This window comes from Musca domestica, unplaced genomic scaffold (assembly GCF_030504385.1).
Source record: "Musca domestica strain aabys unplaced genomic scaffold, Musca_domestica.polishedcontigs.V.1.1 37, whole genome shotgun sequence".
Classification (NCBI taxonomy): Eukaryota; Metazoa; Arthropoda; class Insecta; order Diptera; family Muscidae; genus Musca; species Musca domestica.
This window is the reverse complement of record NW_026712321.1, coordinates 2347159-2491337: the sequence shown is the minus strand read 5'-3', so window position 1 is coordinate 2491337 and position 144179 is coordinate 2347159. Positions and strand designations below refer to the sequence as shown.

The following is a 144179-nucleotide window of genomic DNA, read 5'->3' as shown; positions in this document are numbered from 1 at the left end:
GAACACAAGTTCGTGTATTTTTGTTCTACCCTGGTGTGTGAGACCGTGAGTCACCGTTTGTGTAAGTAAAATAATCAAGAATTATTTTTTTACTACTCGCGTTTTTATTAAGTTTATTATAATTTGTTGCTGTTTTATTGTAAATATATGTGTACTTGTGTGTTTACATGTGTATGTATGTATGTGTTTTATAATATAAATTTTTTTACAGCATGTCTTATGAAAGCTTCCAGCGTCAGCTTGAAGATCTTCTACAAGAAACAATATTTGATTTTTTTTTTGGAAGGATACCAATTTTGTTCATTTTATAAAAGTTCCTATTGTCGAAAGACTAATTAACATTATTTTTTTGAATTAATATGTGATTTTTTTATTTTTTCTTAATTTTAAAAAATGAATTGCTAAAACATTGTTATTTTTAATGCTCTATTTAAAAATGTCTGTGAGCTTTAATATTGAAATAAAAGAGCTTAAGATGATTAAATATCTTTATTTTATTGTCAAAGTGGATAAATAATAAAAAAAATATTAACTATTAGTCATACGTTTCGAAAAAACTTCAGTTGCAAACCCCGGTGCATGAGACCGGCGTCACCATTAATCAAAGTCAAATTAGCGTCACCATTGGCGGGTTAAAAGTCTGAAGTAGACCCTTTTAAGGTTTTCAGCAGGCAAAGCATTGTGCAGAAAGGGAGCTAATTTTTTTGTATTTTTCTAACTCTGCATCTTCAAAAGAGAGGGCTATCCAAAAGTGTGAAATACAGATAAACCCCCTTGAAGGCCTTCAATTGGCAAAAGTACATGCATAGAGGGTATTAACTTTATTCTTTTTCTTAACTCTGGACTTTCAAAGCAGAAGGCTCTCTAAAATACTGAAGAAGACAGAGGCCTCATCACCTTCAGTTGGCCAAGGAGCTCTATTACTCTGAAGTAGATTGATTACCCGATTATCGATAACAACTATCGTTGAGAGGCGTTGCCAGTTGCGAAAATTGCATTATGTATGGCAACTTTCAACTGAAGTTGCGAATTTCAGTTGCTACAGCGGCCATATTTGAGCAATAATCTATTTGCAGTGAACGTTTTCAAAGAAGAAAAAGTAAAATTGAGAGGTAAATACACATTTTCTTAACAATTATTGATTTTTTAGCTTCACTAAATCATTTTGCATATCATTTTAGATTGAATATGGTGAAAGTAACAACAAAACATCAGTTCGAAATACTTATAGAAAAAATAGGTGCTAATCCAAACTTAGCTCGAGGAATCCGTGTCTTTGGTGAAACCAAAGCCACTGCAGATGAAGCGTGGAAACAAAAATTTCCGACAACCTAAACAGTCATGGTCCACCAACAAGGATACCAGAAGAATGGCAGAGACTATGGATCCATTTTCAAGCTAAGCTTAAGAAGAAAATGTCGCAAAATAAAAGAAATCTTAACGCCACAGGTGGTGGTCCATCACAAGAAATGCGTCTATCGCCTTTGGAGCAAACCACAAACTTTTAAAAGTGGAGGAATTGCTGTTGATCTATAGCATACTTTGAAGTCATATTTAAGAGTCTCCCCTATGTATACTACGGCATGTTTTGGAAGCCGAAAATACGCCTTAAACCTGAAATAGTTACATGATTATTCAGACCATTCCAACATGACATGTACTTACAGCACCGATGGCAATTCCAACGGATTTGAATTATCTCTCAAGCTTCGTCGAATAGATGCAACGTCCTGAACATGTTCTTCTTCATCAAAAAATTATTCCACTGAACCTATCATTTAAAAATTCTTTTATTATTTAAATTGTGTTTTGTTATTTCGAATTTATTGACATTTTTGAAGTTTAGAGTTCACAAGATGGAAAATACACTGATCGATAACACGTTTATCGACAACTCAAATGGGTTGCCTTCTATAATACAACATTTTATTTCAGTCGCGCTGACAACTGATAACGCAACCCAAGTTTGGTGGCAATGCATAATCGAGCCATAAAACCCATTTTCTCGTCTTCAATCGCCAAAGGTAACAAACTTCTGTTTATAATATCTTCTTAACTCGGAACATTCAGAAAATCGTCCTCAAGTCTAGAGAAGAAGACATAAATCTATCTTTAGGGTTTCAATCGGAAAATAATTTTTTTAAAGGCATTTAACTTTATTTGTAATTTCTCCATAACTCTGGACCTTAAAGGCTTTATTGCCAAACCATATTAATTATTTAAACTCCAATTCATAACCCAATAATGTCATTATTAATAGGTTGTTAAAATTTAACTACTTCTTTATTCGATTTATTTATTATAACTTACTCTTTTCGAAATCCTTACTTCCCAACCTTGGCGATTCATCTTTCACCTTTAATTTTACCCATCTCCAATGTTTCTCCTTTCGCTAAAGGCTAATAAAGCCATTTAAGCAACGAAATGCATTACGGCTTTAGCTCCCGTGTCTTTTGCATTCGTTTCACCATATCTCATTTTATTCCCAATAAATCAGGACAATGGAAAGAAAATCCTTCGATTCGGCAGTTTTTTTTTTCTTTTTCATTTTTGTTTTATGGCCATAACAAATGTCCTCCATGAAGTAAAGACAAATAAAAAGCGTCGTGGAGGCAGCATTGGCAGCAAATTTCAATGCCAATTTCAATTTTTTATTCTAATCTTTAGTGAAAATATTGTGACGTGAAATATTTGACTATTTACTGCAGAGCTATTTGCGTTGCTGTCATTGCTGCTTCATAAGCCAATTACTTATAACCATAATAACGAACGAAGGCCATGGTCTCTTTGGTGTGTACGTACCTCCATTATCAACATTTGTTTAAACTCAAAGTCAACTCCCTCCTCCCTGGTGATACTTTAAAGCACGACCAATCAGTTCACTCTCTAGCCAAGAATTTGCCTCTAACTCTCTTTGTGTTTGCGTTTTCTTATGGTTATTTATCCAAATATATGTATGTGTATGCAATGGGGACTTGTGGAGATGTATTTCTCTTCGCTTTCTCCAGTAGCAGTAATGTAAGTATCACTGCTGGGCTATTATCCTTTTACGGTTTACTCTACTATTCTCTTTACTTCATTTTTTCTATTTCAAGTGACATGTTTTGCATGATGTTTCTCAGTTTGTTATTCTTATCATGGGATATAAGGCACTACGATAAATGTCCGGCATACTTGATAGGGTGTTGAGGATTTTCCTTAAGTTAAGTTTAATAATTAAATTTATAATTCTATTGAAACCAGGATCAACATTTCCAGAGACTGCTATATCCTTTTTAGTAGTTAGTTCCTGTAACGATAAAAGTAGAAAACAAGTAAAAAAACAGTAAGTTCGGCCGGGTCAAACTTTGAATACCCTCCACCATTTAGAAAGAATTTGAAAATTTTCGAAAAAGATAACATTCGTCAAAAATTCTGTTAACATTTTAAAAATACGGAATATAGCCCTTATATTTGGGCCTGTATGACGTGCACCTACATAGGCATTGTTTGCCATTAGCCATTACCATATTCAAATTCGAAACTTCAAATAAACGATGAATAATGTACCTAAAATCATCAAAATACCGAATATCGGGAGGTACCTTTATATGGGGGCTATACGAAGACGTGGACCTGCATAGACAATTTTCTGTCTCAGGCTGTAGCTTCCATTACGAACTTTAAATACGACATCTCAAACAATTTCGGTGAGTATTGTACGTAAAATCGTCAAAATACCGAATATAGGGAGGTACTGTTATATGGGGCCTATACAAAGACCTGGACCCGCACAGACAATTTTCTGTCACAGACTGTAGTTCCCATAACGAACTTCAAATGCCAATTTTGAAACACCGTTATATGGGGGCTATACGAAGACGTGGACTTGCACAGACAATTTTCTGTCTCAGGCGGTAGTATCCATTTCGAACTTCAAATGCCAAATTTGAAACAATTCCGGTGAATAATTGCAGTTCTTGGAGGAAACTTGTTTAAAACAAAACTGAATTTAAATCTATTGTTACGTTCTTGGATTTTACTTAATCCCGTGTAGACGTTGTTTTATTTCCCAATACAGCTCGTACCAAATAAAACGCGGGTTCTTTCGGATTACGATTATTACAATGATTTTATTCACACAACTTTACTTTGCACTTTACTTTACTCGACGGTTTCAATTCGCGATCTGATTCACAACTGACTAACTGCCTTTCCATTTCCCCTATTTATATGAGCCTCGCCTGTCGCTACAGAAGTTTCTAGACGATCTGGTAACGCCTAGATTACGAACAATCTACCAATGCAACGAACACATACAAACTTACATTGAGTGAACAATAACAACAACACATACACAGGCGAGGGAGTAACAAAGAAAGAGGAATTAAGCGATCATCAATGATGACGTTTAACAAGAATTGTACGTCAGCAACAAAATAGAAAATGAAAGAGGAAATGGAAGGATGTAGAAAAATCTATACAGTAGTTGTTGCTGTGAAGTTATTCAAATAAACTGCGTAGTAGAAATTTACGTTACAATTCAAATTCTTAAATTAACGGAATTCATCTAAATTAACTTAAATCTAAAGTTATATTCGTAACACTATGTTTCATTTCGAAAACAGTCAATATTGTCGTTTGTAAGGTCTACGTGTTCTCCCGAACGAGCATTCTATTCTAGAGGTTGTTTGTTGCTTTTAAGTTACTCACAATTTTGTTTCTCTGCTGTTTTTAACCTCCTCGGCATAAACTCATATCGTGTCATATTCTCAGGCACTACTTGTGCAGGCTTTTTTTCGATCTACTGAAAACTATTCCTTATATCCCTAATTTCTGCAAATAAAATACTTTTTGTTACTACATGTGTATTTGCGTTTTCCATCCGCTATGACCTCACAATAACCCGATCTACCCGATCTTCTAAAGACCTTTCTTTATGTCGCTACTTTATTCAAAAAAAAAATAAATAAATAAAAATTTAAACAACAGTTCCCCTTTCGGAATGACCTTGTGTGGCGGTTAGGTCCTCCCGTGGTAGAAGAATACAGGTAGATGCATCAACGCTTGGGAACATTGATTTGTAAACATTTATAAAATGATTTTTTTTTTTTCAAAAATAACTAGATTTTTATACGTTTTCTTGTACGATGCCTATTGAAAGTTCTTGCGATATACCTTTTTAGCAATTTTAAGGAATTTGAATAATTTTCCATTAAAAATTTGTAATTTTATAATTGTTATAATTTTTATCTTTATTCGATGCTTTTGGCCCGATTATCGATAACAACTATCGTTGAGTGGCGTTGCCAGTTGCGAAAATTGCATTATGTATGGCAACTTTCAACTGAAGTTGCGAATTTTAGTTGCTGCAGCGGCCATATTTGAGCAACCATCTATTTGCAGTTGCAGTGAACGTTTTCAAAGACGAAAAAGTAAAATTGAGAGGTAAACACACATATTCTTGACAATTATTGATTTTTTAACTTCACTTTGCATATCATTTTAGATTAAATATGGTGAAAGTAACAACAAAACATCAGTTCAAAATACTTTTGGAAAAAATGGATGCTAATCCAAACTTAGCTCGAGGAATCCGTGTCTTCGGTGAAACCAAAGCCATTGCAGATGAAGCGTGGAAGAAAATTTCCGACAACCTAAACAGTCATTCCAACATGACATATACTTACAGTACCGATGGCAATTCCAACGGATTTGAATTATCTCTCAAGCTTCGTCGAATAGATGCAACGTCCTAAACATTTTCTTCTCCTTCTTCCACTGAACTTATCATTTTAAAATTCTTTTATTGTTTAAATTGTGTTTTGTTATTTCGAATTTATTGACATTTTTGAAGTTTAGAGTTCACAAGATGGAAAATACACTGATCGATAACACGTTTATCGACAACTCAATTGGGTTGCCTTCTATAATACAACATTTTATTTCAGTCGCGCTGACAACGCAACCCAAGTTTGGTGGCAATGCATAATCTAGCCATTTATATTATATCTCTCCTCCTTTAAAACGAAGGTTCCTTTTTAACGTTTTTCTAATTTCAAGGGTTTCTGAGGTAGTTAGGCAACTTTGCTTGTCCTCCGGAACGTAATTTGTTCTAGAAATGGTGTTCCTCTACATGACACTTTCACTCTCGTTATTTTTCATTTTTCGCTTTTGGGTAGTGTTGTGTTGCACACTTTTATCGATCTTCAAAACCCTTTCCTCATGTCTTTTCTTCTTTATCACAAATTATTTTTTTAAGTGAAGTATCGAATGAGCCTAAATATGGTGGTTCCCAAGCGGCCTATTTTCACCCTACGTTAGTCTTTTTCTAGGACGCTTCTTTAATAGATCCCAACCCAAATGATGGTTCACATGCAGAGACGCCTTTCTATGTCGTCCCCTTCCTTTAATTTATCTATTCCCGGTTCCACATATAACGCAGTCAGAAACTTTTTTCTGATATCTTCCCTTCATGGAAACAAATATTTTTCTAAATCTGAGATACATTTCCTTCATTAAGGCACTACTATTATAGATCCCTTCTCCATATAGAGTGCGATGATTCACATGCAGAAATATTTTTTGTATGTCGTATCCTTCCTTAAAACAATCTATATTTTCAAAACCCTGCTCCATATAAAATGCCGCTCAAAATAGCCGTTAAAATGCTAAATTTATTCGTATTCGTATATCGTAACTCTTTTCTGAATAAATATTTTCCTATATAGCTATTGCACGCCGAACGCACATCATATACTGGAGCTACTCGATCAACAGGAACTTTTTCTGATTTCGCTTCTTCTTTGAAACAAATTATCTTCCTATATACGTTGTACATTCTTTGAGGGCAGAGTTTTACAATTTAGTTCACTGAATCTTTCATTTCCATATCATTAAAAGGAACTAGTTCATTTATTCAGTTCCCTTGTTGTTTTTAGTTCAATTGTTCCTTTGAATTCAACAGGTGGAGTCGCAACACTCCATCCATTTATCCATTCACCTGCGATCCTGCAGGGTACCCAAGACTTCGCCTCAATCCCAACTAAACTCGTCTTGCACGTGTTCCATACACAACGGCAACGGTTGGTTGGTATGGTCTCAACTTCTTCCCAATCCAATTGTGATGAAGCGTTTCAATGAGTCTTAAAACTAAAAAAAAAAGAAAACCCCGAAGAAAAAACATCAAATAAAATATATATATCTCTAGAAATGTATAATGCAAAGAAAAATTACCGAACACAGTTTTTCCATTATGAAAATAAATGTAGACGACGTTACGCAAATACCATCCGACGAGTGTCACATTGGAAAGTAAACGAAATCACAGGCAGGAGGACAAATGACCAGAGTGCTGGCACTGCTCATTTGTATGGAAGAAATGGTGGAAGTGGAAGTGTGGAAATTTACATAAGTGTGTGAGTTACAGCAGGACAAACAAATGGACCTAACCTGCAAAAAAAAAATACGAACGGAAAAACAAACAATTTGTGTGAAGCTAAGGGGATGGCGGGAAGGATTTTGCAGATAAGAAAGCCTTTGGCCACTTAGCTTGAAATGATGGCATTAAAACAAAGAGGAATCATACATTTTTCCCCTACCCAACTGCCAGCCATTTGAAAAATCCCCCCTCTTTGGAATGGGTAAATACCACCAGTACTCTCTAGCTGATGACTTCCATTGAATTCAATCAGAATATATTTGAATACATTTATTGTCATCAGCAGCGACAACATTGTCCCATTGCCATTCCATTTTTTTTCTTCTTTTGTGGCTTAAAAGGAGTCAACAATTTTCGTTTGTTTTTCGTGCCATTTCTTTTGGGTGGGGTGAGGAGGAAATCGCGGTTCCCTGGGCGTTATGGAAATATCTGTAATAAAACCATAATATTTTTGTTGTTGTTGTGCTATTTAAATATTTTGCTCTTGATATTCTTATGAATACGGCGACAAATAATGCTAAACTGTTACATTAAGTAAATTATGAAAATTGTTCGAAATCTCCACACACACACACCAAACAAAAAAAAGATAATTTTATTCATAACACAATGGCAGGAGCTTTTAGCCAAATAAGTCGGAACATTAACATATTTTTTTTTTTTTTTTGGAACAAAATGTTTAGTCCTCCTTCGAGTGGTGATTTTTTAAAGAGAATTTTTTCGTAAATAGAGAAGAAAATAGAAAATTGTTTGATGGCCCTATTGAACAAAAGTTTGACAAAGAAAAGATTCAAACAAAGCAAAAAAAGCCACAATAAATAGTTGAGTGTGGACTACCCTAATACGGATCAGCTGTTCAGTAGATCAGCTGATCAACCGCTGTGATCTTGTGGAAATATTATTTAATTGAATTAACAAAATCCAGGATAAAGTACCGTTATGTTTATTTATCAGGACAATAATTATGAAAATAAAATTATAAAATGACTGTTGTCTTCGCTTCGAAACATACACTTAATATGAACAGATTAGCTACGTGCCATGGTAGAGGAATACAGGTAGAAGTTTTTTTTATCGAGTCCTGGATTAAGTACCGTTATATTTACATATAAAAGATTAGCTACCCACCATGGTTGAAGAATACAGGTAGATCCATCAACGCCTGGGAAGTCAAAAATGGCAAATAATAAAATATTTTCCTTGTGTGATGAGAAGTATATTTTACGCCAGATCAAAAACGATCCATATTTGAGTGCACCGAAGCTCGCAAAAATTGCTGAAAAGGATTTGGGAAAAGTATGCTGTCCAGACCAAACTCACACTCTACAAGACACAGATACTACACGTGCTGTTGTATTTATCTGTAGAATGGGTACTTGCGCAAGCTTGGAGTGTTTGAGAGAAAAATTCTCCGAAAGATCTACGGGCCGATCTGCATCGACGGTGAATATCGATGTCGAATGAACCACGAGCTATACCATCTATACTCGGACTTTGACATAGTCAGACGTATCGAGCTGCAGCGACTACGGTGGCTAGGCCATGTAGTGCGAATGGATGAGGATGCCCCAGCTCATAAGGTGTATAAGAGCGAGCCTACTGATGGTTCACGCAGAAGGGGAAGGCCCAGAATTAGATGGAAAGACCAAGTCGAAGACAATATATCGGAACATGGTCTTTCAAATTGGAAAAACTGCGCACAAGACCGACGCGCCTGGAAATCTTTTCTAAACTCGGCTTTTAGAACAAATGTTCCAGCTAAGAAGAAGAAGATGTTAACCTAAAACAATAAGAAATATTCTACATAAGTCGAATTACAATGGAAGAAGAACTAGACATAAACCTTTAATAAGCAAGCGAAATCAAGAAGTAGGACTGCGATTTGTTAGGGAGCACATATCAAAAGATTTTTTATTTTTGAAGAATGTGCTGTTCACGGACGAGAGCAAATTCAAACTTTTTGGTTCAGATGGCACACCTTTTGTATCAGGAAAGGCAAATGCAGCGCTCCTTGCGAAAAATATGAAGCCTACAGTGAAGTACGGCGGTGGGTCAGTAATGGTGTGGGGTTCAATTTCAGTCTCTGGACCAGGTGTATTGCATTTTATTGAGGATATTATGGATCAGACTATATACCTTAACATTTTGCAAGAAAGTTTGCCACTCTGTAAGGAAAAGCTAGGTCTTGGCGAAGATTATTATTTTTATCAAGACAATGATTCGAAACACAAGACTAATATAGCGCAGTCATGGCTGCTAAAATTAAAAAAAAAAAACAATTTTAAAAAAATATTGAATGAAAGCAGAAAATGTCGGAAATAGCATCAAATTTTAGATTTGTTAAAATTGGTCACCTTTGGAACGAATTATGGCCTTCAAACGGCCAACGAAACCGTCACACGCTGCCCAAATGTTGCTCTGCAGTATTTTGGCCCATTCCCGGCGAAGCGCTTGTTTGGGGTGATCGACACTTTGGTATTTCTTAGTGCCAACCTTACTTTCCAAAATACTCCAGACACAATAGTGGTATCCGGAGATTTTGGTGACCATTGTCCGCTGGAAATGAAGCGAGGAACCTCATTTTGTAACCATTCTTAGGGGCGCACGTGCTGAGTGGGATGCTGCTGAGTCCTGTTGGAATTTCCAAGATCTGCGGCCAAAATATTTGCATGCCCAAGACTTTAATATACCCTCCAGATTATTTTCGCGATAATATTCGGTATTTATTGTGATGCCACGGTCGATTAATACGAGCGGAGAGCGACCATCGGCTGTTGTGGCGGCCCACACCATCACCATGGCCGGCGCTTGAGTTCTGCCGGCCAACCGAAGGTGCATATTTTCAGCTGACCTCTTTGGCAAGTAAACACGATCATTTTGTTTGTTTACAAACTGCTGGACAACGAATGTTTTCTCATCGGAGAAAACCAAATTCGGCAGTTTACCACTTACGGCCACGCCAAGCAACTCTTTAGCTCTTTTCAGTCAATTTTCTTTATGCTGTGGTCGGTCGATTAATACGAATAACTTTTTTCTGGAAAATTCTCACCAAAATGCTTTTGTACGCTTGTAAACAATATATCGAGCACTTACTGAAATAATTTTAACAACTGTCGGACGAGTGTATTAGAAATGACAACAGTCTGAAGTTGGTTGCAGTTTTTTCGTCTCACCCTGCTACTGTATATGTAATATTTAAGTAGTATAGTGAACAGCGGGGAAGTTGTAGCCTCAGCTAAGTATTATGTAGATAAACTTAGAAAAATAAGATTTATGTTAAGTACAGATATAAGGAATTGTTGCTGGCATTTGACATTAGACAGAATTTTAAGCAAATTCTTAAAAATATTTTTCTTTCTAAGGACCACCTAAAAAAAAATATCATATTTTTTGCAAATATTATTCAAAGGACTTGTAATAATGTACATACATATGTACCTGACGTTGATGATGATGAACTTAGAAAATTAAGATTTATGCTAAGTATAGATTTAGGAAGTATTGGTTGACATTAGACATTGACAAAAATTGAAGCAAATTCTTAGAAATATTTCCTTTCCAAGGACCAACTAAGAAATAATCGTATCTTTTTTGCAAATATTATTCTCAGGACTTGTGATCATGTACTACATACACATGTACCTGACGTTGATGATGAAAGTACCCCATGTGTCATCATTCTAATGGGTGTTTCGTTTGCATTGCTCATTGTTTTGCGGCCATCCTCCATTGCTGCAGGTGATGATGATTATTTACAGCATCTTTCAAGTTTTGTTTTCAAATGCCAGCATCTCGTTTTCGTTCCTTCGTTCATTATTAGATCCTCTTTTTCTCTTGTTTTATTTTTTGTGTGTGTATTTCCCCCACATTCTTTTTTTCTTTATCTGCTTTGTATTGTTATTCTCTGCTGCATAGAACCACGTTCGGCTTTACACAACTGACAGTGCAGTGCAATTTTCATAAATTGTGGCTGATATGCATGCGTTTCATTGACGACAGACATATCCTTGGAAGAAGTCAACGCTGGCAAGTCAAACACTTCTTTAGCAGTCGACATTGTTGTGTGTGTGCTTAGGTATTCCGGGGTGGATGCAGGGACGTTTGGCAGGTGGGGAGATAGGAAAAAAAGGAATTAATAACTTTATTTGGCTTTAGAACATTGATAAATTTAAAAAAAAAAAATAAGGATCTCTTATATCTCAGAATTTAATCTGCACTTGACCGATACTGTTGTGTATCTCTTCTCAATTTTGGATGGGTCTCTCGTCATATCAGTGACCGGCAATGGAAAAAAAAATGTCCGAATAAATGTTAAGAATTTGCCTCAATACCAAAGAAAATCTCCAGCAAGCTAGGAAATTACCAGGCTAAAACTATAGCTGGAATTGTTCCCATACAGAAGAAAATTTATAAAATAATAATGATGCTGAGTCAAAGATCTGACTGAGATCTTCAGACAAAACCGGTTAGGCTCTAACTCCATCTCCCCAGGATCATGAATTTGTGAAATGCCCGCCACTGACGAAGTTCGAAAAAGGTCTCAACCATATATAGGAGTCGTGCAATGAAGTTGGGTACAAGATGATGAAATGTAAAAAATTCAAAGGAGTATAGCAATGCTTTAAGTCATGAACTGATGACGGATAAAGTTTTTACAAAGGATGTAGAGAGCTTAAACATGACTCCAGCTATAGAAATAGCCGTGCCTTATGAATATGCCCAGTTATTAGAGGAAAAAAGGCATAAAATGGCGGAACTACGAGTAACAAACAAGAAGCTTGAATGAAGACTGTAGTTTGCTGTAGATGTCAATGTTGGTCTTAGAGAAAGAGTGCAGTTATTGAACGTCAAGGTTCAACGAGACTTAAAAGTTAAGGATGATGTGAATGAATATAAATGACGTTTCCTACGAAGTCGAGTGCAGGAACTCAAGTGGAAACCGTTTTCTGAAGGTGCTGCTGAAAAGAATCGCATCGTTGGTCACATAAAGAAGACGACACATAAAGAGGATTCAGCCTGGAAATTTATACCGACAGACCAAGGAGGTGGGACCTTCAAGAAATATGGAGGAGCTTCTTGGGTGCTATAACTTTACTTCATTTCTCTTAACATGTCAGTTCCCTTACATCTATTTATTTGAGAAAGCATTGACAAAATAAAATCTTCAGAACTTTGCAAAGGCATTCTTAAAAAAATGTTTCTGAAAAGATTCAAAATGTTATGTTTTTGTTCTTCCAAAATTGTGTGCTTCGGCAAAATATTATCTTTGAGTCCTTGGAGGTGTATCCTCAATAATTACACCTTTGTTTCTTTTAAGATTTAACAACAATTTCAAATTTTTCTTAGATCCTTGAAAAGTTGTCTTTGATTCCTAAAAACCACGGGGATTGCTTAGAACGAATCCTTCACAAATCTTGAAATATTTCCTTAAAACCTTAGAAAAAATCCAAGAAAAGGAAAGGTATTCTTAAATGTCCGATTATTTAGCGAATGTTCCATGGAACATTATCTTTAGAAAATTTGACATTATTTGTCAAATTTTAAATTTTTTCAATTTTCTAGAATCCTTGAACATTTTCCATATGTCCTTAAAGTCATATGGGATCCAAAATATCCTTTGTGGGTCCTTGGAAAGGTATCCCTAAATATCAGATTTTTTCGCGAATGATCCTTGCAGAATTATCTTCAGAAAATTTGATTTTTTTGTCAAATGTGAAAAAATGCAATTTTTTAGGATCCTTGAAACCACATGTGATCCTTAGAACATATCCTTAAACAAATTTTGAAATATTTTTTTAAAACCGTTGAAAAAATCCAAATATTTTCCTGACAAAATATCCGATTGTTTCTCGAATGGTCCTTGGAGAATTAACTTCAGAGAATTAAACATATTGCCCCATGTGTCCTTCATAGTATATCCTCTTTAAAAACCTTAAGGTCCTTGATGAAATAATCTCCTAAAGTCTTTGGGCAAGTAGATTTAAAAACTAAATAAAAAATCCAGACGTTTGTCCTTCGAGTACTAGACAAAGTATCCTCTTTGGGTCCTGGGAAAAGTATCCTTGCAACATACTCTCAAAAAATCATTGAAAAATATCCTCCAAAAAAATTTTACAATTTACTCTAAAAAGTCCTTGAAAAATATCGCAAAAAATCCAAATCCTTAGGGTCCTTGATAAAATATTCTCCTCAGGTCCTTTGAGAAAAATATTGAAAAATTCTTTTTTTTCTCATATAAAGGGGATTCAGCCTGGAGTTCTTCGAAAAGTAACTTTAAAAATTCCAGATTTTTGTTCTTTGATTCCTTGACAAAATATCCTCTTTGGGTTAAAATATCCTTCAAAAATGCTTACAAGTTACTCTTAAAAGTCCTTGAAAAATATCGTAAAAAATTCAATTCCTTAGACACTATTATTAATAAAAATCAACTGGATCCTTGGAAAATATGTTTAACAAGTAAGCAAAGGCTACAGTCGTGCGGGGCCGACCGTTGAATACCCTACAACACTATAATAAACGATACAGTTTATATACGCGAGATACTCGAAAGAATTCCACAAGATATTGTGACAAATAATAAAAGAAAACCATCAGGTTTCGTTTTTATTGGTAGATGTTGCACTTAAATGGTCTTCCTAGATCTAGAACCAATATTTCCCAAAGACCTATAATCTCACAGAAGTGGCAAAAGATTAACATTTATTATTGGTTTTTGACTGAAACGCATCTATATGAGATACAGACATTTGACTATATTCTTCAACGAAATCAGCGTTAACGAAATTGTCAGAAGTGCGTCTTTCCTGTATTTGTGAATTCTCCAAAAAGTCACTGGAATGGACATTTTCGTATTTTGTCTACAAAGTTGGCAACTCCTTTACACATTGAACATTTTTGGATGCCCATCCAAAACTGATTGGCTTTTGCAATGTCCGGTAACCCCCATTCAAATGTGCGTGAGGATCGGCGATAATTACGACCTGCTGACAATTTTGCAGTTGTTTGGTCCATTTCAACCCCTAAATATATGGCGATCATCTCCAAAAAGAGTAGGCTTCTATTCTAACCCTCATTTTATCCCCATGTCAAATTTCGTAAAAATCGGGCCATAAATTCGATCTGTATATGATATCCTGATATCCTAACTACTTAGTTTTGTTAGCTGTAGAAATATTACCAAATGTTTCATTCAAAATGAAAATATGCCAAAAATATGACAAAATTGAAAAAATATGAGAAAATTTTACAAAATCAATATTTTCATCTTTAGAGAGATATTTTTATGCGTTTTATTTAGACGTTTTTTCTTTCTTGCCAAGAGGCCATTCTGAATTAATGAGAACTGTCGAAATCAGTTCAGCCGTTCTCGACATATATGAGATCTTTGAAGCATATCTTCTTTGATAGACATATATATCGCACATATTTTGCTATATATACGATTTATTGGATGCTAACATCAATGTAAAGATCAGAAGTAACCTTGTCGTGGCTTTGTGATTTCGCCGGGATTTAAAATATTCGCGGTTTAATGAAAATTTTTTTCAACAAAAAAGATATGGTCTATTTTACCCGCTAAATATTATCCGATGACCACCCAAATTGGTAGGCTTCTTCCCCGTCCTAAACTCTAGCTACATACGAATTTCCGCGTCGATTGGTCTATAATTGCGACCTGTATAGCTACTGCAAAATCCGATATTTTTTCAGTATTTGGTCCATTTCGACCCCTAAATATTATACGATCATCTCCAAAAGAAATAGGGATCTATTCTGACCCAAGCCCCACCTCCATTCTAAATTTCGTGAAGATCGGACCATAATTGCGACCTGTAGAGTGATTACAAATTAACATGGACAGACGGACAGACGGACAGACGGACGGACGGACATACATAGCTAGATCGACTCAGCTCGGCGAGCTAGGAAGATCCATATATACTTTCCTATATGGGAAACCAATATTTCGAGGTGTTACATAAATTCTGGCCCAATCAAACTTATAATACCCCCAACACATAGTGTTGTAGGGTATAAAAATTCCAATCCCTTTTCTCGGATGGCCCTAAACAATTTCGTCAAAAAATCAAATTTTTTTACCTTTGGATCCTTAACAAATTATACTCTCGAGATCCTAGAAAAAATATCCTCAAAAATCATTTTTATTACTCTTTGAGTCCTTCTCTCATTTTTATTTCTCTTTGAGTTCTTCTCTCAAAAAAATCCATATTTGTTGCATCTAAGATCCTTAAAATACTCTCTAGGTCCCTGGGAAAATATTCCCTGGATCCGCCACTGTCTTATCATTAGTTTTGTTCTCCATGGCATACCTTAGAGTAGTTGTAGTGACAGTTCAAAAATTCCAATCCTAAACAAAATATCCTCTTAGGATCATCGGAGAAGAACCCTTTTCTCGGATGGCCCTAAACAATTTCGTCAAAAAATCTAATTTTTTTACCTTTGGATCCTTGACAAATTATCCTCTCGAGTTCCTAGAAAAAAATATCCACAAAAATCATTTTTATTACTCTTTGAGTACTTCTCTCATTTTTATTTCTCTTTGAGTCCTTCTCTCAAAAAAATTCATATTTGTTCCATCTAAGATCCTTAAAATACTCTCTAGGTCCCTGGGAAAATATTCCCTGGATCCGCCACTGTCTTATCTTTAGTTTTGTTCTCCATGACATACCTGAGAGTAGTTGTAGTGACAGCATATCTTTCATACCTGAGAAATTTTCCATTATACACACCCCTCTCTCCTTCCTCTCCTTCCTTCCCCCCACTTCTCCTGCCTTCATTTAGTCCTGTTGGCATATTATCGTAATTTTCATTGTTTTATTTAGTTTTGTTATACTTATGTATGTATACGAGTGCCTTGACATGTGGGAGTGTGTGTGTCGGTGTGTGTGTGTGTGTGCGTGCCTTAAAGTGGCATCATAATTTTCTTCGGGTAATTTCTTGCAAAACTTCTGACTTTATCCTCTTTGCTTTGTCGAGGCTGTTTTACATTTGACGGGTTTTACCTGCCACAGCCGAATACAATGCAAGTGGTGAAAAAGAACTTATTGTAGTTCTTCTTCTTCTTCTTCTTTCTGGTGTTGTTGGTGCTGTTGTTGTTGTTGAGGTTTTTCTGGGTACTTATGTACTTATGCGAATTTTTTTGCGAAAGTCAATTTTCTGCATTTTCCAGTGCTCGGTGTTTGGCTTCTTTCTTTGTAAGTCTTGGTATAACTTAAGACAATGGAGGCAGGGACGGGAGGATGCTACAACTCCCCGCCTGCAGATATGTGTAATGATACTTATATGGGTAAACATCATTACACCAGGACTCCTTGGAATGCGGTGTGTGTTCTCTCATTTGGAAGTAGGAAAATGTTATGTTAGCTTTTATCTAAGCAGGACATTTTTTAGGTGGGGAGGGGTTGGGGGAGTAAAAATTCCAATGTGGAGCATATTAGAAAACATGTTGGGTTATGCTTGAAAGGAATCGTAAGAAAAGTCCTTGATAGCTTCACTAAAAAAAATTTAAAAAAAATATGAATCCTTAGAAAATTTTTAACAAATCCATGGGGTTTTTGGTCCTTGAGAAATATTTTCTGAAGGAAACCTTAATGACAATTTTCGTAAAATATTGTCCTTGGATAAAATGTTTTTGCCATAGATCTTTAAATTAATATTTCTAGAAAAGGCAGAATTTTTTTTCCCAAAAATTCCATTTTTTCCAAAAATTCCAATTTTTTTTCAAAAATTCCAAAAATGTTATTCCAATAATTCCAGGACTTTTGCTCCTTAAACCACCATGACTTTTTTTCCATGATTTTTTCATTTTTTTTGTCAAGGAATCCCTGAAAAAGAATATCCTGCAAAAATTTCCATCCATTTGTCTACCAATCCGCCTGGACATAACCTCACATAACCTCTGTACCCATTAACCTCTTGCGGGAAAATTTGCATCAATCTTTCGATCTGCCTGCCTTAGCAAATTAATTATTTCAAATAAATTTCTATTTCGTATTGAAACCATTTACTTACATTCCTTCCAGGCCTTGTGTCATTTATCTTAATTTCCTATTCCGCCACCAAGTCAATTCCAAGATAATATCTCTTGTCCAAATGGAGGCAACCACTCGATTCTTGTTAGAGACAACGAAGATATGCTCATCGATTATTAAAAGGTTTTTTATTTGCGGAGAGGGGGGAGGGAATAGCAGGGCAAGTTAGGGGATGAATGGACAGAGGAAAGAGATAACAAAAAGGATATGTTGGGAAAACAAGGTGTGAATTTTTTAAAGAATTTTGAGTTCTCCAAAATAAACAAAATGCGTGGATTTTTTAAAGAATTTTTGAGACCCCCAAAATAAACAAAAGGCGTGAATTTTTTAAAGAATTTTTGAAGTCTCCAAAATGAAACCCAGTCGTGGATTTTTTAAAGAATTTTTGAGGTCTCCAAAATGAAACCCAGGCGTAGATTTTTTAAAGAATTTTTGAGACCTCCAAAATAAACAAAAGGCGTGGATTTTTTAAAGAATTTTTGAGACCTCCAAAATAAACAAAAGGCGTGGATTTTTTAAAGAATTTTTGAGACCTCCAAAATAAACAAAAGGCGTGGATTTTTTAAAGAATTTTTGAGACCTCCAAAATAAACAAAAGGCGTGGATTTTTTAAAGAATTTTTGAGGTCTCCAAAATAAAGTTAGGGCGTGGATTTTTTAAAGAATTTTTGAGGTCTCCAAAATGAGGTTAAAGCATGGATTTTTTAAAGAATTTTTGAGACCTCCAAAATAAACAAAAGGCGTGGATTTTTTAAAGAATTTTTGAGACCTCCAAAATAAACAAAAGGCGTGGATTTTTTAAAGAATTTTTGAGACCTCCAAAATAAACAAAAGGCGTGGATTTTTTAAAGAATTTTTGAGACCTCCAAAATAAACAAAAGGCGTGGATTTTTTAAAGAATTTTTGAGACCTCCAAAATAAACAAAAGGAGTGGATTTTTTAAAGAATTTTTGAGACCTCCAAAATAAACAAAAGGCGTGGATTTTTTAAAGAATTTTTGAGACCTCCAAAATAAACAAAAGGCGTGGATTTTTTAAAGAATTTTTGAGACCTCCAAAATAAACAAAAGGCGTGGATTTTTTAAAGAATTTTTGAGACCTCCAAAATAAACAAAAGGCGTGGATTTTTTAAAGAATTTTTGAGACCTCCAAAATAAACAAAAGGCGTGGATTTTTTAAAGAATTTTTGAGACCTCCAAAATAAACAAAAGGCGTGGATTTTTTAAAGAATTTTTGAGACCTCCAAAATAAACAAAAGGCGTGGATTTTTTAAAGAATTTTTGAGACCTCCAAAATAAACAAAAGGCGTGGATTTTTTAAAGAATTTTTGAGACCTCCAAAATAAACAAAAGGCGTGGATTTTTTAAAGAATTTTTGAGACCTCCAAAATAAACAAAAGGCGTGGATTTTTTAAAGAATTTTTGAGACCTCCAAAATAAACAAAAGGCGTGGATTTTTTAAAGAATTTTTGAGACCTCCAAAATAAACAAAAGGCGTGGATTTTTTAAAGAAGAATTTTTTAAAGAATTTTTGAGACCTCCAAAATAAACAAAAGGCGTGGATTTTTTAAAGAATTTTTGAGACCTCCAAAATAAACAAAAGGCGTGGATTTTTTAAAGAATTTTTGAGACCTCCAAAATAAACAAAAGGCGTGGCTTTTTTAAAGAAGAATTTTTTAAAGAATTTTTGAGACCTCCAAAATAAACAAAAGGCGTGGATTTTTTAAAGAATTTTTGAGACCTCCAAAATAAACAAAAGGCGTGGATTTTTTAAAGAATTTTTGAGACCTCCAAAATAAACAAAAGGCGTGGCTTTTTTAAAGAAGAATTTTTTAAAGAATTTTTGAGACCTCCAAAATAAACAAAAGGCGTGGATTTTTTAAAGAATTTTTGAGACCTCCAAAATAAACAAAAGGCGTGGATTTTTTAAAGAATTTTTGAGACCTCCAAAATAAACAAAAGGCGTGGCTTTTTTAAAGAAGAATTTTTTAAAGAATTTTTGAGACCTCCAAAATAAACAAAAGGCGTGGATTTTTTAAAGAATTTTTGAGACCTCCAAAATAAAGTTAAGGCGTGGATTTTTTAAAGAATTTTTGAGACCTCCAAAATAAACAAAAGGCGTGGCTTTTTTAAAGAATTTTTGAGGTCTCCAAAATAAAGTTAAGGCGTGGATTTTTTAAAGAATTTTTGAGGTCTCCAAAATAAAGTTAAGGCGTGGATTTTTTAAAGAATTTTTGAGGTCTCCAAAATAAAGTTAAGGCGTGGATTTTTTAAAGAATTTTTGAGGTCTCCAAAATAAAGTTAAGGCGTGGATTTTTTAAAGAATTTTTGAGGTCTCCAAAATAAAGTTAAGGCGTGGATTTTTTAAAGAATTTTTGAGGTCTCCAAAATAAAGTTAAGGCGTGGATTTTTTAAAGAATTTTTGAGGTCTCCAAAATAAACTTAAGGCGTGGATTTTTTAAAGAATTTTTGAGGTCTCCAAAATAAACTTAAGGCGTGGATTTTTTAAAGAATTTTTGAGGTCTCCAAAATAAAGTTAAGGCGTGGATTTTTTAAAGAATTTTTGAGGTCTCCAAAATGAGATTAAGGCGTGGATTTTTTAAAGAATTTTTGAGGTCTCCAAAATGAGATTAAGGCGTGGATTTTTTAAAGAATTTTTGAGGTCTCCAAAATGAGATTAAGGCGTGCATTTTTTAAAGAATTTTTGAGGTCTCCAAAATGAGATTAAGGCGTGCATTTTTTAAAGAATTTTTGAGGTCTCCAAAATGAGATTAAGGCGTGCATTTTTTAAAGAATTTTTGAGGTCTCCAAAATGAGATTAAGGCGTGGATTTTTTAAAGAATTTTTGAGGTCTCCAAAATGAGATTAAGGCGTGGATTCTTTAAAGAATTTTTGAGGTCTCCAAAATGAGATTAAGGCGTGGATTTTTTAAAGAATTTTTGAGGTCTCCAAAATGAGATTAAGGCATGGATTTTTTAAAGAATTTTTGAGGTCTCCGTGGATTTTTTAAAGAATTTTTGAGGTCTCCAAAATGAGATTAAGGCGTGGATTTTTTAAAGAATTTTTGAGGTCTCCAAAATGAGATTAAGGCGTGGATTTTTTAAAGAATTTTTGAGGTCTCCAAAATGAGATTAAGGCGTGGATTTTTTAAAGAATTTTTGAGGTCTCCAAAATGAGATTAAGGCGTGGATTTTTTAAAGAATTTTTGAGGTCTCCAAAATGAGATTAAGGCGTGGATTTTTTAAAGAATTTTTGAGGTCTCCAAAATGAGATTAAGGCGTGGATTTTTTAAAGAATTTTTGAGGTCTCCAAAATGAGATTAAGGCGTGGATTTTTTAAAGAATTTTTGAGGTCTCCAAAATGAGATTAAGGCGTGGATTTTTTAAAGAATTTTTGAGGTCTCCAAAATGAGATTAAGGCGTGGATTTTTTAAAGAATTTTTGAGGTCTCCAAAATGAGATTAAGGCGTGGATTTTTTAAAGAATTTTTGAGGTCTCCAAAATGAGATTAAGGCGTGGATTTTTTAAAGAATTTTTGAGGTCTCCAAAATGAGATTAAGGCGTGGATTTTTTAAAGAATTTTTGAGGTCTCCAAAATGAGATTAAGGCGTGGATTTTTTAAAGAATTTTTGAGGTCTCCAAAATTAGATTAAGGCGTGGATTTTTTAAAGAATTTTTGAGGTCTCCAAAATTAGATTAAGGCGTGGATTTTTTAAAGAATTTTTGAGGTCTCCAAAATTAGATTAAGGCGTGGATTTTTTAAAGAATTTTTGAGGTCTCCAAAATGAGATTAAGGCGTGGATTTTTTAAAGAATTTTTGAGGTCTCCAAAATGAGATTAAGGCGTGGATTTTTTAAAGAATTTTTGAGGTCTCCAAAATGAGATTAAGGCGTGGATTTTTTAAAGAATTTTTGAGGTCTCCAAAATGAGATTAAGGCGTGGATTTTTTAAAGAATTTTTGAGGTCTCCAAAATGAGATTAAGGCGTGGATTTTTTAAAGAATTTTTGAGGTCTCCAAAATGAGATTAAGGCGTGGATTTTTTAAAGAATTTTTGAGGTCTCCAAAATGAGATTAAGGCGTGGATTTTTTAAAGAATTTTTGAGGTCTCCAAAATTAGATTAAGGCGTGGATTTTTTAAAGAATTTTTGAGGTCTCCAAAATTAGATTAAGGCGTGGATTTTTTAAAGAATTTTTGAGGTCTCCAAAATTAGATTAAGGCGTGGATTTTTTAAAGAATTTTTGAGGTCTCCAAAATGAGATTAAGGCGTGGATTTTTTAAAGAATTTTTGAGGTCTCCAAAATGAGATTAAGGCGTGGATTTTTTAAAGAATTTTTGAGGTCTCCAAAATGAGATTAAGGCGTGGATTTTTTAAAGAATTTTTGAGGTCTCCAAAATGAGATTAAGGCGTGGATTTTTTAAAGAATTTTTGAGGTCTCCAAAATGAGATTAAGGCGTGGATTTTTTAAAGAATTTTTGAGGTCTCCAAAATGAGATTAAGGCGTGGATTTTTTAAAGAATTTTTGAGGTCTCCAAAATGAGATTAAGGCGTGGATTTTTTAAAGAATTTTTGAGGTCTCCAAAATGAGATTAAGGCGTGGATTTTTTAAAGAATTTTTGAGGTCTCCAAAATGAGATTAAGGCGTGGATTTTTTAAAGAATTTTTGAGGTCTCCAAACTGACCATAAAACTGAAGTGCTTTTCATGTTCTTGCCACTCGAAGAAGACACAAAAGTCCTTGTGGTTGCCATTAATTAAGTACAGTACTCACCTCCCCTCACCATCCCCGTCCCGTCCGCCACCCCTCCGGGGTTTTCAAAGTAAAAATTATGTATGACCTTCTTGACAACAAAATACAATACTTGTTCCGAACAACAAATACACTTAAGCTGAAGAAGATAGCCCGGCTGGGATCCTGGCCAGCATATGTTTGCAGTTGTTGTTGTTGTTGCTCTTCTGATATCCATAAATTCAGTTCATGCATTGTTAAACAATCAATGGCGAATGGCCGAACAATTGTTTGGGTGGATGTATGTGTGTGTGTGGCAGACAGAAACGTTGACGAATGACGGACAAATTCTACGACTGGTGGGTCCCACAGCCTGTCCAGAAAACAAAAAACCCGGAAAAAATCGAATTGAACAACTTTTGTTTCCATATTATTTATTCATTAATTTCGGCCAATTCGAAAAACAACAACAGAAACAACAACAAAAAACAGACGGCAAAAGTTAGTCCTTTGCAAATGAATATCCGTTTTCTGTTGAAAGCAACAGCAACAACAAAAAAGGGGGTAACAGTCGTCATAACTCCAGCAATGCGTTGCTGTTGGATTCACATGGTCGAGCTTGCCTTATCCCCACCTCCCCCTGCATGATGATATTCATGCATGATGGATTGTTGAAGGATGTTTTTGATAAGACCACCAACTGGGCAGTCAGCCAGCCAGCCCAGCTCTTGGACCATCCAGCTTGCCAGCGGCATTCAGGCAAAAAACATCAGCAGAAGCAAAAAAAAAGACGACTTGTGGCCTCATCGACTGTTTCCGGATTATAGATATTGATGATGGTACATCCAGCTGTGGTCCTGCATGCGTATGTTTGTTGTTTTTGCTGTTATTATTGTATTCACATTCATTTATTCATTATTTTATTTCACTCTCAGTTCACGGCATTCCATATTGCCATGAAAACGCAATGCAATATCGACTTTGAATGTTTTTTGTTTTTGGCGAAGGATATTCGTGGGGGGTTGGTCCGGGCGATTTTTGGGAACTAATTGAAAGGAAATTGCCAATAAAGCAACAACAACAAAAATGGCGGGAATTTTTGTCCAAATGTGGAGGGCGAAAATCGTGCTGCTGCAAATTGTTGTATGAGTAATTAATGGTCAAAAGTTTTTGGGGAGGGGAGGGGGAGGATGAGGTTGTGATTTCTGGGTGGAGGATGATTTAAGGCGTCAAGGGAAGTGGATTTTTTAAAGAATTATTGAGCCCCCAAAATAAACAAAAGGCGTGGATTTTTTAAAGAATTTGTGAGACCCCCAAAATAAACAAAAGGCGTGGATTTTTTAAAGAATTTTTGAGACCCCTAAAATAAACAAAAGGCGTGGATTTTTTAAGGAGTTTTTGGGTATTCCAAATTAAAGACAAGGCGTGGATTTTTAAGGAATTTTTGAGGTCTCCAAAATGAAACCAAGTAGTGGATTTTTTAAGGAATTTTTGGGGTCTCCAAAAATGAAACCAGGCGTGGATTTTTAAGGAATTTTTGAGGTCTCCCAAAATGAAACCAAAGCGTGGATTTTTTAAAAATTTTTTGAGACCCCCAAAATAAACAAAAGGCGTAGATTTTTAAGAAATTTTTGAGTTCTCCCAAAATAAAACCAAGGCGTGGATTTTTAAGGAATTTTTGAGGTCTCCAAAATGAAACCAAGGCGTGGATTTTTTATGGAATTTTTGAGGTCTCCAAAAATGAAACCAGGCGTGAATTTTTAAGGAATTTTTGAGGCTTTCAAAATTAAGGCAAGACGTGGATTTTTTAAGGAATTTTTGAGGTCTCCCAAAATGAAACCAAGGCGTGGATTTTTTAAGGAATTTTTGAGACCCCCAAATTAAAGACAAGGCGTGGATTTTTTAAAGAATTTTTGAGACCCCCAAAATAAACAAAAGGCGTGGATTTTTTAAAGAATTTTTGAGATCCCCAAAATAAACAAAAGGCGTGGATTTTTTAAGGAATTTTTGAGATCCCCAAAATAAACAAAAGGCGTGGATTTTTTAAGGATTTTTTAAGACCCCCAAAATGGACCAAAGTCGTATATTTTTTAAAGAATTTTTAAGACCCCCAAAATGGACCAAAGTCGTATATTTTTTAAAGAATTTTTAAGACCCCCAAAATGGACCAAAGTCGTCTATTTTTTAATGAATTTTTGAGGTCTCCCAAAATTAAACCAAGGCGTGGAGTTTTTAAGGAATTTTTGAGGTCTCCCAAAATGAAACCAAGTCGTGGGTTTTTAAAGGATTTTTTTCTTTTTTCAAGTTTTTTTTTTTCCTGTTTTCGTATTTTAAATATTCGCCCACAACTAAACTGCACAACTATTTCCATAGCTTCAAAGTTGAAATTGTGAAAGATAGCACTTAAAAACATCATCAGTGCAAAGTAATTAGAAACAGTTTTCTAATTTTCCCCCAAAGACACACACACATACACCCACAACGATAGAAGAAGTTTCACAGCATCCAAGAAAATTGCCAGAGCAACTCTTGCGGTAATTAAAGCTGAGCAAAATTTTGTTCCAAAAGCTGTTCTGCTCAATGGAGAAAAAAGGAGGAAAACTAGAACTAACCCTTACCTGGAGCTATCAAAAACAAGAGGAAACAAAAAATAACCCAACATGCAGACAACCATCATTGACAGCAGCATCGGCAACATCACTTCCAAAAAATCAGCAACAACAAATGAAGACAAAAGTTTGTTGCTGTGGAAAAGTGGAAAACAAAGGGTTTCACACCACTACCACACCGAATACTGGCACAACTGATTGCACACAATTAAAGTTAATTTGTTGACGAGTTGTAGAAAAAAAACAAAGCTGGGGAAACAGGTAGGCAAAGGACAAGGGAAAGGGGGAGAGGAGCGAGGATTTGAGTATTGATAATGGAGCCAAATCTAGTAAAACTCCCAAGAATATTGAGATATTCAAATATATGGCCAACTGAAATATTTTTTTTTGTTTCCCATACCCCTCCCCTGTCTTTCTCCTGTTGCCAATATGTTGTTAATAAATTCCCCATTAATATATATTTTTAGAATCCCTTAATACCTTTGATTGCAAGGCAATCAACATCATCTTGTTGCTCAATCAATTTTTACTGTTTTTGTTATTATTATTGTTGTTGTCTTATTAATATTTTCCGGTCATGCTTGGCATACCTGGAGCAGTCTTTATTAAGCAGACAGACAAGTGGCATATTTTGGAGCTATTGGAGATGACGACGATGATGATGATGATATTAATAATATTAATAATTGATATGATGGAGAGTAATCAGGGCATGACATAAAGGATAATGGATAATTAATTGTAGCATACTTCTAGGCATTTGTCAGGCAGGCAATCAAAATGATGGGAAACATTTGCCAATAATGAAGCAGAAATAAGAGACGACATATTGATTCCACTTTTTGTTTTTGTTGTTTATGGAGTTTGGGATTTCATCTACTTCTTGCTTAAAAGAGATGTCATATCTTTCATATTTTGATGACAGCTTGTCATAACAACAATCCAACAATGATGTCAACAGAAGTTTGACTAACTCTAGATATGAAGTTTTGGGCTTTGGGACAGAAATTTGTATGGCACTGTGCAAAATCTAAGGCAGTGGTGGCAGGACAATTGAAAACTGAAAATTGTGCCAAATAGCACAATGAGATGACAAATGAAAACAATAGAAGGCCTCAAGAATTCTTTAAAAAATCCACGCCTTGTCTTTAATTTGGAGGTCTCAAAAATTCTTTAAAAAATCCACGCCTTGTCTTTAATTTGGAGGTCTCAAAAATTCTTTAAAAAATCCACGCCTTGTCTTTAATTTGGAGGTCTCAAAAATTCTTTAAAAAATCCACGCCTTGTCTTTAATTTGGAGGTCTCAAAAATTCTTTAAAAAATCCACGCCTTGTCTTTAATTTGGAGGTCTCAAAAATTCTTTAAAAAATCCACGCCTTGTCTTTAATTTGGGGGTCTCAAAAATTCTTTTAAAAATCCACGCCTTTTCATTTATTTGGGGGTCTCAAAAATTCTTTTAAAAATCCACGCCTTTTCATTTATTTGGGGGTCTCAAAAATTCTTTTAAAAATCCACGCCTTGTCTTTAATTTGGAGACCTCAAAAATTCTTTAAAAAATCCACGCCTTGTCTTTAATTTGGAGACCTCAAAAATTCTTTAAAAAATCCACGCCTTGTCTTTAATTTGGAGACCTCAAAAATTCTTTAAAAAATCCACGCCTTGTCTTTAATTTGGAGACCTCAAAAATTCTTTAAAAAATCCACGCCTTGTCTTTAATTTGGGGGTCTCAAAAAATCTTTAAAAAATCCATGCCCTGTCTTTTTTTGGAGACCTCAAAAATTCTTTAAAAAATCAACGCCTTGTCTTTTTTTGGAGACCTCAAAAATTCTTTACAAAATCCATGCCTTGTCTTTTTTTGGAGACCTCAAAAATTCTTTAAAAAATCCACGCCTTTTGTTTGTTTTGGGGGTCTCAAAAATTCTTTAAAAAATCCACGCCTTTTGTTTATTTTGGAGACCTCAAAAATTCTTTAAAAAATCCACGCCTTGTCTTTAATTTGGAGACCTCAAAAATTCTTTAAAAAATCCACGCCTTGTCTTTAATTTGGGGGTCTCAAAAAATCTTTAAAAAATCCATGCCCTGTCTTTTTTGGAGACCTCAAAAATTCTTTAAAAAATCAACGCCTTGTCTTTTTTTGGAGACCTCAAAAATTCTTTACAAAATCCATGCCTTGTCTTTTTTTGGAGACCTCAAAAATTCTTTAAAAAATCCACGCCTTTTGTTTGTTTTGGGGGTCTCAAAAATTCTTTAAAAAATCCACGCCTTTTGTTTATTTTGGAGACCTCAAAAATTCTTTAAAAAATCCACGCCTTGTCTTTAATTTGGAGACCTCAAAAATTCTTTAAAAAATCCACGCCTTGTCTTTAATTTGGGGGTCTCAAAAAATCTTTAAAAAATCCATGCCCTGTCTTTTTTTGGAGACCTCAAAAATTCTTTAAAAAATCAACGCCTTGTCTTTTTTTGGAGACCTCAAAAATTCTTTACAAAATCCATGCCTTGTCTTTTTTTGGAGACCTCAAAAATTCTTTAAAAAATCCACGCCTTTTGTTTGTTTTGGGGGTCTCAAAAATTCTTTAAAAAATCCACGCCTTTTGTTTATTTTGGAGACCTCAAAAATTCTTTAAAAAATCCACGCCTTTTGTTTATTTTGGAGACCTCAAAAATTCTTTAAAAAATCCACGCCTTTTGTTTATTTTGGAGACCTCAAAAATTCTTTAAAAAATCCACGCCTTTTGTTTATTTTAGGGGTCTCAAAAAATCTTTAAAAAATTCACGCCTTGCCTTTAATTTGGGGGTCTCAAGAAATCTTTAAAAAATCCACGCCTTGTCTTTAATTTGGGGGTCTCAAAAAATCTTTAAAAAATCCACGCCTTGTCTTTAATTTGGGGGTCTCAAAAAATCTTTAAAAAATCCACGCCTTGTCTTTAATTTGGGGGTCTCAAAAAATCTTTAAAAAATCCACGCCTTGTCTTTAATTTGGGGGTCTCAAAAAATCTTTAAAAAATCCACGCCTTGTCTTTAATTTGGGGGTCTCAAAAATCTTTAAAAAATCCACGCCTTGTCTTTAATTTGGGGGTCTCAAAAATTCTTTAAAAATTCACGCCTTGTCTTTAATTTGGGGGTCTCAAAAAATCTTTAAAAAATCCACGCCTTGTCTTTAATTTGGGGGTCTCAAAAAATCTTTAAAAAATCCACGCCTTGTCTTTAATTTGGGGGTCTCAAAAAATCTTTAAAAAATCCACGCCTTGTCTTTAATTTGGGGGTCTCAAAAAATCTTTAAAAAATCCACGCCTTGTCTTTAATTTGGGGGTCTCAAAAAATCTTTAAAAAATCCACGCCTTGTCTTTAATTTGGGGGTCTCAAAAAATCTTTAAAAAATCCACGCCTTGTCTTTAATTTGGGGGTCTCAAAAAATCTTTAAAAAATCCACGCCTTGTCTTTAATTTGGGGGTCTCAAAAAATCTTTTAAAAATCCACGCCTTGTCTTTAATTTGGGGGTCTCAAAAAATCTTTAAAAAATCCACGCCTTTTGTTTATTTTGGGGGTCTCAAAAAATCTTTAAAAAATCCACGCCTTGTCTTTAATTTGGGGGTCTCAAAAAATCTTTAAAAAATCCACGCCTTGTCTTTAATTTGGGGGTCTCAAAAAATCTTTAAAAAATCCACGCCTTGTCTTTAATTTGGGGGTCTCAAAAAATCTTTAAAAAATCCACGCCTTGTCTTTAATTTGGGGGTCTCAAAAAATCTTTAAAAAATCCACGCCTTGTCTTTAATTTGGGGGTCTCAAAAAATCTTTAAAAAATCCACGCCTTGTCTTTAATTTGGGGGTCTCAAAAAATCTTTAAAAAATCCACGCCTTGTCTTTAATTTGGGGGTCTCAAAAAATCTTTAAAAAATCCACGCCTTGTCTTTAATTTGGGGGTCTCAAAAAATCTTTAAAAAATCCACGCCTTGTCTTTAATTTGGGGGTCTCAAAAAATCTTTAAAAAATCCACGCCTTGTCTTTAATTTGGGGGTCTCAAAAAATCTTTAAAAAATCCACGCCTTGTCTTTAATTTGGGGGTCTCAAAAAATCTTTAAAAAATCCACGCCTTGTCTTTAATTTGGGGGTCTCAAAAAATCTTTAAAAAATCCACGCCTTGTCTTTAATTTGGGGGTCTCAAAAAATCTTTAAAAAATCCACGCCTTGTCTTTAATTTGGGGGTCTCAAAAAATCTTTAAAAAATCCACGCCTTGTCTTTAATTTGGGGGTCTCAAAAAATCTTTAAAAAATCCACGCCTTGTCTTTAATTTGGGGGTCTCAAAAAATCTTTAAAAAATCCACGCCTTGTCTTTAATTTGGGGGTCTCAAAAAATCTTTAAAAAATCCACGCCTTGTCTTTAATTTGGGGGTCTCAAAAAATCTTTAAAAAATCCACGCCTTGTCTTTAATTTGGGGGTCTCAAAAAATCTTTAAAAAATCCACGCCTTGTCTTTAATTTGGGGGTCTCAAAAAATCTTTAAAAAATCCACGCCTTGTCTTTAATTTGGGGGTCTCAAAAATCTTTAAAAAATCCACGTCTTGTCTTTAATTTGGGGGTCTCAAAAATTCTTTAAAAATTCACGCCTTGTCTTTAATTTGGGGTCACAAAAATTCTTTAAAAATTCACGCCTTGTCTTTAATTTGGGGGTCTCAAAAATTCTTTAAAAATTCACGCCTAGTTTTCTTTTTGGGTGTCTCAAAAATTCTTTAAAAATTCACGCCTTGTCTTTAATTTGGGGGTCTCAAAAATTCTTTAAAAATTCACGACTAGTTTTCTTTTTGGGTGTCTCAAAAATTCTTTAAAAAATCCACGCCTTGTCTTTATTTTGGAGACCTCAAAAATTCTTTAAAAAATCCACGCCTTGTCTTTATTTTGGAGACCTCAAAAATTCTTTAAAAAATCCACGCCTTTGGTTGATTTTGGGGGTCTCAAAAATTCTTTAAAACATCCACGCCTTGTCTTTATTTTGGAGACCTCAAAAATTCTTTAAAAAATCCACGCCTTGTCTTTATTTTGGAGACCTCAAAAATTCTTTAAAAAATCCACGCCTTTTGTTTATTTTGGGGGTCTCAAAAATTCTTTAAAAAATCCACGCCTTGTTTTGATTTAAAAGGTCTCAAAAATTCTTTAAAAAATCCACGATTTGTCTTTAATTTGGAGGTCTCAAAAAATGTTTAAAAAATCCACGTCTTTGGTTCATTTTGGGGATTTCAAAAATTCTTTAAAAAATCCACGCCTTTTGTTTATTTTGGGGGTCTCAAAAATTCTTTAAAAAATCCATGCCTTTGGTTTATTTTGGGGGTCTCAAAAATTCTTTAAAAAATCCACGCCTTTGGTTGATTTTGGGAGTCCCAAAAATTGTTTAAAAAAATCCCCGTTTTGAGGGAGACCCTCCAAAGAACATCCACTAAATTTCTTGTTGCAGAAATAATTTCACTTGTTCTCGTTGTTTTTTTCTTTCCCCTTTCCTCCCCTCAATTAGTTTCTAAAAATTACTTGATTGGAAATGTCGAGCTATTAACTTGCCAACTGGCTGACAAAATGTGAAAGGCTTTTGTTTCATTAGTAATGTTCGGCATCAACACATTCAATCTTTATCAATTTGACTCCCACCGTTTAGGTTTTTTTGCGGGCCCTTTTGAACTTTGCTAGATTAAAAGGTACTGACGAAGCATTTTTTTTTATTTTTCGTTTGGATTGCCATGGCCGCAATGCTGACAGTAAACCAAAACAAAAACCCAGAGTCAAAGAAGGCGTTAAAAGTTTCACCACTCACATCAACGCAATATAATAAAAGATCTCAGAGACCATGAGGGAAAAAAACTGTTGCAATTCACTCCTCCTGCCCCCCCACGCCCCAATTCCGGCCAACAGTCAACTATGTCCAACTATAGTCAAGGAAAGTAATGATTTTCGTACACCAATCAAGTGTTTGATTGATTACGTGACGATTGGAATATACACAAAATATTGACCGCTACAACAACAACACCAACGACAAGAAAAACTTGGCAAAGTCAAACCCCCAGAATCCATTGAATCCATCTCCATGGCCAGCCATAAAAATTTCCCATGAATTTGTGTGGTGCTCAATAGAAAAAAAAAGGAACAATAGCAACAGCAATGGCGATAAAGAAACCAACTAACATCATCATCCATCCGTCGTCCGTTTCCCACTTCCCACTTCCAAACTAGAAATTTGTTTGGAAAAAACCCTCACTTTGCCCTTAGCGCAAAGAGAAAATAAAAACTTAAAACTGCAAGTTAACAATAGTTGGCAATTGTTACAAGTTTCCCTCTTCTTCTTCTTCTTTTTTCCACTCGTTTGTTTTTTAGCAGCAGCTATCTTTATTACTTTTTAACTTCATATGCTCCAAATGCTCGTACATGCTCCCTAAGGCGCACGGAATTGATGGCAATAAAACCGGAAGCATCACGTGGCACATAACCACCATGGACATCCATTGACACCAGCTCTTGATTGTACAGGGCATTGGCGGTGGCAGCTTTGCGAGCAACAGCAATGCAATAACCGGGTCTCAACTCCATTGTCACCTGGCCATTAACATTCGCCTGGGACAGTTCGAGGCACTGGCGTACATAATTGGCTTCGGGACTGAACCAGAAGCCGTTGTAAACATAGTCGGCCATGCGATCGCGTAAGTATTGTTTGCAGCGAAGGACCTGGAAGAGATGACAAAGAGAAAATAAAATGGATTAGAAAATATGGGAATGGATTAAGAAATTCTTTAAAAATCTCGACTTGGCTTCAGGGAACGTCTCAAAAAATTTAAAAAAAAATGCAAGCCTTGGCTTTCTAATGAGGGTCTCGAAGATCCAAGCCCTGGCTTTTTAGAGAAGGTCTTAAAAAAATCCTTTAGGGATTCCAAGCCTTGATTTCCTAGGCAAGGTCTCAAAAACTCCTAAAAAATCCAAGTCATTACTTCCCAGGGAGGGCCTTAAAAATTCCATAAAAAATTCAAGCCTTGGCTTTCTAATAAGGGTTTCGAAAAATCCTCCTAGAAGATCTGAGCCTTGGCTTCCCAGGGAAGGTCTGAAAAAATCCTTAAAAATCCAAGCCTTGTCTTTCTAATGAGGGTTTCAAATAATCCTTAAAAAATTCAAGCCTTGGCTTTCTAAGGAGGGTCTCGGAATATCCTTAAGAAATCCACGCCTTGGCTTCCTAGGGAATGTCTCAACAATCCTTAGCAAATTTAAGCCCTGTCTTCCTATAGAAGGCTTCAAAAATCCCTAAAAAGCCAAAGCCTTGACTTTCGTGGGAAGGTCTTAAACTTGACTTGACTTCAGAGGGAAGGTCTCAAAAAATGCTTTAAAAAACACCAACCTTGGCTTCTAGGGAAGGTCTCCAAAAAACCCTTTAAAAATCAATCCCTTGGCTTCCTAGGGAAGGTCTCAAAAAATCCAAGTCTTGGGTTCATACGAAGGGTCTTAAAAATCCTAAAAAAAATTCAAGTTTTGGGTTACATACGGGAGGTCTTAAAAAATTCTTAAAAACCCACGACTTGGCTTCGGAGGAAAGATATAAGGAAATCCTTAAAATATTCACGCTTTGGTTTCCCAGGGAGGGATAAAAAATTCAAGCCTAGGAAGCAAAGGGATAGTCTCAAAAAATTCTGAAAAACCTAAGCCTTGAATTTTTTAAAGGACGTCTCAAAAAATCCTTAAAATATTGACGTCTTGGCTTCCTAGGGAAGGTCTCCAAAAATCCAGCCCTTGCCTTCCTATGGAAGACTCAAATAATCCTCAAAATATTCACGCCTCAGCTTCAGCTTCTAAGTATTGGTTTCCTAGGAAAGGTGTCAAAAAATCCTTAAAAAACTCAAGCATTGGATACATACGGAAGATCTTACAAATATCCACGCCTTGGCTCCCAGGGAAGGTATCAAAAATTTCTTAGAAATCCAATCCTAGGGATCCAAGGGAAAGTCTTAAAAAATTCTAAAAAATATAAGCCTTGACATTCTTAAGAACGTCTCAACAAATCCTTAAAAATCCAAGCCTGGGAAGCCAAGAGAAGGTCTCAAAAAATTCTGAAAAACCTAAGCCTTGACTTTCTTAAGAACGTCTCAACAAATCCTTAAAAAACCAAGCCTTGGCTTTCCAGGGAAGGCTACAAAAATCCTTGAAAATGCAAGCTAGGTAAGATCTCGAAAAATCTTTAAAAACCCACCCCTTGGTTTCAGAAGGAAATTCTTAAAAAGTCCCAGCCTTGACTTCGTAGGAAAGGTCTCTAAATATCCTTAAAACCCCACGCCTTGGCTTCAGAGGGAGTGTCTACGCAAATTCTTCAAATATTCAAGCCTTGGCTTCCCAGGGAAGATTTAAAAAAATCCTTAAAAAAATCCAAGTCTAGAAGGCCAAGGAGAAGTCTCAAAAAATCTGAAAAATCTAAGCCTTGGCTTCCTAGGAAGGTCTAAAAAACCAAGCCTTGGCTTCTTACGGAATATCCAAAAAGATCCTTAAAAATCAAAGCCTTGGCTTCCTAGGGAAGGTCTCAAAAAATCCTTAGAAAATCCAAGTCTTGACTTCCTAGAGAAGGTCACAATAAATCAAACCCTTGGCTTCCTAGGAAAGATCTCAAAAATCCAAGCCTTGGGTTCATACGGAAGATCTTAAAAATTCTTAAAAAATTAAAGCTTTGGCTTCACAGAAAAATCTCAAACCCTTGGCTTTCTACAGAAAGTCTCAATAAATGCGTAAAAAAATCCCAACCTTGGCTTCCTAGGGAAGACTCCAAAAATCCTTAAAATATTCATGCCTTAGCTTCATATAAAAGGACTCAAAAATCCGTAAATAATCCGCGCCGGCGCTGCCTAAGGAAGATCTAAAAATTTCTTTAAAATATCTATGCCTTGACCTCCTAGGGAAGTTCTTGGAAAATCCGTAAAACATCACAAAATTCTTTAAAAAATCCATGTCTTGTTTTGATTTTAGAGGCCTCAAAAATTCATTTAAAAAATCCTAGACTAGGCTTCCTTAAAGGACCTTAAAAATTCTTCAAACAATTCATGACTTGGAAGCCTCAAAAATTCTTTAAAAGATCCCCGGCTTATTTGGATTTTGAAGTCCTCAAAAATTCTTTAGAAAATCAATGCCTTATCTTTATTCCTTTTTTTTCTTATCCCACTCACCTCTCGATCCAAACAGAACACCTCCAAATCCTGATGGGCCTTGAACAGAACCGTGCCGCCGGGAGTCTCATACACGCCTCTGGATTTCAAGCCCACATAACGATTCTCCACAATGTCGATACGACCAATACCATACGATCCGGCCACATAATTTAAGATTTCCAATATCTCCAAGGGTGACTGAGCTTTTTCGTTCAACTTGACCGGTAAACCTTTTTCAAAGGTTATGGTAATGCGCATGGACTCCTTGGGCGCTTGAGTCAAAGGATCTTTGGTCATTTCATACAACGATTCGGGGGCAATGTGATTGGGATCCTCCAAAACGCCTGATTCATAACTAATGTGTAAAATATTAGCATCTGTGCTCCAGGGTGTCGATGGTTTGGCAGTCACGGGGATGTTATGTAACTTGGCATATTCTATTAAATCCAAACGACCCTGGAATTGCTGGCAAAATTCATCATCTCTCCAGGGGGCAATGATCTGAAATGAAAAACGTGGTTAGAATTAAAAAAAATGGATTGAGTGGTTGTTTTATTTGAACTCACCTTGATTTCCGGCATCAGGGCATAGGCACACAACTCAAAGCGCACCTGATCGTTGCCCTTGCCCGTGGCACCATGAGCAATGTACTTGGCCTGATATTTACGGGCAGCCTCCACCAAGGCCACACTTATGCAGGGCCGAGCCAATGAGGTACCCAATAGATAACGTTCCTCATAGATAAGACCCATTTGAATGCCCGGCCAGATATAGTTGCGCACAAAGTCATCTTTCACATCTTTGACTACACATTCTTTGGCCCCGATTTTCAAGGCTTTCTGTTTGGCTGCCTCAAAATCTTCCTTTTGACCAACATCTGCCATCAGGCAAATAACCTCGTAGCCCTTCTCCAACAGCCATTTCAAAATACATGAAGTATCAAGACCACCGGAATAAGCTAAAATTACCTTCTCAGCCATTTTGAGAATTTGATTTGTGGATGTGTGAGCTGTAGAAGCTTTAGAATGAAACTAATTACGCTAATCTCGCACAGCAGACACTTGGACAAACATCTAGTCTATTTTGAGTTCGAGAGATAATAAAAAATTGTCTCTATCAGCATCTGACCGGCTGGATGGCTGACTGGCGGGAGATAAGAAAATTTTATTTGTTGTTTTTTTTTTTCTTTTTGAGATTCAAGTTTAAGGTTTTTTTAGGGCATTGAAAAATTTTCCAAAATTCTAATCACAGCAGCATGTCGCAAAGTTGTAAAAAAACAACAACTACCAGTACTTTATGGTGCCGCAACGTGAGGTTTTACTATAATGTTACAGACTTCTTCGCAAATTTTGAGATTTTTGTTTAAAGCCTCCAAAATTCAAGAAAATTCCGCTAAAAATTCTTAGAATAGTCCATGACTTGGCTTCTTTAGGCAGGCCTTAATAATTCATTAAAAATTCCACTCCTTGGCTTCATTTTGGAGGATTGAACAAATTCATGCCTGGGCTTCTTCATGGAGGCCTTAAAAATTCTTTGAAAAAATCCAAACCTGGACTTCATTCGAAATCCATTAAAAAATTCGAGCCTTGGCTTCATTTGGAGGCTTCAAAATATTCTTTAAAAATCCATGTCTTGACTTCATTATGGAGGCCTCAAAAACTCCATGATAAAGGTATGTAATAGCTTCATTCCGTTTCCATTTTTTGTTTAATTTTCTTTCTTTTTTTTTTTTTTTTTTTGCTTGACAAACTCTGAGAAAAAAAGAGAACTGAAATAAGATTTGCATCCATCATCACCAACTCCTGTTATAATCACATAATCACATTCATATTTTTCGGCGGATATTTTCCCCCAGCTTTCCTCTGACGACATGAAATCCACCACCCACCCACCATCATCCATCCATCCATACATTGTATTTACATTCAATTCCGCTTCATGTTTTCTTTTCGATGCCGCGCTATTGTGGCCATTTGGGGGGGAAGGAGAAGCCGTAGAAAAGCAAACACACACACACACCAAAAATTGGCATGAAATTTCAATTTATATGCAACCAACAAATGACTTTCTTTTTCTGGAGGGAGGTTAAAAGGGAGTCGCATGGAAATATATATTGACTATGTTATTTTAATTTACTCCCGATATGTTTACCAATAGCGTGACTAATATTTAGCCAATGTGAACGAACGTGCATTTTTCCATTGATTTCCTTCAGCCAGATGATGAAGATGGTGATCTTCCTCCTCCCCCGGTGTTTTTTTATTTTTCTTGGAAAACGTATTATTTGTCAAGGTGTCATCTTGTTGAAGATAAAAACTTCGACGACAGCCTCATATGCATATTCGATTGGAATATATCTGCATGATTTTTGATTTTGTAATGAACCAGGCGGTGAAGATGACGATGATTATGGCGATGATGACAACTTCTTGGCGGATTCTAATTGGTAATGTGTAGTAGTCGATGTTGTCTTCTTTTCCATCATGGAATTCAATTAATATGTTAAAATAATCCATTAGCTTCAAAATCATTGTAATTCTGGAAGAATATGAGGGAGCGCCAGCTTTGCAGGTGGGTTAGATGGTGGTACATGCTCCCGCCGACAGATAAATCAATCTTAAATCAATTAAGGAGGCCTTAAAAATCCTACTTAAAAATCCAAACTTTTACTGAATTTTGGGAGCCTCAAAGATCCACGCCAAGACTTCATTTTGTTGTCCTCAAAAAATTCTTTCAACATACACCCCTTGGCTTCAATCCAGAGGTCTCAAGAATTCATTAAAAAATCCATGACTAAAAATTTCTTTACACCCGCAAACCTTGAAGACCTCGAGAATTCATTAAAAATTGCACGCCTTAACTTCGTTTTGGATGCCATATAGTTCTTAGAAAAATCAAGTCTTGGATGACTTTCAATTTTTTTAAAAATTCCACTCCTTGACATGGTTTTGAATGTCTTTCAAATTCTTTAAAAATTCCAAGCCTTGACTTCGCCTTTTAAATTCTTTAAAAATTCCACGCCTTGTCTTCGTTTTGCATGTCTTTAAAATTCTTCTAAATTCTACGCATTGACTTCGTGTTGAATGTCTTTTAAATTCTTTAAAAAATCCAAGCCCTGGTTTCGTTTTAAATGTTATTCAAATTCCTTACAAGTTCCACGCCTTGACTTCGTTTTGAATGTCTTTCAAATTCTTTAAAGATTCCAAGCCTTGACTTCGTTTTGAATGTCTTTAAAATTCTTTAAAATTTCCAAGCCTTGACTTCGTTTTGAATGTCTTTCAAATTCTTTAAAAATTCCAAGCCTTGACTTCGATTTGAATGTCTTGCAAATTCTTTAAAAATTCCATGCCTTGACCTCGTTTTGAATGCCTTTCAAATTCTTTGAAAATGCCTTGCCTTGACTTTATATTGAATGTCGTTCAAATTCTTTAAAAATTCCACGACCTGACTTGAATGCCTTTCAAATTCTTTAAAAATTCCACGCTCTGGCTGGCTCAGAACTCTTTAAAAATTCACACCTTTGATGGCTCAAAAATTCTTTAAATAGACGCACCTTGGATGGCTCAAAAATTCTTCTCCTTGGAGGCCTCTAAAGTTATTTAAAAATTCACGCTTTCGATAGCTCAAAAATTCCTTAAAAATTGACGTCTTGGATGACTCAAAAGTTTTTTAAAAGTACCACTCCTTGACTTAATTTTGAATGTCCCATAGTTCTTTGAAAATACAACTCTTGGATGGCTCAACAATTCTGTAAAAATCCCCGCTTAAAAAAAAAATACTCGTCATGGGTCTTTGGAAATTCTTAAAAAACTCCACGCCTTGGATGACTCTGAAATTCTTTAAAATCCAAACCTTGGATGGTCTACAAATATTCTTTAAAAAATCTGGCTCAAGAATTCTTTAATACTTCACTCCTAAAAGGTCTCTAAAGATCTTTCAAGAAACACGCATTTGGCGGCACAAAAATTCTATAAATTCCACACCTTGGAGACCTTAAAAACTCCATGCTTTAGTGGCCTTGAAAAAGTAGTCCTAAACATATTTTAAATTTGAAGCACATTTTAAATTTTCGCTTGTTCGGAATTACATCTCAACAACGCCATCTGTGGCCATGCAACCCAACAAATGCTATATCCTCAAAGCTTTTGTCCTTAAATCACTTCAAAGGTATTGGCAACTCCAAAAGCCAATCGGTCAAGTTGGCCATGTTTTTTGTTCAAGGTTTATTCCTGTGCTAAGATAACAATTGTAAATTTATACCATAAAGCTTTAGCGGATTAAGTTTCCGAAAGCTTTGAGGCTCCCTTTAGGATAAAATCCTTTGTCCCTTAAATTGCTTCACGGGTACTTTGAGGACCCTGCTTGCTTAACCTTTTAACGTCATTTTTTTTTTTTTTTGAATGTATTTCCTCCTTACTTCGCTGCATCTCTCCACTCAGCTATTCTTGAATGAAATTCCATACTTTGTTTCATATTTGTTGCATTTTATTAAATGTATATGTTTTTTCTTTGATTTATTTTCTGATGTTCTTGTTTTTTGTATTTGATTGCTTAAAATTAAATCATTATTTTTATATATTTAAAAAAAGAAATATTTGTATTTACCTAAAACTATTATAAATCTTCTTTTCATCAAGATTATAATTTAAAATAAAAAAAAATAATTAAATAAGCCTTTGATCATAAGTTACAATTGTGTTAAAGAAAATACACAAAAGGCTACTAAATTTAAGACTAACACTAAAATATTAAATGTTTTCTCATTTTTTTTTTGTTTCATCATACATTCAAAATGTACACAGAATTATAATTGGATAGAGTTTACAAACCATTGCAGCGAAAAGAAATATAACAACAAACTTCTTCGGCGAGCAGCAAAAGACGTATGCTCTTGAGAGAAGAATGAAGTCATTTACTCTTGATAATTACTTTCAAATGTAGAAGGAGTCAAAGGACATTTTCTTTTTGTTTTGTTTGAAAACTAAATAAACCAAAATGTAGTCACAAAGTTTACAAATTAATTGAGTCTCTGGGTGATGGGTAGCTTTTTACGTCTACGCTGGCGGGCAAGTTGTTGACGTTCCCAGTATTCATAGTAACGTTCATGCTTGAGCCATTCCTGGTATTTATACCACCATTCTTCCCATTTTATGTAATCCTAAAAAATAAATAAATAATTTAAATTTCGTTACAAATTTCATTTTTTTTTTTTTGTTTTCAACTCACCTTCAAATCTAAGTCTCTCAAATAGCCACGCGATTTATAGTAATCATAGCGTACACGTACATCATCCCACGACAGCATACCCGACGGTGCTGTTGTTGCCAATTCCTCGGGAAAATGGCCAACCGGTGCCGGTGAATACGAATAACGACGCGGCGGAGATTCAAGGCCCTCTTCAATCATAACTTTTAGAGCGCCACCCGCAGAATCTTTTGTAATGCGCATATTTTCCATATTGCTGCGATCTATGGACCATTGGGCCATCTTTCCGAAACGTTCCGATAACGTTAGACGCGTTGTTGCGGTAAATGTGGGCAAAGGGGTCTCATCGGAGTCCGAACCACCCGAATCATCCGATTCGGAGGATGAATGTTTTTTACGTTTCTCACCTTCGATTTTGATGCGTGTGCGTAACTGAAAAAAAGGAGATACAAATTTAGATTTGTCACAAACGATGTTTCTCATTCTTGACTAACCTCTTTTTCTTTTTTCTTCTTTTTCACGGGAACCACTGCAGCAGGTGTGGGCTCTGGTGGTTCGGGTGGCCGATTTTTCAAACGCGGATCTTCAAGCGGTGAATGACGGCTTGTCCTTACCTTGACCGGACCATCAGAGACGTGTTCATCAATGCTGCGCTGACGACTAATACGACGCACGTTCATTTCCCGTTGATATTTGTCTAGCTCAGAGCTACGTGGCGGTGAACTGGGACGTACGGGCAGGCGACCACTTGTTGAGGTGGAGGATGACGACGAAGGGGGCACTGCACCGCGATGATATTGCAGCGACCGAGATGATGATGATTTCGGTGGTGGCGAACGAGGCCCACGCTCGCGTGGTGGACGGTGCATTGACATTGAACTGGAAAATTAAAAGAAAACGATAAAAGGATGAATTGATAATGCCTTGTTCTTTTAAAGAAAATAGAATAAATCTAGTTCTCCTAGAATAAAATATCTCTAGGATTCCTAAAGATAACGCCAAACATGTATGTATCCTATATAGAATAGAGCCCCTAGATCTCTTATAAACGATACAAAGCCTCGATTAGGTCTTCTATGGACCCTTTAATTCCATCAGGTCTTCTAGGGACATTAAAAGACTTAAGACCTTATATGTACACTAGATTGTCTTAAGGACATCTTTGGATACTGGAAGACATCAAGATCTTCTATGGATGCAAGTAAACATAAAGGTCTTCTTAGGATACAAGAAGAACTCAAGTTCTTCTATGGATAGAGTAGAAGGCCCAAACGTCTTCAATGGATGCTAGTATACATCAAGGTCCTCTTTTAATGTTAGAAGAACTCAAGGTCTTCTATGGATACTAGAGAGGCTCAACGTCTTTTATGATATTCTAGAAAACCTCAATATCTTCTATGTATACTAGAAGGCTTCGAGGTCTTCTTTGTATACTAGGAGGCCAAGAGGTCTTCTTTGTATACTAAAAGACCAAGAGGTCTTCTATGTATAGTAGAAGTCTTCTATGGATATTCGAGAGGCTCAAAGTCTTCCATGGTCTTCTAGACGACCACACGATCTACTATGTATACTAGAAGACCAAGAGGTCTTCTATGTATACTAGAAGACCTCAGGATTTTTAATAGATACTAGAAGACCTCAAGACCTTCTATGAACACTAGAAGAGCCCAAGGTGTTCTATGGACACCAGAAGAGATAAAAGTTAAAAATATGCCCATTAAAGATCTTTGAGCTAGGAGGCCATTAGATCTTAAATGGGTATTAAAACGACTCTCAAGTATTCCAAGACCTCTAGTCTGCTATAAATATTAGAATACTACTATGTCGTCTATACATTATACAAGACCACAAGGTCATCTATGAATAAAATAGGACATCAGACCCTCTAGGATTCGGTGGTATTTGTCAAACTTACCGAGAACGATGCCGATGACTGGGTGAACAAACCGAACACGAATCATCGGAACAATTACTCGACGAACTATTGGTACGCGAACGACAAGAAGACTGTAACAAAAAGGAAATTTACATTAGAATACATTTTAAATAATTATCATATTGTTCCGACTTACCCTGGGTGGCGGTGATGGTGGTCTCTTGGAACGGGGCAATATTTGCGCCCTAGACGATTTCGGAGGTATTTCACCGCCGCGACCCAAAACCGGCGGTGGTGGTGTACGACGACGACTACCACTTATATTGGGCGGTGTAACGCGACGCCTTTCCCGCTCTCTGTCAATGGGTGAACGCGAACTGCGACGACGTATTGGAGGTTCTGGTGGTGAACGCGGTCGACCACCACTGCCACCTCCCCCGCCCATTGGACGACGACCCATGTCGGGTGAACGCGGCGGTGCACCACCCCGATATGGTGGTGAACGAGGACGTCCCCGGTCGCGGCCATCCATTGACGATGGTGGCGAAACACGATTACGACTTATGCGATCCATATCACGCGGCGGTGGAGGTGAACGACGACGCATAGGCGGTGATTGCGGCGGGGTTTTACGCAAACGCGAACGACTACGTGACCGAGGCGAACGAGAACGTGGTGAACGACCATAACGACCGCCGGGCATTGCACCGGGTGGGCCACCCGCCGAAGAGGAGTTATAACCACGATAACCATTACCGGCGCCACCGCTACCACCTCCAGCACCTCTTTCACCGACCGAAGGACCTCTTTCACGATCACTTTCTCCCGAACTGCTCTCTCCCTGTATGTACATTTTCTTGTAGCCCGTGTGACGCCAACGGTTGGGATCCTTTTCCTCGACCTCCAGCAATTTTTTGTCCCAATAGTCGTTGGTGTTGGCTCGTGCCTTTTTCATGACGTTGTCGATCTCACGACGTTTTCCAGCCGGCAATGAGGGATCTGTAATGGGCGGCCGGTTGGGGTAGATAAAAAGAGATTACAAACAAACATTATTAATAATCATGTTCAACAATGACAAAAGCAACAAAAGCAGCAAACAAACAAACCATTTATTCTGGTTACAGTCGGTTGACGATCCATGTGTAATTTGGAATTCATTTCCATACCGCCGCCGCCGCCACGACGACGCGAACTAGACGACATGTTGTCTGCTTTTGTTTAACTTTTAAGCAGCAACTTGCGCGCGGTATTGAAATTTAAGACGCGTTAAACGTATTTGAAACAAACCCGATATTGCTTAAATTGAATTTGCACACTCACTACAGTTTAGTTTTGAAAATGAATAGAATTTATCTTTTTTGTTTGCAAAGAAGATCAGAGGCTGTAAAAATATATACAGATCACACAATTAGAATAAAAGCTTTGTAACAATTTTTTTTTAATTTTTTCAAAATATAAGCTTGAGGTTAATATTATTTTCATTGATATTGGTTATGTGAATTATTTTTAAATTGATTCGATTTCACACATTTGAATTTTTTCTGCATGAATTTGGAAATGCACTCTTTTTTAAAAAGCCAATTACATTTAATTTTATATTTTGAATAGCTCTTTTAGCTACATTTTTGTAGATAGAGCGGGCTGTCGTTAGGCCGCTTGTTGTCTATATAACAGTTCCATGGATGATTTTTCGCACGAATCCGCCGACCGAATGACCGCTGGCGTTAATTTTTGAACGATGTATACGAAACGGGAGTTGGGATGTGGTAATAAATAGTCATTTCTAAAACCTACGTAACTAGATCTAGCTTTAAAAAAATCTATTCCATGTCTTAACCTAGATTTTGTCGTCCTGATCCATTCCATTTTGCATCTTTTGAGAATTCTACTATATCAAAATACGGACTGAGATTTTAAATAGATTTGGCAGAGGAACATGTAAAAAATTAAATATGATACATATTCTATATCATATGTCTGTCTAATTGAAGGACTGTTGCGGAACTAGGTGTCACATATGAAGAGGGATTTCAACTTAATCTTAAAATAATATCCAAATGGTATAGAACGCTAGAATAAATTGTTTAGATGTCACTTTTTCCCTCAATTTTCTAAACAGGTCCTTTGGTATATTTGGCACTGAAATATAAATAAATTTTATTGAAGCTATAACTAAATCAGAATCGGTGTTTACCCATTTTTTGAGATGTCGAAATAAAAAGTTTGAAGCGCCATATTTAAACGCTGTTGGACACTAGATAAGGTCATATCTGTGATTTGATATGTAATTAGCTTGCAAAGAAGACAAGGAAGCTATCATATTGTAATTCCAGGGTTCTAATTTGTATGGGTATGAAATTTCTTAAAAATGGAATAATTATATTGCAATTGGATATTAAAAAAATCCCAAACACATTTTATGCTAGAACGATAAATAAATGAAAAACAATTTTAAACATAGAAATTCATTATTTTTACCACCAACAAGGCAAAAGATACGCGTCTGTTCACAAAATATGCAAAGCAAAAAACGTAAAAAATGTTCTTAAAGACCGATTGGCTCCAATAACGAACGCATTCTAATAATTCGCGTGACGAGGGGGATGGCACGAATTGAAATTTTAATATCTTTTTTCTACGGATATTTTCAATAACCAAAGTTCTTAAATTAGTCTTTCCAATAATCCCACTGTGAACTTTTCTTTCTTCACACAATGACCGACCGTTCATGATTTTTCAAACCGAATAATCATTACACCGACCGACGATGCAGACAGCAACGCGCATTGTTCTGCTGTCTGCCGACGTTGGCGTCGACGACATAGCCGACAGCATTGTAACCGGCCCTACAATGCAATGCTGAAGCTTCCCGAGCGGCCCGCATTGTCTTTTTTTCATCCATGTTGGGTTTTTCACACTCCATTAGCGCAAGCACATGGTTTTTCCAATTAATTTTCTTCAAAGTTTTTCCCATTCTATTTTTCTTTTTTAGGAAAAAAATGCGAAAAGCAAATCTAGTTTTGTCAACGTAACACAGTTCTTTTTTTTCGGGGCGCCGCACAAACACACATACAACATCACACAACCGACATTTTTTCTTTTCTTTCAGGGTTATTCTTAGCATTTTCTCTTCTCGTTGTTTTTTTTAGTTAATAATTGTGGTTAATTATGCTTACGTTTTGTTTGATTTAGTTAATTAGTTGTAGTATTTATTTCCGTCGTTAATTTTTGTATATATATGCTGCTTTTTAGTTAATAAGAAAATTTTGTTAAGTTTTTGCGGCTGTCACCCAACGCTCGAAAAAGAAAAATTACTTTTTCTCTATACCATGGCCTAGCGAAGCGAATTGATAAAAAATACAGCTCTGTCTGTTCGTTTTAATGTCAATTTTTTGTTTTTTTCTAGGCGAAAAAAAAACATAAGTGCGGTACACACTAGCAAACTGTACAGCATTTCCATCACTCACTCTATTGCTAGGAACACAATTGGAGCGAACGACGAATTTCGCCCTACGCGGCGACAAAATGAGCCGCGAAAATTCGTCGTATGGAACACAATACCGACGAAATTATAAAACAGCTGATGAAGTCGTTTACTTTTTGCTCATTTGTTGACTACAATGAATTATACAAGAACACATAATTCTTTATGTTCTCTTTTATAATTTCACTTATGTCCATCTTCTCTATTATAAATTCACTGATATCCATCTTCACTCAGGCGCAAGTACACAAATAAATAAACAAATTAATTATGTTTTTTTTTATACGAGTAACAGATAGTAGAGTGACCATAACAAATTTTAAAGTAAAAAGTAACTTTATTTACTAAAACACATAAAATTCGTACAAGTATGGCCACCTTGTACTGTTTTGTTCGCCGGTCGCCGGCGTATGAAATAGAAATAAAGCTAATTGAGTTCGCGGCGACCGACGAAATTTTCGCCGGTGCCGTGATTGTGTGCACTTCCATATACACATATGTGTTTTATTTTTGACGACGAACATACGCCGCGAAAAAATTCGTCGTTCGTTCCAATTGTGTTCCTAGCATATATGATTTGGGTTTGCAAAGCAATGTGAAAAAAACGAATTAACACCGGAAAAATGTATTGTAAAAATAACAGTTATTTAAAGGTAAATGACCAGTTTGTTAATAAATCTTATATATATTTTTAAACGATTAAACGTATTTAGATATCAATCACAATAAAATTGGCACTAAGTGCACGTTTACATTTAATCGAGTGGATTTTAACCGTCATTCCATTGCGTATACGTCAAATAAAATCGGCTCTAAAAGCTTTTCCCACGCGTCATTTAAATTGTCAATTCCTTTGATTATACGTCAAATAAAAAACAAACCTTGTAAAAATGATTAATTTAGTTGTCGGTCGGCTTTAGTATGCAGATTCCATAACGCTGGCTGAATAAGATTGCACAAGTTCAAGAAAGCTAGAAAAATGCAACTCTGTAACTCTGTCAAATTGACTTTTAAATAAGCAACAGATGGTTTTGTTTATTATTATTTTTTTTACAAAATTCCTATATTCGGGAAAACCCACAAAACAAGAATGGAATTTCGGGATTATTCTACAGGTTTGAATCTAAAATTGTAGGACAATACAGTTTTATCACAAAATTGTACAATTTGTTACCCATTTACTTCGAAAATTTGCATTTATTTTGCAAACAAATTTGAAATAATTTCAAATTATTGTATCTTTTATTCAAAACAATATAAAAAATGTGTATATGTTTTGACAGAATAAGGGAACCAAAATAAAAAAAAATATTTAGGGGGTAGCTTTGTTCCACCTTCTTATATTTTGCCATGCCATAAGATAAATTTTTGAGAATTTTTAAATTTATGAGGAAACCTATTTTTAATCTGTTACAGAACCTTCAAGAATCCACTTGTTTTCCAATTTTCTCGCTTTCGTTTTTATCTTAAGAACAGTGCAATTTATATGTTCCAGAAGTGGCAAAAATCTAACAAACAAAAATCAGTTATCGTAGTAAAAGTTTTTACATTCCTGAAGTTCTAGAACAGCGCATATATCAGAGGGACACCGGCATTGCATTTACAATAAATGCAGTTTGACTAATGACCATACAATTCTACCATTTGCTCACACAACACACCTTTTTCTTAGGTCCCACTTATCAATGTTATCGATTCGGTGGAATGTCGATTTTATCGATATTTCCCCATAACTAATTTATTCGTCATAATTTTTTTTCTTCTTCACAACGACAAACGTCATAAGAATTTGGGCCGGTTTTAGAGATAAACGCAAAATATTTCCATTGGAAATTGTGAAATTTGGAATTTTTCACAGGATATTATTGAACCAAAACACGCACGAAGTGTGTGGCATAACATAAAACCACAAAAGACTTGAGCAAGCGGCAGTAAAAATGCAAAAATTAGCAGTTCGCAATTGGGCGTTTTTGGCCATAATTCTTGGCTTTGTTGTTGTTGGCATAGCTGAACAGCAGACAATACAAAAATCTTCGAAATCATTAATTGATTTAAATGAAGACAATTGGTCGTTGATGTTAAAGGGCGAATGGATGGTGGAATTGTAAGTATAGGTGTAATTTTTGGTCCGGTGATGATGATGGTGATGGACCGGTACAACAAAAGAGTATTAATTTACAACATAAAAAATCAAACAATGGCATGTGATTTACGTGTGTTGGACAATTTCAGAGTTGCCAGACGTTGTGTGACTAAAACAAACAAATTTTATGTTTTTTTCGTTGCATATTGAATTAATGTGTTTTTTGTTTCTATTTCAACATCATTCTAGTTTTGCCCCATGGTGCCCAGCATGCAAGAATTTGGCCCCCACTTGGGAAAGATTTGCAACGACAGCGGCCGATATTAATGTGAATGTTGCAAAAATTGATGTAACCACGTCGCCTTCTCTTAGTGGTCGATTTTTTGTCACCGCCTTGCCAACCATTTATCAGTAAGTCCACTTTCAAATGCAATCATAATAGTTTTGATCCATTATAGGAATTATGGGGGGTTTGAGATAATATTTACATATGCAACTATGTTGGGGTTACTAAGTCAAACACAGAGTAGAAAAATAGAAATATTTACATTTTGTGGTTTCGAAGGAAATCAGATTTGCTGGGGGGTTTTGAAAATATGATGGATGTACTGCTATTAGAGATTTTAAATTAAATTTATTGAAATGTCTTCTTTTCTATAGCGTTAAAGATGGTGAATTCCGCCAGTACCGTGGCTCACGTGACGGCGATGCTCTGATGTTCTTTGTCAAACAAAAACAATGGACCAAATTGGAACCCATATCGGCCTGGAAGAAACCTGATACTGTACATATGTCAGTGTTGTCATATTTCTTTAAATTGTCACATACTTTGAAGGTAAGTCAATTAAATATATTTTACAAGTTTTAGTTAATAATTTATCATTTCATTGTAGTCATACTCCATAGTTTTAGGGACAAGAAAAAACTATCCTAAGTAGTCTTTGGGGTTGTATAACTTTGAAAAAGTCTTGGGCATCATAGAAGTTTTTAAGAAAAGAAAAATTATGGCAAAGGTAGGAATGACGAAAGAGAAAAAAAAAAACGAAATTAAAACTAACGGCTTAAGGTTAAAAATGCGATAGAAATGTCCAAATGATCCGAGCATATCCTCAAAACACAACTTGCTCCAAACTAGTTAAGCTTTCGCTACATGAATCCTTTTCCCATAATATTTAGTTTGAGACATAAAGGCGTTGAAATTGCCCTAAATGAAAATGACTGAAATCGGTTGAACAGGTCACCCATGTGTATCCCAACACTTTTCAGGTCTTAGTCCTGTATAATACACATTATTTTGCCGATTTGGAAGAGATTTTGTCAGAGACATAATAAAGCCCTTAAAAGCCAGCTCTGGATTAAAACGAAAATCGGTCAGGTTTTGGATATATCCTCCACATATGTACCAGAAAGGCTTCTCTTTGAACATCGGAGGGACTTCTTTCTTTAAAAAATTCTTACTAGCTTTTTCGAGGCTAAACTTTAAATTTGATTTTTATTCAAGACCTAAGGGTGATTGTCTCCTTCCGTCAGAACATCAAAAATTCTTACTAGCTTTTTGGAGGCTTAATTGTAAATTTGATTTTTATTAAAGACCAAATGGTGTTTATCTCCTTGAAAATCAGAAGGCCATGTCGGTCATATTTTTTATTTAGAAAAGAAAAAAAATTTCCAATCGGAGGCCAGTAAATTAAATTTTTATGCCTTCTCTTTGAAGATGAGAAAGCATTGTCGGCCATTATTTTGTCTTGTGTTTTTGTTTTTAATTATTGTTTTTCATCCCACATGTGTTGTTGTTGTTGTCTTTGTTGTAAATGTTCCTTGTTTACTAATCTTTAGCTTGTCCAACATTCATTTAAGGATTTCAATGCCCGCCTCCAAGAAGAATATGGTCTACCCACCTGGGGTTCATATGCTCTCTTTGCCATCGGCACAATCTTTGTGGGAGCCGCCTTGGGCCTAATGTTGGTCTGCGTTGTCGATTTTCTCTATCCACCCAAGAAACATCAACGTCAAAGTTTCTCCGAATCCAAGGAAAATGGTCAAAATGGCATTGAAGATATAGCCAATGATGAAATTGAAGATGATGCACCAAGAAATGAAGACGACGAAGAAGAGGAGGAGGATGATGAAGAGGAAGAAGAAGAAGCCGCAGGCAATGATGAAGATGACAACGAAGAGGAAGAGAATGAGGATGCCTCAACAGAAGATGATAAACAAAGTGAATCCGAGGAACCGGAGAGTGAGAAAAAACAACCAGCCTCCCACAAGCAGGAAGAAAAAAAGGAAAACGATACAAAACCTAGTCCCACAGAAGTGCGCAAGCGTAAGCCACGCAAGGCAGATTAAGAATTCACAACTCGTTTTTTTATAAAATAAGAAATCCCAAAGTTTCGTTTTTGATTTATTTTTTGTCGTGTGTTTTTTATACAAAATTTTTTTGTGTAGTAAAAATTGATAAATAGGAAAGGAAGATAAGAGGGAGAAGAAAGAAATACATCGAGACTCGAAATACGCACATACACACACACACACACCCAGTAATAATAATTTCTACTTTCCTAGACGAAATTTGATATTAAAACTACGAGGAATTTCTTCCTTCAAGACAAAAATCACACTGTATGGAAAAAAAGAAAACAAAAACTAAATTGTACTGTTTCGGTATTAAAAAAAATACATAATAATTTTCAAATATTTTTTCTTTCCCTAAAGACATTTGTTTGCCTTATTTAAAAAAGAAGAAAAAATTAATTACGAAATATGGGGTTTAAAAAACCCCTACACCCAAAAAAAACTGAAAATCATTCACTAAACAATGTAAAGCATTTTTTTATTAACGAAAAACAAAACAATCTTAGATATCAGTGTAGTTTTATAATTACAACTAAAGAAAATGCCTGCAAGGAAAACAAAAAAGAACTTAATTTTAGTTTTGAATAAAACACATTTTCTTTTTCTCAATTTAATTTTTAAAACACACATAATGACTGCTTAAACATATATTGTCTTTTATAATATTTATGTTTAAAAATCTTTAGATGTTAACTTTTTTCTTTAATATTTATAACTTGTTCTTGCTGTTTTTTTTCTTTTTCTATAACTTTACTATTTTTTTTTTATGATAATAATTTTTGCAATATTCTTGTCCATAAAAATATATATATATAAAAATGTATTTACATTTTTGTAATGAAAAATTCATTTAGTTGATAGGAAAACAACAACAAAAAAGAGACAAATTTAAACTCTTCGAACTCATTATTACAAAAGATAAACAGACAACTAACTTAAGATGATGATATTTTATAGACTTTAATGGAAACAACTCATCATCGTCCAATTCTCTGCATACATTGACATTTAAATCCCATATTAATAATATTAATAATAATAAAACAAATTATTATTAAGTTGTAAGACCATTTAAACAAAATAACAAAATTATTAAATACAAATACTAAAACAAATTCAATAAACGACTATAAATGTTTAATATTACAATTTGATTCGTTTTATTTATAGAACGGATACCGAACAAGGCAGGAATGGTCGGGATCAGAGTCCAGGGGGAAAGTCTGCTAATAGAAAACTAAAACAGATTCATTTTCTTAGAAGATCAGATGGTCTTCTCATAGAAGACCAAAAGATCCTTTCATATAAGACCAATAGATACTTTCATAGAAGGCCAAAAGGTCTTCTCGTGAAAGACCAAAGGGTCTTCTCATAGAAGACCAAAGGTATTCACGTAGAAGACCAAAAGGTCTTCTCATAGAAAACCAGAAAGTCTTCTCATAGAAGACCAGGAGGTCTTCTCTTAGAGGACCATAAGGTCTTCTGATAGAAGTCCAAAAGGTCTTCTCATAAAAGACCAAGAGGTCTTCTCATAGAAGACCAAAAAATCTTATCATAAAAGACCAGAAGGCCTTCTCATAGAAGACCAGAAGGTCTTCTCTTGGAAGACCAAAGGATTTTCTCCTGGAAGACTAGAAGGTCCCCTCCTAGAAGACTTATCATGGAAGGCCAGAAGGTCCTCTCATGGAAGGCCTGAAGGTCTTCTCATAGAAGACCAGAAGGTCTTCTCATAGAAGACCAGAAGGTCTTCTCATAGAAGACCAGAAGGTCTTCTCATAGAAGACCAGAAGGTCTTCTCATAGAAGACCAGAAGGTCTTCTCATAGAAGACCAGAAGGTCTTCTCATAGAGGACCAGAAGGTCTTCTCATAGAGGACCAGAAGGTCTTCTCATAGAGGACCAGAAGGTCTTCTCATAGAAGACCGAGAGGTCTTCTCATAGAAGACCTAAAGGTCTCCTTATAGAAGACCTAAAGGTCTCCTCATAGAAGACCAGAAGTACTTCTCCTAGAAGGCCGGAAGGTCTTAACCTGGAAGACTGGAAGGTCTCCTCCTAGAAGACCAGGGGCCTAATGCTCGTACTCGATATCGATAGATAATTTGAATTTTTGGATTACCGTATCCGTGATCGAATAAAATTTATCGATATGTCGAATAAAACTATTCGAGTTTTTGCCCGCCACATTCTACCTGTCGAGACCAAAACAAAACAGAAGAAAAACGAAATGTAAGTATTAAAAAATGTAATTATATAAATAAAATGGATATAATTGAGCCTTTTATTTCACAGGAGCACGAATTGCAACAAAATAAATTTTAAGCAAAAGGCAATTATGGCAGATTTTATGTCTGACCACCCGGGACTTGCCAAAGGAAAAATTTCGAATTGTCCAGAAGGTAGAGCGTCATCCAATCGTTTGTGGGAGCAGTTGACAACCAAATTAAATGGAGTAGGACCACTCGTAAAGAATGTCACCTCGTGGCGAAAGGTATATATTGAAAAGTGGTATGAAAAATTATGTTTCACAGTTTTCCTTTCCAAGGTTTATGCAGACCAAAAACAACATGTTAAGAAGAAATTATCCTTTAACAAGGCATCAAAGAATCAGACAGGTGGAGGCCCATATGAAGAAAAACTCATCACCCAATCAGAAGAGCTGATACTGGAAGCAGCACTACGATCTCGAATTTGTCTTCTTATTATATTCATATTATTACCGTCCTCATCTTCCGAAGAGGATAATACAAAAAAACACGTATCCATAATTTTTTTCAACTTTTAATGAAGCGGCAAACAATTGTTTTGTTTACTTTTTGGATGAAAACATATGTTTCGATTGTCGGTATTTCGATTATTTTTTGACAATAATCGATAAATTTTTGAATAATTCCATTCGAGTCGTATCATTCAATTAGTAACTACGGATCGTAATTTAACTTCGAACAAAATCTCACTCTATATCGAGTACGAGCATTAGGCCCCAGAAAGTCTTCTCCTAGAAGACCAAAAGTTTTCTCCTGGAAGACCACGAGGTCTTCTAGAGGACCAGAAAGTCTTCCCCTAGAGGACCAGTAAGTCTTATCATAGAAGACAAGAAAGTCTTCTCATAGAATACCCAAAGGTCTTTTCATAGAAGACCAAAATGAAATCCAATTTTGAGTGTTGTAATATGCAACTTGTTTCGTTTCTTCTTACGTTCTCATTAACGCCCCTACCTCAAAAATTGCTGATAACACAAACAAAGAAAATTTCCATTACAAAATTCAACGAGATCACATGGCTCTATACTTTAATTAATCATGTTTTAATCGAGTCATTTTCAATATATAATAAAAAATTAAGATTCACTAACAATACATATTAGAAAAAAGCACACAAACATTAAAATACATATAGACAAATGAGACGTAATTCCATAAAACTATATTAGAAGATTTTTTTGTTTTTGGTTTCTGTTACACTGCAGTTGGAGCTACACGTTTGCCACAGCGTGCCGACATTTCCTCTTGCGTTGCATCGGCCAAATGATTAATCCCCATTGAATATGATACTTCACCCTTTTCGAATTTTTTGTTATGTTCCTCGACGCGATTCTTGGTTTTGCCAAAGATTTCACGACGCAATTTCTCCTCAGCTTCGTCGGCATAGGTTTTGTTGAATTTTGTCTAAAGCGAATTTAATTTAAATAAATTTAGTAGTGTATGAGATCATAAATTTGGGAAAATATGTAATTTTACCTTGAAATCATTCCATTCTTGATCGCTGATGTCGGCCATTTTTGAATTCGTTGTTTGAGAATCTGCTGCTTTGTTTACACTGGAAGATGCTGGCTGACTGGCTGACTTGTGTATTGTTTTTAAATTTGTCTATGACTAATTGCTTTTTGTGACTATTGTTTTGTTTTCAACTAGTTTTGAAGTTCTAACTCGCAATTGACTGCTTCTATGTTTTGTCTATGTGTGTGTGTGCGTTTATACCAGACTCTCAAGAACACAATTCTTTCCGTGTGAATTGCAAAGTCATACCTCAGTGAATGATTCTTCTTCTTGTTATCACAGAGAAAGATAAAAAGCTATCGATTTATGCAAATATCGATAGTTCATGATGATAAAACAGGCGTTGTGTTATATACGGTACACATCAGGGATTCATCGCGTTTTTTAAGAATATTTAAACAAAAAATTAAAATTTAGACAACATGAAATATATTTCATTGGATTATTTAAAGCTTGGAATATTTTAATTCATTAAATTCTAATAAAAAAGCAACAAATTAAATGACTTCTATTGGTCTGTTGGTCAGTATGTACCGTACTTAAGTAGCTGTTACGTTATATTTCTTCTTTGCCGCCTTTAGAATCCTCTGAGAGTCTAATGCGATTTAGACAGTTAGAAATGGCGGTAATATTTTGAAGGCCTACTAAATCTACTAAATGGCTTAATAAAGTCAGAAATTAAGGCCCCTAAACATTGAAGACTAGATTCAGAGATTGCTTGGTGTTGCGGAAAAACTATGGTAGAAGCATCGACACAGCTGATGGAACAATGAACTGTCAAACCAATTTTGGACTTGGAAATGTTGAATGAAAAATTTTTTAAATTTGTAAAAATTGTCGAAAAACGCGAATAATAATAACTTCCGAATGACGTCGAATAAGCAAACAAATAAAAATCTACTTATATTTGAAAAAAAAAAAAACATTTCCATTTTTTGGCATATGAAAGCTCTCAAGCGTTGATGCATTACCTGTATTCTTCCGCCATGGGAAAAGTGTAGAACACAAAATACAGGGTGAGATAAAGAAACTGCAACAAAGTCAGAAGACATAATTTTTACATTTTTTTTTACATTTCATCGAATGAAAGCAAAAAATGTCGGAAATAGCATTAAATTTTGAGAACTACACTTAGTTTGAGAAAATATATTAACTATCATAAGCCTTGGGAAAGGGGATAATTAAAAAACATGTAATTAATTTTTCGCTTACAGAAGAAGCCTATAAACAACTTTCTAAACGCAACACATGCCCAAAACAGATTTGAATCTGTTACATGCTTTCGGTCGCAGTTAACTGATTTCCCTGCATATTTTTTAATTGGTAAAAGTAAACCAAATAACGCTCACCCCATATCAAACATATTAATTTTGACATTATTCTTTATTAAGTTTAATTCTCTTGGCTATAATTTAGTTAATATTAAAAAAGCCGTTTCTTTTTACATTTATTTATTTTTTTTTTTCAATTTTTGTCGTTTAAGGACACAAAATATAGTTTTTTTCTTGGTGACTTACAACAATGTTCGATTTTTTATATTAAAATGTTTTACTATGGCAGTATAAAATGTTATTTTTAATTGGACAAATTGTTACCTAAACTCCGAAAAAAACTATATGAAAATAAATGCCTTGTATTTTATGACGACTGAAGATGGAGAAAAAATCAAAAATGCATAGTGAAATGGTATGACGATGGAAATAGGTACCTCTTACATACAATTTCTATTTTCCGAAGTTTAATCAGGAAAACAATTGGTACGCAAACTTCCTTGATATCTTAAAAATTTAGATTCTAATCCAACACAAAATATCAAAATGAAAAAATTATGTCAATGAGTTAAGAATTTTTTTTATACAATCCCAATAAAAAGACACCAATTCAATAGCAAGTAGATTTCTTGCATCCGAATAGGTTTGCCAAAAAACTACATGAATAATATGTTCCTAATAAAATTTAAACACAAATATTTTTTTTAAGAAACATAAATGCGAACATTGAGGCGGCTTGTTTCTTAGCGTAATTTTTACTTTTGTTATGGTTCACAGAGAAAATTTATTCGTTCAATTTTTGCATGTATTTTTATCTAATTATCATTTAATATATATAAAAATGTGATTGTTGTTCTTTATTTGTTTTTCTATTTATAAATATATGTCGAAATATGAATAAATTATTTTTAATATTCCGTTTTTTGTATTCATCTTAAAATAGCACATATATGTTACATAGATTTGATGCCTTTTTATCATGTATTTTAGTTTTTTATAGTTTTATAAATATTTGTTATTTCATTATTTTTTAAATAAATATTTTTTTAATTTTATTATAATTTTTTTAATATATATTAATTTGTTTTATTATTGGCGTTATTATTATTATTTAATATTTTTATTTATTTATATAAATATTGTTTTTAATATAGATTTGATTTTTATTTTCTTATGTGGGGAGAGTTTCAAAAATATGATGTACTATATGTGTGATGTTGTAGCTTTTGGTTTTAAATTTATAGATTTTCAGATGGCCATACGTTGTAAATCTCAATGAAGCGACGAATCAAATCGAAAGAAAAAAAGCAAATGGCCAATGGTCTAATTTATTTAATTTAAATGATTTTGTCTTGTCATAATAGTTTACAGTCAAATCTAATAGCCCAAAATAAACAGCCTAAAGCCTCTCTATATAAAACATCTTTAAGGTCTTCTTTGCGAAGACCAACGAGTTTCGTTTAGAAGAGAGGTAACGTTGCTCCATATTTTCCCGAAAAAAATAGTTGGTTCTGTTTTCTGTGATATATATCGTGTTCAATTGGAAATACTAAACCTAAAGTGACATATTTTCGTTCACTTCTTTTAAAATTTGAAAAAATATTAAAAAAAAAACTAACCTTGCAAAATGTTTATCCAATTTATGACCAATTATTTAATGGGTATATATCGGTTCCGCCGATTTCTTCTGCTTGGTGACCCATAGTGAAATTCAATAAAGAATAATTCCTTCATTGAAGCCACACCTCTAAACTAAAGCATTGTGGGTGAAAACTGGCTTTAATTAAAATTACATATAAAATATAGCTTGAAAATATGAATTTAAAAATTATTTACCCAATTTTTTTCGATTATTTTATGGGTATATATCAGTTCCACCGATTTTCTCTGTTTGGTGACCCATAGTGAAATTCAATGAAGAATAATTCCTTCGTTGAAAGAGAATCTCTAAAAGGAAGCATTGAGGGTGAAAAACTGGCTTCAATTGAAATTACCTATAAAATATAGATTGAAAATATGAAAATTATTTACCCAATTTGTTTTCGATTATTTTATGAGTATAAATCGGTTCCAGCGATTTCTTCTGAATGGTGACCCATAGTGACATTTGATTTAAAACATTTCCTTCATTGAAGCCACACTTCTAAAATAAAGCATTATGGGTGAAAACTGGCTTTAATTGGAATTACCTATAAAATATAGCTTGAAAATGTGAATTTGAAAATTATTTATACAATTTGTTTTCGATTATTTTGTGGGTATATATATATGGGTTCAAGTGATTTCTTTTTCGACAATTCGATTCGGCACTTTCAATTGAAAAAAAAATCTAGATTGAATTTCATTATGGTTCATGAATCTGTTAAACTGAGATATAATAATAAGAGAAGACAAATTAAAATGCATACGCTGTTTGAAAATTCCATACCAAATCTCTCAAATAGAGCCTGAAATCCTCTATTATGGAGCCTGTCAAAAAACAATACCCAACGCAATGATTAAGATTTTCCAGCTTTCATGTAGTCTATATTCAATTCCCTGTGCTACCTTTTTAACCAATAACCTTTGTTTTAACCCATAAATCGTTGCTGTCCATAGAAGGCCATAGAGCTGCTAGCAAATAGAATCAATGAACTGGACGGACCGGTGACTGTATATGTCGATAGTCAAGTGGCCCTGAAGGCTCTATAAATTCATTTACAATTAAATCTATGGCAGTTCAGGAATGCAGGAATGCTCTGGAAAAGATTAAATCGTTTGTCAAACTCTGTTAGGTCCCTGGGCACTGCAACATATCTGGCAATGAATCGGTCGATGAATTTGCAGACGCGGATCTGAGTCCGTAGATCTATATATTGAGAGCTCAGTGAAGTCACCCTTATGTCACTTCTTAAGTAAGTATAAGCATTATCTTAGCATTAAAAGCATTACCTTGGAAAATTTAACAGAACTGGCTAACTGGAAGGGGATGTAATGTCTCCAAAAAGATTTGGCCGGTGAACTCCGAAAGGAGATCAAGGTTGCTCATATCCATGACGAAGCTGGACCTGAAGCTTGTGGTGGGCCTAATTACAGGACACTGCAACATAAAGGCCATGACATGACAATGGGGGGAGGGTGACGACACTGAATACTGCAGGCTTTGTCAGGACGAGGAAGAAACTACGGCCATGAAGGATGAACACAATGGGACGAAAAGGTCTCCCTCCTAAACTAACCAATAACTGCTTTTAATTTGCTTTTGAGCTAAAAGGCATTAATGCAATTACTGACAAAAATGTAAAGCCTACTTTGAGGCGTTACAATATTAGGTGGTAATAAAATAGACAATTTAAGCAAATATTAGCTGCATTCCAGAACCTGCATTTTACTATTAATTAGAGCTATTTCCTAGGTTATTTCAAGTTCAAGCTCTATGTTAGGTTCTGGAACAGAGCTATTATGACGGAGAAATAATGAAAAACGTTGCTTTTTATTAAAATATCATGTCGTTGAATTTTTTTTCGCCTGTATTAGTATAAAACCTATAAAAATTAATTGAAGTAGCGTGGGAATAAAAAGTTTAGTGACCACTCTAGGCCTGAAAAAAATATTTTATTTCAAAACTCCGAAGTAGCTTTACAACATATGCCCAAAAGTTTAGCCATGGCTGGATAGATAGATGTAGGTTTTGTTGAGATTTTTTTTTGTTTTGACATTGCAATATAGAAGAAATTGATTTTCTTTTTTTGTTTTATTATTTTATTTTAATTTAAATAGTAAATTTATTTGAAAAAAAAAAAAAAATAAATACCTAAAGCATTTTGTTGTTGTTTGTTTTATTTATTTTTTGTTTTATACATTTGTTTGTTTTTCTTTTGTTTCTTGTTAATCTTAATAATTTTTTTTAAATATATATTTTCTTTATAATATATATATAATAATAATAATCATTTTTGTGTGTGGTGTGGTGTAAATTTGAATTTGAAAGTATATAAATTATTGGTATATATAATTAAATTTTCTTATTACATATATACCCTATGCTGATGTTTTTTGTTTCTTTTCTTTTTTCGTTACAAAGTTTTTTTAAGAACTACTACATCATTGTTGTTGTTTTTTTTAGTTTTCTGATACTGAACATGACATATGAAGTATACGCACATATGTAGGTATGTATATAAAAAAATTGTGTTGTTTTCTTATTTTTTTGTTTTGTTTCAAGAAGTGGGTTGGGGCTGGGGTAGTGGTCTACAAATAAAAATTGTGTGTTATAGGGTATTTTTGTGATTGTATATATGTATATGTGGTGTGTGTAAGGGGTGGCATTATCTGTCAATTATTTTGTATAAAAATATATATTAATTAATGCATAATTCTGTCTGTTTTTTGTTTCTTCTTAATTTTGTTGTTAAAGAAAAGCTGCTCTTCGTTACTATTATAATCAAGAAAGTGTCTGGCTGGCTGGCTGATTGGTTGGCTATGATGTGTAAAAGACAAATCGATTTTCTTATGTTTAAAAATGTTTGTTTTTCTTCTTCTTCTTCTTCTTCTTCTTTCTGGCGGGGGTTCTCTATGCTGTTTCGTTTCATTATGCCTCGTCGTTTTATCATCGTTTGTAAAAATATTTAGCTTGCACTTTTTCTTTTGTTTCAGAAAATAAAAACAAAAATGTATATATAATTAATTATAAAACAAAAAAAAATTAACACATAATAAAAAAAAGTTGGGGGGAAGGGGGATTGTTTTCTTGTTGTTTGCACATTTTCATTTTTGCTCTTAAACTAGCTAATAATAAATCCCATCCATGGAGAATTTGCTTTTTTTTGCAGTTGGGATGATATCCAGCTGGTCTCCGCTTTCATGTTATCATTCGTATGTGAGTGTTGTCTCCTCTTTCTTTTCCATTGTTTTTATTTTTTTTTGCGGTAATGAGTGAGTAAAACTTTACTTTTCTGCTTGCTGTTGTTGTTGTTTTAAATAAGAAAATATCATAATATTGTTGTTGGTTTTTTGTTTTTTTGTTTTAAATTTCCAAATTATTTAAGGGCATCCATCATTCATTATCATTCTTCTCTCGTCGTCTCTACACTACTACTAGTAGCATGGAGAGTAATTTAGGCTTCAGCCTTCTTCTTTTCCTTCTTCTTTTTCAAGAAGGATGGTGTTCGTAGACCCTTCTTCTTTTTCTTGTCTTTCTTGGGCGAACCGTCCGTTGAAATATCCTGGAACCGTAATAGAAATTTGCAATGAGAATATCGTTTGTGGTTTTGTTAGTATTGGCAGGGGGAGGAGGAAGACACCGCGCAAAAGTGTACCACAGGAAAAGTGCATAATGAATGGTTGGGTTAGGTATGAATGATGGAGAAAGAAAAAAAGTGGAAAGAAAAGAAAAAAGAAGGAAAAAATTATAAATAATAAAAAAGGAAAAAAAACAGAAGAAAGTGGTTGAAGAAAACCGTAGCTATTGATGATATAATTTAAAGCGTTCAGAACACTACAAACCCCTAGAGAAAATATCCATCTGGATTTTGAAATCTTGGTTTTTTATAGGTTATGTTACACAAGGGGATCAATAATGACATTTTTGTAGGAAGGCCTGCCTTTTTCATTCCCTTTGAGTCCAAAATATAACAAAATTGATATTTGAATTTTGAGGTTATTTTACATGAAACCATTATTAATGGATATTTCCCATGCTCAACTGTGTTCCTATAGAGACCATTTTGAATGGCCCACTTCTTTTACTTATAACAAGTATTGCCTTTTTGTTATTTTTTAACAAATTATGTTTAGTTCTTTATTTGTTTCAGTGAATAATGCAATTGCTGACAAAATGTAAAGCATACTTGGAGGCGTTACATATCAAAGGGAAGAAAATATTACAAATGAGGCCGTCTCCTTTTTTAATTGTTAATGACTAATTACTGCTAAAGCTGTATTTATGTCTACATATAATTCTTCTTTATATATTTTTTCAAAAGCTTACGATTTTCTTCTTCAGAATTTAGAAAAAACTCAAAAATAAGGATAGAAATAAAGGGATGACATTGCGCAAAATCTCTTACCTCTTTACTGCTATGCGAAAATGTGCTCAAATGAGCTTCAGAATGATCACCGTTTTGTACATTTTCACCTAGAATTTGAAAATGAAATGGAAAAATATAAAAAAATTAATTACAATATTTATTTAAATGTATTTTTGTAATGAAGTAGAATAATGAGAGAGTTTATTTTATGGACGGATCACAATTTACAATGATATGTGGCAGAGAAATGAAAGAGCGAAAGATGATATGAGCGGAGAGGAGAACATGAAAAATGTAAATGGAAATAGAAAAAAACAATAACTAAATGTAAAACAAAGTTTGGGGAGGCAACATGCAATGGGAACTAAAAACAATAATATTTGGATTATTTAAGTCATGTTAAACAAAACCAGCCAAATGAGGGTTAGTTCTGAGTAATATTTAAATATAAATTTAAAAATATTTTGTTTCTTTGAGGGGTATATGGGAGCATTTGGATTTTGGGATACAACAATTTTCAACTTAACTAAGTTTTACAGATTTACTATTTTTATTCGACTCTAAACAATTCACAACACAACAAAACAAAATTGTAAATGAAATATATAAATAAAACTTAAAATATAATTACCTGTTGTAAACTTAAAAAAGAGATAAGAAATTAAAAAAAATATTTAAATTTAATAGCAGTAAAAGAGCCGCAGTGATGCCACTTTTGCTGAATACTTAAAATGTATTGACTTAGTAACTATAATCCACGATTTCAGCCATTTCCATTCTTTCACGATGTCCTCTTGATGATGTTTTCTTGGTTTTAAGTAATTTTAGGATGTTAGATTTGATCTGCTCTATGTGTGTGTAGAGTGAGCGCAGTGGGGATTTTCTCTATTTAAAAGCCGGTGAATGTGCCCGGATGCCATAAATGTATTAAAGAACCAAAAATAGAATTGCAATTTGAAGTATCCTGTGACTCGAAGACTCAATTAAAGAGCTCTGAAAAACTATTCTAATTACAAAAGGCATTTCAAAGTTCGTCTTAGGAAAGACCTCTAACCAAGGCTTGAAGGGAGTATGTTTCCATAAAAGACAAGTTTTTTTCTTCATAAAAGTTTACAAGTTTTTTTCTTCATAAAAGACCTTATGAAAAGTGTTCCAACCACAGAAGACCCTTGTACAGGTCGCCAACAGATAGAATACCTTTCGAAAGGCTTTTTGGTTGCTTTTCTTTTACAAAAGAACGGTTTCAAGGCCTAAAGACCTTTTGTAAATCTGCCCTAAAATCGAAGACTTTCAGGAAATGTTCCATAAAATTAACGATATTTAAAGACGTCACAAGTTATGTTTCCATAAAATGTTTCTTCTCTATAGAATACCTTATGAAAATTGTTCTAACCTCTGGAGACCCTTGTGCCAGGCCGCCTTCAGATAGAATACCCTTCAAAAGACCTGCCTTTCGTCCTATAAACTAAATGTTTTTATGGTCTTCTATGAAATTTGAGACTTTTTTGAAGGCTTCGATAAAATTAAAGACCTTTTTGGAAGTCTTTCGTAATATTAAGACAGCCTTGTGCCGGGCCGCCTTCAGATAGAATACCCTTCAAAAGACCTGTTTTTAAGGCCTTTCATCCTATAAACTACATGTATTAATGGTCTCCCATGAAATTTAAGACCTTTTAGAAGACTTCGATAAAATTAAAGACCTTTTTGGGAGTCTCCCATAAAATTTAAGCTATTTAAGAGGTCTTCTATTTTGAATCCTACATCTAATTTTATATCTTATTTTCGATTAGTGTACATTTTCATATTTACATATGTAGATTGAAATTTTATTATTTAATTTAAAAAAACTGAACAGAAGACATTTCAAATTTAATGGAATTGAGAATTCAGAAAAAATATACAATGCGGAATTATGTGAATGAAAAAAATGTGAAAAATTAAAAAAGCAAAAGTAATACAATTCAAATTTTCTTGAGGTTTCTCTCCTCTTGCCGTTTTTCGCCCCTTTTTGCTTGAGGTTTCTCTCCTCTTTTCGAAAAATCAAATGCCGTTGTTCGCCTCTTTTTTGCTAGAGGTCTCTTTCCTCACAGCCATCCATCTCCAACCGATGATGCTGCTGCTGTTGTCGATCTTGCCGTTTCTCGTCTTTCCTTTTGGCGACGGACACCAGGCGCACTCAAAGGACCCACATGCAAGGTGGCCGTTCGTATATCCTCAGATATTTGAGATATTTTCGTCTTACAATCACACATGTTGCGTATAATGCCATTGAGCAACATTTCCAGTTCATGTTCGAGTAGCACCAGTAATTTATGATAACGTAATGTGGGTAACATGGACGTTTCAATTTCCCTAGTAATTTCATGATTTGCCGCCACCCCAGCCGGTGGCAAGGGGGTTGGGAGGGAAGAGGCAATGGATGTTATCTCTTCATTGTCATCATAGTTATAATGGCGATCGGCCTCAATGCAGGCTGATTTGTCGGCCGCATTTCCCATGTGGTTGCCACCATATAGGCCATCCGGAGCCGATAATGATCTCCGTGGTTGGTTGTTGGACGAATTGATTTCATGATTTTCCAATTCTTGGGTTATCAAACTGATTTCATTGTCAATTACCTCTTCCAGTTTTAGTTTGAATTCTTGTTCACGATTTTGCAGATTCTTGATGCAATCGCTGTTGCGTATATTAATGTTTATGTGCATTTCAATGGCTGTGGAATTGTTGCTGTCCTCGGGCGAAGAGGAGGTGGTGTGGAATTGATGATGTTGGTTTTGAGAATATGATGATGAGTTTTCATTACGATTTCGAGTCTTCTCTTTGCGTTCATTGAGAGAGGAGGCCCGACGTTTCAGGGAATTCAATGTCAAGGTGACGTGGCGATTATCACTGCTGGAGTGCAGTGATTGTGTGGAGGAATAAATTATTTTCTCTTTGGGTTTTGAGGAAGTTCCCGTTGCTTTTCCACCTCCCCCGACAGCAGCTGCTGCTATTCCTGCCGATTGTTGTTCACATTCCGGTTTGTGGGGATCATGATCATCATTGAAATTATCCGAATCCGGTTGATTGGGTACAAAATTACGCTGTACATAGGAGCGATAAAGATTGTCGGAACAAGCCTTGTGTCCACCACCCTCATCACAATTTGAACAATTATCTGCCGAATCGGTATTGAAATGATAATGATCCTGGTCACCACCGGTGGTGGTGTGTGCTGAATGACTGGTAGCTGCCGGATAGCTGCCACTTATGGAAAGCAAAGAGGAAAATTGTTCAGACAACAAATCGATTTGGTGATGAGGGTGATGATGATGGTGCGGTACTTGGGATGATGATTTCCCCTGGCCCGAAGAAGAACTTGAAATGTGTCGAGTTTTACGCTGCTGCTGTTTGTTATTCAACTGAATCTCCTTGATGGATATAAACGATTCTCCACTGCTCTCCAGCTTTTTGGTATTTTCATAAATGTGATCTTCTTTTCCCGTTTGTTTTGAATTACGTTTTGATTTTTCCATTAACGAGGAGGATGAGGAGGAGGCGGCAGCAGCCGCCGCCGCTGCAGCTTCCATATTTAAACGTTTTATAAAGGCAATCACCTTTTGCCTTTGTATATCCACCGGTGTGGCCGAACAGGCTGGATGTAAATTGACATTTGGTTTATAGGTGGAGGGGTAATTGAAACCATAATGGGATACAGTGCGATAGGGTGGGAAATTTGAATCCATTACCTCAGAGGATGACAAATCAAGAGATGGTAAATTTTGTTGGAATTCTTCATGGGTTTTTGCCAAAACCTGACGATGATGATTTCCATTTGCCGAATCAGACGTTAATACCAGTTTTGATGATGGTTTTGCTGGTGCTGGATATGTATAGTGAGGATATATTTCGATTTTATGTATCATATACAAGTCGTAACTTGATAACAACATACTTTCCACCGGCCATGGCTCTTGGTATAGGAATTGATATTTTTTGGCAATGGTTTGTAATTTTTGAGAATTTTCATAATTTTTCAAGAGTTTTTGTATCAAAGGATATGAAACTAAATCAGGGATGTTATGTCGTTCTTGTTGTGGTAATGGAAAATGTGTATGATGATCAGGATAATGATGATGAGGGTGAAAAAGTGGTGAATACAATTCACAGTCTTCTTCTGATGATGATTTGTAAAAGAAAACAAATGGAAAAAAATAAAAATAGAACATATGTGTGTGTGTGGTTGGTGACCTGGCCATACAAATATTCTACGACGAGGACAATGGCACGTGGACAGCTACAGCTATACTAAAATATACATACATTTAATATTATTAAATACTTTTACTGATATAAGACAAGGATCTTCCAAAGAGAACCACTAAAAAAGTAGTCAATAAATTAAAATAATAAAATTACAATAATTTAAACATTTTGTTATATAATCTTTGATTTTAAAATTCCCCCAATTTACGGCCTATGTTATGGGTTTCAGGACTCAAAAATAATATTTTTTCATTTTTTCTTTTTAATTTTTAAAACTTAAAACTAATTACGGGATGAGATAAAAAAAACTGCAACCAACTTCAGACAACGTGTGACGATTCCATTGGTCGTTTGAAGGTCATAGTTCGTGGCAAAGGTGACGAATTCGAACAAATTTGAACTTATTCTAAAATTTGATGCTATTTCCGAAATTTTTGTCTTTCATTCAATAAAATTTAAAAAAAAAATGTAAAAATTATGGCGTTTGACTTTGTTGCAGTTTGTTTTATCTCATCCTGTACATGGCTCCCTATATATTTTCTATATCTAATTATTTTAATAAAAAGAAATTATAATTTCTTATATCACAAATTTATTTTGTAAAAAAAATTTGCTATATAAACCTTTTTTTTATGATATAATTTTTTTTTATAAAAAGTCAATTTAACAGTAAAAGTTTTTTTAATCAATTTTTTTTTATTTTTTATAAAAAATATTATTTGTTTTAAACTTATAGCAATTCTTATAAACATATCAACTACATAAAACATTAAAAAAACACAAAATTTTTTATAAAAAAATATACTTCAATTTATTTTCAAATTAAATTCGCAAACATATTGTGATCTACATATACTCAGTTCAAAATTCAAAGCAGTTAAAATAAAAAAACGCAAACCAAATATTAATAAAATGACATGAGAATAACATAAAAAGCACAAGAAACATAAAAAAGCAATATTCAAAATTTTTTACATAAAAAATGAAAACAAATATAAAAAATAATACATAAAAATTAAATTAACATTAAAATATATAAAACCATAACCATTTTTTGTTGTTGTTAATATATTTTTATTTCATTGTTTTATGCAGAAAAATATACATTAATGAAAAAAGGGGGAAATGTGAAATTTTGTGGTATATAGTTTTTAATTCAATTTAAAGAAGATATAAGTTTAAATAAAATTCAAAATGGAGGGGAATTTTTGTTGAACATGTCGGGGAGTTAAGGTGTGAAGGTTTTGAAAAAAGTAATTGAAAATGTAATGTGGAGAAGTTTTCGTTTTAGATTAGAATGGTGTTGGTTCTTATCTAGATTGGGAATCCAGGGGAGGAGATAATAGGTACTGTAAAACAATTCAATGCGTTTCCTTTTAGATATAAAACAAATTTAGTGAAGTATGGTCATTTTCCGAACTAAAAAGGAAAATTAATTAATGAAATAAGAATCCCTTGGCTTTAAAAAAATCTATATAAAAAAATTAACATTTATTTTTAAAAAATAAATGCTCTAAAAAAAACGAATAAAAAACAATATTTTATACATATTTCGCAGCTATTTTTCCTTAAAAACCGGAAATTTCCTTAGAACAAATTAACATTTAAAAAAACATCAATTTTTCGTTCATTAGGGAAAAATATGGAAAGTTTCATAAAAAAACTAAAAATTTTTACATTTAAAATTTCAATTTTTACAAAAAAAAAAATTGATTATTTTAAGTACAATTAATTTCTTATAAAGAGATTTAAATTTAAAAATAGTTTTATAATTTTTTCTAAAAAGTTTGTTATATTATTAATATTAATATTTTTTTTTTATAAAAAATAATAATTTTTTGTAATTTTTTATAAAAAATACTTTTTATAATTTTTTTTATTAAAAATATTTTTTATATTTTTTTATATATATTTATTATAAAAAATATTTTTAAATATAAAAAAATAGGAAATACAATTAATTCCTTATAAAGAGATTTAAATTTAAAAATAGTTTCATATTTATTCTTTAAATAGTTTTTATTACAAAAAATATTTTTTTATAAAAAAATACTTTCTATAATATTTTATAAATATTTTTTTATTAAAAAATATTTTTTACAATTTTTTCTTTTTGTAAAAAATACATTTAATAAAAAATTATAAAAAAATGTTTTAAAAAAAGTTACAAAAAATTATTTTTTTATAAAAATAGATATTTTAAAAATAGTTTTATATTTTTTTAAAAGGTTTTTATTACAAAAAGTATTTTTTATAAAAAATAATTTTTTGTAATTTTTATAACATATTTTTTATAATTTTTTATGGAAAATATTTTTTTATTTTTTTTATAAAAAAAAATTTTAACCTTTTTATGAAAAAAATGTATAATTTTTTTTATAAAAAAAAATATTTTTCATAATTTTTTTTACAAAAAACATTTTTTATAATTTTTTAATAGTTTTTATTATAAAAAATATTTTTTTATAAAAAAAATTTTCATATTTTTTATAATTTTTTTTAATAAAAACTATTTAAAAAAAATTATAAAACTATTTTTAAATTTATATCTCTTTATAAAATTGTATTTAAAAAATCGATTTTTTAAATTGAGATTTTTTAATATAATTTTTTTTTAATTTTTTGTTAGAAAAAATTACTTTTTTCATAAAAAATATTTTTTTTATAAAAAAATTACTTTTTATTATTTTTTTATAAAAAAAATATTTTCAATATAAAAATTTAATTTTTCCAAAAATTATTTAATTTTTTACAAAAAAATTTATTTTTTTGGTTAGTTTTTTAAAGGTTCCCTCCCACACTTGTCCCCTCCTTCTTAATCTTCCGTTTCGGATAGTGAAAATGTATCGACGCGACAAATAATCTCATCGACATATTGTTGCATTGTCATAGCCTCCTTAAATTCTGCATGATCACACACAATCTCCTCCTGGGCACTGATACACTCATCCATGTTGCGGGCACATTTGGCCACACGATCCCCAAAATCATCCAACTTGCGTTTATAATTCTCCAGACGAGGATGGATTTGTTGGATCTGTTGGCCCAAGGCATTAATTTCGGCATCAACATGGGAAGTGAAACTTGATGACGATGTGGTGGTTGGAGGGGTAGATGAAGATGATAAAGTTTTTTCCTTTGGCAAATGTTTTTTCGGTTGCGTTTTCTTGGAAGTCCTGGGAGTTTTGTTGATTGAACGTCTCCTTTCGGAACTCAGGGGTGGGGGGGTTAAACTAACCCAAAAACGTGGAGAACCTCTGACCAATTTCGATTGAAACGAATAGACATTGGTGGAGTTACAGTAAACCGGTGAGGAGGGAGTTTTGGCTAGAGGAGTAGCGTTTTTTCGTGGAGATTTCAGTGAGGAAGATGAAGAAGGCCTAGGGCCAAATGGATTACGACCAAATATGGCCTGACTATTGCCCTGTAAACGTTTAACTTGATTGGATGCGATGGTGCCACCACATCTTGGCTTGCTGACATTGCGTATGTTTTCCAAAATAAAATTGCGAGTTTTGGAGCTGGACGATTTAAAAGATTTCAGGGAGGAAGAAGAACTTGAACAGGGAGTTAGTTTATGCTGTTGTGGGGTGTTGTCATCTGTCAGGTGTAAGGAATTTCTTCCCTCCATGTCGCCTAGAGGTGTGGTGGTTTTATTTAATTTTTGTTTCGGGGGAATTGTATTTTCACTGAGCGGTGTCAAGGATCGTGAACGTCTTGATGATAATTGGCCACCCGTTTGGGGTGTGGAAAATATTGTTGGTGCAATTTCTGGCAAAATGTTGCGACAGGGAGAAGCCGTCTTTTCATCCTGATTATACAAACTTAACCATTGCTCTTTGATAAGCATTTCCAGTTTGCTGGGTGTCAATTTGTTTCGTATACTATTTTCAATTTTATTGAAAATTTCTTCACTCTTTTTCAATTGATGTTCTTCGATTTTCTTTAAAATTTCCACTTCCATGGAAGAGAGTTCAGTTTCTTCGCAGCAATTTTCCTTGTTATCGCCCTCAGCTGGGAGATTTCCTTGGGGAAATTCAAAATTTGTTAGCCTTGAGCTGGATTCTAGTTGAGTGTTTCCAGCAGCAGCAACATTGTCCTGTCCTCCCTCTTCTTTGTCTTTAGAAAATCTATCCTTGTTTTGTAAATTTTCAATTCTTCTGAGAATATCCTTAAAATCTTCGTCAGAGCCAGGGGATGGATTTTCGGTGTTGGAAGTATCATTTTCAATTACCAAGGTATTCAAAAGTCCAGATTTATAGCGGACCAATGCTTGTGTTTGTGTTTCTATATGTCCCTCTTGATTTTGAGATGTAGAAGGGAAACAAGAATTTTGCAAATTTTTGAGGTTAGGTGGAGCTTCTTTCAAAATATCTAAATTTTCACAAAGATTTTTGTTTTCAAGTGTCTCACATGTTTCCCCAATGAAAACCTCTTCGTTTACTGGAAATTCCTGGTAAAAGGAAGTGAGGTTATGTTGAGAATCAAGATCAAGATTAGCAAGATCTTGGCCCTCAATAGCCTCAAGTTTTTTGAAAGCATCATGATTTGGCCTTATAATCACAACTTCTTGAATTTGTACTTTTTCTTTGCCAGCTGAGATATTTTGGGTTTTGAGGTTAGGATTTTCATTTTTCTCAAGGACGAAACTCTTGGGTGGTACACTTTCATCAAATTTCGAGTTATTACATCTCTTAGCTCCATTGTCATTCAATTCTTCTTCCCTAATGTCACTCGATTCATTGGATTTGGGAAATGTAATTTGTGAGGTTAGGTTTACAACATTTGTGTTCCCCAAATTTTCATCAAGAAATTCATAAAATTTTGAATTATCACATGGAGTAGTTGCAGGGCCAGTAATATTTTCAATAATGTCATGAGATTCATTCGAGTTATGAAATGTCATTTGTTTCCCAACAAGTTTTGCCTCTTGGAGTAAATTAGTTTCAGATACATTTTGTTTATTTGCCTCTTTAGATGTATATTGCATACTTTTCGGAGCTTCCACATCTAATGCAGCTTCAGCATTTTGGTCATTTATAAAAATTTTCGATTTTTTGAGGTTAGAAAGAATTTCTGGGTTTCCATCTAAATTTGCATTAAATTTTGTATTTTCAGCAACGAAATTTTCTTGAAAGCCGTCTTGTCTTGGAGAGGAATTAAAATCCTTTGCACTACCTTCTTCTATGTCTTCCTCTTTCCGAGTGGAATTTTGCTTGTCTCTCAAAAAATTGGTTTGGCCAAAGGACCTTTGTAAAATATTCTCCTCCGAAGAAGAGGAGTGACCATCACTTATGTCATAGGTTAATTTCGAACAGGAAGAAAGAATATCATCATCCCTGTGCTTCTCCTCATCATATTTCTCATTTAACTCTTGATTTGTCAAAACATTTCCAAGCGCATCATTATCCCTGGGACCTCCTAATGTTTTAGGGCTTATAACTCTACTCTGTGTGAGAAACATTTCTTCTTGGGGATTTTCATTGGAATTTGGAAGGCTGCTTCTTTGTGTATTGTTGTTGGTCTCATCAATGGCCGATTCGGTATCACTAAAACCACCGCCTTGGCCACCACTGTTACCAGAGTAGGTAGCTGCAGTGGCGTTCAAAAGCTCTTCACGATTTCCAAAATATTCCACATGATCCTCCCAAAGTTCCTGAAATATTAGCTTACGTCGGGTGCGTTCTTCGCGATCCATCAAAGATCGTGGGGAGGACCATTTTTCTTGATCTCTTACATCACCCACTTGGGCGCCATTATTGTCGGATAAAGTGGAAGCCCCCTCTTCAAGATTGCCAAAATAATCAACATGATCTTCACCCCATAGCTCCTGGAATATTAACTTACGCCGTAAACGCTCCTCGCGATCCATCAGAGAACGTGGGGTGCTGGAGGATGATGAGCTATGAGGGAGATTAACATCCTTATTATCCCCTCCTCCTAGGATCCCACAATTACCGTTTGGATTGTGAGGTAAAATCTGTTGAGCATTATCCCCTCCTCCTAGGATCCCACAATTACCGTTTGGATTGTGAGGTAAAATCTGTTGAGCATTTTCAAAATCTCGTGGATTATGGTCTTCAGCATTCAACTCGTTGGGGTTTTCTTCTTCGAGATCTCCTGCCCCATTACCAGCTGAAATATGAGATAAAATCTCTCCGGGATTTTCGGTATCATCCACCTGATGATGCTCCTGCCATTGTTCTTCTTCAAACATCAATTTGCGGCGGGAATGGTCTTCAGAACAATTTCTTGTGAAGAACGACGATGACAATTCTTGAGGGAGATTATCTTCGCTTGGATTTTCATTTCCATCCAAATTTCCAAGGAAATTATTAAAATCCAAAATTTCCATTATGGAAATCCTAGTTTGATTATCATTTTCATCCCTTTTTTCTACGGCTTCCTCTTCAATCTTTAAATTTTGAAATTCTTGCTCCAAAGTTTGATGGATGGCCATTTGAAAATGAGGTGTTGTTGTCTGACTGGAAATTTCTGAATAATTCATGCGTGTGATCTTCTCCAGAAATGATGAATGCGGAGCAGTTGGGGAGCTGGAGGACTTTGCAGACCTATGACTTTCGGAGCTATCCCTTTCCTCCACTTCTATCAAAGGTGCCAAGGGTGTAGCAAATACAGAAAAATCTTCATTTTCATTGGAATTCAAATTAAATGTTTCTTCTTTTTCCTTCTCGCCGTCCTCTCCTCCTCCTTGGTAGAACTCCCTCAAATTCCTAAGTTTTATTCGATAATGCATAAGCTCCGGTTTATAACGAACAATCTGTTCAAAACAATGCTCACACAAATCTATGTAGCGTACCGATGAGAATATCTCTTCGTAGGATATTGAACGTCTTAATGGTTTGTATTTTTTGGCGGCCGGAGGAGGGACATGCTTGTGTTCGGGTTGTGGCTGACGTTGTGGTGAATTGAAACCAAAATGTGATAGGGTACGATATGGTGAACGTGGTTGACGCGAAGGAGAGTTTTTAAAACCCTTCTTCTCTTTTCGTGGCGTATTTGCCAATTCAGGTGTAGGACAGGGGCTATAATGTCTACGTATTGGAATATTCCATATTAAGTCCAATGGACTATGGGCATTGACATAATGCTCTTGCAAATTGGATGGTTTGTCTAGAGATTCTAAAATTGGTTTACATATTTTGGGGCTACTACATTTGGGAGATATAAGAAACGTACTTCTTTTCAGGGTGAAAATACTTCCCTTTTGAAAATCTTCTTCCACATCATTTGTGTAGTCATAGATATTGGAAGTGTTTTCCAAATTTGGATAATCATAACTTGGAGAATCGAATCTAGTTTCATTAGTTTTAATAGAATATAAAGAAAACGCATTGTCACTTGAATTATTTACAGTACTTTGGGGTTGGGTGGGTGCTTCTGTAAAGGGACTTCTTCTATGTGGGGGAATTTTGTGTGGGGAAATTCTATCAGAATATCCCGGGGAATGTCTTTTTGCAATGGGTGTATTGTTGTGATTGATTTCTTGTTTTCGTTTTTGCCTATTAAACAAGACATCTGTTTGCATTTCATGAAATAAAGTTGTTGTATTGGAATGTGAATTATTAGAGTTAGTATCGAAAGCATGTCGATGATGCTGCCCAGGAGTAGTGATATTTTTGTTCTTCATGAAAAGATTTTGAAATTTTCTTTCATCACTGTCCCTCGAATGATCGGAAGATGAAGATGTTGTTGTTGTTGTTATTGCTATGCTTTGACTTGCTGTTAAATCTATGGTATCTTGAATGTGACAAATTGGATCTTGAACAATTCTTGAATTATTTGCGATTACATTATCTACAAAATGAAAAATGTTATTAGTAATGGTTTCAAATTATGGTCAAAATGACAGGAGTATATTGAAAATTTTGGATAATTTAATATATAATATATACATTATATACAAAAGTTGAAGAGAGAGAAAGATAAGTAATTTTGAGGTGATTTGGACGGAAGTGTATTTAACCCATACAACATTATTTTAGGAGGATGCTTCCAATGGAAGAAATGTTTTCCATCGAATTTCATAATAGGTCACCGAACGGAAGAAATCTGTATGTCTAATACATTTCATAAAAAAATAGAAAACCAATTGATACGCATACATTTACGGTTAAAAATTGAAGGTTATTTCAAATTAGTCCCGTTTTTACCTCCAAACCTTATTTTATAGGGTTGCTTTCAATGGAAGGAAAGTTCTACATCGAGTTTCATTATAGGTCACCAAATAAAAGAAAATTGTAGATGTAATACATTACAAAATAATAATAGAAAAGTAATTGCTATGCATACATTTGCTGTTAAATTTTGAGGTTATTTCAAATAAGGTCAGTTTTTACCTCAAAACTTTATTTTAGGGGAGTGCTTCCAATGGAAGAAATGTTCCACATCAGATTTCATTGTAGGTCATTGAACAGAAGAAATCCGTAGATCTTATAAATTACAAAATAAAAATAGAAAACCAATTGCTATGCATATATTTAGGGTTACATTTTGAGGTTATCTCAAATAAGCCCAGTTTTTACCTCAAAACCTTATTTTAGATGGGTGCTTCCAATGGAAGAAATTTTCTCCATCGAATTTTATCATGGGTAACCGAACAGAAGAAATCCGTAGATCTAATATATTCCATAATAAAAATAGAAAACCAATTGCTATGCATACATTTACGGTTAAATTTTGAGGTTTTTTCAAATAAGGCCAGTTTTTATCTCAAAACCTTATTTTAGGGAGGTGCTTCCAATGGAAGAAATGTTTGCCATCGAAATTTATTATAGGTCACCAAATAAAAGAAAGGTGTAGATCTTATACATCCCATATTAAAAACACAAAAACAATTGTTATGCATACATTTACGGTTAAATTTTGAGGTTATCTGAAATAAGGCCAGTTTTTACCTCAAAACTTTATTTTAGGTGGGTGCTTCTAATGGAAAAATTGTTTTCAATCGAATTTTATTATAGGTCATCGAACACAAGAAGTCTGTAGATCTAATACATTACATCATAAAAATAGAAAACTAATTGTTATGCATACATTTGCGGTTACATTTTGAGGTTATTTTAGAGGACTGCTTCCAATGAAAGAAATGTTATAGATCGGATTTTATTATAGGTCACCAAATAAAAGAAAACTGTCAGTCTAATGCATATTGAAATAAAATCGAAAACAAAATTGATATGTCAATTTTAAGGGTTACATTTTTAGGTTATTTGAACTAAGGCCAAAATTCCCTTTCCAAAACGTTATTTAAAATGGAAGAAATTTTCTCCATCGAATTTTATCATAGGTAACCGAACAGAAGAAATCCGTAGATCTAATCCATATCAATCCATAAACAAAACTTTGCTGTGAAAAAGATCTGCCAATAGAACTTGAGTCGAACCTGGAGAGTTTCTAGTGTATAATTCGCATATGCTAATTTGCAATAAGTTCGAAATATATACTACTTTCCAGAGAACGGCCCTTGTAAGCCATCATCCACACCAAATATGCCTGATGAGCCGCTTAACCAACGGCGAAACGCGTTGCATAGTGGTGAGTGTGTGATAGTGTCTATCTGGCTTTCCTTTTCACTGCAAATTTCAGATCATTAAGCTCGTCTCGAAAGAGAAAACAAACAATAAATCATAAAACATATGATCTTCGCCTTAACAAGGCAAAACTCGAAAAATAATTTTGCTATAAATTTTTATTGTTTTTTTTAGGGTGGATTCAAATGAATTCAAATTCTTCCACAAAAGTCCATTTACGAGCTAGACTTCCAATGGAAGATACACATACATAGTCCATACAAATTTTCTTCATTGAAGACGGATTTTCCCACAAAACTTAATAAATATATTAGGTCGTAATTTTGGGTTAATGAATGGCAATGATTGGCACATATTGAAAATGTAAAGCATACTTTTAGGTAAAACGATAAATAAAAACTAAAACCAGTAAAGAAAGTCTTCAAGTCGGGCGAGGCCGACTTTATGCTACCCTACGAATCAGACGAAGTTATATATGGGAGCTATATCCAAATTTGAACCGATCTCGATAAAATTTAGCAAAGGTATTTCTGAGCTGCATTTGATATATTTCCCCAAATATTGTTGTTACAGAGTGCATATTACGGCGGCGGTGGACAAAAATAACAAATCGGATGAAAAATATATATGGGAGCTATAGCTATATCTGAACCGATTTCGATCAAATTTGACACACAAATTTTCAGGCCTAATTTGGGTGTATATGCAAAATTCCATACAATTCGGGCTGATATTACACGTTTGGTGCACAATAAAAGGCAAATCGGACGAAGATATATATGGGAGCTATATCTAAATTTTGACCGATTATCTCCAATTTCAATAGGTTTCGTCCTTGGGCCAAACAAAAGATCTTTGCAAAATTTCATCTGGATCGGGCAATAAATGCGACCTGTACTTTGTTTACAAAAATACATGGACAGACGGACGGACGGACATGCATAAATCGACTCAGAATGTGATTCTATGCAGATCATCAAAAGGAACTATGGGTCTATCTCGTTTCCTTCTGCCTGTTACAAACAAATGCACAAAGACATAATACCCTGACCACCTTGTGGTGTAGGGTATAAACAGCGATTTGTCCTTAATTTTTGGTTTTAACTAATCATTTTTTTACAAAATGTTGAGTCCCTTAGATCTCGGAGAAGACATAATAATATACAATACAATTTACCTTTTTCCATACCACTTGTTTATACAAAATATATTAATATTTACAATATATGTACACTTGAGAATTTTTGATTAATTTTCTTTTACATGATTTTTGGGGGTTAGAGAGAGAAAGAGCGAAAGAAAAAATATTAGGTGGATGGGTTTTTGGTGGTGAAGTGTGAAGGTCGGCTGATATTATTTTTTGTGGATAATTAGGCAGCGTTTTGTTTTGTTGGTTAAATACTTGCTGCTGTTGTCAATTTTGTTAACAGAACAAATATATTACCTCGACCTGTTGGGGGCTTACGATTTGTAGCCGTATGGGAACGTTCACCATTGATAAAACTTAGAGTTGCTATAAAAATTGAACGTAGGAGGTTGGTGGTGTCAGAGTTTTTTTTCGAAGCACAATCGTTTTTAATTTCGTAAAGGCGTTGGGAACAGACAGGAGTAGAGTAGAAAATCCAAAATAAAAAAGAACAAATGTAAACAAGAGAGAAAAAAATCGTAAACATAAATATAAATTTTCAAAATAATAGAACAATTAAAAAAGAAGAAAATATTGTTAATTGAAATCAAGGCATGAAAAGAAGATGGTTAGTGGGTGCTCAGTATTTTTTTTTTTCAGTATGTGGCAAATAAAGTAGGGGGGTTAGTAATTCGAAACATTTTAGCAGCTGCAGTTAGAAAAAAATATATGTCTATCCTTGGTTCTATACAAAAGAGACACTATAACATTGAAACATACTATTGAAAAATTTCAACACAAATTTAGCCCATATTTTTATTTACAAAATGCTCTCCTGGAACTAATTCTGTGATAAAACTAGCAGGTCTGTTACATAGACGATGGAAGCAGTTCATTTCTTTTGATATTAGTACAAAACAATTGGTGAGCGCACAAGCTTGATAATGGTCGAAGATAGCATTTTCCTATAAACTAAAATGTAAAAAATGAGTCGACACATTTAAAATAACACAAGCCAGTCATGATATAAAAATGTTCATATTTTTTGCCTTGATGATAAACTGTTATACAACTATTTAAACGTTGAGTTAATTAAGTCAAATTTTCCTATTAAGCTTTGTTTTAAGGGATTGCTTTCAAATAAAGAAATCTTCTACATCCAATTTTACTTTGAGTCACCGACCAGAAAAAATATCTAGGGATAATATATATAAAGATATATGTGGGATGAAAAGATTTTAAGGTTATTTTTATGGTTATTTAAGTTGAAGCTCATTTCTCCTCAAAGAACTAACTTTAGAGGAGAGCTTTCAAAGGAAGAAATATTCTTCATCTAAATCCAATACAGGTCTCAGACCAGAAGTAATCTGTAGGTTTAATAAATATCAAGATAAATGTGGGTGACAAATTGCAAAGAATATTCTAAGGTTATTTTCATGATTATGTCAAATGAATCCAATTTCAACCATAAAACTTCTGTTTAGAATGGATCTTTCAAAGGAAGAAATATTCTCCACCGAATTTCACTACAAGTCACCGCCCAGAAGAAATTTGTAGCTTAAATACACATTAAAATAAAAATGGTTGACAATATATTATAACATTTTTGGGTATTTTTATGTTAATTTCAATTGAGACCAATCTCTCCCCTAAAGCTTAACATTAGAGGGGACCTGTTAAAGGAAGAAATATTCTTCATCGAAATCCACTACAAGTCACCGACCAGAAGAAATTTGTAGCTTAAATACATATCTAGATAAAAATGGGTGACAATTTATAATAAATTTTTTGGGGTATTTTTATGGCAATTTCAATTGAGACCAATCTCTCCCCTAAAGCTTAACGTTAGAGGGGAGCTTACAAAGGAAGAAATATTCTTTGTGAAATTTTACTAAAAGCCACCGACCAGAAGAAATTTGTAGCTTAAACACATATCAAAATAAAAATGGGTGACAATTTATAATAAATCTTTTTTTGGGGTATTTTGATGGTAAATTCAATTGCGAGCAATCTCTCCCCTAAAGCTTAACTTTAGAGGGGTGCTTTCAAAGGAAAAAATATTCTTCATCTAATTTCACTACAAGTCATCGACCAAAAGAAATTTGTATGTTAAATACATATCAAAATAAAAATGGGTCGAAATTTATAATCAATCTTTTTTGGGTATTTTTAAGGAAATTTCAATTGAGACCAATCTCTACCCTAAATCTTAACTTTTGAAGGGACCTGTCAAAGGAAGAAATATTCCTTGTGAAATTTCACTACAAGTCACCGACCAAAAGAAATTTCTAGAGGCAATTAATATTAAGATAAAAGTGGGTAACAATTTGGGATGAATAAATTTTAGGTTATTTTTGAGGTTATTTCAATTAGAACCAAATATAAGCCCTAGAATTTAATATACATACATTTCTGTGGAGAACTTCTAGCAAGAGAATTATTCTATATAAAATTTCACTATAAGTCACCAAAAGAGGGAAATGTATTGAAATAGTATCCATCATTAAAAATGGAAATCAATTATTTTTTTTTTTTAATTTGTAGGGTATTTCAATATGAGCAGAATTTTACTACTAGGCTTAATTTTAGGGGATTGCGTCCAAAGAAGAAACTATTCTATATCAAATTTCATTGCAAGTCCGTGACCGGAAGAAATCTGTAGATCCGATATTTTTCACTAAAAAAGTTGAAAACAAATTGGTTATTCTCTAAGTAATTTGCTCTCATCATCTTCATGCTTTACTATTTAACGCAATATAGTATAACACTTTATATTTTTGTATAACAGTTAAAAAATATCATCATGGCATCTTAACTGAAATCCCCTGGTTTAGGATTTCAATTTAAACTAACAAAACAATTAAAATAAAAGTGAGGCAAAACGAAATTAAATATTCCACGATTCCTGTGAAAAGCGAACACCAAATGAATTTCTTAAATAAATTATTGAAATAAATATTATGACACAAAACACGCTATACATACATATGTGGATAATTTGAAAGAACGCAAGAGAAGTTTTGAAAATAATTATAAATGTAATTTTTTAATGTTTTTTCGGTGTGTGTGGATGTGAATAAACTACACACTAGAGAAGAACTCGATTGAATTTTTTTGTTCTTGAAAATAAAAACTCACCTCACTTGTTATACGATTGTGATGTTGAGACGAACGAAGGAACGGAGAAGTAGAGGAATGGAATTTATTTTCCAATTTGGAAATTGAAAAATTGAAGGTCTGTTGAGTTGAGTTGATTTTTTCTCTTTTTGGGTTATCCTAAATTTCTAAAATTTATGCTTCAGACTTTCGGTTTTGTGCAGTCTCTACTAGACGATCTTCGCGAAGAGTGTTTCGGAAATTCTTTCTTTGTGTGTTTGTGTGTGTAAGTTAAAATAATTTTTTAAAATCTAAACGGGGGATTACTTTTATATCCAATCTGGTGAACACTGCATATATGGTGGGTGATATTTTTGTGAAAGAAAAACAAAAACATTCTAAACTAATTTTAATTCCGTTTTACCAATTCACTTTTTCTTTTTTGAGCGGGCTAGAGCAAATTTTGAAGAAATAGGGGAAATACAAGAATTGTTTTTTGAAGGGGAAAAAAACAAAACAAAAAACAAGAACGAATTTCGTCGGGTTAGAAAATTTTGTTTAATTTGTGTTGTTGGGGTATTTGTTTGTGGTAATAAAGCTAATTTTTTGTAATATTTACAACAAATAAAAATTAATTTAAAAAAATCTACAAAACTAAAAAAAGAAGAAAACGAAATTTAATGGTTTTAATTTGGAATTTTTTTTCTTGGTAAAAAATTAAAAATCTAAAAACTGCAGCTGTTTCCTAAAGAATTTGTTTTGGGTGGTACTCTGGTGTGGAAAATTAGAAGATTTGTTTTGAAATAGTGGTGCATTAAATTTCTTTTATATAAAAAAGATTTTGTAACAGGTGGTGTGTGTATTGTTGTTAGTTTAAAAAAAAAGTGGAATTTGTTTTCAGTACAGTAATACAACAAAGTTTGGCCTTAGAAATTTCTGTAGAATTACACTAATAGTGGTAGTAGGAGTAGTAGTAGTTGGTAGCAGAGTATTAGCAGTAGTAGAAGTAGTTGTAGAAAATTTGTTGCTCTTGGTTGTTATATAGGCTAAGAAATTATCTCATATAACACGCCGTACAACATGTAGGCTCTGTGAAAAAAGTTAGCACATTGAAATAGTTTTTGTTGGTGAAAATAGCAAAAACAAAAGATTACATGTTTATATTATTCTATAATCTAAGAGAGGGGGGTTTTGGTGATATATTTTTATTATTTTCTTAAATATCCCTTTTTCCTTGAATAAAAAAAAGAAAATTCTAAAGAAATGTTATCGAAAGCATATCAAAAATGCATAACAAATGCTCGGTTCTAACCACTACAATATAGGATTTTTCCGATTTTTTACGTTTTTTTTTGTCAACAACTAAATTTAGAGAAGTTGTTTGGTCTTTCAAAACAATTTATAATAATAAAAATAAAAAAGAAATAAAAAATGAAATATGTTAACAAAATAAAAAAATATTATAAAACAAAATTTTCTTTATAAACGTATATCAATCCAAAAAATAAGCCAAATTGTTAAGACAAAACAAAATAATTTCAGACAAAACACACTTATTTTCTTATAATCGAAACGAATTTAAATTAAATTTTCTCAAAAAATTTGGACAAATGCGAAAAAAAAACACATATAAAAACTTTCTTTTTTGGAAATTGCAATTAAGAAAACTAAAAAGACAATGGACTTGGTAAGACAATAAGACAAAGAAAGGGTAGAGGAATGAAACTTACCGTCGCTCAAAACTACTTCGGGCTGACTGGGAACTGGGGCTTGTTGTGTTTCTATTCTCATAACTTGATGTTCTGAAAGGTGGAAGAAGAGAAAAATAGAAGAATTAATTACAAAAAGTGATAAAGAGTAAAATATAATTTTGTAATGTATGCATTTCAATTGAATCCAAATTCTCCAATAGAGCTTTACTTTTGAGCAGTGTGTTCAATGGAAGAAATATTCTATATCGAATTTCATTACATGTCATCAAACAGAAAAAATTGGTAGAAGTAGTACATATCAAGGAAAAAATTCGAAACAAATTATCAAAAATGTTTTTTTTTTATTTTTCTGGAGTGTTTTTTGTTCGGGCTGAATTCTTCCATAAATGTTCGTATTAGGGAAATACTTTCAATGGGAGAAACACCCTACATCACATTTTACCAGAGGTCACGGAACAAAAAAAGTCTGTGGAAGTAATACATATCAAAGGAAAGTTGTAGTCAAATTGCTACAAAGTATTTTTAGGTTAGGTTTGTAGAGTATTTCAATTGAAGTCAATTTCTCCCATAAAACTGCATTTTAGAAAGGTGCTTCTAATGAAAGAAATTTTCTACATCAAATTTCACAACATGTCACCGAACAAAAGAAATCTGTAGAAGCAATACATAACAAAGAAAAAAATCGAAACAAATTTTTTTATAAAAAAAGGGTAATTTTTCTGGATTGTATTTTAGTTTGGACTGAATTCTCCCATAAATCTTCGTATTGGAGGAATACTTTCATTGGAAGAAATACTCTACATCGAATTTCACCACATGTCACCGAACAAAAAAAATCTGTAGAAGCGATATATATCAAAGAAAAGTTTTAAGCAAATTGCTAAAAAGTAATTTTAGGTAAGGTTTATAGAGTATTTCAGTTGAAGTCGATTTCTTCCATAAGTCTTCATTTTAGAAAGGTGCTTCTAACGAAAGAAATATTCTACATCGTATTTCATTATATGTCACCGAACAAAAGAAATCTGTAAAAGTGATACATAACGAAGGAAAATTGTAGAAAAATTGAAAAAAAAAAAGTTTTTTTTAGGTTATTTATGCGGTGGGGACGATTTCTCCCATAAATCTTCATTTTAGAATGGAGCTTAAAATGAAAGAATTATTCTACTATGAATTTTACTATATGTCATCGAACAAAAGAAAACTGTACACGTAATATATATCAATAAAACATTGTAAATAAATTGTACAACCAATAATTTTCCTTTTTTTTGTAGGTTTTCAAGTTGGACTCGATCTCTCTACGAAATCTACATTTTAGAAGTATTCTTCCAAAGAATAATATATACTTTATCAAATATTACTATGTGTCACCAAACAAAAGAAATCGATAGCTGTAATATTTATCGTTAAAATAATAGTAAACAAATTGAAAAGAAAAATAATTTTAGGTTATTTTTTGCAGTGTACTTCAGTTGAAGAAGAATTCACTTAAAAAGCTTTAGTTTGGATGTGTATTTCCAATGAGAGAAATATTCTAAAACGAATTCCACTATAAGTCACCAACAAAGAGAAATTTGTAGATGTGATAGGTATTAATTAAAAAATTATGCACAAATTGAGGAGAATATTTTTTTGAAAAAAATTGAAGCGTTTTTTAATCGGCCCGAAGGTAATGTTCATAAAGCTTCATCTCAGAGACTTGAACTCTAACCGAAGAAGACTTCTAATGGGTCCGAACCTAATGTTCATAAAGCTTCATCTCAGAGAGTTAGACTTTAACCGTAAGAGAATTCTAATGGTTTCTTTTGACCATTTAAAAATATCCCAGTAGTTTAAATAATTTCTAAGTAACTCCACAATTACCTGAAACATCCTCTGGCTCTGATTGACTAACAGCGGCAGTTGTTGTTGTGGTAGTGGTATTTTGTTTAGTTTGTTGTTGTGCGCCTGATGTTTGCAGTGAACTCAACGCTTCCGATTCTGAGAAATCTGTATCAGTATCTGTTTGGATAAAAATTTAATTCAAAATTATATTGAATATCTCGGCAAGTTTTTGAATATTTCTATTACACTTACATTCACCATGAATACTCTTCTTTTTACGTTCCACCGTGCGTTTGTATTCATTCAACTCATCATCGGTGACATTGTCAAATGGATTCTTGGCATATGGTGCCTTATAGACGGTAGCATTGTGTTGGAAGCCACGCTGTATGATACCCTTGGAGGCAGCACCCATTAGCACAACATGATCACCGGTTTGACTGACAGTGGCATCCTTAAGGCGATTGGCCTCATCCCAGGTGACACCTTCCAAAATGTGTGATTGTGGACCGGCTGAAATTTTATCGGCACGACGATTATCCTTGATCTGAGAGGAGAAGAATGATAAAATGTTATAAAGCTCTAATCTTGCATAAAGTTTGCGAGGATTTTACCTGTTGTTGTACCCTTTTGAATTCCTTGGGATTTGTATTAACTGGCACAAATTGCAATGGATCATCGATGCGTACTGGTGTTGAGTGTGTGGGTGAACCTTCGGCAACCCACTGTGTTATGATAATGGTTGTGAAATTTGATTTTCAAAACATATGGGAACCATTTGAAAGAGCAACGTAGCAGAGTTTTCATTTTTTTGGAGAGGAACAATGGAAAGAGAAAGAAAAAATTGTGGTTATTTGTAAGAGTTGTTGAAGTTTGGTTTTCAATTATTGTTTTAAGAACTATTGTTAATAACTAGGTGGGGAAAAATGTTAAAAAGCTGCCTTATATCTGCTAAGAACTTAAGGGGGTTATTTTTTACATAATTTTTTAAATCTTGAGCTATCAGACAACTGTGTTTTTATTTCAAAGTATCCTACATTCCCAAGAATCATGGGACTTTTCAAAAATATATATATATTTTTTTTTTGATTTAAAAAAAATATTTTTTTCTACATTATTTGGGCTACAGAATTTTATTCTTAAAGCCACTATTAATTAAATTTTTTAGTTATACAAAAAAAGTGTTTATAGTTTTTAGATTTAATTTGCCTTAAATTATCTTAATTAGCGACATCAAAGAAATAGAAACGAATGATGACGGGGGGGTTTAGATGATATGATGTCAGAAAAAAAACAACAAAAAAAAGATGGCAATTAAAAAAACAAAAATACAAACATAAAAAATTATAATAATTAAATTAATTAAGTTTTAATGATTTGATTTGAAATAATTTTGTGCCAAAGGAATTAATGAAGATCTAGAAAATTCAGGGGGAGGAGGGGGACATGGTTAAGAACAACTTCCACAAAATACTGATGGAAATGAGACTAAGAATGATATATATGATAACTTGTCTATAAAATGCATATCTGGAGGATAGAACCTCCACAGAATACTGATGATGTTTCATACTCATTTTGGAGAAGCAGAATGTTTCTGATTTTTCCTATCCAAGACTGTTTCGTTTGGAGTCTTTTAATCGGAGTTACAGTTTAAAGCTTGAGAACATTCGTTACTTTCTTTCGGTGGGAAAAATTTTATTCCTTTTCCAAAGGTCTTAAAGAGAAGATTTGTTTCTGAACCTTCCCCTCCTCTTGCAATAAATTTCAAATTATTTTTCGAAATAGTTAACTATCCAAATATGTGTCCTATATATAAATGAGAAAAGTCTTTTTATTCGCATATCGATATAGGATGAGATTTAGAAATATCAAGCGTATGATAAGAAAAGAAACATGCAAAAAAGACAGATAATTAAATGACATTGAAATAAAAAAAAATATTACATAAAAAATGTCGCTAACAATATAATTTTAACTATGACCGGTAATTAAAACTTCTTTAAATAATAGTTTTTTTACATAACCTTAAAATCCTAACCTTAATAACCTAAAAATTGAAGATATACACAATACTTGGAAAGCTGTTTGTAAGTTCTTAAGATTTTTCTTAAGAAAAAACACAATAATAAAACAAAATAATAAAACAAAAAAAAAATAAATAAACAAAATTGTAAAATTTTTCCACATAACCTCAAAAAAGGATTTTGTAAAATTTTAACAAAATCATCAATCTTTTGGGAAAATAGCCTAAAAAAAGCAATACAACAAAATTGGAATGCTATTTTGTAAATTCTTAAGATTTTAGACCAATAAAATACAATATCCAAAAAATTTTAAAATTTTTCCCCGTAACCTCAAAAAATAATTTTGTAAAATCTTAACAAAATCATCAATACTTTTTGTAAATTCTTAAGATATTATACCAATAAATACAATATCACAAAAAAATGTAAAATTTTTCAACATATCCTCAAAACATAATTTTTGCAAAATCTTAACTACATTGTCAAGCTTGGGAAGATAGCCTAAAACAGACATCCAGGAAAATTATGCAATATGACAAATGGAAGAAAAGAGTATAACATTTACTTGTGGAATCTTATATATAACCTCAAAAATTAAAAAAAAGCATCCATCTTATGTTTATCATGTATTAGGAATATTTTTGCATATATATGCAAGATCTTTTTAATAACGTAAATATAAATTGAAAATAACCTCAAATATAATTAAAAAAAAAAAAAAAAACAAATGGATTGAAACAAATGACAAATGGGAGCACATATTAAAAAGGTATATCATCTACATATTGAATCTTATATATAACCTCAAAAATTCTAACATAACCTCAAAGAAAATAGCAACTATCTTTCGTGGAAGTACATTTTAAATCTTTTTTGACATATTTATCATGTATTAGGAATCTTTTTTGCATATATATGAAAGATCTGTTTGATATCGTAAAAATAAATTGAAAAATAAACTCAAATATCATTTTCAAAAAAAAAAAAAAAAAAAAAGTGGTAATTATTCAAATTTTTATGGAAAATTGTTAAGACTTAAAGGAAATCATTGAAATTGAATGACAAAATCAATTTTTTTTTAAATATACTATTTGAGTTCATTTTTAACGAAGGGTAACGAAGAAAAATTGAAAAACTCAAAACATAACCTCAAAAAATATAAAAAAGCAGCTAACTTATGTGGAAGTGTATTTCAAAACCTTTATGACATAGTTATCATGTATTATGACATTTTTTGCTAATATATGTAAGAAGTTTTTGGGAACTTAAAAAACTTCGACATAACCTCAAAAAAAAAAAAAAAAAAAAAAAACATTAACTAACTTATGTGGAAGTGAATTTCAACACCTTTATGACATATATATTATGTATTATGTCATTTTTTGCTAATATATGTAAAAACTTTTTGGGAACGTTAAAAACAAACTTCGACATAACCTCAAATATAATTACAGAAAATTTCCAGATAATTCAAATTTTTATGCAAAAATGTGTATAAATTATAGGAAATTATTGAAATTAAGTGAAAAAATATCTAAAAAGAAAAACTAAATATTTTATTGAATCAATTATTTGAGGTTATGTTGAACATAAGCTGCTTAAAGTGTATTTTTGAGGATTATGTCAAAGAAGTCTACGTCGGCAGCATTTAACTAGCATTTACCACTATCTTTCTTAAAGTAAAACTCATTTCCAGTTCAAAATATGCTATACATTTCCGTAGTATGGATGAAAAACATTTTCTATAAAAGAGATGCAAAATGGAATGGAACTCTAAACCTTTATTCTATTCAAATTTTGTTTTTTTACTCGATTTTATGAAATTAAATTTAAAAATGATTTTTTTTCTGTAAATTTGAGTTCTAAAAGGGTCTTTACTTAAAATTAATTATCCATTATATTATATTAATAAAACATGGTGTTTTGAAGTCAAGCTATGTAGAAATATATTCTATTAGATTATCTGTATAACTTTAAGAACACGTTTACGATAAAATAATGTTTTCTATAGAGTAATGTTCTCCTGATATGAAGACCATATCTTGAGACCATTTTGCACAGAAAACATTTTTTTCATGAGGAAACTTTTCCATGGAAGAATGTTAGATCGGATTGATAATTTTTTTAAACTTCTTTATATGTATTCTGTATAGAAAAATGTAGTTCTAAACGAAATTCTATTATCTAAAATATATCCCTTTCTAAGCTAAATCCATACATTTCCAATTTTTTTTTTAGGTAACCAATTACAAAAATTAAACGTTTTTTCTTTCTCTTTCACATTGGATAGGGAAAGGGTGGGTGGTTGAATTGAAGAAAGGAATTTGGTTGGTCAACAAATATAGCACTAAGAGAACCCATTGAGAAAACGTAGTGTAAAATCGAAAGAAATATCCCAAATTCATTGTGGTTCCTTCTGTTGTGATTGTTATGAGAGAGAAACTTGGATTCCTTACAAGGCACAAAATTATTATCCATTCATATTTTTTTTTAGTAATATAATGTTTTTTTAGTTTACTTTCACATAGAGAACATTGCGCAAGTTTCTACACATTGTTTTTTATTGAATATATTCTTTTTGTTTAATTGCTATTACATAGTAATGTATATAATATCGTTCTGTTTAATATATGTGTATGTGAAAAAGGGTTATATAGGGGTATATATATGACGACGACATACAAAGCAGCGCAAATATTTTATATATTATTTTATTTAAATTTTCTTTAGATTGTTTTTTTTTTTTCAATTTCTAAGGAGGGCGTTATAAAAATTTTGCAATTATTTTTTTTTTTTTTTTTTTGGTTAAGGTTGTGGTAATTGGAATTGATGTTGATATAGGTAGAAGAATCGATGATATTCAAATTGTTAATAAAAGCTACAGTTTTTAATTTGCATGTTAAGTGTGTGTGTTTTCTTTGTTTTCAATATTTTTCTAGTTTTAAGCTAAGAAATATTTAGTTAAAAAAAAAAAACACAAAGATTAAGAGGGTCATAAACTCCCCTCCATTAGAACAAAAAATTATGGCAGCAAAACAAAATTAACGTTTTTTTCTTTAGTTAAAACAGAGACTAGTTTCGGAAAACATATTCAACTTAATAAAATAATACTTAAAATAAAGGAATATACCATTTTGAATTCAAAGAAAAAAATCAACAAAAATATTTTGTGCTTTGCATAAATACATAAATAAAGGAAAGACAAAACAATAAAACGGAAGTCACACAGAGCAGGTTTCATTAAAGAAGAATAAAAGGGTAATTTTCCCCTTTCCATAATTTGTCTTCAATGAAATTGTTCTCTGATCGACTTCCAAGGAATGTGTTGCATATAATTTTGGTGTTAAAAAGCTCAAAGATGAAAGCTAAAATAAAAATTTTAATTTTTTTTTTTCATTTTAGCCCCACTTTTTTGTTAAATAAAATATATTTTAAATCAAAAAAAATCTTGTCATTATTTTTGTCGTGTTTTTCTTCTTCTTTGTTAATTCTTAATTCTAATTGTCTTTTGTTTGTGTTTTATCTTCAAATGTTATTATCTCTACCTTGGTAATCTTTTTGGGATCTGGTGTGCCGGTTTCCAAGACTTCCACTTTCTGATAGACATTGGGTGAGTTAAGCCAACGGCTGCGATCACCACCCTTGCCTGCAACGCCCTTTTTCCAAATGCTAAAAACAAAAACAATATCCGGAATCCAGATTAATTTAAATATTCATTTCTTCCATACTCTCCCTTACCCCCCCACTTACCCTTGACGGAAAAGTTCTTCCTCCTCAAGCAAATAACCCAATGATGAGACGGCTGGCGGTAGTTCCACATCATTTTTGGGTTTTGGTGGTTCCGATTTAATCAATGGATGACGATATATGTAGCCGGTACGATAGCCAGCATTGTCCAGCATACGCATCAATGCCTCGAATTCAGCTCCACCCACACGCCATTTTGGTGTTTGACCCAAAACCTTGGTGGTTGCCGATTTCTCTTCGCCTTCCTTTTTATCTTCCTCTTCTGCAGCTTTATTCGAATCTCCCGCTGTAGTAACGGCAGCAGCGGCGGCAAACTTCTTGGCCAAATCCTCGGGTGGACTACGAGACTGTTCGTAAATGGTTTTGCGCGACTCTTCGGGTATCAATACCAAATTGTCCAAACCAACAGGCAGTAGCTTCAATTGTGTCTCACAGGCCTGGACAATGTGGCAGGCGGCAAAGAAGGCTTCTTCAATGGTTTCACCACAGCACAAGGCACCATGATTGGTCAACAGCATGACTTTTGAGTTGGGACCCAAATTGCGTACCAATTTTTCGCGTTCATCCTGATCGACCAGGCAACCGGCATAGGCATGGCTGGTGATTTCGCCCAAGACACAGGCATCTTTTGTTAAAGGCAATAGGCCAGCTTTCAGGGATGAAATGGCCACGACAGGGCTACAGCCAATGTAGATAATGCAACGGATGTCGGGACGTGCGGCATGGACAATGGAGTGAAGCACAAAATCTATAACAAAATAGGAAAACAATTTATGTCATTGCATCTCTTAGTCCCCCATCCTTTTTAAAATACTCACGACTTTTGTTAACACCAAAATTTGTGGTACCCTGTTCCACAATATTGCCCTGCATATCCACCTTGTTCAGCGAGGAGGCAGTAATCTCATGATACAACAAACCATATGGATTAACCAAAAAGTATTCCTGATCCACCTTAAGGCGTGCTGTAATTTGGGCACCCAAACCCTGGGTCCAGCCATACAAATCCAATAATCTGAATGTGGCAGCCAATTTACAACGTAGAATCTTTTCACCCTTGGCATAGCCCATGGATTCCACACCCCTAATATCATTGATGGGTTGCATGCAATTGGAGGCCCGGAATACACTGCCCACACGCGTGGCTGGTACACCCACAATATCGGATAACTGTTGTAAAATGCCATCAGCATTACCACTATCACGTGCTGAATCAACAATACGCTCCAACTCTTCACGGAAGAGTTTGGAACCCATAATTGCCTCGACACGTTTGCGTCGTTCCATTTCGCGCATATCCTATGGCAAAAAAAGAATAATGAATTGATAAAAAAAATTGGAAAAATCAATAGAGGTCGGCCGACCAATGGACCTTTACCTGTTCTATATCAGCTGGCCGAGCTTTGCTATTGTCATCATCTTCATTGGCTGACAAATCAATGCCATTCTGTGGAGGTTGCTCAACTTCAGTCATTTTTGAAGGAAATCCTGTGGGCTAATGATGGATGATGATAAACGGCGCCGTGTCTTCCTTTTTTTCTTTGCTTCTTCCTTTAGAAAAGGTGGCTTGCAAAACGGATTGTTACTGCACTCACACACAACGCAACACACCCAACGACAAACTGTACAGCCTTAAAAGAGCAAATTCTTTTCTGCAAAGGAAAACGAAATGTAAAAAAGATTTATTATAAATATTTAATTTATATATCTTCTAAAAGGAAATATTTATTTTAATAGAATTTTTCGGCTAACTATTACAAAACACACACCCTGTCTCTAAGTTAGTTGGCGTCTATATGATGATGGAAAAAGTGTCGTCATCATAGTTAAACTACAAAAACAACGAGAGTCGCCAGGGAAGAGAGAGAGAGAGCAAGAAAAAGAAAAACTCCCGTACAAAAATTGAAATCAAAGAGAGTGAGAGGAAATACGGAAGAACTAGCAAACCTTATGAAAAGAGAATTGCATTTATTTTGGGGTGTTATGGGGTGGGTGTTTGTCTAACACGGCGAGACACACATATGCACACACGCACACTTAACAACAAACCATTGCCACTAACAACGGGAAAACACCAACGCCGCCCGACGACATCATTCAACCACCCCCCAAATAACGAAAAACAGCAATTCAAGCAACCACTTCTAATACACAGTGGAGCACACAAAAATTCTCTCTCTCTCCCTAGCTCTCTCTGTGGTTGGGCCACACTTTTGTTCTCCCGAATTTCATTGTACATAATTAAGCTATGACCTCAACATTCAAATGGAAAAACAAAAAAGCAGGAGGCACAGCAACAACTAAAATAAAAAAAATAATTGAGCATGTTTTTTCTACTTGCTCCCCCCACTCCCCCATTTATTTTCATTTTCATACAATGAAAAAGAATCAAGAGCGAGAGAAATTTAAAATAAAACACAGGAAAAGCCATAAGGCCATGGCAAGTGGGAGAGAATGAAAAAAAGGGAAGACTTCAAGTGGATGAATGAGGAGTGGGTAGGGGGGAATGACACTTTTTGTTATAAAAAGTGCAGTTTTTAGAGAAAGTTGTTGTATTTTACAAAGAAAAAGAAGAAGAGTCCTCAGTACATTGATGGGGACCCTCATTAAAATTAATAAAATATTGGCAAATCAAAAGGGAATATCTTTGGAAAAAATAATGTGAAATTAATAGAATAGACAAATAAAGGGTAATTCCCAAAGTAGAAGAGGTTTATTTAAGGCAATATTTTGTAGGAAATTTTGTGACAACATCAAGGCGGAAGGAAGTGATAAAAAAAATATGTAAAAATAACCCACGAAATAAAAATTTTAAGGGAGAGCGAAGACATTTTCTAAGCAAAGTTTTGGAATAATATATTTTAAATATTGGTGTATGACCCTTCTGGGTTATTTTTAATAACATTTTTCCTACTATAAAACAAAAATAATTCAAATGATATAGAATACCAAATAATGTTTATCAATCAGTTTAAATAAGAAATAAAAATAGCAATTTCAATTATTTAATAATCTTGGTTCACCGGCTGGATAGCATATTAAACACACCTATATCTATTTGTTAGATTTTTTGCCGAGGCACAATAATAGGTTCCTCTGGCTATCCACAATCTTTACAAATCAGCTGGTCTTCCATCGGCAGGTCTTCCCAGGGATAATGTCTGTTTACTTTTTGCAGTTTTCTTATAAATTGGAATCAAACTGTTTTACTCCCCGAGAAAAAAGTTTATGGAAGGAAAGTAATCAGACAGACCTAATAATTATTTTCTATTCAACATCAGCAATTGAAATATCCCATTTTTTATCTTTCCAACAGTCTTCCGCCTTTTTTAAAAATTTCTATTCACACTTCCCGGCACATCAACATAAAATAGCATGTAAACTTAAAACACACATTACCGGCGTGACAAAAATTCCAATTACAAATCACACAACAATGCAATGCAATTGCTTAGTTACTTTGCATGTTTTTCTATTCATAAATTGCATAGAAATGACAAATATATGGTAATAAATTACACTGACTGGCTATGTGACACAAGGGCCACAACACTACATCAAATTACAATAACAATTGAGAAGAGCACAGGTAAGCAAGCAGCGAAAGTAAAATATAAAACAAAAACTAAATTTTCCCGTCTTTTTTTTAATGTGACAATTGAATGGTTGGAGCAAAGATGGTTAATGTTGATTATTTTAACGGTTGACTGATTGATGGGTGGGGGAGGAGAGAATGTTTAGTGTTAGTGTGAGAGAGAATAGAACTAGGGGAGCCTGGTATACTATACTCACCCCACAACCATTGTAACAGTTAAATGAAATGTAAAACACATGTCAAGTAATGGCGGTGGTGGTGAGTGGTGCTTAAATGCAAAACAACGAAAGCAACAACAATACATGACGTTCATATGATGTTGATGACAACGGCGACAACTATAATGACAACGACGCCGATAAATTGTATGTCAGGCGGCATTATAGTGTAATATAAGTAGCAGCACTAAACTAAGCATACAGGTAATTGAACTTTCGATAATGAGTAAGTGTATTAAGTTTTCTTTTGTTTTTTTTTTTTTTTTCTTTTTATTTTCAAGTAGCGGTATGAAAAAGAAACAAGAAAAACCGAAAAAAACCAAAGCAAAAGAACAATCACTGTTACAAAATACAGACATACAAACACATGTATTGTTCACAGGCCAAACGTAAAGTGGGCAAAATAAAACAAAAAGCAACATACAATGGAATAAGAACAATGAGAATTTGCAAAAGAAGGCATTTGGCAATATGTCCTAGTAGGAGGGGACGGACTACATAGGTAGGTGAATATGGTGGTGATACTTGTAAATTGTGGAAAACCCCAGTGCCGCCAATGATTCGATCCTATCGATGATGATGACACTTTTTGACTTTCTAGAAACGGGAAGCCCTCGCGCCATGCATTCGTCATCATGTCAGTACATCCAATGTCTTTGAATGATGATGACACCACCAACCCCTCTAAGTAGTATGTCGTGTGGGCGTACAGCCATGCCAAATGTGTCAATGAAAACGGAAAAGAAAATTAAGAAAGTTCATCTTTTATTGAATATACACAGACACATCTGACACATATCACAGACAAACAATTATTATAGCGTCATGTTATTTTATACAAACATGGGCAAATGCGATGAGCTGTGATTATCACACCGTTTTTGGTTTTAATGAAGTGAAATGATTTCTAAAATTCTTTTGGGAATTATTTTAGCTTAATTGTTGATTATTTTTCGGATGAGATCAAACGAAAGCAGGTGTGAAATAGGCGTTTGTTGGTGCTTCGACACATTTTGTTCGATTTAAAATAGTTTACATTTTATTGTTTTAAAATAAATTCGATACGAATTCTATTATATGGCTGTTGGAGAGGAGCCCCTGCGAATCTGTTTACAAACTTTAAGGAGGGAGAAATGGAAAAATTTGATACAAATTTTTGCAAATATTTTTTGCCCAAAATTTTCGCAATTAAAAAGTTTTTCAAGGTTAATGTTGCAAGTTTGTTGAACTAAGTATCACATTTTAAAGTTGTTAATAGCACATTGTATTTTTGTTGTTGCTGGAATTTAACACTAATTTTGCTATTCTTTTCCGTTGCTAAATATCTCAGAACATGCTATTGCTTTCAATCAAATGTTATGCCTGTGTGTTGTGTTATTGCAAAACAATACGAAAATTTATATGTATGCCAATGTGATATTTGTTTTTTTTTTTTTTTTTTTTCAAAAAATAAATAAAATAAAAACGAGTATACACATTAGAAGCAAAATGTTTATAGATGTGTGTATGCGGAGAATTCTATTAAAACATTTCGCACAGGCCAGCCGAGCCACAAGATTGGAATACCAAAGAAAAGCATTTAAAAACAAAAACTGACAAAAATAGATTTCTCCAAAAAAAAAAAAAAAAAAAAAAGATAAAAATGGTTTGTTAAAAATAAGAACAAGTACCAAGGAGGAGATCATGTTGACAATATGGGACTGGAAAAAGTAGCTTTTATATTATTTTGTATGTTTTTCCTACAATTACTTTGTAAAATAAGTAAAGGACATAATTTGACGTAGAATTTATAAAATGTTAGCTGAAGACAACAACTATAACTGTAACTTACTTCAATGTAAACGAACTTTGGTTATTTTCGTAACCTTTGTCCTTATTTCCTATTAATTAGTTACGAATTATTTATTTCATAAAGAAATTAATTTAAATTACTTCGTTACGTTATATACGTTACGTTACACACTAACTGCCTTTGTTAATTTTCCGTTGTCATCAATCACTCATCTCTCATTATTTTCACAACGTACTCTGAGAAGGATGGAGAGAGGGACGAACTGTTGTGGTGAGTTATTGTTAAATATTAGAGTACGTGGCCACATGATAAGTTGTCATATTAACGAAGTTAATGCCATGTTTACGTTAGAACTTTTTGTAAGGTTAACCTACTTTGAGAGGATTTATTTGAAGTAAAAGTAATGGATATGACAATTTAAATCCAAATCCAGTGGGTTAACCCTCATATATATAAACGTCCCATAACAGTAACTGTTAACTGATGGCAGAGTGTGAGATTTCGCAAAGTACTCTGAGAAGGATGGAGAGACGAAGTGATGTGGTGAGTTATTGTTATATATTAGGGTACATGGTCACATGGTAAGTTGTCATATTAATGGAGTTAATAGCAACTAATAATTAACCACCGAAAGGATCAAAGAGAGAGAAATGATGAATTTGCTTTCAAAAATAGATGGTTTTAAGGAATTATGAAATAAGGGAATAAATATCAATTATTAAATATTCATTAATGTTTTTTTCACAATGTACATGTTAACTTCGTCATATCAAACGACAATTTAAATGTCTTTTTTAAACAATTTAATTGACATTCCTTTGCCACTAAATTTTGAAAAATTATAACAAATGTTTAATTTCATCTCATCACCATTACTATTCGCATCATTATTATGAAGATTGCGTAAACATTATATTATTTTCGCTGCCATTAATTATTTAATTACGCATGCTGCTGCCCCATAAAAGCTGGGAGTACGTATGCACATACATACACACATAATTTAATATGCATATTCATGAACCAACTTGTTATTATTTCAAGTGCACTTTGGAAAATTGATAATTGGTACAGGGGCGTTTACTGCCTAAACACAGACAGACAAACAGACATGCACACATTTGCACATGCACACTTACTCACCCGCACAAGAGCACACTCTGATAATGATAATTAATTTATGCATAACCAGCCATTGTGAAATATTGCAAAATATGTACGCAAATGGAATTGGCAGCCAAGTTAAATAATAACTTGGAAAACAAAGAAGATGAATTTCAATTAAAAGTTAAGTAAGACCAGAGATTATAAAATATTAAGAAGAAGAAGAACATTATTTATTAATTCCATTACTTCTTCTTCTTTTTCCCAAGTTTACGTTTCTACTTCCGTTTATGAACAATGTCAAAAATGTATCCACAAAAACTTTTACTAACATGTTTTGATTCGCTCGCATGCCAATGTCATGCATTATTTTGATGGTGTGTGAGAGGAAAGGCACTCCCTCTCTTTTTCAAAATACCGGTAGTTGTTTTTGGCAGTCAATGAAATTTGTTAAGTAAATGTAAAGGAGAGAAGCCGGTATTTACGATCAAATTTCAAACTACTGGCGCCATCACTACCCTGCCCTTGTTGTGTTCTTGGCTTGTAATGAGAAAAACAAAAAAAAAAAAAAATAATAAAGGTCAATATTACAAACATTTCTAATGTTGTGACACATGAACCTCTCTGCTTTTCCTGCTTCTCCACCATATTTTGCATTTGATAGCTGTCCTTCCGTTGGCAACATTTTTTATAACAAAATATCAAATTTCTTTGACATGAGGAAAGGGCGGGTGTAAAGAGCTTGGGGTAGATGGCAGAGACTTGCATTGGAGACATATTATTGTTGTCTTGGTGTAGACATGTGTTTGTTGTTTTTTTTTTTTCAGTTTTTTTGAAATATCAATGAGACAACTAGCCATCGACCTCTCTGTATGGTTTCAACATTATTTTTGCATTAACATAACAAACATAAGTAGATGATATGTTTTCAGTGAATTGCAAGTGAATAGTGGAAGGGAATGTGTAAAGAACATATCTGTTCTATCTATTGTTCAAACTGTGAAGGTCAATAAACTTATTAGGGGGCAACCCATGCTCCATGACCATTAAAGTGGAAAATCCAATTAAAAAGATTAATAATTACATGTAGGGCTGCTATACAAAATATGTACTTGACATTTTGAATGCATTTGTGAGAAACATTCGATTTAATTTTATCGAAAAGGGAAAAGAGTTATCGATTGTAAAAGAAACAGAGAGAGAGAGAGAGAGAGAAAGGGAGCCAAGATTTCTTGACAGAAATAGGGAAGCAATATCAAATAAGAATTTGTATTCAATAGGGAGGGTTCACATCATTTGATCGATGGGCTTAAGTTGTCTGTGCACACATTGAATTCAAAAGGGAGGAAATGGAAAATCCAATAAGATAAATAATTATAAATAATGCTGCTTTAAAATATGCACTTGGCATTTGAATGCATTTGTGGGAAATATTTGATTTAATTTTAAGGAAAAGGGAGAAGAGTTATTGGATGTAAGAGAAACAAAGAGAGAGGGAGCCAAAATTTCTTCACCGAAATGGAAGCAATATCAAATAAGAATTTCTATTCAATAGAGAGGTTTCACACCATTTGATCGATGGACTTAAGTTATCTGGTCACACATTGAATTGAAAAGGGAATAAATGGAAAATCTAGTTAAAACGATTAATAATTTCATGTAGGGCTGATATAAAATATGTACTTGACATTTGAAAAAATATTGGTATGGGCAAAATTTGAAGGAAATCGAACATTTACATCCAATTTTAAGCGAAATCATTAATTTCGATATATTACATATTCATATCAGATTTCTGTTTAAGAGAAATATTTAGATATAGCAAGTTGTAAAGAATCGCTGACTCGTTTCGCAAGTTATGACAGATAAAAGTATTGAAAATTGTGACTCTTTGTGGGTTAGGTACCAGAAGAGGTTCGCAAATATACAATAGCATCTTCCCAAGAGATCCTGCTTTAGCCAAAATATTTGGATTTGTGAAATTTGAAGAACGTTCGATTCTTTTTTCGGATTTTATGATCATTTTGGTTATTCAAAATTATAACTCTTTGTGGGTGAGGTACCAGAAGGAATGGTCCGATCTCTACCATTTTTATAACAGATTTTGTGTTTTTGGAAATATTGAGATGTACCAAGTCTGAATGGAATCGAATGTTAATATCGTGTTTTATGGGCTCCATGAATATTCAAAATGTTGGCCCTTCGTGGCAGAGGTACAAGAAGGAGTGGACCGATATTCTCACCAGACCTTGGGTTAATAAAAATATGGTGATGTGTGTAATTTGAAGACAATCGGACTCTTACATCACATTTTAGAAGAGTGATAATTATTCAACATTTTGACCGTTTGTGGAGGAGGTACTGGATGGAGTGTACCGATATTGTCCATTTTTGCACTTGATCTAGCACTAATGCAAATATTAGGTTTTGCAAAGTTAGAGCAAAATCGGATAATCCTTTCTCTTTCTGTGGGGTAAATTATTTTCTTTTAAAATTTTGACATTTTGTGGGGGAGGTACCAGTAGGAATGCATCGATATTGTCCATCTCCGAACTTGATCTAAGTTTGAAAATAATATTACGATGTACCAGGTTTGAATCAAATCAGATACTCTCTTCGAGAGTTATCGTGCGCAACAGCCACCCAGATAGACAGACGGACGGACGGACATCGCTAGATCGACTCCAAATGTCCTGAAACGGATTTGGTCCAAAGAGACCTAGAGTCTAAAAACCGTTATCTCAATGAGCCACATTTTGGCCGTATCAAATAATATATACCCTTCTCTCTAGCCATATGGCTGAGGGTATAATGAAACACTGTTGGCAAGTCTGAATTGACGACAAAATGTCTGTCCATCCACTAATTGTTTTAATTTTATTTTCGCAAAAAAATATTTTTTTGGCAATAGAATTGGCTTGCTGCCCTCAAAAACTGCCGTCAAAACAAACTAAAATCGGGCAACCATGTTTAGGTATTTTTTTTTTTTTTGGCTTTAACAATAGCAACAATTGCAAAATATGCAACAGAAAGAAGCAAAAACAAAAGACTTTCGATTTCTTTATTTTGTTTCTCACATAATTTGTGTTTTTTGTGCTGCTAATGTATTTTTCTTTTTTATATTTTGTTTTGCTATTACCGTTCGTAAATATCATATCATAGCGTAAGACACCAAAGAAACCAAGTTAATGTAATTCTTCTTAGCGCACCGCTTTTAAATCTTAATGTCTTTGCGTGTTTTGAATAAAAGATTTACTTGAAAATGAAAAAAAAAATATATTAAGAGAAGAATACCATCCATAAATATTCATTTCCCACACCATGTGCCAAGAAAACGAAGACAACAACGTTATTCAACCACGTAATTGTCTGCTCCAACATGAGTTTTAATAATAATGACAGTAAAAGTCCTGCCTGAGCAAGACTTGCAATGAATGCCAATGAAGTGATCTTCGTTTTTGTTATTATTCTACTGTTACACGAACACGATCATTATATGTTAATGTGGGGGGAGGGAGAATCAGCATTTTAAATGTGGTTCACAGGGTCAGTGTCTTAAATGTCTCTCTTTTTCCCTCTCTTTCTCTGTGACTACATAAAGATAACTAGGTAAGTTCACATGATTTAATATGCAAACATAATATAAAGTGTTAAGCTTTACTTAAAAGAAATACAATGATAAACTTGATTAATAGTAATCAGGAGTTAAGAGGAGAGAAATATATGATATTACTCTCCCCTTGCCTTCTCTGTCATTAATTTTGCAAATAAACAAAACTTGCAATGTCTTGCCTCCACGGCAAGTCACAAAAAAAAAAAAGAAAGGGCTCACATAGACTGCCCTGAAAGTGAGAGTATGTTTGGTGTGTGTTTGTGTGTCTCTAAGAACTAAAGGAGTGTTCTCACATGCCAAATTATTTGATTTACATTACTTTTCCACATCATCCATGTTGTACTCATTCTCTATTAATAGAATTTGTGGCAGAAAACACACGACTGTTTTAGTTTTGTTTTTCTTTGCCTTTGCTTACAATTTTGTTTGTTTTATTTTCCATTTTTTTTGTGGTGTCTCTCAAATGGAACAAGAGCAAATGTAAAATCAGAAAAAAAATTGCGGTTAGATTGACATACATTTGATGGCGGGGGATGGGGGAAATTATTTATTAAAATATTTCTTATATATTTAATAATAAATTTACATTTAATTTTGAATTTTACATTTAATTTTTAGAGATTCATTGGTGCTATGTGACAATAATAATGTGGTGAAATGGCGGGTAAGTAAATTAGGTGGGTTCACATGGCATGGTGACACAACGATAACTTTATGTTGGATGACCACATTACCAATTTGGCATATCAGGAATAAAAAAATAAATTCAAGATAATTATGACCGACTAAATCATGATTACAGTTATTTCGTATTTCTTTAACAATAAAAAATTAAATTTACATTAAAAAAAATCAGAGAAAAATTGATATATGCCAATGTGACAAAATGGCGGGTAAATAAAACAAGGCGGGTTCACACTCTTTTGTGACAAATCGATAACCTTATGTTGGCTGACCACATTACCAACATGGCGCTTTAAGAATAAAAAATAAATTCAAGATAATTACGACCGAATAAAAAATTATTAAATCAATAATTAAATATTCCTTATTTGTTTAACAATACAAAATGAAATGTCCATTACAAAAATAGAGATAAATTGATATATGCCAATGTGACAAAATGGCGGGTAAATAAAACAAGTTGGGTTCCCACACCTTTAAATTATAAATTTTTACAAAAAAATAAAATTAAAAATAAAAATGGAGTTTTAAATAATTACAAAAAATCCGTAAAATAATGTATTTTGACAGTTAGTCTGACCTTCCGTTCTAATAAATGGAATACCTATTTATTGTGTCTCTTAAAATATGGGGGAGGTTCACACGATTCCCGCATGCAATCAACTACCTTATGATGTCAGGCCACATATCAAATTGATTGGGATGTTCATCTGTTTCAAGATATTTTTCAAACAAAGGCTGATTTATCTGAAGAATCAAACTCTATTTACCTTTGATCTTGATCGAAATACGTAATTTAGCATTTAAATCTTGGTTTTAGAAAAAAATGCGACATTTTTTAATCTCTTGATTACTTTTAATTCCCAGCTATTTGACAATCGTGAATGAAAAACAGAGTACATCTCGCGTGTCGTTTAAAACTTTTTCGTTTTTATTTCCATTCTCAGTTCATGTTGTTTTATGTTGTCGAACATACACTGACAAACACATCAGAACTTTGCACTTGTACGGTAAAATGGCAACAACAACAACAACTGTCAACAACATATTGAAATTTAGGTAATGAGACTAATCTGTCCAGTCGTCTGTGGCGGTATACTTGTCCAAACTCGTTTGAAATCATTTTTTTTTTTTCATTATTAGAATATGGGGTGGTTTGAAAATGTTGTTGGAAATCTATAATACAAAATTAGAAATAGACACAATTTCTAACAAAAATTGATTCCAAGCCTCGTTTGATTTCCATATCCAAAGAAGAGGAGATTAGAACTAGCCACAACAACAAAAAAAAAAAAAATAAAAACTGGCGACAAAAACATTTGGTTTTTTTTGTATCGTGTAGAATGAAAAGAACCTGCAATTATGTGTTTGTGTGCTGCTGGCGGCGGTTTTTTTTTTGTTTTTCCGTTTGGCGTAATTTCCGCTCAATTGATTTGCAAAAAAAACGACAGATTTTTATTGGAAGAATAAAAAAAGAACAAACATGGCAACTCTATGATATCAAAGATCATTATAACTGTATGAACTTTGTTTATGTCACTCAGTCTCTCTCTCTCCCTACCTCACACACAATAATCTCTCGTCATGGTGACCAAAGAAAACAAAACATTCATACCACACCAAAAATATGAACAATGCAAAATTAAAAAAAAATGTGAAAAGATTAAAAATAATTTAATAAAATAATAATAATAAAAGCAACAAACAAAAACAGCAAATATATACATCTGCTCTATTCACTTGAATGTTACTCATCATTGATTCAGAGGAAGAATACCAAAGTGAATTGTCAACACATGAAATGCCACCGACGACGATGTCGTCGATCGCCCCGGTTGTGTTTGTTTGTCGTCACTGAATGAGTGTTGCCTATATATATGAGAGATACAAAAGGCAAGAGACAATAGGCCACACATTGACAAAAATAGACATTTGTGTGATTTTTTTTGTTGGTTTGCTCACAACAAATATCTTTTTTTTTTGTAAACTTTAATTCCTTTCTAGGCTTGCGTATTTTTTTAATTTGTACAAAATGCGTGAAAGAATTTCAATTTGTTTTGGCATTGGAAACACATGATTCCATTGTTGCTATTTTTTCTGGAACAAATAAAAAAACGAATTGAATAAAATTGTTATACAGAGAATTTTCAAAGGTTTTAAGCCAAATTAACGCGAAAATCGATGTTAAAAAATTTCAAGTTCAATTTTTTATGGGTCTTAATTGTCAATGAGAAATAGAGATAAAACATTTTTTACAATACATTTTATACATAGCCCACAGAAAATCACCCATTTCACACCGTAGAGACCCTCTGATACCCTGTGTAAAAATTGAAATCTGAAACTAAGACAATTTTTTTCTACGCTATACGCTTTTAATCACTACAAAGTACTCTATCATAGATTAACGTACTTTATATTATAACATTTGCCAAATGTATCAAGATAGATCTATTATAACGGTAATAGGGCTTCTCTGGAAAGGTAACCTCGATTTTTTTTTAAATCCAAAAGCAAAAAATTTTTTGGAAATTCCAAACTATTCGTAGATTATATGTTAATAAAGGCTCGGTCAGTAATTTCATAAGAATATAAAGGCCAAAAGTAATTACAAATAGACTTTTTAATGTTTTTATGACAACATTTTAAATTCACGTACGTCACAATTGGCTAAAATAACCTTATTTCCTTTCAACGACGTTAAAACAAAGACTAACGGCGTTAAAACAAATACGAACGGCGTTAGAACAAAGACTAACGGCGTCAGAACAAAATTCACTGGTGAGTGACATAACCGTTAGTAAGGAAAATAACAAATAACACCAAACATAAAAGCGTTCCATCAAGTCATCAATGGAAAGTAAAGGGGAGTGATAGCCATAGACATACGCATGCATAAAAGCGTTCCATCTCGTACGTTCAAATGTGGTAAAATGGGAAGATAATTAATTAAAGGCATAAAGTTGACAGGCCACATATCGAATTATATTATTAAAAAATTCAACAAAATAAAGTTCACTGTTCATATACTAAATTGATTTATTTTTTAGTTTATATTCTATTGACATCATTGTTGATGATAAAAAACTTTTATAAAGTCAAATGTGACAAAATCCTTACAAAGTACAAAAGCACTGTATAAAGTAAAGTGAGAGAAATTATGGAGAAAGACATAAAGCCAAAAGACATACCCATACACAAAAGCGTTCCGCATCAAGTTGAAAATATCAATTAACGGTAAAAGTGAAATAATCACCAAAGACATAAACCCAACAGACCACACATCGAATTAAGGCATTAATAATTGCAATTATATAAAGGTCACTGGCCACATACCAAATTATTTTTATTGATAACTTGATTTCTTTTTGATTTTTATTCTATCAACAACTTCGCTGATGGTTACAATTTTTTTAAACTCACCCGGCCACACAGCAATTTTTGAAAATGTTGATACACAAAAGCGTTCCACATCAAGTTGAAAATATCAATTAACGGTAAGAGGGGAATGATCGCCAAAGACATAAACCTAACAGACAACATATCGATTTATGTCATTAAAAATTGCAATAATATAAAGGTCAATGCACACACATCAATTTTTTAATTGTTAACTTGATTTCTTCTTGGTTTTTATTCTATCCTTTCTTAACCTTTTCTAATGGTTAAAAATTTATTAAAGTTACCTGGCCACACGGCAATTTTTGAAAATCTTGATTTAATTTTGATCAAATTACGTTATTTTATTCCCATGGCTTATGTTTTGGGTTATTTCCAAGCCACTAAAATTACATGCAAAAGCAAAATAACAAAAAATTGTCAAAAGCTGACATTAATAACATTAATAATATTAATACATTACGCCCTCTTACGTCAAGTGTCTGCAATTTAATTATATTTAATTAAATTAACAATGAATTCTTATTGCTATTGTTGTTGCTGTTGTTGAGAAGTCGTCTCTGCTCCATCATATGACACAATTAAATTTTAAATATTTATAGCTTTTTGCCATTTACTTTTTTTTTGCTGTTATTGTTACGATTATTGTCGCTGGTCTCAATATCATAATTCACAATAAAAAGAAAAGAGAGCACGCTCGGAGCCCCAATATGAATGAAAATAAATCAGAAATCAGACGTAAATGGCAATTGTTGGAAGTGAATGAATGAATGAACGAAGTCAACACAATGCAAGTCAGTGAGTAAGATGTTCGTGGCTTATAATAAACACCATACGGTCTGCTGCAAAAATTTCAGTTACAAAAAAAAGAAAAAAAAAACTGAAAGAAATGTGACGAGTGTCATTGACAAGAAGATGAAGAAACACAATAAGGCAGACAATTCAAAAGTAAAGTCTAAAAAAACAAGAGAAAAAATGCCTTTAAGTTTTCTTCTTAACTGTGAATAAGTTATAGCGGCGCTCACACCCAAACACACAACACATGGAGGGCCAGCCAGGCCGCCACAAGCCTCAAGAAAAAAATGCATCATCTCGTTATCACATTGGCATGCTGATATATTGAAGAAGAAAAAAAAATGAAGCACAAGCGAAAAAATCGTACTCGACTTAAAGATTACGTAAGAAGAAATATATACACACTAAGACGTAACAATGGCTTATTTGCTAATCTCTTTTGACGAAGAAGAAAAAAAAATGAGGCGGCGTATAGATCATCTTTCAGTCAGTCAGTCAGTCTTCAATTTATTTCCATGTGTATTTTTGTTGTCATTTTCTTCATTCACTCCGTCTTGATAGGTTATTTTTTGTTGCGTTCAGAGTGGGCCACTCAATTATTGTGTGTGAGATAATTGAACACAAAAAAAAATACAAGGTTTGGGAGTAGTGGCAAGAGAGGAGAGGCAAATGAAAAACAAATAAATGAAAGATCATTTTATGCAAACAAACAACAGCAAAAAACTTGCAAATTAATTAAACAGATCAAATATGAGAGAAGAGGAAGCATCAGCAATTAGAAAAAAGGAAGGAAATATTAGAAAAATTAGATCATTATTTAAATAAGAAAAAACTAAGTGATTCTTTAAGTCAGACGTAAGTAGTAGTTAATAATGACAAGACGCTAAAATAGATTAACGGCGTCAAAGCCGAGTGTATGACAATGAGAAATCAAAATATCTATAGGTATCTGACCACATGACAAATTATATACACTGGTGGCCAAAACTAAAGCAACTTAAATCGCAAAGACAATAAATGTCCTTTAACTTTTACAAAAATAAACAAATGGTAATTATTTTTCCAGTTTTAAATGAGGAATTTAATTCACTTTTAAGAAACTAAAAATAAAAATACAAAAATAATTTTGAACGAAAAATAATATGTGGAAAACTAAAATGACCCAATTTTTGCTTGGTCAAAACTAAAGCAACTTTTGATTTTTTATTTTAAAATAATTAAATTTTGGCTAGTAGTCGATAGCATAACCATTATTTTTGATAGCAGCTGCACGCCTACGAGGCATTGAATCTATAACACGCTCAATTTGATCCTTGGATGTGCTTTCCCAGGCACCCCGAATTCTTTAGAAAATGTTGTGCTTATTTATTTCCGAATCTCTCTTGATCTTCCTATCTACGATACTCCAAAGGTTTTCTAAGGAGTTTAGGTCAGGTGATTGTGCCGGCCATAACAAAACATGAATTTTTGATTCCCGCAGCCAATATTTGACAAGTTTTGATACAAGTTTGGGATCATTGTCATGCTGAAACACACAAATCAGCCCAATATTTTACTCAGCGTAAGGGAACAACGTGATGTCCAACACATCTTTGTAAACAAACGGATCCACAACTTCCTTTATTTTATGGATAGACCCAAGTCCATAGAAAGAAAAATAGCGCCACGCCATTTTTGACCCTCCCCCATGCTTCACTGTACCTTTGCAACACTGCGACTTGAGTTCATTTTCATTTTTTGGTCTTCTCACCGTAAATTTTTTCACGTCTGAGCCTTTAATATTAAACGTAGACTCATCCCAGAAATAATGTTTTTTCCATTGAGCTTGATTCCACTTAATATTATCGTTTCCGAAAGCCTTTTTGATTTTTTCAGATATAAATGGTTTTTTGATGTCTTACGGGCACGCAGACCAGCTGCCACTACTCGTCTACGCACTGATCTCGAGCTTATATCCAATGATTGATCTCTCACCAATCCTGTTGAACTCTTAAATAGTTGTTTTTTATTTCTCTCACAATTTGTGGATCAGTATGGGCTGAAGTTCTTCACGGCCTTCATCCGTTATGGACTGTTACTACTGATCCAGTTTCAAAAAACCGACTTAGTGCACAGACATAATTATGAAATCACATAAATATTTATGAAATATTTCTCGGAAATCATTTTCTGTGATATGTTGTTTTGATAATCACTGATAATTTGCTGTTTTATTCAGGTACAGTATTTGTTTCTAGCCATTTTTAAATTTTTTTTGGCAGTACTTAAAAAACGAAAAGAAAAACATATACTGTTGTAAAAAACTTCTCAAAAAGGATTTATGACAAGCGAAATTGTCGAAGGAAGCAAAAAGCGATAAATATCACAGTAAAAAAAACTGAAATTGAAGCGGTTATATGAATATACAACAGAGTTGCTTTTGTTTTGTCCAAGCCAAAATCGGGTTAATTGACTTTACCAAACATTATTTTTTATATAAAAATGAATTTTGGTTTTATGTTTTAGGTTTTTAAAAAGTGAATAAAGTACCTAATTTAAAACAAGAAAAACTTTATCATTTTCTTAATTTTTAAAAAAGTTACAGGTCATTCATTCTCCTTGTAATTTCAGTTGCTTTAGTTTTGGCCACCAGTGTAGATAAAGGCCGTTAAAATATGCATTATAGATAAAAACCGTTAAAATTAGAACAAATATTCGCTTATTTATTAATTTCACAAGGGTATTTGGCCACAGGTCAAATTTTTAAGATTTTTTATTTTAGAGTAGGTTTTATTTTTTTAAGTTGGATATGAGAGAAGAGAAAGCACAGCAATTAGAAAAAAGGAAGGAAATATTAGAAAAATTAGATCATTATTTAAATAAGAAAAACTTAAGTGATTCTTTAAGTCGGACGTAAATAGTAGTTAATAATGACAAGAGCAAATATCCACCTAATTATTAATTTCATAAGGGTATCTGGCCACAGTTCACATTTTTTAGATTTTTATTTTAGAGTAGTCCTTCTATGTATAGATGGTTGTTTACTGCTTTCCAATTAAATTTGTTTTTTTAGAGGTACATGGTCACAGATCAAATTTAGAAAAATATCGAAAGCTATCTGGCCACATGGCAATTTAGTAAATTATTGAAAAACTCAGATAAAATGAAACAAATGTGTTTAGCTATCTAGTATTCACCTAATTATTAATTTTATTAGGGTTTCTGGTCACAGATCAAATTTTCAAGAAATTTATTTTTTATTATCTATGTATTATAAATAAACGCCGTTAAAATTTGAACAAATATTCACCTAATTATTAATTTCATAAGGGTATCTGGCCACAGGTCAATTTGTTAACATTTTTAATTTAGAATAGGCTTTCTATGTTTATTTGGTTGGATATAATTAAAACTTATTAAATTTGCCAACTTTTAAAGACATATGGCCACAAATCAAGTTTTTAAGAAAAACATGCCAAAATAGTAAGTTATAGAAAAACGCCGGTAAAATGGAGCATATGTTTATAATTACCTAGCATTCATCTAATTATTAATTTCATAAGGTTATCTGGCCATAGGTCAATTTTTTTAAAAGGTTCATTGTAAAGTAGTAGTAGTATTATGTTTATTTGTTAGCGTAGTTAAACTTTTTAAATTTGCAAATTTCAAAGGTATATGGCCACAGATCAAATTTTGAACAAAATTTGTTTGTATAAGAAAACATTGTATTTTATTATTGCATATTTGAAAATTGACCTCCAATAACTTAAATTAAAAATCTAATTAAGGCCACATGCCTTTTTTACATATCAAATCATTTTTTTTTTTCGTTTTATAAATAAATTTTCCATCCTCCCAACACCCACAATCATCATTATACAATACAACCTTTTAACACTGGGCGCCATTTCCCTCACCTGAATCAATACCATGCCATAAATATAAGGAAAAAAATGTTCATAGACGCGACGGAGACAGGCGAACAACAATAATGCCGCCGTCTGTCCTTGTGTCTGTCTGGTGAGGGTCTATGTATTTCTCTTAGAATAGAAAAAACAATCAATGCCTTATGAAAAGGTCTACAATTCGTTGTATGCTTGAGTCCACAACACATTCGACGAGAGTTCTGAGATAGAAAGAGCAAGAAAATTGCACCGACAGACAAACTTGTCAATAGTTTAATTGTATGCTGTGTGAACTGCATTAATAATCAATGACAAGTGTTTTTTTCTTGCTTTTTTTGTTTTGCACAAAGCAAGTCATCATCGTAGTCGTTGTCGTCAGCGTCATCATCAATCTTTTGATGAATTGTAATTTTCTGTGTTATGCATGAATGATTTGATGATGTTTGAAGAGATATCACACGGATGTCACTTTTTTTCTATTACATGTATCTGTAGGCGGACCATTAAATTGACAGGCATAGGGGTAGCAATTAAAGGAATTTATAAGAAAGAGGTTATATTCTTTTCATATATTTCCTTCCCTTTCTCAGTTTTGTGAATTTTTGAATTATTTTTTTTTATAATTTTTTTAATTATTTTTTATTTAATTATTATTATTTTTTTTTTTTTTGTCAAAAATTGCTAAAAACAAAATGCATATTTACAAGAAAATATATTTTTGTACTCAAATTTAAGTAATTTTTCGAATCACAGGCCCATTTTCTTCATTTAACCTCATTTGAGCATTGTTGCGACAATAATTCGTTATGTGGCCATGTGGCTTAATTCATATTAAAATGCCTTAAGTCACCTACCGTTACGTTAGGTAAGTAATAACTACAATGCTCACAATTCAAAAAAATTAACGGCGCTAAAACTAGATATAGTGCCGTTGCTCTCACTCTCTTTATATTTATCAAGAATTCAGACGAGAGAATGGCAGAACCGTTATTCATGCGTAATTGTTACATACTTAAGTAATTTTTAGAATTATTGACCCACTTTCTTCATTTAACCTCATTGGAGCATTGTTGCGATAATAATTCATTGTGTGGCCATGTGGCTTAATTCATATTAAATGTCGTAAGTCACCTACCGTTACGGTACGTAAGTAATAACTACGATGCTCACAATTCAAAAAAATGAACGGCGTTAAAACACGATATAGTGGCGTTACTCTTACTCTCTTTATATTTAACCACAATTTAGAGATGAGAATATGGCAGAAGCACCGTTATTCATGCGTAATTGTTGCACCATTCCAGTGATGCCAATATTCCTCCCGAGTCCAGAGATGGAAAATTGACATGGTTTGAAATTGAACAGAAATAAACGATAGAGATGAGAGAATGGCAGAAGCACCGTTATTTATGCATATTTTCAGTGATGTTAATATTCCCCGAGTACAGAGATGGAAAATTGGCATTGTTTAAAATTCAAAAGAAATTAAAGACTGAAAATGGGTTTTCCAATGAAAAAAAAAATTATGCCCGAAATAGTTAGGATTAATAACTACAATGCCCAATTCAAAAAAAAAAAAAATAAATAAATTAACGGCGTTAAACTCTCTTCATATTTACCCACAATTTAGAGAAGAGAGAATGACTGAAGCACCGTTATTCATGCGTAATTGTTGCACCATTCCAGAGATGCCAATATTCCTCCCGAGTTCAGAGATGGAAAATTGGCATTATTTGAAATTGAACAGATATGAATGACTGAAAATGGGATTTCCAATGAAAAAAAAAATTATTTCCGATATAGTTAGGAATGATAACTCAATGCCCAATCTAAAAAAATGACGGCGTTAATACATGATATAAGGCCGTTACTCTCACTCCTTTCTCATCATTTACCCACAAATTAGAAATGAGAGAATGTCAGAACCGTTATTCATGCTTAACTGTTGCATCATGCCAATATTCCCCGAGTCCAGAGATGGATAATTGGAATTGTTTAAAATTCTAAAGATATGAATGAATGTAAAATGCAGCATTGTTTGTTTCTAATAAAAACGATTGAGTCCGAAATCGTTTTAAAGCAGGGTTCAATCCCTACAGTTGGGAATTTTTTTTAATTTTGGAATAATATTTTTAAATTTAATTTCAATTTCCATTCCAACGAAGCTTATCGTAGCTTATAGAAGACTAGGTTTAGTAACCCAAGACATTTTCTCCAAATTGTATGGGTAATTTTGAACAACTGTCAAAGTGTGTCCCAATCACAGGGTTGCCATATTTCAATTTATTCAAATATCAATGACATGATGTAACCAAAAGACACCCCTAATTATCTGTATCATATGACATCATTCGTTGGCATTTTGAGACAAACTAACCCATTTAGGTTAAGTAAATGCATGATTTCACTACTTTCCAAAGAGTCATAAAACAAAAATCCAAATGACGTTCTATTGCTCTAGATTATCACCATAGTCCTTAGAAAAATGCATTTCATTTTAAGGGTGTGTTGACATCAGCACTCCCTTCACGAAAAAAAAACGGAAACACATCTATAAAACTGCATTTATATTGTATGCAAGTCCACCCCTAATAAATTGACATTTGTTGAAAAAAGGCATTCAGAGGATGAGATCATTCCAAACCTCCTTAGTTTATTCAATTGGGTAGGTGGTTGTTGTTGTCGATATGCTTGTCAAAAATTTGACTTGGCTGCAAAGCTTGTTAATCAAAAATGACATCATTTTTGTGATTTATTTTGTGGCCCGGCGAAAAATTGTGGGAGAAGGAGAGCAAAAATGGGGTGGATTGTGGGGAGCCAGTCAGCCTGCCTGCCACATAAAACAAAAACTTTTTTATTGTTGTTGTTGTTGCTGCATTTGTCCATGTAATTGCCTGACGAGAAATGTTTGAAAACAAATAAAAGAAAACCCGTCAACAACTAAAATGTGGTTGCCAATAAATTGTGGGGATGTTTAGAACCACATAGTTCTCCCTCAACCCCACACACCCCTTCTCTGGAAACATATTAAACCACAAAAATTTCAGGGAGATACCAAATAAATGCTCAGAAAAAATTCATGTACAAATTCCACAAGGATTATAACTCGGAGAGGGAAGGACGAAGTGGGAGGGAGGGAATATTACAACCAAGTTTGTGGGTGTTCCGCAAAAAGGATACCGGCAAACTTAAATCAAATTGTTGATTTCATAGAGAATGTCCCTTTGACTACCACCAACAACCATGTCCCCGCGTCTTCTCAGTGTTGGCGTGTAACACGCAATGCCACCAAATAATTATTCGGTCTGGTGGCGGGATGGGGTGCAATTTTTGCGTGACAATATTGTTATATATTTTGCATATAAAATACACGTGTCAATGACCTTTAAACACAATTGACAGCACACTGACGGCAATGACATCAGCAGGGAATTTTTGAAAAAAAAAAAAAAAAAACCTTTGGTGATGTGTCAAGGCAGACGACCTGTCGATTGTTTGAAACTATTGAAAATTTAGTTAAAGTAGCCTCCTTAAATCTACCAATGCAATATGACGGCATTAAAGTCTCCTTTTGCCAAGTTCAACCATAAAGGAAGACGTATGTCACCACTGTATGACGTCATTATATTTCCGTTTGTTTTTAAAATAAATAAAAAGAACTGGTCGAACACCACACCGGCCGGCCGGTAAATTACTTAATGGGATTGCAAGCCCTAGATATAAACACCCACCACCACCTGTCATAGCGAAGACATGACATACACAGGTAATAAACCGAAAAAAAGGAAAATCATAATGAAAAATGTAAACTTTGGTGTGTTTTATGATTGCATTTTTATGATGTAAATGGGTGGGTGGGGGTGATGTTAGGCACCCTCTGTGCATACATTGTAGAAAAAAACCTTTGCGTGTGGGTTTTTTTCCTTATTATTACATTTATTGCCCATAATTATCCTATTTTATAGTCCCTTTTACACACACGCATGTTTTAGTTGCCAAGGACAACGGCACAAGTATCAATTATGAATTTCTAATACAAAATAAACCAATTTACTGATATAAATGGGGCGTATGAACATGGCATGATGTATTATCGATAACCATAATTCGTGTTGAGAGTGCTGCTCTCAGAGAGGCAAATTTCATTTTATATAAAGGTAAGTATGAACACATGACATGATGTTTACGAAAACATTTCCGTTAAGAACGTTTAGACGTGAGAGTGATGCTCTCAGAGACACAAATTTCCTTACATAAAGAAATGGATGAACATGACATGGCATTTCCCTTAATTACGTTCTGAAGTGAGAAAAAAAAAAAAAATAAAAAGTAAAAAAATAACAAAAAGTAAAAAAAATAACAAAAAGTAAAAAAAAATAATAAAAATTAAAAAATAAAAAAAAAATAAAAATTACAAAAAAATAAATAAAAAAACTAAAAAATACGAAAAATAAATAAATAAATAAAGACTAAAAATTACAAAAAAAAAAATAAATAAATAAAGACTAAAAAATAAATAAGAAAACAAAAAATAAATAAATACAAAAAAATAATAAATACAAAAAAAATAATAAATACAAAAAAAAAATAAAAAATACAAAAAAAAATAAAAAATACAAAGAAAAATAAAAAAAATAAAATTAAAAAATAAAAAATACAAAAAAAATTAATATTAAAAAAATAAAAAGTACAAAAAAATTAAAATTAAAAAAATAAAAAATACAAATAAAAAAAAGAATACATGAAAACATGACATGACAGGCTTTCGGAAAGGAGGAGAGGAGGCTTAATTGCACACCATGAAAATTGTCAAAAGCTTACAAAAACGTTACTCAGATTTTGAAAAAATTCAAAAAATAAGAATTAAAAAAAAAAATAGAAAAAAACAAAAATACAAAAAATAAAACAAATACAAAAAATAGAAAAAATACAAAAAATAAAAAAATCAAAAAAAAAAAATATGTATAAAATTATATAGAAACGTGACATGATAGGCTTTCGAAAACTACGCTAGGAGAATAGGCTTCATTGCATACAATGCAGAAATGGACATTTGGCATCGATTAAATAAAAAATTAAATATTTATTTATGAAAATTGTCAAAAGCTTCCAAAAATGTTACTCAGTACTGCAGGGATGGGTAATTAGTAATGTTTATGAAAAAAGAAAAGGCAACAAAAACGGATTACAACCAAAGCAAATTTCTCACAGTTCAGGGATGGAAACGTAGCATTGTAAAAGCTTTGAAAAGTTATATTTTTTAAATTTAAAATTTGTAAAAAAATATATTTCAAATGAATTCGGATGTGAAATTGTATTTTTTAAAGTCGCCAAAGATTATTTATGAAAAACAAAACGAGACAATAAACGCCGATTTAAGGATGGGAGCGTAGTATTCTAAAACATTGAAATGAGACATTTTCGCGTATTATAACAGTTCAAGGATGGAAACGTGGTATTGTAAAACATTAAAATGTTATATTTTGACATTCGAATTCAGACGCTCAAAAGAAGCAGAAATGGAAAATTAAAAAAGAACAAACAAATTGCTATATATTGAGGTGAGAAATGATATTCTCAACATTCAGAGATGGAAATTTATGTATCCTTTTTTTTTATCGAATTTTGCAACAACGAAATGCAATATTTTTTTGTCAAAATGTAATCGACGTGACATTTTTTTCACAATACAGAGATGAAAAGTTGGTACTCTATAAAATTTAATAGGAAAAATTTTAAATTTCTTTAAAGATTATTTATGAAAAGCAAAACCAGACAACAAACGCCGATTATAATAGTTCGAGGATGGAAAATGTTATATTTTGACATTGGTATTCAGACACTGAAAAGGGGCAGAGATGGAAATTTGTGTATTTTTTTTTTATCAAAAATTAATATTTTTTGTCAAAAAGTAGTCGATGAGACATTTTTTCACAATTCAGGGATGGAAAGTTGGTTTTGTATAAAATTATAATAGACAATTTTTTAAATTCCTTTTCAAATTCTGCTGAAGGTTAAAAAAGAAGAAAAAATTGCTATATATTGAAGTCAGAGATATATTCCCAACGTTCAGAGATGGAAATTGATGTATTTTTTTTTTATCGAAAAGTAATATTTTTTATCAAAAAGTATTTGGAAAAACTCTTTCTCACAATCCAGACATGGAAAGTTGGTATTGTATAAAATTAAAACATACAATTTTTTAAATTCCTTTTAAAATTCGGTTGAAGGTTAAAAAGTCAAAAAGTTACAGTTATTCACAAGAAAAAAATCTCTCACATGCTCTAATTCACATATGCGTAAACAACAGTTACTATTCAGTGAGTGAAATGTGCGTAATTGAAGTCAATTTACCGTGAGAGCGAGCAGCTTGAGAGAAAGAGAAGAAGTCGACGACAAATAAAAAAAAAGAAATCAACATTAATTGAATTAAAGAACACGGCAGCAAAGCAACATACAAAACAAACTAATAACAAATGATGATGATGATGATGACACAACAAGTCGGGGGTACTTCTAAATTCCAATCTTACTTCAAACGCTAATGTCACAAAAGGTCTAAACACAAGTGGCACACACACACGCACACATTGTCATCTCTTACCTACTCTCAAGTGCTTAACGGTAAACAAAAAAACATATTTCTGTTCGTTTTACACGGCTGGTGATCTCAATTGTGATATAAATTTCAATTAAAACGTACTTGAGAGATATTAACTTTGGCAAATATATATATGATAAGTACCTAGCGCTACGTGAACATTAAGAAAAAACTTATTTGCTTAGTAATACAGAGAGTCGTAGAGAAGAGAGGAATGAAGGAACTATGAAAAAATGTAGAACAAAATTAAAAACCACACCTATTTTAATGACAAAAAACATTATTTTTCGCTGTTCTACATTAAAAAGTGTGACTTGATCGTTGAGATATGTAGATGTATGATATCTGTGTGTGTTTGCATGGAAATAACAGGTGATAAATTAAGAGGAAATGTATGGTTCGTTCATAAAAACAAGGGAATAATGGAAAGGAAGAAACCGCGTATAAATTACTAAAGTCTAGATAGATTTTACTTATGAAAAAAATATTTTCTAATTTAAATAATTTCATTATCATACGATAACAATGAGTGCACAAAAAAATATCAAACTCAACTTCAGTTTCTTTGAATTTATCTTCAATGAAAAAACAAAAAGCTTCATATATTTTGTTAAGCTAAATTGATATGTGGCCAGCCACCCTAAGATATTGTGAGAAAGAAAATGTTTGTGTAAACTAGTAGATTTAAATTTTTCCAAAATAAAATTACATGTGGCCATTCACCCTAAGTTGTAAGAAACTAACCTGTTGGTGCAAACATGCGTTTTACTTAAAGTTTAACTTTATAATGTAGCTTTATTCCAAAGTTTATTTTTAAAAGTATTTCAAAAAATTGATGTGTGGCAAGCAACCCTTAAAAATATCAGAACCTTGTGTAGGCACATTGAAGATACAATTGAGCATATTTAAAAACAACTTTTCTATTCAATTCTAAATGTCATCCAACATTTAATTTATTCTAAAGTTTATTTAAAAAAATTAAAAAATTGAGTTGTGGTCAGCAACCCTTAAAAATTGTCATAACCTTGTATAGACACATATTTAAGGTTTAATTGAGTATATTTAAAAACAACTTTTTCGATTAAATTCTAAATGTGATCCACTATTTCTTTGCCCAATTAAATTGCAACGTATGAACCTGGTATAAGACAATCGAATGACGTTTCCGGCTTCTAAAAGTTGGCAGCATTGATCATTGCTGTCAAGTGTTATTACTTCTCTGGAAAAAATTTCCGTTAAGCACGTTTATAGGTGAGAGTGATTGCTCTCAGAGAAAAGAGAGACAAATATCCTTACATAAAGGAATGCATGGACATGACATGACCGTTAATTACGTTCGGTGGTGAGAGACAAGATCTCTTACTGCAGAGATGAAATATTAGTATTATAACACATTGAAAATGAATATTTATGTAAAAAAAACAAAATAAAATAATAATAAAAAAACAAACAAAAAATACAAAAAATTCAAATAAATAAATAAATAACCCAACTAAATTGCAAAGTATGAACCTGGTATAAGACAGCCGAATGCCTTTCCCCGTTTCTAAAAATTGGCAGCACTGATTATTGCTGATATGTGTTATTACTTCTTTGAAGTTAAAAGACACTAATCGCTCCGTTCATAATAATTGAGATTGGGATCAAGTCTTATACGAACTCGCTTTGTTTTTATACCCTACACCAGATAGTGGTAAGGGTGGTATTATGTCTTTGTGCATTTGTTTGTAACACGGATAACGAAGCGAGATAGCCCATAGTTACTTTTGAGCATTCTCATAGAATCACTTTTTGAGGCGATTTATGTATTTTTCTAAACAAAATGCAGGTCGCATTTATTATCCGATTGAGATGAAATTTTACAAACAATATTTGTTTGACCCAAAGACGAACCCTATTGAAATTGGTGATAAACGGATCAGATTTGGACATAACTCCCATATATATCTTCAACAGATTTCGGTTTAGTTGTGCACCAAATGGCCAATATTAGTAAAAATGACCCGAATTTTGGCACATCCGACCAAATTCAGTCTAGAAGCAAGTACATCAAATTTGGTGAAAATTGGTTCAGATATAGCTAACGCTCCCATATATATGTTTCATCCGATTGAGAGTTTTAAGTACCTCACATTCGTAATATGCATTTGACAAAAATGATATTTGGTACCAGATATCTTATAGAGCTCGGAAATACATTTGCCAAATTTTATCGAGATCGGATAAGATTTGGACATAGCTCCCATATATATCCTTAATCTGATTTCAGGTTTTTTTATGCAAATATTGGCTAATATTAGCTCAAATGGGGTGAATTTCGGTACTTACGTTTTCATTTGGTGGAACTAGGCACCGATTTACATTTTTTTAATATAATCGTTCCCGAAGTGATATCATGCACTCTATAGCAATGTTTTTGTGGTATAAAAGATTTAAATGACTCCGTCAAATTTAGTGAAAATCGATTCGGAGTTGGATATGATTCCTCCCATATAATAGTTCCCTCTGGAACCAAACTATAACTGCTTTAAAGCCACATGTTGATAGGTGGTATGACCTACTTCAAATAAATTCTTTTGTTACCGGACCTCTACTAAATATGCATATGCATGGTGTAGGGCATCATATAGTCGGTCCCGCCCGACTTTTGACTTTTCCTTGCTGCTTATTTCATAAAATTTTGTTGTTATTATGCCTACACAGTATTTCTCTCCCTCAATTTAATTAGAAAAACAGTTCTAATGGTATACTGCTATCATTTCGTACTACATGTATCAATGTAATTGAAAAAGAGGAAGACTTGAATGAAGAATGCTATCACTACTCGGAAAGAATATTCCAAAGTAAATAACGGTTAATGACCAAGAGAGGGAAGTGAAAAAATATATTTTTTATTTATTTCATTCTTTGTTATTCGCAAGTAGCATTTCTCTCACTCTCAATGTAGTTAGAACAATAGACGAAAACAGTTCTAATGTATGTTATCATTTGCTAGTACATGTACCAATGTTATAATAGAAGAAGAACACTCAAATAAAGAATACCACTACTCTGGAAGAATGTTTAGAAAGAAATAACGGTTAATGACCCAGAGAGGGAAGTGAAAAATATAATTTTAATTTATTTCAGCCCTTGTTATTATTCGCAAGTAGCATTTCTCTCTCAATGTAATTATAACAAGACGAAAATGATTCCAAGATATAATGCTATCAGTTCGTAGTGCATGTATCAATGCTATTAAAAACAGAAGAAGACTTAAATAAAAAATATTACAACTGTGAAAGAATATTTAAAAAGGAAATAACGGTTTATCAACATGAGAGGAGAGTGAAAAATTATGTTATATTTTCTCTCTCTCTCTCTCTCTCTCTCTCTCTCTCTTCTTCAGAACAAACGCTATCACTGATCCAAAAACACTTGCCAACATAGAAAGAGCGCCAAAACCTTGTGTTATCATTCTGTGCCAGAGATGGACATTTAGATTTGTCAAAAAAAATAAAAGCAGATTTTAAGACATTTTTAAATTAAAAAAATATATTTTCTTTCTTAAGAAGTATTTTTTAAAGCATAAATTAATTTTTGGAAACCTTTCGCTGCCATTAATCACTAGAAATGGAAACTCCAAATGTCTAAAGACTATTAACAAAATTGAAAAATCAATTTTAAATTAAAATTACTTATTATTCAAAGAATAATACTATTGTGATTTATTACTTTTTGCAGTTTATTACTTATTGCAGTCACTTTTGTGTGACCATATCACAATATGTCGAAAACAAACGTTGCCGAATAGAGTAATTTCCCCAGTATTACTCATCATTTCCATTCTTTACGCACAGAACACATCAATAACACTTCAAACATTAACCCAATTAATTTCCATTCGAAAAAAAAAATTCTGCATTATCATCAATCATAATCGCTGCATAATACTGTCATCAATTTTGAGGAAAAACAAGAAACGCGCCTTCTAATATCAATCAAAATCAAATAGTATGGATTAAATATCGTTTAAATATAATTAAACATATAAAAGAAAAATAAAGCAACAACTTACCAAAAATTTGCAGTGGAGATTTTGAGTATTCACTTTAGTTTGAATACAAGGGAAATAACTAAAACTTAAACTATTTCAGTTGTGATGATTAATTATAAATGCTGGAATGAGAAGAAAAAATAAAAGAAAATTAATTTTTTAAAAAAAGATTTTTTTTTTTTTTTTTGAAAACTTCAAAAGTGTTGAAAGTGTTCAAAATTGAAAAAAAAAATGAAACAAACAAAAAATTTAATTCTGATTTTTTGTTTCTGTTTTTATTTATCAATTCACATGATGTCATACTTTTAAATATAGGCGCCATTGGGAAAGGAGGTTGGTGGCCAAATTCAATTCATTGTAAAACATTTGTAATGTATGCGAAATTTGCTGCCGCCGTTTATTTGCAACATTATTACATTTTCTTTTATCACATTTTTCTCTTGGTTACATGACGATTTTTGTTTTGTGCATAGGAAATGTTGTGCGTGCCATAAGACCTCAATTTCACCCCCTCACAGTTTTTTGTTTGTATGTATGTTTCTGGTTTTCCGGCACGAACATTTGATGCGGCAACATTATTACAATGTGTGAATAACACTTACAAATAAGAGAAATGTGCAGCAAAAAATAATTAAAACGTTAGTTTTTTTTTACCAAAAATCGAATTATTGACAACATTGATAGATCAATGTGACTTATGGACAATAGAGATATATTGGCATTAAAATCGCAAAATTGACAACATTGTTATACATACTTTTTTATTTCTCTCTCTCCTAATGCAAATTATAACAGTATCGTCATAAGAGGAATGTGTAGCAAAAAATACTTAAAACGTTAGTTATTACAAAAAATCGCATAATTAACAACATTGATAGATCAACACGACTTATGGACACTATAGACATATTGGCATTAAAATCGCAAACTTGACAACATTGTTACACATGACAGAGAAACCGATCACTTTGAATGATGAAGAAGAGGAAGTAGAAAATACAAAGAGAGTGTTGTCATTTTATTGCTCTCCCTATCTCCCAATGCAAATAGTAACAGTTATCATCAAAACAAATGGAGAAATCCTAGTGTCTGCTCTTTATAACTATAAATTGATAACACAGAACTACCTTAAATAAAAGCGTACCCAACACTAACAAAATTCTTTGTGGCCAGGAAAAATTGCGATAGTTTTTCAAAGAATAATTGAATAATGAGCAGAGGAAGTAAAAAATATGAAGAGAGCGCGATGTTTTTTTTTATTTCTCTCCCTCCTAATGCAAATAATAACAGTTATCCTCAAAACAAATGGAGTAATCATAGTGTTTAGTCTTAGTAACTATAAACTTAATAACTATAAACTACTACCTTAAATAAAAGCGTACCCAACACTAACCAAATTCTTTGGGGCCAAGGAAATTTTCGAGAGTTTTTTTAAAGTTCTCCATTTTATGTCAAATCCTAAACATTTGAATAATTTCAAAAGAGAGAGTTTTTTGTTATTACTCTTCTAATGATAAAATAACAGCTATTATCAAAATAAATTGAAGAATCATAGTGTCACAGCATTGATAACACCAATAACAGTAACCATCAATGCTACCTTAAATAAAAGCGTACCAAACTTAAAAATCCATTGTGGCGAAGAATATTTACGAGGTTATCAAATTTCCTCAGGTTGAGTCAAATGTAAAAAATGTAATCCCGTAAGGAAAAGTAAAAAGTTGGGCGGGGCCGACTATATGATACCCTACGCCACTATGTATAGTTGTAGAGCTCCCGTAACAAAAGAAATTATTTGAAGTAGATCATATCACCTATCAACATTTGGCTTTAGAGCAGTTATATAATATATGGGGGGCAGATCCAATTCTGAATCGATTTTCACTAAATTTGACGGAGACATTTTAATCTTTGCAACATTGCTATAGATTGCATGATTGCAAAAATATATATCGGAGCCGAGTTTCACAAAATGGAAACCTATGTCCGAAATTCTCTGTATTTAGGCTGATATTAGCCATTATTTGCACAATAAACCTGACATCGGATTAAGCACATATATGTGAGTTATATCCAAATCTTAGCCGATCTCGATAAAATTTTTCAAAGGTATTTCCGAGCTCTATAAGATATCTAGTACCAAATATCATATGGAGGGCTCACTGCTATACCGAACCAAGTCATGAAAAATAAAAAATGCCGAAATTAGTGCCAATGTCCCCATATATGGAAACTCTGTTTACTCTGTAAAGCACAATGTCAAAAAGTGTTTCTTTCCAAAGATAACGGTAAAAAACCTAAGTCAACGACTGTCATTTTCGAATTTTTTCAAAGCAAACATGAACCAAGTCAGTGTGTTTCACTTTGAATCAGTACTATTAGTGTTTCAGTTTACAGCAATATTAAAAAAACATCAGTGTTTTCTATAAATGGATAGTAATTATAGCAGTACTAGTGATTTTTCCTGTTATGAAAATGAGGAATATTTGCCAGCCCCAAAAATGATGAAGACGGAAATAACGAATTTTTTATGTGTAAATATTTGTTGAAACCATGGTAAAATTAAGAAGGTAAAGTAATTTCAAATAAGCATATCCATCTCTGCATTTTGTGTAATTTACTCTGTCAAATTCCCTGCATAGATAGCAGGTTCTTATCTCTGATTTGTATGTACAATGGATTTATAAGTATACATTTTGACAACGAGATGTTGTCAAATGCATAACTTTGAAAAAAAAAAAACAAGTAAAAAAGCTGTAAGTTCGGGCCGAACTTTGAATACCCTCCACCATTTGGTACAAATTTGGCAATTATCAAAAAATTAAAATCCATTAAAAATTCAGTTAAAATCTTAAAAATACCGAATGTAGCCGCATATTAGGGTCTATACGAAGACGTGGACCTGCACATAATATTCATTATGAACTTCAAATACTAAATTTGAAATAGTTCCGATAAGTAACATCACTAAAAACACCGAATATCGAAGGTACCGTTATATGGAGGCTATACGAGGACGTGACCCCGTTTGAATACCAAAAGTCCTGCAGACATAATACACATTTGAGTAAATTTTTATCAACTTACTTCATTTCGTTCGGAAGCTAGAGTGATTTCCACAGACGGACAGACGGATTGATATTGTTAAATCGACATAGAATGTTATACTGATTAAGAATATTTCGAGGTGATACAAACAGAATGACAAACTTACTCTCCATACTTTAGTGGAGGGTATAAACATGTAAACATATAATTGCATGACTTTACATTCTTATTTCTACCATAGTATAAACATTAAATTTTAACATTAATTTATTTTTTTTTTAAAATTAATTTTGGTTAATTCTGTTTTTTATCGGGCTTTTTTGGTCGGATTATTTTAAAATTAAAATAAGATTTTATTTCATTTTTTGCTTTTTTCCAACATTTTCAAGAGCTTATTTATTTGAAATTCTGGTAACAAAATGAAGAAAAAATTATATTATTTTTATTTTCCTAAAAATTACAATGGTTCTCAATTACAACAGAAGCACTCGCAGCTGCCAGCCGCTAAACCAAGACATGACTCAAAATAAAACTCCGAAACTAGTGGGAAATTAATCGCTAAAATCAACTATATTTAGTCATATAACGAACACTTTATTTTATTTTTTGACTTGGTTCTCTTTAGCTGTGAAACCTTCAAGTTTTATTCAGAGTAATAATGAACCAGAGTAGATTTTTTTGTTTTTGAAGATTTTTTTAGTAATATATTTAAATAATTTTTATTTTAAATTGATATCATTAGTTAATTTTGAATATAGACTTTTACATTTTCTTTTGGTAGACTAAAATATTCCTTCCAGAAATTAATAGCAGTGCATTTACTTTACCTCTAAATATCTTCGAATTATGTTTTTATGACTTAGTTCGGTATAGCTGTGAGCCCTTCATATGTCGAATGCATATAACGAATGTGAGGAGCTTAAACACCAAATCGGATGAAAAGTATATATGGGACCTATTGCTACATCTGAACTGATTTTCACCAAATTTGATGTACTTGCTTCTAGACTGAATTCGGTGGAATGTGCCAAAATTCAGGCCATTTGGACTTATATTGGACATTTGGTAGAGAATTAAATCGAAGTCGGTTCAAGACATATATGGGAGCTATAGCAAAATCTGAACCGGTCTTGATGAAATTTTGCAGAGGTATTTCTGGGCTGTATCTGATGTCTGATAGCAAATATCATTGTTGTTGAATGCATATTACGCATATTACGATGCATAACACCAAATCGGATGAAACATATATATGGGAGCAATAGCTATATCTGAACCGATTTCCACCAAATTTGATGTACTTGCTTCTGAACTGAATTCGGTTGGATGTTCCAAAATTTAGGTGATTTGGACTGATATTAGCCATTTAGTGCACAATTTACCCGAAATCGGTTGAAGATATACATGGGAGCTATATCCAAATCTGAGCCGGTCTTGATGAAATTTGACAGAGGTATTTCTGGGCTGTATCTGATATCTGGTAGAAAATATCATTGTTGTCGAATGCATATTACGAATGTGAGGGACTTAAACACCAAATCCGGATATGGGAGCTATAGATATATCTGAACCGATTTCCACTAAATTTGATGTTCTTGCTTCTAAACTGAATTCGGTTGGATGTTCCAAAATTCAGGTCATTTGGACTGATATTGGCCATTTGGTGCACAATTAACCCGAAATCGGTTGAAGATATCTATGGGAGCTATATTTAAATTTGATCCGATTCCCACCAATTTCAATAGGGTTCGTCCTTGGACCAAACAAATATTGTTTGGAAAATTTCATCTCAATCGGATAATAAATGCGACCTGCGTTTTGTTCACAAGATACATGGATAGACGGATGGACGGACTGACATGCATAAATCGACCCAGAAAGTAATTCTATGAAGATCCTAAAAAGTAACTATGGATCTAAAAACGGCTTTTTGTTGGGTTTACCAATAACTGAGAAACTTATCGTTTAGTAGCAGTGTTGTTAATTTAGCGTTTTTATTGAATATTTGTAAAGCTCGTTCTATAGGTTATTTTGGTATTTTTCTTATTGAAATGCCAAAAAACGAGAAATATAACTTTTCTTTAATCCACTAATATTACTTTTCTGCGAAATTATTTAAAATTTTTCCTGAAAAAAATTGTTGCCATAAATCATACATTTGTTACCCAATAAATATATTTTATTATTTAGCGGAAAAAATTCCCTTCGATTTTGTGTAAAATCATGTATTTGCAATACAAGATACGATAAGTCACTCCATTAGCTGACAAATTTGTGTACCTACATTTCGTGTTGTTGCTTTTTTTCGTGTCTTTGTTTAATGTCAAGATGCTGATGGAGGTGTCGGCTATAAATCACATTGCAATTTGTTGTAAATATAGCCGCCTAGCCCTGCTTCTGCTTTGTGTATGAGTGTGCGTGTGTGTGTTTGTGTCCCACACGTTTTTTTTTCAGAGTATTTTTGGAATGAACTCTGATGCTGAAATGAAAAGCTGCTAGTCTGTGTTGTCGTCGTCTGTCATTGCTTGCTCATCATCAACGGTAATTGTTGTAATTTTGGGATTTGTTTTTATTGTTGTTGTTTGCTTTTGTAGGGAACCAAATATCACTAAATGTTATTTAAAGGTCAATATTGTTTACATTTTTTTTTGTATTTTTGATTTTTTCTCTCTTCATTTAATGTCTGTTTCGCCTAACATTTGTGAATGACCTTTTCCAATCGTTTTGTAGGCAAATCAAATTTTATTGTAGTTTTGTTTCAGAGATCATTATCAATGCTATTATTTCTGGTTTTATTTTAAATTAATGTTTCTATTTGTTGTGATTTTATCTAAAAACGAGTTTGCTGCTATCTTCCCCGTCATTTTCTTTTGTTTTTAGAGTTTTCATTCACTGTGGAATGTTAATTTATTGCTGATAAATCCATTAAATTGACACCTTGACAGATAACACGTTATTTTAGGTTAGCCTTGGCAGAATGTGGTCAATTTGGCGATTTTTGATAGAGGCTTCTAAAGTGGAATATTTTAAAAGAAAACCCTAATTTCGATTTTTTATACAAAACATTGAAGTTTTTGAAAAAAAAAAACGAATATTTATAAAAAAAATTGAGATTTCCGGGAAATATCACGAATTATTAGAAAAAAAAAAACAAAAATGGAAAAAAATTGAAAATTTTGACAAAAATCCCGATTTTTTTTCTGTTTGAATTTTTAAAAATTTTGACAGAATTATGATATTTTTAATGTATTTTAAATAAACAATTTTTTCTGTATTATAATGACACGATTTTATTTTAGGCCAACCTTCGCAGAATGTGGTCAATTTGGCGATTTTTTTGATTGAGACTTCATGTAGATTTTATGTAAAATTTTGAAATTTTTGAAAAAAAAATCGAATTTTGATAAAAAAAAAATTAAAATTTCCGGGAAATATCTTAAATTTTTAAAAAATAAATTTTTTGATTGTGAAAAAAAACTCGATTTTTTGCAGTTTTTATTTTAAGTCAGCCTTGTCAGAATGTGATCAATTTGGCGATTTTTTGATTGAGGATTCCAAGTGGAACATTTTAAAAGAAAATCTTAATTTCGAGTTTTGATGACAAATTTCGGAAAAACAATCGAATTTTTAAGAAAAAAAAAATTAAGACATTTTAAATTTTTAGATATTTTTTTGAAATTTTTGACAAAAATCTCGCTTTTTTTAATTTGATGTTAAAAAAATAATAGGTATTTTTAGAGTCTTTTTTTAATTGATATCATAAGTTTTTGCCTTCCAAAATATTATTCGTTTCCAGATCGCCTTTATTTCAGGTGTAGCGCTATTCCTTTCCAGCACGCCTTTTTTCAAGGTGGTACTCCTAAAAATGTAACTGAATTTGTCTTTCACGTTATTTTGCGCAATTGAAAATTCCAGGAAACATCTCAAATTTTTAGATTTTTGTTTTGAAATTTTTGACAAAAATCTCGATTTTTTTTTAATTTTTAAAAATGTCAAAAAAATAATAGATGTTTTTCGAGTATTTTTTAATTGATTTCATAAGTTTTCGTTTCAAGTACGTCCTTTATTTAAGGTGTAGTACTATTCCTTTTCAGCACGCCTTTTTTTCAAGGTGGTACTGCTAAAACGGTAACTGATGCTGTCTGTCACGTTATTTTGCCAATTTGTTTTTGAAGATAACCGCGTTTTTTCTATGTGAACATGATTAACTGATTTTCTCTCCCTTTTTCTCTTTCTCTTCTCTCAGATGACTCCCATGAAAATTCGGCTTTAACGGATATGAATATCTGTCATGGCAGTTAATTTTGTATGGGTTATAACAGAAAGGTATGACACTTCTTGTTAAGGTGTTGCTAATTTAGCGTTTTTATTGCATTTAATTGAAATCATATATTATTGTATATTTCTGTTTTAAATATCCTAAAAAGCATGGAAATTGCTTCCTAATAATACCACGACCGTCATATTATGTGACCTAATTTATGTCAGCTTCCTTCTGATCCCTTCCGTATTTAAAGATCAACACAAATCAATGTTAATTTTAAAAAAACATTAACTAAAAATACATTTGGTGTCTGTTGTCTGCCTCCTTCCCCCAAAAACAAAAATTCCAAGACATTAAAAGGCAAAAGTTCACTTTCTCAAAATAACTTAATTTAGACAAAACTCTTGAAAATTTATAAAATTATTTATAGAATTTGGGGGGTTTTGTGTGTGTGCAGGGCTCTTATGATATGGACAACAGGCATTTCTGGACGGCTCTATGCCTATTTTCACGTGTCGTCAACAATTTATGTTCAACAAACATTTCACTTCACTTTCTTGCCATGCTTATTTCCCGTTTTTGACAACAGCCCCCCACCCACCTAATTCTTCTCCTCCCCAAGTAAACCAAAAATGGTAAATGTTTCCAAAAAAATCTTGTTTTTGGTGTTAATGAAAAGAAAATTGATTTTGAGCCCACACTTGAGTGAGGGTGTTCAGACTTGGCATTGTCAACATTAATGGACATCAATGACTGACTAAAAGCGGAAGGAAGTAATTGTGGCTGGCTTGGGTTGGTGGGTTGGTAGCTAGCTGTCTTAGTTTATTTTATTCAGCTCACACCCATGGTGTTTAGATTTTATTTTAGTTTTGTTTAAACCAATTTGTCTGTGTATTTCAAGTTTCAAGTACTTGCCGAGTTTCAAAAAAAAAAAAAAACATTTCAAAACCGGAAAAATTTGTACATTTTAAAGACATTTAATTTAAATTGAAATATTTGTACTTTTTTGTTCGAGTTTCTTTTTTTTCGGTCGCTTGTTCTTCTCTTTGGCATATATATTTTGTGTGTCAATTTCACTTGTCAATTTATTTATGAGGTGTTAGAGAAACGTAAACGTATAAAACGGAAAACCTGTAATACTCGTTGCGCCATGCAAAGATGATGTTTAGACATTGAGGCTAGGTTTTGGAGGAATTTCATTGCAATATAAACACACACACACAAAACGCACACACATCGATAAATGACATGAAAAGTGCGTTTGTATTCACTCACCACCGCCATCTGGTTAACCAGACAACAAAAAAAAATCAACCGCAGAAGATATGGCGCTAGCGAAAGGCTATATGTATTATGTCAAAATATACTACAACAACAAAGCAGCACATATATAGCTGTGGTTTTGTAAAGAAAATACTTTGGAGGTGACTCTACAACAACAGCTACAACAAAAAAATTGTGACATGATTTTTGTCTAGAAATTAGAGTGGCAATGTGAGATGTTTCAATTTAACTGTTAAACGTAAATGTTTATATTTTTAACAGCGGCAGGGGGAATTTGTCATTAGAAATGATTTGTTTTTTGTTTTTTTCTGCTCAATTTATTTAAAAAATAAATGATTTTTTAACAAAGAATAGAAGCTTAGGGTAAAGTAAGTCATTCACATGAAAAAGTTACTTTTCAATGTTATCACTCTATTGTGAGTTTCAATGGAATATGTCATTTTTTATGAAAAATTGATAACAAAATTACCCAAAAACATTGTAAATTAAATATTATATACCATTGGGTATACGATTACATGAAAATGTATGATTTTTAAATAGTTTTTTACAGTAATTTTAGGGGGAAAGAAAACATTCACATCAGAATGTTAACACTTTAGGTTCCCAATCTGTATTTCCTTTCTTTTTCATTTTGTTGGATTAAAAATATAAAATTATAATAGGAACTTATATATTTAATTGACAACTAATTAGTTTCCTTGATTTTTTAAATACCTAGGCGGTTTGGCACAAGAATTTTCGGTAGGAACTTAATCTAAAGCAAAAGCATTCACAAAAGTATGATGACATTGGACTAGCGCGCTTTACATTGAATGTCATCTCATCACATGTCGATATTAAAGGTGATACAGAAAAAGCACATTAGAAGAAACACAATTTTAAATATATATGAAATGATTTAAATAGTCTTTTGAAAATTTAAATATTTGAGGATACAAATTTTAAATGAAGTTCTATAGATTACTTTAAGGGAAGGCATTCATCTTAGAATGTTAACATTAACTTTTCATAAAAAGGGGTTGGGTTGTCTGAAATGAATAATTTGGTTAAAGAGAAACATTCACAATAGAGTGATGACATTAAATTGGCGCGCTTTAAATTGAAAATTGCATCACATTTTTGTGCAAGAAATGGGAAAATATAGAAAATAATTAAAAAGGCAGTTATGTTCGCCCGGGCCGAATGTTTAACACCCTCCACCATTTGGAAGAAACTTGAAAAATTTCAACAAATTCCAAAAAATACCGTTTAAATTATGACCTATATAGGGGGGCTATATCAAGACGCGGATCTGTTTAAGTAATTTTTTCTCATAGGCTGTAGTACCCATTAATATCTCCAAATACGAAATTTGAAACAATTCTTGCCAATAATGTCGCTAAAATCATCAAAATACCGAATATCGGGAGGTACCGTTGCATGGGAGCTATACGACAACGTGGACCTACAAAAGACATTTTTAGACATACGCTGTAGTACCCATTACAAACTTCGAATACGAAATTTGAAACAATTCCAGCCAATAATGTCGCTAAAATCATCAAAATACCAAATATCGACAGGTACCGTTGTATGGGAGCTATACGAAAACGTGGACCGACATGGCCCATTTACGAACTTAACCTGCCTACTAGCAAAATACACAAGTGTGTGACATTTTAGCTTACTGGCTCAATTCGTTCAAAATATAGCGTGATTACAACAGACAGACAGGCGTACAGATGGAGTTACAAACGGAATGACAAAGCAAATATAACCTCCATAGAATGGTGGAGGTTATAAGAATATACTTAATTAAATAATCTTTATGTTTTATATTGAACTATTTAAAAGAATTCACATTTTATCAACAATTCTTTTAACAATAATAATTTAAGATGAAAAGATAACATTCACATTAAAATGTTAACATTAGTTTACACCACTTTGCAGTAAAAGGCCGAGTCATCACAAATTAAGGTTTTTTTATTTTGTTTGAAAAATGCGAGAAAATAATAAAGAAAGAACATCGCGCAATCTAGTTCTTTCAAAAGTACTCCTTTTTTCCTTATTTGTTTGAAAATACATGTTTTTGGAAAAAGAATTTAATGCCTTAATAACAGCTAAATAGAAATATTCACAATAAAGTGATAGCAAAGGGTTGGTGCACTTTACACTAAAGGCTTTGATAATCATTTCACATGTCAAGAGGGGTCCAGTTTGGGATAGAATGAACGTTGGCTGTTCATTTGACCAAAATTTGTTTACCATCGACATAACCAGAAATGTCTGTCACAAAAATGTATTATGTTAAAAGCTTCTTCAATAACATCATCATCATCTTCCATGGAGATAGGTAACTTCTTCTTTCAAGTAACTCATTTTGAAACGAGATTAGTAGTAGGTAAACGAATGCCAATGTTGCTATTCTGGTGAGTCTTCTTCTTATAAATTGAAAAGCAGACCAAGAATTAATTGCTTTTCTATTGAAGCTATTTAATTACAGACGCGCTTAACATGGAGAACGTTGTTGTCTTATGTCTGATAAGCTATGCTGCTGGCTGCTAGCTCGCTAAGTGCTGACCAGCCATAAAAAAATACAAAAATGGAGCACAACAAGAATTACAAAAAAGCAACAACAACAACAATTCCCCCATCATTTAACTCCTGGTCTTCGTCATCATTCAGGTATAATATAATGGATAGCTAACTGCATTTGTTTTCATTTTTTTTTTCAAGATGGATGGGTTGCCCGGTGGGTTTATTGTCAGTCAGTCACTCAGTCATGGTATTTGCTTAAAAGAAGATATGGAGAGTTTCTATTTTTTTTTTGTTTCGATTGTGAAAAAAGGGGTTGGAGGAGAGATTCTCAGGCAATAGAAAGAAAAGTGGGTTTTGGTAGAGGGAAAAGAAAAAAAAATGGTGCGGCGACAACAACAACCATACATACAGAAAGCAAGAGGGAAGTAACAACAACAACAAAACAACCCAGAAAAAAATGAAAATAAAAAATTACTGTGTCTGAGGAGTTTAATGCTTAAGCCGTTCTTTTTTGTTGTTGTTGTTTTAGCCATTCTTGGCCGGTATGCATACTGACTGAGACTCTTCTGCTTGGTTTTATATAAAATTTAACGTTTGAAAAAAAAATATTTTCAAAAGAACATTTTTCTTTTGGCCATAAAAAGGAGAAACAAACAACAAAATCTATTTAGCCGGTATTGCACAGCAATGGCAGTGAGTAGTGAGTCAGTCAGTAAATCATAAGAGTTGTGTGTATGTATTCCTACCTACTTCTTCTTCTACTCTACTACGTCATGGTCTCCTCCATTGGTGTACAGCTTCAAACTGTACATTCAATGTTGTATTACTTGATTTACGTGTTTTTGTATTTGATTGCTTTTGCTTTGGTTTGGTTGTGCTCTTTTATGCTTCCATTTCACTTGAACAATATAAATTTGATATAGGCTACGCTCCTATCCTTGGTTGTTTTTGTTGTTCTCTTTTTGGTAAACAGAACATTGTGTCTGAATAATAGAAGGCTGAAGTCATTCTCCCATCATCTTGTTGAGAGAGATGAGAGAGAATCAACAAATTTGACTTTTTTTATTAGGGAAAAATATAAGAAAATAACAAAGAAAATTAAAGTTACAACTATTGGATCAACAAATAATTGATTTTTATCATTAATTTGTCAAAAATGTGATTTCCCACAAAAAAAAATATATGCCGCAGTGCAATTTAAAGAAATCATTCAACATGGAGTGATGACATTGAATTTGCGTGCTTTACATTGTAAGTCATTTTACTTGAACTGCTGCGAGGAAAGCTGATTTGTGTAGATAATAAAACATAATATTCGACGGAAATAGATAGATTGCAATTAAAATAATAATTTTTTTATTGCAAATCCTTCGTTTATTTTGTTGTTGTTCTCTTAATTTTTGGTAAATAGAACATTGTGTCTGAAGTTAATCACCCATCATCTTGTTGAGAGAGAATCGACAAATTTTCCTTTTTTGATCTATTTACGCAAAATAAGGAAATAACAAAGAGAATTTAAGTTAAAACCTATTTGATCCATAAATAATTGATTTTTATCATTAATTTGTCATAAAAATGTGATTTCCCACAAAAAGTATTTGCCGAAGTACAATTTAAAAATATCATTCACCATGCAGTGATGACATTGAATTTGCGTGCTTTGCATTGGAAGTCATTTTAATTGAATTGCTTTAGGGAAAGCTGATTTGTGCAGATAATAAACCACAATATTGAACGAAAATATATAGATTGCAGTTAAAATAATAATTTTTGTATGCAATTAGGTGGGTTAATATTTAAAAGTAATTGGTGTAAGAATGAGAGCCATCTTATTTCAATGTCCCTACGTCTCATCTTCAATTTTGTTTTTATATTGTTTGTAGAGAAAAAAATGGAAATTCCAACAAAAATTATACAACATCATAAAACATTTATTATTATTCGCGGTTAATTTGTTGTGAAGCCCCCAATTTTTGTATAAGAATTCCTTGCGCAAATTAAAGTTAAGGTAGAACATTCACAACAAATTAATGACATTGTGTTTGAGCTACGCCTTACATTAACAGTCATCTCACGTGCGCTCATGGAAGATGATAAGCATTGTTTTAGACAACAAAATTGTAATAAATGATATGTGTAGTAAAAACTATTAATAGCTAAATGTATTTATATAAAAAAATATATTTTCCAGCAATAGCCTTTCAGAGTAAATTAAGGCAGTGAAATCATTCACGTGGAAATGCTATGTGTTATTACAAGGCTAATGACATCAGCTATTGAATTTTGCTGAAAACATTGAAGTAAACATTAGAAGAGATAAAGGAAACGAAGACAAATTTAGAATTCATTTCTTTGAAAATAACTCTAGTGAGAAAGAATTCTGATATAAATTAATGGATAAAGAAAATATTCACAGTGGAATGTTAGCCTTTGTTTAAGTCTAAAGGAAAATAACTAGCGAGAAGGAATTCCCATAACAATTTATGGATAAAGAAAATATTCACAATGGAATGTTAGCCTGTGGTTATGTCTGAAAGGGAACCCTCATAAAATGTCATTGTTCGAAGGGAACTAGCAAAAACAAAAAACCACTCACACTGAAGTGATAACATCAAATTTCATGCCCATTACGTTAAAAAGATTTGCAGATCATGTCGTTTTTGCAAGAATCTTTGGAAAACACATGTAAAGATCTTTAGTACAGATAATCTGCAAATATTTTCGATTACTTTATAATCAAAATAACCTTAATCTACATTTGCAGAATATACATACATTTTTCTATAGTAATTCAAAATAAATTCTGACACAATTGTGGTTCGTTTACTCACACACACACACAGCGAGACACAAAAGAAGAAGCACAGGCAAGCTCAAGCGCTAACGTCACTTCGGTAGCCGCCGCCAACACCAACCACCACCACCCCATATATAAATCGTGAAAAGTTTTATCACAAACACTTGTTAATTTTTCGTGTAAGCATCACAATTTGGTGGATCCACCACATTTGGCATATGAGAGTGGGAGAGAGAGACTGACGGAAGGGGGAGGGTATGGGATGGAATGTACAGACAAAAAAAATTTGCAAAGCCCACAAATTGTGAAAAACAATTGGAATGGGGTCGACGTCGTCGTATGAGCACCATCCATCCATCTATATATTAGAAGCTTGTGTAAATATTAATTTTTTTGTTTATACCTATTGGGCATGTTCGTATACAACATGTCCAGCCAACCAGTCTGTCATCCAGTCACCATAGCAAGTCAATTTGTGTAAAAAAATAAACAGGTACATAAATATAAATCACACCCTAAATGTAAATATCACTCTGTTTTGTTGAATGATTTCGTCGCCGTCTGTCTTTCTCAATGGGTACTTGAGAAAATATTAAAAAATTTTAAAAATGCAAATTAGTTTCAAATGATGTTGAGTAATTTTCAGACATACGTTGGTATAAAAAAAACGACGAAAAAATAAAGCCCCTCCCCAATATGTGGGTAAAAGTTTACCGGCATTTTTTATATTAGCCTCCCTATAAGCCTCAAAATGCACCCCATCACGTCTTTGATTCTCCCCTTTGTTGTTATTTAACTACTTTTTATTTGACATATTTTTTGCCTTTTCTCCTTCTCCTCCTCCTTCCCAATATCATATTATGCAATCCAAGCAATTTTATATCAATACTTATTGATAGAATCCAATAAAAAGAAAAAAATTGAAAAAAAAAAAAAAAACTCAACTATTCAAGATAAAAATCCACTCAGTGTGAAATTTTATTTGTATTTGCCATGAATTTGTGGTAAGGCATGTTTCGGACAGGGCGCAAATGCTTGCCTAGTTAAGATATGTTTTCTTTATGTCTTATCGCATTTGTTCAATCGATCGTTAACACAGACCTACACACACACATTCAAACATACATAGCATATGTGAAAACATTCAAAAACAGGCAAAAAACAACCTTCTTAAACATTATCTTTTTTATATACCTATTTTCATGATTTTTGTTATTTTTCTGATTCTGATTGGATCTTAGCCGGTAGTAAGTTGTGTGAAGTAAGAAAAAAAAAACATGCTTGTGCTATCTTGTCATTTATGACGTCATGCCATTTATATTCAGTGAAGATATGATGTGTTGCTTAATTTTTGGCATGAATGCTTCTTCTTTTTTCTATGTTTTTATATTATTGTACTCATTGATAGGTGAAGAGTAACAAAGTACACGATGTTTGCTTCGTGTCGGTTGGGACGATGTTTTAGCATAACCCCCATCATATTACTCTGAGCACGAGGGGAAACGAAAAGAAGAGTAGTGTATGTGTAATAAACGAATTAAAAAGGTATTGTGTCAGAGAATCATTGGTGTTACTCAGAGTGTATGAAAAAAAAAAACAGTTGGTCGTGTGTGTGTTTGAAACGGTGTTACTCCGAGTACATGGGAAAAAAAGAAGAAGAATCCAGTCGTGTGTATTTCCTTCTCCTACTACTCTTACTTTTTTCTGTTATTTTAATGAGAACAACGGTAAGTGTTAGGTGGGAGGAGGGGAAGAAGACAGTGTGTGAGTATGCCAAAGTGCCACTGTAGTTGTTGTAATTTATGCAAAAGTGCACTAGAACTCAGCGGCCGCAGCAACAGCAAAAAAAAAACAAACCGGAAGGAAATTATTGTATGCAACAACAATAACAACAACAACGGCGTATAAAAAGCTTGCATAAATGCAAAAGCATGCAATTGCTGTGACAGCAGGCAATAACAGAAATAAAGGAGGGCGCAAAATAGGTACTCAGAGAGACTTGGTGAGTGGGAATGCAATGCATGTTGATATTAGTTGCCGTTGAATTGCTGCTTCGTCGTTGGTCATTGATAATTGTCGGCTAATCAGGAAAGCGACGTCTTACACTTTTGGCACCAGACATCTTAACAGGAAAAAACTGGGCAATTTAAAATAGGTATGCATAGGGAGATTTTTAAATTGACGATTTAGGGATGGGAGAGAGTGACGTCTTAAACTTTTGGCACCACACATCTTAACAGGAAAAAACCGGGAAATTTACAAAACAAAAAAACGAAAACAACACAAATAACTGTAGTGGTTAGTTAGGGATGCCGTCTCAAGTAGAAAAAATCGCTTCAAAATACGTATGTAGAGGGATTTTGGAAATTTACCGATTTAGGGATGGGAGAGACATAGCAAAAAGGCTGGAGGGTTACCACATTACAAGAAATCATCGAAAAAAGCGAGTTTTTGGATGAAACAAAGTGAACTAATGGGAAGTGGGTTTAGGGTTGCCATATAAAAATTGCATAAAAAAAAATTTGATTTTGAGATGAGAGAGAGATGAAGAAATAGGGTTGCCACATGACAAACATTAATCGAAAAAAGGTATGCAGGTGGAGTTTATGGAGATATGATATTTCCGTACCAGGGAAGAAATGATTGGTAGGATGAAACAAAGTGAAATAATGGAAAGTGGTCTAGGGTTGCCATATTTGAAAAAATATATATGTAAAAAGGAAATTGTTTGTGGAATAAAATTTCTATGTCGGAGAGAAAAATGTGTCTTGTAGAAAAAAATGGGGCGGGAGGCAATATTAAAGGGTTGCCATATTAAAGAAATTTCAAAAAATTGATATTTAAATGTATTTATTATAGCTTCACATTTCTGAGACAGGGAGAAGTGTTCCAAAGGAGCAAATGTAAAATAGAGAACAATTAAAAAAAATGACAAATTGATATTGCTACCTTGGCAAGAGAACTCTATGGATCTATGGATCACATTTTATTCGAGTCTTTAAAAAATAAAGGTGTTTCCGGGAAATTTTACTAAGGGAAAAATTGTAACAAAACCGCCACATTGATATCACTGTTTGGGCAAAGTGAACTAAAAACTAAAAAAGCAAGTTACGGATATAATTTTATTCTACAAAAGCGTTATGATTCCCCTCCAAAACAAATAATTGTGAAAAAAAAATCGCCACATTGACATCACTGTCTCCACAAAGTGAACTAAAAAACCAAAAATCCCGTTACGGATTAAATGATTTTCTCCAAAAACGTTATATTTTCCCCTTTATGAAATGAAAAATGTACAGAGCACCAAATGAAATTCGTTACGCAGCACCATGGCCGGTTGGTTTCGGTCGTATTTTTTTTTGCCGTTTTTATATTTTATTACGATTGTGTGTTGATTTTTGTTTTTTCGTGATTTTGCTTTTTATTTTCACAAATCTTTTCATTTATTATTATTTTATATTGCTTTCAATGGTTGACTTTTTAATAGCACATAGCTAAAAAGGAGAGAGATAGAAAAGCAACAACCAGAACAAAAATAACACCAAAGTCAAAAGCAATCATTTGCTGCGTGGGTGATGATGATGATGGGTGATTTTTTTCTTAATTTTTTCGTTTTGTATTCTTTCCCATGGATGATGTTGTGTGTGAAAACATAATACCAAAAAGGTTGGTTGGTATATTCATTTGGAATATTTGTGCGAAATAAAAAAATAACAAAAAACGAAATGACGCTGATGATGTAGAGAAGTGTTGATTATGATTTCAATTCTAATGTGGATGATGAATAGTGGCGGTGGCCAGGTTCTACATTTGTGTGCGATGTGGTTTGTATGAATCAACCTCATTTATTTTCATGTTTATAGTTTGGGGAGAGGGGCAGGTTATTGAATTTGAATATTTAAAGTGGTATGTATTCTATGCCACAATTACCTTAAGGCATTGACCTACATACTATATAGAAAATAAATAAAATGGATATTGAGGGAAAATGCAAAAAAAGTTAGGAACACTAATAGAAGTAAAAAAATTGGTGATTTTTATGACAAATCTTAAAAAAAACTGCCAACATAAAGATGATAAGTTGCCAATTTGCCATCACTTTAAAATTGTTAGAAAAATGGACTTAATTTTTATTTTACCAGGACTCTTTCCTTTTATTATGTATACTTTTTAAAAACGCCAAGATGGCAACCCATTTTAATATTTTTTTTTAAAGAATGCATTACAAGGAATGAACATTTGTTACTATTTTATAAAAAGGATTCCGTTATTATATATTCTCCTCCAAGTTTATAAAAAATCGCAAAGTGGACATCATTTTTTGAAGATGTGGCAAGATGTTTATACTTTTTTAAAAAACGCCAAGATGGCATCACATTTTAATATTTTTTTTAAAGAGAGCATTGCAGGGAATGAACATATGTTACAATTTTATAATAAGGATTCTTTTTATATATTTTTCTGCAATTTTATAAAAAATCGCAAAATGGGCATTATTTTTTGAAGATGTGTCAACATTGTAATTTTTAATGTTTTTGAGGTAATTGCCAATTCTTTTTGATGACATTACTTGCATTTAATGCTGCAAAATTTTAAAGAAATAAACGCTAAATTAGCAACATTGTTGGAAAATCTTCCATTTAATTTTGTTCTGTAATTTTTTAATTTTTTTTTTTTTAAACGCCAACTTTAAATTACTTGCTTTTCACCTTTGGTTCTATTAAAAACAAAAAACGCCAAGTTAGCATCACTCTTAACTGGGGTAAGAAATGATAGCATGGTTCACATATTAAATATTAAACATTATCAGCACTGTTCGATTAATGAGAAATTATGTTATTGAGAGAAGAGATGAGAGAGGGAGAACAAAAAAAAAAAAACACAAAAAAAAAAACCGCAAGTAGACATCATTGCTTTACATTTTGCTGAGCATTACTCTCGGTAAAGGCATTTAAGCCACGGTAGAGATTCAAAACAAAGAGAAGTTTGGAAAATGTAAATATCTGTTCAAAATCAAGACTCTCAGTCTCTCAGAGAATTTTTAAACTCTCAATTGAAACATTTTGACATTTTTGTCCTTATTTTAACGAGCATGTTGCTAATTTAGCGTTTTTAGGTATTCCAAAAATACATATCATTATACAAACTGGCTCGTTCAGTTCACGGGACAGTAATGTCAAAGAAGCGATATTTTGTGGTGAAAAATAAATATTTTTTTCGGAGACAATTAATGCCATTATGTCGCTTAAAAATGTTGCCATGTTGACAGTAGTTACTTGTTGAAGTGATGTCAATATTTCGTTTTTTTCTGTCACGCTTCCAAATAGTGTTGTCAACTTTGCGATTTTATTGTTCATATTTTCTTGTAATTCTAAAGGGCTAACTTAGCGTTTTTTTAAATCGTCAAAATGTCTAATTTTACACAACTATCCCTTTTCCATGTCGTTTATTGAACAGTAATGTCAACTTTTCGATTTTATATCGTTTTTTTCTGTCACGCTTCTACATTGTGTTGCCAACTTTGCGATTTTATATTTCATATTTACTTTTAACTCCAAAGTGCTAATTTAGCGTTTTTTTAAATATCGTCAAAATTTATAATTTCACAAATCAGCCCTTTTGAATCTCGTTTATCGAACAGTAATGTCAACATTACGATTTCATATCGTTTTTTTCCTGTCGCGCTTCCAAAGAGTGTTGTCATATATGCAATTTTAATTTATTTATAACTCCAAAGTGCTATTTTAGCGTTTTTTTAAATCGTCCAAAAATTATAATTTTACAAAACCAACATTTTGGCATATCGTTTATTGAACAGTACTGTCAACTTTGCGATTTTATATCGTTTTTTTTTTGTCACGCTCCCGAATAGTGTTATCAACTTTGCGATTTTATATTTCATATTTACTTGTAACTCCAAAGTGCTAATTTAGCGTTTTTTTTAAATCGTAAAAATTTTGTAATTTTACACAACTGACCCTTTGCATGTCGTTTATTGAACAGTACTGTCAATTTTGCGATTTTATATAGTTTTTTTCTCTCACGCGTCCAAATAGTTTTGTAAACTTTGCGATTTTATATTTCATATTTACTTTCAACTCTAAAGGGCTAATTTAGGGGTTTTTTAATATCGTCAATATATATATATTTTTTTACAAAACCAACCTTTGGCATGTTTACAGTAATGCCAACTTTGCGATTTTATATTTCATATTTACTTATGACTCCAGAGTGCTAATTTAGCGTTTTTTTAAATCGTCAAAATTTATAATTTTACAAAACTAGCCCTTTTGCATGTTGTTTATTGAACAGTAATGTCAACTTTGCGATTTTATATTCCATTATTACTTGTTACTCCAATGTTAAAACTTTATCAGACTACAGCCAAGACACCAGTAATGGCTTCATAACAGAAGTTATTTTGGAAGAATGCCCTAAAGAGAATTTTTATTGATTTTTTTCAAAATATTTTGGTTTTTGTTTTTATTGACAGTGGGCGTAAACTGAGAGAACCAAAAAAAATAATAACCGCTTAATTGCTGTATCATTTGTTGCTAGCTGCAGTTTGTTTTGTTTATTCATAACTCATGTTTTCATTTTGACCTTCTTCTTATACCAGGAGACAGACGTAGCTGTGTGTGTGTGTCTGCAGTGTGTGAATCACTATTGCTTTTCATTAAAATTTTCTTTTTTTCCTTTCATTTTTTTTCTCTGTTTGTTTTAATTTGCTTCTATGGTTTTTGTATTAAGCAACAACCAACCGAAAAGTAACATCAATGTTTACCGCTATTACTGATTATGAATAAAGTTGTTGTTTTTGGCTTGCAGTATGTTATTTTTAATATTACTTGAATTGCTTGCTGACGGCTTTATTTGCTGGCAGACTGCTGCTGTGGCTTCTGTCGGTTAGTTGGGTTAGTTTGGTGGTAGGTAGGAAGGTATATAATTTGATGCCGCTCCCACTTTCATTTATTATTTTGATTATGTGTACCTGAACTGCAGTAATGCCAACTTCAATAGCTTTAGAGTAAGAAGTTCACATAACGGTTATTTACAATTGCCTAGAAACCCATACAACTTTCGTTTCATGAATTCGCCTTTAATTTTTAGAATAAAATTTTTTCTTTAGAAAATAACACACATTTTGCCATGCCATAAAAATATATAGATAAGTGTTAAAATATTAAAAAAAAAGAAAAAAATTGAATCATTTCAATGACGTTAACATTCATTTTGCGCTAAAATGAAGGAAGCCTAGGTGATACGTATGAAAATATAAGCTTATCTTATCATTGTTGAGAGAGGGAGAATAAATACTTTCCAAAATGTCTTTGAAGTGGTTGCTGTTTAGCAACATGTTTTAACCTATTTTATTGCCTGTCCATATTAAGTATTTGGATGTCGTTATACAATTATTAGTTTTAAAAATCGACCTTTAAACGGGGAAATTTACATCCACTCTTCGAAATCTTGTCATTACAAACAGAATTTTTTCTGTACGAAAGATAACAAACTTCATATAACATTCTCAATAAAATCGATCTAAAATTGTCTTCAATTCAAAAAAGGAATTATGAGAAATTACTCCATTTTTTCCAAAAAATTCTAAATGTCCCAAAAGGCCGGGAAAATACCTATGATGCAATTTTAATTTTAAAACACTACGAAATATTAACCAAAATATCCTTTTTTTTTTCTTAATGGCATTCGTAGTTGTCGTTTTTATTTACTTTTCTCAAATTTGTTAATTTTTTCGTGAAGAGTTATTTTCAGGTGTGATATTTGTCGCCAAAAATCTAAAAATTTTAAAAATTCCGCTGATATACTGGTATATTTTGACAACTCTGTTAACCATTTAATGTGAATTACCCTGCAAGTAATGCTAATTTGGCGAGTTTTTCTATGCTTAGACAGTTTATTGTAATTTTCTCACGTGTGTCTCTCTCTCATAACGGCATTCACTGAATATACATTCTCTGACAGTAATGTCATAATTGCAATTTAAATCGCAAAAATGTTAATAGCATCATTAGCATTAATTTTGATATTTTTTAACAAAAGTAATATCAATATCGTTTTCTTCTACAGTTTCAATGTGTCTTCATATTTTCTCATATTTGTTCCTTCTTTCATAATGAATTATGTCAAGTTTGTGATTTTTATTGTCAAAAATATTTTAGAAATCGTCAACTGTTAACCATTTAATGTGAATTTCCCTACAAGTAATGCCATCTTGGCGAGTTTTTCTCTGCTTAGATTATTTATTGCAATTTTCTCACGTATGTCTCTCTCCCATAACGGCATTCGGTGAAGATACATTCTCAGGCAGTAATGTCATAATTACCATTTAAAACGCCAAAAATGTTAAATAATCGCCAGTAAAGCCATAATTGCGTTTAAATCGCCAAAAATGAATTATGTTATTAGAAATTCCCCAACTGAAATGTTTTCGTCGTCCATGTTAACCATTTAATGTGAATTCTTCTTCAAGATTAAATCCCAGTTGTGATATTTGTCGCCAAAAACATAAAATGTTAGAAATTCCCCAATAGGAATATTTGGTCAACTCTGTTAACCATTTAATGTGAATTCCCCTACAAGTAATGCCAATTTGTCGAGTTTTTCTACGCTCTAGACTCTCTCTCCCATAACGGCATTCACATTAGATATATAACAGGTAGAATACAGGTAGTCGCATCGACACAGCTGCACAGGACAATGAACTGTCAAACCAATTTTGGAATTAAAAAAATTTGAATGAAAAATTATTCAAATTTGAAAAAACTGAAAACTTATAAAATCTACATATTTTTGTGAAAAAAAAAAATAAAATATAACAAAAAAATAAAATATAACAAAAAAATAAAATATAACAAAAAAATAATATAAAACAAAAAAAAAAATAAAATAAAATAGATAAATAAATAAAATTTTAACATATCACTGCTACCAAGCGTTGATGCATCTACCTGAATTCTTCAAATATGAATTCTAATGAATATCTCAATTTTGTGATTTTTATCTAATTATTAATCCCAACTGTCGTCCATGCTAACCATTCAATGTGAATTCCCCTACAAGTAATGCCAATCTGCGGAGTTTTTTAAGCCCTAATCCTAAACTTTCTCACGAATGTCTCTCCCACATAACGGCATTAACATTGACATTCTCAAACAGTAATGTCATAATTGCGTTTTAAATCGCCAAGAATTAAAATTGCATCATTGCCATAATTTTGATATTTGACATTTAAATCTCACAAAAGTAATGTCAATATGGTGATTTTTTTCCAAATCGAAAGTGCCAGAAATGACTTCTTAGAAACATTATTAACAACTTGGTGACATTTTTGTCACCAAAAATATTACTAATTGTTAGATTATTTTGAAGTGCGTTGCTGCGAAAATTGGCAAGCCGTAAGCAATATTTGGCGGTCACAGATTCATTAAAATTTAAAATCGTTACTGAATAACTGTGTGCTCTCCATTCACATCACGCAATTTTATTTGCAGCAACGGCACTTTTCCAAATGGAAAGATCATCTACAACTCATCATGTTATGTTTTATGGGAAAATTAGGAGATATTCTGAGAGAGGATCTAAAAAAATGGCAGGACTTATTTTTATTTATTTTTAGGAGAATTGGCAACACACTTCTCTCACATCATATTAAAATTGGACAGTATTACTAATGATAATTAGTAATCGGTTTAAAGCTGCGACAAGTTCGAACCCCAACCAATTCAGGAATTACGATGCCAAGATTAGATTACGAAAGAGAGAACCATATCTCTGGACCCGAAAATGGCATCAGCACAAATTGTAGCATTTTGAAAAGGTAAGAGTGTCAGCTATATTTGGCATCAATTTTGTTGACCCCCATCATGGACCCTTTTTCGACTTTTTGATGTTTTTATGAAAAATCCGGGTCCAAAAAATCGATACCAATATTGTCTACATCAGGTAAGTGGATGTAGCCTAGCCCGGGTCTAGCCCGGATCTTAAACCCGGACTTTCAATACAAAAATCTGGTGTCCCGGGCCAATCCCCCAAGAAAAATAGTTTTCCGGAATCAGAGTAAAAATACCTATCTCTGGAAAATTTTTTGAAAAAAATGAATAGGTTTTTACTAAACTAGAGTTAAGCCGAAAAAATAGTTTCCCGGAATCAGAGTAAAAATACCTATATCTGGAAAATTTTTCAAATTTCGAAAAAATTGAATAGTTTTTACTAAACTATAGTTCTTCCGATTTTACTAGAGTTGTACCTCGGACAGTGAACTCCCCCAATTCAGGAATTACGATGCCAAGATTTGATCAAAGCTTCTCAAGGAAAAACCTGACTTGTTGTTTGGGAGGAGAAACCTCCTTTTTCATTTTAGGATCCTAAAATAACTACCTGGCAACAATTTCTAATCAATCAAAACATAAAATTTTGAAACAATCAAATACCCCTCAGAATAAATCTTTGGAAATCCACACAGAATGATTTCATTCCATCATATCATCATCATTTGTCTGTGTTGATCAAAAAAAAAAAACATCTCCACAAAAAAGAGAAACACAAAAATTCCCTTTATTCTTTTCGTTCAATTCGTAACATAAAAAACTCGAATACTTTTTGGAATACGTGCGTAAAAGGGGAGAAAGAAATTGTGCTTGAATTTTTGGTTTTGGTTTTGTTTTTTCGTTTCTTTTGTTTTTTTTTTGGACAGCGTGCCTCAACTTACCGTTTACTGGGTGATAACCGTTGCTATCTCTTTCTCGCGTATTGTTGTTAATACTCAGACGGCGATGGCTTCGATAGCTTTTTTTCGGTGGCGTTAATTTGAAGAGAGAAAAAAAGTACACACAACAGCAAATGAAATAAAATTTATTAAATTAGATTTATTTTTTTGAAATTGAATTTTTTTTGTTTCGAATGATTGGAAAGATTCCTTTTTAATATTTGAAAATCAAAACACTCAAAACATTAATTGTAGTATGCAAGGAAGGAAGAGCTAAAATCACTCACTTTCAAAAGTAGCACAGAAAATCTTTCGTTTTTTTTTTTTCTACTTCTTCTTTTGTTTCAATGTGTCTTCTCTACACATACACCAAACCACCAACAAGAATTTCTTTTCACTTTTCCTGGGCTAAATTTTATGTTGTTTCTTTCAATTTCGGCCTTAATTTCTCAAGTTTAGTTTTCGTTAAATCGGCTTTTTCATTTAGTTGCCTGTCATTCAGAATGCACACACTGTGGACTTCTTTTCAGAAAATAACAAAAAATTTCATGAAAAGGTGAAGCGCTAACCACACGTACACACAAAACGCGGACCGAACAAACAAAACGAGTGCAATCTCGACGACAGTTCAAATTCAATTGAGCACACCACACGAACACATGAAGCAGGCAGAGACAACTCAAAAACAACAAGGCACACAGAAAACGGTACTCAAATGTGTGAAGAGAAGGTGGAAATGACAAGAAGAGAAATAACAAACAAAAACAGTGTTGTCAACTACTCCAAAAACTTGGGGGTTTTGTGGCAAACACTCTAATTGGAATATTAGGCATAAATTATTAAATCACATCCCTAAATGCCGCTATTTAATGGGGCAAAAGTTTTTTTTAATACATATTTTCTTTATGAAATAAAGCAATAAGACATTTTATCAACAAAAACAGCCCACGCAACCATTTAACATTAATTTCTCCTGCAAAAAAAACGCCACAATAACAACGCACTTATAAAGAGAGTTTCAACTCTTTCAAATTGGAGAGAGCAGCACATTAAAGAAGCAATTGGGAAAGAAAAAAAAAACAAAAATATAAAATAATATCAATTATTATAATATAAAATAACATCATATTTGTATTAAAACATAAATAAAATATATTTCAAATAATTCTGGTCACCATTCATATTCATCCAAAGGACATTCCACACACAAAAACCAGCCATTAATTTGGCCTAAACCGATTTTATTGGGGGACTAGCAACGCCCAAAAAATTGGTAACATGGGCACAACAAAAAAAAATACAACACTCATTTCAGCAACGCAGAAGAACCAGAAGCATGGGTAATTAATTCCACAAGACAAGAAATAGACAAACTTTAAATTCACTAGCGATTTAAAAAGAAAAATCCAACATGTTTATTCCCCCAAATAAAAGGGAATTGAATTTAGGACCAATAATTCAGTTCAGGTCTGTAGTTTGGAAAATATTTCCATACATCAAAACGACGACGACGCCCGATTATGTCATAAGCCTCTACAACAACATAGCACACAGAAATAAACCAAAAAATATTTGATGGAGAAAAACAAACACATACCCACAACAACAACAACTCGCTACGACGATTGTTGGTTAATTCTTTTACCGGCAATTCTTCTTTTTTTATTGACTTTTCTTGTAACTGTTTGCTTACTTCATTCGCGCCGCGTTTTCGGTTTCTTATTTTTATTGTTTGCACAATGAGTCCTGATTTTTTGAACGGCGTTTTTCACTCGCTTAACACACACAAGTTTTTTTTAATTTTCGTTCGTTCTGTTTTACATTCGAATTGTTTCTGTTTGCCTCCTCTTGTTTTTTGTTGTCTTCTTCTTCGTTGGACAAACAAATAATATTTTAATGTTCTCTCGGCGAAAGAGACAACTATCTATACCGTAACGTTTTTCATTCAAATTAGAAAAAAACACAATACACAAGATGATGTCATATTTGTAAGAGAGCGTAGGCAAAACATATTTTAAGAGAGAGTGACAAATAAAAAATAGATTCTCTTACGCCGACAGAGATGGAATATTAAAAAAACGCAAATTTAAAACGCAAAACGGGGTTATATTAATGGAACGTTTTTTATTAAACGTAATTTGGAACGAATTTTTATTAGTCGATATTTGGAACGATTTTTTTATTGGTCGTTATTTGGAGCGTTTTTTTTATATTATCGAAACGTTTTTAATTTGTAATGCGTTTCTATTTCTTTTATATATTTTTTAATTCTACTTTGATTGCAAGTGGCGTTTAGGTAACATTAAATTAAATTTATTTACATTTCCAATCAAAATTCACTTTTAAACTCCTTGCCTCTTCCTTTTACTATTTGGAACGTTTTTAAGTTTGTTCGGGCCTAACGTAATTAAAACGATTATAGAGAAAATAATAAAAATATAGTTATTACACAAAATATGATTATTTTATT

General features: G+C 32.9%; 6 protein-coding genes and 1 long non-coding RNA gene across 21 annotated transcripts; 3 read left to right on the top strand and 4 right to left on the bottom strand.

Annotated features, from left to right (window-relative positions):
* Positions 1-31151: 31151 nt before the first annotated feature.
* Positions 31152-35005, bottom strand: LOC101892528 (argininosuccinate synthase). Its single transcript, XM_059126243.1, has 3 exons — positions 34528-35005; positions 33980-34462; positions 31152-31511 (listed from the first exon to the last, which is right to left on the bottom strand). The coding sequence occupies exons 1-3, from the start codon at positions 34939-34941 to the stop codon at positions 31179-31181; spliced, it is 1230 nt and encodes a 409-aa protein (XP_058982226.1). The 5' UTR covers positions 34942-35005; the 3' UTR covers positions 31152-31178.
* A 3735-nt stretch (positions 35006-38740) lies between these two features.
* Positions 38741-44377, bottom strand: LOC101897712 (serine/arginine repetitive matrix protein 1). Of its 2 annotated transcripts, XM_059126137.1 has the most exons (7): positions 44219-44374; positions 42149-42423; positions 41239-42041; positions 41082-41173; positions 39661-40045; positions 39188-39598; positions 38741-39119 (listed from the first exon to the last, which is right to left on the bottom strand). In XM_059126137.1, the coding sequence occupies exons 2-7, from the start codon at positions 42243-42245 to the stop codon at positions 38979-38981; spliced, it is 1929 nt and encodes a 642-aa protein (XP_058982120.1). In that variant the 5' UTR covers positions 42246-42423; positions 44219-44374; the 3' UTR covers positions 38741-38978. The 2 variants fall into 2 exon arrangements, with proteins under 2 accessions (XP_058982120.1, XP_058982121.1); XM_059126138.1 differs by lacking the exon at positions 42149-42423 and having other exon boundaries at positions 44219-44377.
* Positions 44378-46272: 1895 nt separating this feature from the next.
* Positions 46273-48975, top strand: LOC101888610 (thioredoxin-related transmembrane protein 1). 2 transcript variants are annotated; one of them, XM_011296408.2, is made up of 4 exons: positions 46273-46630; positions 46859-47020; positions 47270-47444; positions 48446-48975. In XM_011296408.2, exons 1-4 carry the CDS (start codon positions 46464-46466, stop codon positions 48953-48955), a joined length of 1014 nt encoding a protein of 337 aa, XP_011294710.2. In that variant the 5' UTR covers positions 46273-46463; the 3' UTR covers positions 48956-48975. The 2 variants fall into 2 exon arrangements, with proteins under 2 accessions (XP_011294710.2, XP_005188913.2); XM_005188856.3 differs by having other exon boundaries at positions 46274-46630; positions 48467-48975.
* A 1976-nt stretch (positions 48976-50951) lies between these two features.
* Positions 50952-51966, top strand: LOC131804020 (uncharacterized). The gene is made up of 2 exons (XM_059126191.1): positions 50952-51186; positions 51250-51966. Exons 1-2 carry the CDS (start codon positions 51107-51109, stop codon positions 51740-51742), a joined length of 573 nt encoding a protein of 190 aa, XP_058982174.1. The 5' UTR covers positions 50952-51106; the 3' UTR covers positions 51743-51966.
* Positions 51967-52208: 242 nt separating this feature from the next.
* Positions 52209-52920, bottom strand: LOC101888443 (crustapain). Its single transcript, XM_005188855.4, has 2 exons — positions 52698-52920; positions 52209-52625 (listed from the first exon to the last, which is right to left on the bottom strand). The coding sequence occupies exons 1-2, from the start codon at positions 52734-52736 to the stop codon at positions 52416-52418; spliced, it is 249 nt and encodes an 82-aa protein (XP_005188912.1). The 5' UTR covers positions 52737-52920; the 3' UTR covers positions 52209-52415.
* Positions 52921-53077: 157 nt separating this feature from the next.
* LOC131804021 (uncharacterized) lies at positions 53078-54412 on the top strand. The gene is made up of 2 exons (XR_009342865.1): positions 53078-53258; positions 53318-54412. It is a non-coding gene; the product is annotated as an uncharacterized LOC131804021 (long non-coding RNA).
* Positions 54413-57819: 3407 nt separating this feature from the next.
* On the bottom strand, positions 57820-143568 carry LOC101888031 (protein hu-li tai shao). Of its 13 annotated transcripts, none has more exons than XM_059126185.1 (13): positions 141713-142358; positions 117089-117189; positions 88725-88998; positions 88165-88645; positions 87350-88094; positions 87145-87268; positions 82187-82297; positions 81825-82119; positions 81612-81749; positions 79767-79838; positions 75259-75327; positions 60056-60122; positions 57820-59218 (listed from the first exon to the last, which is right to left on the bottom strand). In XM_059126185.1, exons 3-13 carry the CDS (start codon positions 88818-88820, stop codon positions 59104-59106), a joined length of 2313 nt encoding a protein of 770 aa, XP_058982168.1. In that variant the 5' UTR covers positions 88821-88998; positions 117089-117189; positions 141713-142358; the 3' UTR covers positions 57820-59103. The 13 variants fall into 13 exon arrangements, with proteins under 13 accessions (XP_058982168.1, XP_058982169.1, XP_058982170.1 ...); XM_059126186.1 differs by having other exon boundaries at positions 57820-59211; positions 60055-60122; positions 141713-142357; XM_059126187.1 differs by lacking the exon at positions 75259-75327.
* Positions 143569-144179: the final 611 nt, after the last annotated feature.

Bases quoted from the DNA above. Each gene is read 5' to 3' on its own strand.
- LOC101892528 (XM_059126243.1), bottom strand. From the start codon at position 34,941: ATGGCTGAGAAGGTAATTTTAGCTTATTCCGGTGGTCTTGATACTTCA. The intron at 34,463-34,527 runs GTGAGTTCAAAT...TTTTCATTTCAG, and splicing joins CCCTGATGCCGGAAATCAAG to ATCATTGCCCCCTGGAGAGA. The intron at 31,512-33,979 runs GTGAGTGGGATA...CATCTCTTCCAG, and splicing joins TGTTCTGTTTGGATCGAGAG to GTCCTTCGCTGCAAACAATA.
- LOC101897712 (XM_059126137.1), bottom strand. From the start codon at position 42,245: ATGTCGTCTAGTTCGCGTCGTCGTGGCGGCGGCGGCGGTATGGAAATG. The intron at 40,046-41,081 runs GTAAGTTTGACA...TTAATTTTCCAG, and splicing joins AGTCATCGGCATCGTTCTCG to TTCAATGTCAATGCACCGTC. The intron at 39,120-39,187 runs GTGAGTTGAAAA...TTTATTTTTTAG, and splicing joins TGAGAGACTTAGATTTGAAG to GATTACATAAAATGGGAAGA.
- LOC101888610 (XM_011296408.2), top strand. From the start codon at position 46,464: ATGCAAAAATTAGCAGTTCGCAATTGGGCGTTTTTGGCCATAATTCTT. The intron at 47,021-47,269 runs GTAAGTCCACTT...TCTTTTCTATAG, and splicing joins GCCTTGCCAACCATTTATCA to CGTTAAAGATGGTGAATTCC. The intron at 47,445-48,445 runs GTAAGTCAATTA...ACTAATCTTTAG, and splicing joins AATTGTCACATACTTTGAAG to CTTGTCCAACATTCATTTAA.
- LOC131804020 (XM_059126191.1), top strand. From the start codon at position 51,107: ATGTCGAATAAAACTATTCGAGTTTTTGCCCGCCACATTCTACCTGTC. The intron at 51,187-51,249 runs GTAAGTATTAAA...TTTATTTCACAG, and splicing joins AAACAGAAGAAAAACGAAAT to GAGCACGAATTGCAACAAAA.
- LOC101888443 (XM_005188855.4), bottom strand. From the start codon at position 52,736: ATGGCCGACATCAGCGATCAAGAATGGAATGATTTCAAG. The intron at 52,626-52,697 runs GTAAAATTACAT...AATTCGCTTTAG, and splicing joins AAGAATGGAATGATTTCAAG to ACAAAATTCAACAAAACCTA.
- LOC101888031 (XM_059126179.1), bottom strand. From the start codon at position 88,820: ATGACTGAAGTTGAGCAACCTCCACAGAATGGCATTGATTTGTCAGCC. The intron at 82,120-82,186 runs GTAAAATCCTCG...TTCTCCTCTCAG, and splicing joins TCAAAAGGGTACAACAACAG to ATCAAGGATAATCGTCGTGC. The intron at 79,839-81,611 runs GTAATTGTGGAG...TCCACCTTTCAG, and splicing joins AGAGCCAGAGGATGTTTCAG to AACATCAAGTTATGAGAATA.